The following is a 144,179-nucleotide window of genomic DNA, read 5'->3' as shown; positions in this document are numbered from 1 at the left end:
GGAAAAGAACCTTTTTCCCTTTGTGCCTTGACAACTAAGTATTGTGTTGTCTAAAGACTCACAGACAATGTTTCTGACTTTGTCTGGTTCCTAGAAAGCCAATCCCCCTTTAAGAGAGTGGCTGTGTTTGAATATATCTTGCCACAGTCTATTTTCTTATAGTTCAGAAAGACAAGTTTCTGGTGTCCATCAGAATTTGGGTTGCTTCTACAGGATGCACAAGGAGCTTTGTAAGCTGGATCCATCAGACTTTTGCTTTCAATAGGACAGAGATAAACTTCTGTCCAACAATGGAGAGAGCTAAACTTCTGAAGCTGCATCCTATACAGGCAGTCCTCATTTAGCAACTGCTTCATACAGCAACTGTTCACCGTTACAACAGTGATGAAAAAGCAACTTTTCAACCAATCCCCACATTTATGCCCTTTACAGATCTGTAAAAGCAAAGGAAAGCTGAAGTAAGATCATAAGCACAGTCATGGTTTCACTTAGCGACTGCTTCATTTAATGACCAAGTTGCTGGTCCCAATTGTGGTCACTAAACAAGAACTACCTGTACATATCTGGGATTAAGCCCCGTTAAAACCAAGGACAGGACTGTACTGTAAATCAATTAACTTTGAATGGTTTATTTGAGATTAAATAGCAGTGCAAGAAAAGTCATATTTGCCTAGCCATGCTATCACAGTAATCAGATTATATGCTTTCAGAAGTCACTGTAGAAACATGAGACCATGAGGTAAAAAAAAAAAAAAGACTGCATAATTGGCCATATTCTCAGAGGCACATATCAAGCACATGTTTGTGCAGCTAATCATACATTGTCTGGGCAGGCAGCAATGCACAGCAAACCTTTCCTGGGCTCAGAACTAAACTGATTAGTATTTGGATGGGAGACCACAAGGAAATGCCAGCACTGTAGGCTAGACTGGGAATTAAAAAAAAAAGTCTGAAAGGCAGCAATGTCAAACCATTTATGCATTTTAGCCAAGAAAATGACACAACATACAATCACCAGGAGCCAAACTCTAAGAAGACACATGTCAGTCATGGCAGCTGCAACTACAATCAACATTTTCTTCCACTATTATTTAGATCTCGGTACAGCAATCTCCTTAGTGCACTTGGCAACAAATGGCTGCCATTTTTCTCAGCACTGACTACTCAGACTCTCTCCAAAAGTTCTGGAAAGGAAGAAAAGCAAAACTAAAATCAGAGCATGGCAGCACTGCTAATTCCATAAAGTTCCACAGTGGAGTACCCCCAAAAGCTTCCTGGGCACCGGAGAGGACCCTGAGAGACACACGGGGCTGAGTGCCTACAGGAAACCCTCCCTGCCAATTGCTCCAGTGGCTATTCCTCCCCCGCCCATTCCCATCACCCAATATAGTTATAGAGGTGGGGGGTCCAGTCACACTTTGTCTGGGCACTCCTCCAAGATCAGAAGAAAGGAAAGGTTTGAAATGGGATTTTCCTGGTTCACAAATGCTTTAGCCCAGTGTTTTTCAAACTTGGCAACTTTAAGATGTGTGGACTTCAACTCCCAGAATTCCCTAGCCAGCATGCTCGGGAATTCTGGGAGTTGAAGTCCACACATCTTAAAGTTGCCAAGTTTGAAAAATACGGGTTTAGTCTACCGATTGATCAGTTGCAAATGCTTCTATGCCACTTCTCTGCACTCCTTTCTGCTAAAATGTTAGCAGCCTTTGGACTCTACTTGGTTAGCCATTGGCTGTGAAAACACAGCACGCAAACCAAATGGCCTCTCTCGGTTACAGGCCCTTGGCTTTGCAGCATCCATAATTCTTCTGTCATGTCGCAGTGTTTTAACTCCAATGCACTCCCTTTTCCAAGGTTAGTTTTCCTGTTTACTCCCACACAGGGAGCAAGTAGATAATTCTGTCTCTCTTGCTATTTTATTTCTCCCTAGCCTGTCTGATATCTGTAACATGCACTGGTGTGATGTGAACTTTTCCTCCCTCGCCAAGGTCCCCACTTTAGATTTCTTGGCTGAAGGCTAAAATTCATTTCAAGCAAAGGTCAAAATAAGAAAATGGCATCATTCATTGCACTCATCTCCGAGTGAAAAAGGATTGTTGTTGTTTAAGGCAGGTTTCCAAGGTGGCTATCTTTCTAATTTACTGATTTTTCCAAAAAAACTAAGTGGAGCAATTGAATCTATATAATTCAATAATGCAAACTACGCATATTTAAATTGCTAGTTAGGGGGGGGGGGTTGTTTTAATTGATTGGAAAAAAGCATTTCTGGTTACTGGTTTTACCTGACCTTATTGGCATGTGTGAGTTGGATCCAGATTAATGGAGCTATCACTCCACTTTGAAGTGGAGTCCAGTGGGGATTTATCCTAGATAAATGGGTAAACATTTGTTGAAATGGCTCCTCTTGAAATCAACGGCTAACTAGTCTCAATAATGCCAATGGACCATACATTTAGCTTGGTTTGGATTTAACCCAATCTATTTAAGAAACCAGCTGGACCAGACCAAGAATCCATCATCTCCAGCACAGGACTCTGATAGTAGCCAGCATTTTTCATGGCATGAAGGCATTAACTATGTTGAGTGGAGATGATGAGTTATATTCCAGAAGACACTAAGCTGAGGAAGGCCACTATACATGCTTCATCCAACTAAGTACCACTGAGATCTTTGAGGCTTGCATTTCAGCAGATGAGGAAGTGACAGCAAAGGGTTGGATCAGGTGCATTTGGAAGACACCCAACTTCAGTGTTGAAGAAAGGCTCAACTGCCAGTCTGGTTAAGCTTTATATATGGAACGGGTGGGATAACAACATGTTCTGCCCTTCAGGTAGCAAATGTATTTGGTAAACTCTGGACTAAACAGGCATCGGCTTGGAGCCTGAAAATTGTCCTTTTGCTCTTAGAGGATCCTTCACCCCAAGCTCCTCCATAATCTTCACATCAGTTAAGCAGATTTTATGTTACAATATTGCCCAAGTTAAAACAAGAAGAATGAAAATGAATGATAGGAATGATCTCTGAATTGCTGTCTTCCTACTGGCCTGTTCTAATATTTTATTCAGCGACCTAGGTGGGGTTTTAATATGGGGAGAGGGAGTTCAAGATGAGACATGATGAAAACTGCCTATTTTTAAAGTTCATTTCTACTTTTGTTTTACTGAGTGCCAAGAAATTTAAGCTATCGCATCCAGTATTGTTAAAATTACAGGGAAGGGCAACTCTTCTATGGCTGGGGACTTCCATTAATATTGTTTGGGAATGTGGGGGCATGTGTGTGTCAAGAGATGCAATGAGAGAGATTGAAGATCCAAAGTGGACAAAAGCATATATCATTCATATGTGCAGTATTTTTGTATACTCTTTTGTACACATACTCTTTTGTTGGGGGAGATGGATGGAAATGTTCTTTATTAATTTATATTAAGGCTACTCTAAGTTGACAGCTACAGCTTTCATGTATTTCTTGCCTCAAATTACGGAAAACTGAAATGTAGTAGTGCAGCCTGAGGAGGATCTGGGTCTCCAAAGTAGAAGTTTAAAGGATATTGATTGCTTACATTCAATCTTAGGAGAACTCTAGACCCACTTGACCTTCTCTGTCTTGAGGTCTCATGCCATCAACTGTAATTTCCCCAAATGAAAATTGTGTTTGCCTTGGTCCCTAAATTGAAATGGCTTGAAAATTCCTCGAACCACAATAGCATTCCCAACTCTAGGTTCTCATATGATATTGAATTCCAATTACTATCCTCTAGGATATTTGAGTATACTGGCTGGGGAGGACGGGCGTTGTGGGTCACTGAGGAATCAAGCCTAAAGAAAAACTGGACCATACTGAAGAAGCAGAGACTATTTTTCCAGATGGCAGTAGCTTTAAAATATTATTCACGTAGCCCGATGGAGGAGGAGGAGGAGGAGGAGGAGGAGGAGGAGGAGGAGGAGGAGGAGGAAAACATTTTCTCACTGAAGAAGATAAGGATTGGAATAGTGTAAGTATGAGTATGTATGTTCACATGCTGGGTGATTTTAAACCTTGGATGTAATGGTTTTATAGAGGGAAGGCAGAGAATTCCTTTAATCACAAACTTCAGTTAACATTTTTGTTCCTTACTTCCATCGCTATCAGGACAATTAATATTCCATGTGCTTGCATTCCTAATTTTTTGGAGCAAAAATGTTTGCCAGCCCTGATTAAGAAGAAACATATACCTTGAGCATCTGCAGTTTCCCATTTTAAACTAACTTAAATTATAGCAAGCTCAGGACTATAGGAACGAATTAATGAACAAAAAGATAGCATATTTTTCAATTAGAAAAAAATACAAAAGTAGCACTGTAATCATAGGAACGCCCCCCAGCTTAATCCTGCCATATACTGTACAATTTTTATTTCAAAAGATTAAGAAGACTACACAACCAGCATTAATCCTAAGGGGTCTTGTCAGGAAGAAACTAATTCACTGCTTATTTATTGCTACACCCCCCCCCCTGTTCTTGCCCTTCTCTGTGTAGCCCTCGACATTGGCCTTGAGACTTAATCCTGCCCGCATCCTATGTGCTGAAGTCAGTGATGGATGCCTGTCCCATTTATCTGTCTAAATTTGAGGACAGATTTCTAGCCTGGAGTTTTTTTCTCCAGATTTCTGACTTAAAATTCTAGAGAAAAATTGGCCAGACAATGTAGAGGTAGGGAAGTACTGAACTAACTTTTTCAGATCTACAAAATGCACTCAAAATGGCATGGGGCTTTTCATCCAGAGACTGTGTCTCCCGTATTACTTTGTGGGATGATTATATGACATTATCTTTCCAAGAACAGTGTTTCAGAAAAAGCTCAGCACTGCTGTGAGCATGCAGGAAATTTTTATAGATAGATAGATAGATAGATAGATAGATAGATAGATAGATAGATAGATAGATAGATAGATAGATAGATAATCTCAAAAATAAAGGTGGATTTTTAAAAACAGACAAACATACACCCCTGCAGCTAGCTACTTGGATGTTCTGAGAGCAAAACATCAACTTCATTCCCAAATGAATCTACGACAGAATTGTTTTATATCCCTAGCTTGGAAGTGGGACAGAAAATAGAAGGATCCTTCACGTATGATTCAGTCTAGCACTGAGACCATTTAAAGAGAAACTACACACAACAGAAGTTCTTAGTAATAGAAGGGTTTCATTCAAGCTAAGGTAGCACTTTAAGAAGTAAGGTTAATTTTTCCAGTCTAACTGGAACATCACAGCACCAGATCCAAAAGACCTGGCTTTGTGGAATGTGTTTAAAATGGAGGAATCCACATAAGGTGCCTCATGCATGGGGTCTTATTTCATCTGTGTCTTTTTTTGAATATATATATTTATTGGTGACTGTAACAACCAAAAATACAGCAGTGCTAATAAAATCAGAAAAAAATATAGAATGAATAAATGAGTGACATTTGTAGAAACTAAACATATATCTATAAAATGTTATTAAATAACCATTTAAGTCCTTTAACATGTTATTCAGCCTAGCCATATAAACCATCTACTGCTCCATCTTCTCAGTTTTAGTACAATATGTTATTTCTGTACAATGATATTTATATAATATGCTTAGATTCTTAATATTCTATTATAAAGATGCCTTAGAGTATTAAACGTAGATAAGAGAGAATAAAAGAAAAAAAGTGGATATTTTTTCAGTATTAATTACAGTTTTGAATGTTAATGTTACAAGCACTATCATTATTTGACTTTTATTCAAAATTGAATATAATGAATATATAGTAAAATGAAAAAAATGAGGGAAGAGCATACATCAAGGTTTCATGTGTCTTTCACAGTGATTGTCAGCCCTGCACAAAAAACTGATTATATCTTTCAAAATGCCTTATTTTAGGCAATGACTAAAAAGGGCAAAGCAAAATTTGCATTCTTGAGGCATCAGAAAATGATGTTTTGCTCTTTTTTCCATCATTCAGAACATCCTAGCTAAAGTACCTGCTTAAGAATAGTTCTGATACATTCTGCAGCTAATGGAAACTTGTTATTGTCGCAGTAACAAGCTTCCCAGCATTTAAAAACACAACACAATTTCCCCATTTTCTATTGTCTGTTTTTTTCTGCTCCCCCTGCACAGACTGTGAATTTCTCAGGGCCAACTTGAGAAACACAAATGGGAAGGGAAGGGAAGGCCCAGATTTTATCTTGCATTCTTCCAGCAGTTACACATTGGTTTAGATTCACAATATCCCGCCTGTGTTTTTTGTTGTTTTCCTGCCTAGCATTTCTGGCCCATCTACATTCATGCTGTCTGCCAACAAATTCTGGCCTTTCCCTCCACACAGCTGATTCCATTCTATGCCTCCAGTGGCTCCAAGGATGAACTTGCAAATCAGAGTGAGAGCGCTCTGTGTTTTGTTACCTGCTTATCAGAGCAGCTTTGAAAGGGGGAAACTCCTCATGGTTCACACATATATACAAAGATAAGATATTTGTGCTTGTTTTTTAGGTTCAGCACCCATTCCCAGGGCAGATCTAAGACATTATGCTGCCTTAGGCAAAGGACAAGATGGTGCATCTCTATCCTGTTTTTTTATATATAATAACTTTATTAAATTTTTAAAAAACAGAAAGATAAAAACTAACAAAAACTAATAATCGAGAAAGAGAATAGAAGAAAAGAAGGAATAAAGAGAGAAAGAGAGAGAGAGAGAGAGAGAGAGAGAGAGAGAAAGAAAGAAAGAAAGAAAGAAAGAAAGAAAGAAAGAAAGAAAGAAAGAAAGAAAGAAAAAGCAAAAGTGCAGAAAAGTAAGGAAAGAGAAAGAAAAAAACAGAAATACAAAAAAAGAATGACTTCCGACTTCTTTTACAGCAGATATAAGTAAAATATACATTAAACTCTTACTCTAAGATTTCAGCCATCTCTATCCTGTTCTGATGTGGCATACCTCAAAGCTGACTGGGCAGCTGGATTTGATGCCACGCTGGCCAGGTGAGAGCGTCCTCCAGCAGCTAAGAGCAGAAGGTGAGTTTAAGAAGTACAGGTTGTGTGGCATAAACAGTGTTACCATTTGTGCATCCCTTTACCTGGTCATGTGTGCATATGCACAGTGTTTGCCAAAATCTTCCAGCCAGGCCCTTCCCACCACGTCTCTTGGGGTCATGTTGGGGGAGGACAACGAGGCAAGTTGGCTGGAGAGAAGTGAGCAAGACCGAGTCCCTCTGAAACACCACTTCCAAAGTCTAGGAACCCATGCAGAAGGAGAAGGCACACTGTCCAGCGATAGGGCTAGGCTGGTTGAAGGAAAACAACAAGAGAAATTGAAAATCTTCAACCAGATTTTAACTCCATGGTATTTCTGGGTCCATTTATATAGGTGGATTTGCAGAACAAACACGAAAACCAAACAAAATCACTTCGTGGCTTATAACATATTGGGGCATCTCAGTTATTTAGTACTGCAGCTTAGTGCAACAAATGGAGCAGGGGTGTCTGCAGGGAGGGGCCTCAAAAAAGTCAAGATGATGACCACAACTTAACCCTTCCCACTTTTTTTTACATGTGTTGCAACACATGTAAAAAAAAGGGAGGCTTTAATTGCATGGTCATGGCCATCTTGACTTTTTTGACCCCCATCCAGAGACCCTTGGAATGAAGCTAGTCATCCTCTGTTGCACAGCTGCAATGGGTTTTCCCCCATGTTTTCCAATGCTTAGAGCAGAGTTGCTCACCTTCAGCAATTTTAAGATATGTGGACTTCAACTCCCAGAATTCCCCAGGCAGCTGTCTGGGGAATTCTGGGAGTTGAAGTCCACACATCTTAAAGTTGCTGAGGTTGAGAAACACTGGCTTAGAGAATACCAGTTTAAAGTGTGCTCACTCACTGAAGTAACTGTGTGGAATAAAACTTCTTATTCTATTTTTCTCCTCTCTCTTTCTACTTTTCTCCAGGCCAATCTCTTTCACATCTTTAAATCTCTAAATCTTTACCATCTCTACAAAAGCATGAACTTCTCTAGAGGATTAGACATATGACTTCTGATTATAAAATATGTTCAAATAGAGCTGTGATGAGCACATGCTTCCAGCTATTACTTCAATAACAGTATAAATATCCAGATCCGGGGCCTTTCCGCTTTACTTCTGGATGGTGTAGCACTCCCCCAGGTAGAAGTTGCATGCCACTTAAGAGTCCTCTTGGACTCTCAGCTCCTAGCTAAAGAGCAGGTGGCAGTTGTGGCCCAAGAGGGCCTTTGTACCACTTCACCCAGTGCACTAGTAGCGCCCATTCCTGGATGAGAAGGCACTGCTCACGGTCACTCAAGCTCTGGTCACCTCTTTCTTGGACTACTACACATTCTACATGAGACTGTCCTTAAAGTTGGCCCAGAATGCAGTAACACAGTTAGTGATGGTTACACCCCAGGAAACCCAAGTAAGAGCCCTACTTCATGAGCTGCACTGTCTTTCTTGGTCTTCCAGGTGCAATTCAAGGTGCAAGTCATCACCTATCAAGTCCTTCATGGCACAGGGTCAGGCTATTTGAGAGACCACCTGTCTCTGATTGTATCTGCCCATCCCCAATGCCCACAGTGGGCATTCTTGAGGCTACCCAGGAGGCATGTCCCTCGGAATAGCATGCTCCCAGAAATTTGGATGGCCCCAACCCTGTTGGCCTTGTGTATGGCTTTGAAAGCATGGGTTTATTCCCCCTAGGCACTGGGCCAGGATGCTGGGTGAGCCTGTCTGATAAATGGTTTGGGTTGCTGAACAGGCAGGATTTGGCCTCCATTTGTGCTGTTTTTTATTGTGCTTTTGTGGATTTTTTTTATCTTTATCACCTTCCTTCTTTTATGCTTTTTTGCTTTTTTTATGATAGCTGCTCAACTTGTAGATTGCAGCTTGGAGTAGCTATGTAAATTACATAAATCCATCCATCCATACACACATAGCAGACCTGTTTGCCTCTATTCCCATTCTATTCAATGACCCACCATGTCTGGATGGTCGTTTGCCCCTTCCCCAACCCTTCCAAATGGAGTGTGCGTAACAGGGTGTTGGATGAAGATGGAGAAACCCAGATTCAAATCAAGCCTTGGCCATGAAAATTTACTGGGTGACTATGGGCCAATCACTTTCTCTCAGCCCAAATTACCACCTCACAGGGCTGTTGTTTTGGGGAAAAAACAGAGGAGGTGTTATGGATGCTACCCTGAAAGGTGGGATATACTGTAACTCTAACGAGTAAAACTTAAACAAGCAAAACTCCTGTCTTGCTTTAGTCCTGTACACAAAAGCATAAAGTAGATTAGCTATTTCCTAGCCTGCAAATAGGGTTTTCCTTACTATCATCTGCACACCAAGCTTTGATTCAGGGGTGTCAAAAAAAGTCAATCCATGATCACACAATCAAAGCTTCATCCCGTTTACACATGGCCACACTGAAAAAGAGATGGGGCTTCAATCAGGCTCCATCTTGACTTTTTTGACCCTCCTCCCCACAGACATCCCTGCTGCTGTGATAGGTACCCCTAGAATGGCCCTCTTCCCCCCCCCCAAATCCCACAGCAACAATATTTTTTTCAGAGTACCAAGTCTATGCCAGGGGTCTCCAAACTTTGCGGCTGGGGACTACGTTTACAAAGTCCTGATTGAGAGCCCCCCCCCCAATAATCCTTACCACTTTTGTAATTTGGGGGAGGCTGGTGAGCCCATTTAGAAAGAATATGCTGGGCTGAAGAAAGTCAGACTTTTTTTTAGCTTTCAAGAAAGTTTACAGGGTTCGAAATCCCTCTTGGAAATGTTGGAATCTGTTGCTTTGCATACTGCATGCCAGCTCCCCAATTTCTTCATTAAAATCATTTTTAGGTAATGTTAAAAAAAAATCAGGGGAGGCAGAAATCCTGGTCAGTACTAAGAAAAGGATCAATTGGCAAATTAGTACATCTCTCACCACAATGCTGGAGACTTTCAGTTTATCCATGCCTGTAAACAAAAATCTATATCTAAAAAAATCTTTGCATCATTTTTCTGTTTTCACACTTCAAAATGCAATCCAGACTTAAGTTCTTAAGCAAGCCAATAAACCCCAAATATGTGAGACTGTGCAGCTGCATTAATAATTGTACAGACCTTATAATATTGGTCTTTTTAGAAAGTACCACCTCTTGTTCTTGTTCCAGAAAAAAAAAGTATATTTTTCATCAGATACCATCTTGGTAAATTATTGTACAAGATGAGGACTTGATTCCTTGGTGCGTTTTCACAGGAGTCAACCCAGACAAAACACAATGAGATGCACTTTTAAGTAGACACACATAGGATTATTTTATAATGGAGGTTCTTTAACTAATTTTCTAGTAATAAATCTTGAGGGGTTAAAGTAGCAGAATATGTTCACGCAGGATGACCCAAAGGGGTATGAGAAAGACAGGTAGACATGCAAACAGAAACTATATTCTTCTGCTTTTCAAGGACGAAGAAAATTCAGCCGTGCAGGGCAAAGGGAAGACCTTGGGGAAAGTAAGGACTGGGTTCACATATTGTCCTAAGTCTCTATTTATTTGTTTATTTATTTATTTATAATTTTTATTAAGACTTTTTACATTGATAAAAAACAAATATAAAAATGTATAAAGAAAAAAAGAGAAAAAAGAGAAAAAGTGCAGAAAGCAATACAGTAAAAGGAAAAAAGATATAATTAAAGAAACAAGAATTTTAAAAAAGCAACTTGTGTCCTTTTCAGCAGTTACTGTACAAACTCATTATCCTTCTTCCCTCTTTAATATTACAAAACTCCCTTCAGCCCCTTATTCAACCCGTTTACAATCATCAAATGTAGAAATCATCATTTCACTCTTTTCCATTCTCAGCAAAAGTCCATAAAAGTTTCCAGTCTTTTATGAAAGTACTTATTGTTTTGTTCCTGACCAAACACGTCAGTTTTGCCCTTTCTGCCAATTCTGCCATCTTCACAATCCATTCCTCCATTGTGGGTGTTTCAGTATTTCTCCATCGTTGTGCATATAATAATCTGGCTGCAGTTACCATATTGTCCTAAGTCTCAAATAAAGAAACAAGCCACATCTTATTGTTTAATGTAATGTGTGGAATCAGCCAAGATATCCCCCAAAATCACCAGTCTGGCATTGTAAGGTCCTAGTTTCTTGCCAGCACCAGAGAAGTTCACAACTCTGAACTCAGAATAAAAGAGAGGCCTGAAGTTTCTTAATTGCCGCTGTAAAATCAATCTGTGTTTTGATCTCCCTCCTCCACACTCTATACCACTGACAGATAATGAAAAACTAGCAACCTTAACCTACATTACGGCAACGACGTTGTAACAATAAAACAGCGGGGAGGAATGTTCAAATTTGAGGGAGAAAGGTGGGATGTAAATTTGCTATTTTCAGAATAATTTACAAAGCGTACATTATTTTTATAATGTATGCATCCTAATTTAATGGGTGCATTTATTGCTAAATTTGGCTGCATCTGAATGAAAATATATATTTATATAGTCTGTTGCCAGGTGCCCAACTTTTTCTTGGATCAATATTTGGGGGACTGCACTGGATGGAACGGCCCCTTTCTTGCTCTCTCCTATTGCTCAGCATTTACAGACTGCACAACGCCCAAACATTCTACTGTAGTTTGACTTGTGTGCATTGTACAACCGAGATGGGTGAACGCAGCCAACTGTGGTTTATTTAGCATATGATAGTTAAATCATGGCTTATTGCAATACGTGAACCCAGCGAGAATCCTTGTTGTGTCTACCACAGAGTGCAGTGATTGCATTTGGCCATGAAGCCTATCACTTAAGATCCTCCAAAAATATCCTCAAAGCCCCTCTAAGAGTTAAAGCCAGCGGCCAAAGTGTTGGGACTAGGACAGTGTTTCTCAACCTTGGCAACTTTTAAGATGTGTGGACTTCAACTCCCAGAATTCCCCAGCCAGCATGGGGAATTCATACATCTTAAAAGTTGCCCAGATTGAGAAACACTGGACTAGAAGCTGGAAGATTCAGGTCCAGATCAACCCTCAGTCACAGAAATTCACTGGGTGACACTGGGCCAGACCCTGTCTACCTTGTAGGGTTGTTGTTGAAGGGAAAAAGAGGAAAAGGGAGTGCTAAATATACTACCTTGAGTACATGATAGTTAAATCATGAAATACCGGGGGAAATACTCATATTAACTATATTTAATTTTAAACATGTTCCATTTTAATTATTTTGGCTAGGCCTCACCTGCTTTTTCGTCCTAGTATGTGGTTTGAAAGGCAAGCCAGGAAAAGTTGAACCTTTTCGACGTCAACAACGGCCGCTATTTGGTGCAATTATGGAGAATTCACAGTCCTTAGGGGCCTGATTCGTAAATGTAGTGAAGATTTCAGCTTTAGTGAACGTGAATCAGGAACCCGGGTAACCCAAATCAAAGGAAATGATGGCCAGCAAGACAAAAGCTGTAAGAGGAGTTTTTCTTTGTAAGCAATAGCAAAGCAGTGGAAAATAATTCGCTTGCTCCTTTTTTCTTGGCGAGTTGGACCTAAAAGGCTCTCGGCCAATGGCAGACAAGCTGAGGGATAGCTGGGCAAACGGCCTTGAGAGTTATCTTGATAGATGGCTTTGCAAAAATAAAAAAGGCCTTTTGGGGGGGGGGGAGGGAAGAAAATGAAGAGTAACTCTTCCCGGGGTGGAAGTTTCTCCTCAGACTAACATTTTTGCAAATCTCTGACGTCAGTGAAAGCAAAACAGGCGATAACCGGCCTTCTCGGGCGATGCCTTAGGCTGGCTCCTATCATCGGCCCCCTGCCCGGGACCGCGCTCCCTCCCTGCCGGCCTGACCCCCGTCCAGCGCGCCAAAGGGATACTTTTCAGCACTTTTGCTAAGCGAGGCTTTGGTATCTGCAGGTGCGGCGCGAGGCCTTGGCAAGGGGCAGGCTGATTAGCACTTGAGAAAACAGCTACACTGTCTTGCTAATGTTGCTTCAAGGTCTTGAACCAAGCATAAATGCTGGGGGAAAGGAACGGGGAGTAGGATCGCAGACAGCTCATCAGGTAAGACTTCCCTCGCAATGGAGGCTCTAGGCCCAGCTGGGCTTTCTTCTCCAACCCGCGTTTTGCTTGCGCTTAGTAATAACGCTACGAATTGAGTAAAGGTCTCTTTAGCTGGAGGGCTTAGCAACTGCAAGACTTCATGGCGCGCTGAAACATGGGACTCTTTGCAGCAATTAAAATACTCGTGAGGAGTATTCCTGTAGTTCTCGGGTGTTGGGGATGCCGTTGCAAGATGCCGCCAAGGAAACGGCCGAGAAAGCTTTTGTATCCGTCGGCGATGTCTCGCAGTGAATGCCTTTTCTCTCTCTCTCATCATCTTTTAGGTGGCCCGCCGTCCCTCGTCCCGAAGAGCCGGGTTGCGTGTTTTCTGCTCGTCGTTCCTTTTTCCTATGCATATACTTCTTTGAGAATTGAATCTAAAGAGGCATACGGCATGGGAAAATGGGGCGATTGAGGGGTATCGTCACCCTACAGGAGGCCGCTTTCAGAGGCGTTCCCAAAGTGCGGCTAAAAACCTTTCAAGTAAGTAGGCCGTAAGATTGATTCGCGGTTGCTGTTTCCCAGCGTTGCCTGTCAGTTCTCCAGTTGGGTGCTTGGTGGGTTGATCCAGGAGAAAGAGGACTTACAAAGAGATTCTCGAAGCCTGGATAAATAGCTCAGGCTTGGTTTGGAAAAGGCTGCCGATTCAAGCTGACTTGAGTTTGCTTTTAAACCGCAGCGAGCAGAATGCGAGAGCTCCTCTCGGGAGGGCATGCCCGGGTGGAAAAATGACATTTTGGGGTTTTCTTGCCTCTCTTACAGTTGCTAAAGGCAAGAGGTGTTAGTTAAGAACTTGGAGGTGCCAGGAAGTGACATGTTACTGCATCCCAGCCTGTAAAACCATTTTCCTTGTTTTCATCCACAGGTGGCCATGGAATTTATAATGTGACTGTACTATATTGTAACTGCGTTTTTTTAAAAATTTTTAATTTAGGTGAGAGAACGATGAAAAACGTTACACAGTTCTGGAGAAAAGGACCCTAGAAGAAGATAGGTAGGGAACAGTAGGGGGTTTGCTAAAGTGCCAGCCACAACATAAATTAAGGAGGACAAAGTACAGTATCTGTGGCTGCAATTTGGGGGATATGCCCCATTAAACACAATGTGATATAACTTCTGAATAAAGATCTGTAGATTTGCACTGTTTCTCTATTGACGGTTGCTTTCAGTTACATGTTGTGTTGTGAATAACAACCCAGTCATACCCATACTTACTTTGAACTTAACTTCCAACTAAATGTGCATAAGATTGTGGTGTAATAAAATTGATATTTTCTAATGCTGTAGAGGTATGCATGTTCCTGTATTGAATTTGAACAAGTAATACAATTGTGCCCATATGTCAGTTTGTGCAAAAGTTTTCAGTTGGCTTGCAAAGCTTCATTTGATTTGTAACTGTTGCTTTGATTTAGGAATAATAAAAGTATTTATTTGATCTGGAGTGTATGCATCTTACTTATTAAGGTTGGTGAACTGAGCCAGGGAAACACTACAAATGGTAATACTTTGGTAGCAGTGGTTTTACTTGATTAAGGAATAACTCTGGGGGGGCGCCAATAATACGTTTAGGTTTTCTGGGGCTTTGACATCATTTTAATTAGAACCCAGGTCTCTGAGTACAAAAATGTACACATAATGAACATTTGTGAAACCATGCAATTCCAAAACAATCAAATAGAAGCAATCAGTCTATACACTGTGTACCCTTGGAGAGTTTATAGAGTTGTTCTGTATCAACACACAATGATTCTTGTGCCATGGCTAAACTTAAGCCAAAAAATCACTTGCAACATATTCAAATGGCTGTGCACAGATCGATGTTCCTAAAGCTCATTGCAACCAAAACGTTTTAAGAGCATAGTTAAATGGGATTTGCTGCTGAAAACAATGACGTTCTGTTTTCTAATTCATTTTGGCTTGTATGCCAAATGATGAGACTGCTTAAAATCTCAAGAATGTTAAATGGCGTTCACTTGAGAGATGCAATAATCCCTTGAAACTCAGTAATACAATTTTGGGGCGTAGGTTTTAAAAAATCAGCTGGTATTTGTCATATTAATAACCCATGTATAACAGTGTAATCCTGTGCATAAAGAAAGTGCCATGCAAGCTTGCACGGAAGCACAGCCCAAATGAAGAAAAGTTTCTTACTTAATATATGGGTTCATGAGCCCTAAATGTTCAGGTATCTATGTGTCCCTTAATGACAAAAAGAAAGAAATCACACCCCATTTCCAAGAGCATCAAAATTTACAGCTGTAGGCTCATTGTCCATAATTCAAAATCTTAGTATTAAACATTTAAATTGGGGTGGGCTTTAGAGAATAAATAACCTACAGTATCTGTAGATGATTTCAATGGGCTCATACAAAATAGCCTAATCAGTTTATTTTAGGGAAAATAAAACTTCAATCCTATGCATCTTTACTTGGGACTTAGCTAGTGGGATATATTGCTGATTAAATAGGCTTTTGGAACCAGAATGCATTGCTTAAAAATATTCTTGATTCCTTTTCTTCTCTTTTATATGTCAGAGGTTTTACAGCAATGGATTCAAACAGAGTACCACCTTTTAGACTTTAGTAGCAAGAATGTTCTTCCTATTAATAGGCACAATGGCTTAGTCTATATGTACCTAAATAGCTTAAAAGCGTCATTTGCACTCTGATCCCTTCTCTAGTTCTGTTTCCACATAATAAGGATCAGCATATAGATACCAAAAGCCAAACATAAAATGAAGGGAACTAGACTCAGCATAGCTGAGCTAGCTAGGAAATATGGGGATTGGACCCAATACACCTGGAAGCCACCAGGTCAGGGAAGAAGTGCAGGCTGGGTTTGTACCATGTTTGGAGCCACGTACTCGCCAGTCACATTTTAGCCTAGGCATATTGTACAAACCCAGCAATAACTTGGAAGTAAGGCTTTTCTGTGCTGAATTTTGTGTTGTTTTTGCCCAGTTAAATACTGGTTTGTAGAGGAGGAGGAGGAGGATGGAGAGATTTGGGCACAATACACAATAAATAATAGAGGATTATTGCCATCCAGTAAAATTTTAGGAAGAGAAATTAATTTGGGAGGAGAATAAATTTTAAATACACTCCTTTCTTCCCTTATTAAAATGTATAAAGAGCAAAAGCATGATTCTAAAGTGCACTGAACAGGTACAAAGGGAGAAATAATAGAATTGGAATAATACGTTTCATCCCCTACCCAGGGCAGGATACATCTTATTGATTGATTACATTTCTATCCTTTCCCTCTGGAACTGAGGGCAATGTGTGTTCTTTCTGTATCTCTCCCCCTTCCCATCTTAGCTTCACAAAAAATGGAGGGTGGGTTAGCAGAACAGAGATCGGAATCTGACTCTCTACAGAGTCCTCTACTCTAACCATTAACTACAACAAATTGGCATGGGATTCCCTGAAATCTGTCTTGCAAGAGGGAACCTGTAAAAGTGTTTGTCTCGCTGTTGTAAATTTCTTACCCTTAAGCATTCTGTGTTGAGTTGAAATCTGCTTCCCTACTATTTCTTCCCGTTGGTTCTAACCTTGTACTGTGGAGCAACAGAAATCAAATCTGCTCCACCATTTCTAAGGCAGTACAGTATTAGTATCTGAAAACCACTATCATACCTCTAATCTTCCTCTTTTCCACTAAAATATGCCCAATTCCTTCACTTGCAGAAAGATCTGTAGTAAGGCTTCCGCAACCTGGTGTCTTCCAGATATTTTAGAAGACTACCATCACCCCCAGGTTAATACCATAGTGGTTGGGGAATAAAATGAGTTGTATGGCTAGTGTGGGTCTTCCGGGCTGTGTGGCCGTGTTCTGGAAGGAGCACAGACAGGAGGGGCACAGAGAGAACTGCTCCTGTCTGCGCTTCTGCCCTCTGAAGATGCCGGTCACAGATGCTGGCGAAACGTTAGGAAACAAAACTTCCAGAACACGGCCACACAGCCCGGAAGACCCACACCAGCCATCATATTCCGGCCGTGAAAGCCTTCGACAATACATCAAAATGAGTTGTAGTTCACCTCATCTGGAGAGCATCAAGCTGGAGAAGATTGCTACAACAGCTGAATTGAAAAGGTAATTTCAGAAGGGACAGCCTCATTACTTCTGAAACCCATAATAGGGTGTGTGTCTCTGGCTATTTATGCAAGCTGCATAACTATCAAAATATAAGATCTTTCTCTTTTGTTGCACCTGCTCACTCTATTAAATAGAGCCTCTGGGCATATGCAAAAGGCCTTGATCTTCTTAGACAGCTTTGAAATTCAAAGACACAAAGGCCTTCAAGTAGACCTTAGCTTTTGCTACTCTTGTTTCTGTTGTTATTCAAGGCACTGTTTCTAAATGGTTGGCTAATTCAAAAGTTGTATTATTCAAACCCTAAACATAAATACACTTTCCCTAATAGGTGCCAGCTTCAATCCAGTCTTTCTTCTTTATCTTAAGAGAAGAGGAATTGCAGGGCGCTCAGTTTTCCCCACTGCATTTGCAAAAATTCCCACTACCTATATTGGATAATTAAAAACATAAAAGAATCCATGTTCTCCTTTGATCTAATTGCCCTAATTCAGCACACAACCTTGTGAAAACCCAAATGGTAGTGAGAGATCCAAGCAACTGCAGTCCTGTCCAACGTAAGTAATGAATCCATTATCTCTAAATAACGTTACTGAGATGCTAACCTCTTTGGCTGGAAATCAGTCCCATAGAAAATCAGTAGGACAACCAGTTCTAAATCTTTAAAATCTTTAAAAAATGGTATGATGTAGGCAGTACCACACTGGGGGGGGGGGGGGGGGTTCCCTGTAAAAGTGATTTACCCCTTCAAACACAGGCTAGTCTGCATTTGTCCAGTCAAGCACAATCATTTAGCCATTTTTCTGAGTGTGGAGTAGAGAGATTGAGACGCACTTACAGAGTTCTCCATTTATGCAAGGGACATGAATGGCTATGTGCAAGTGCAAAGAAATAAAATATTCACTGTGGTTGTAGTCACATGTCATAACAAAGGACAAATTAACCAGCCCTAGTTTGGCACAGTGGTTAAGGCACTGGGCTAGAAACTGGAAGGTTGTGAGTTCTAGTCCTGCATTGGGCACAAAGCCAGCTGGGTGTCCTTGGGCCAGTCCCTCTCTCTCAGGCAAGGGCAAACCACTTCTGAAATGTTGCCAAGAAAACTGCAAGGATTAATCCAGGAGTCAGCAATTTTTATTTTTTATTTATTTCAATGTGTTATTGACTTGAAGGTACAGAAAAAAGGAAGTGGCTAGCTTATGGTTCCTGTGTGTTGTGCAGACCAGTAAATTGTGTTAACTGAGGAAAACCATGATTACAGTAACTAAAAGTGGGTTTTTCCTTTGAAGTACATCAAGCTCTTTATAGTCAATCAGTACCTTTTTTCCAAGTTTTCTAAGAGGCAGCTCATTTTGCAAAATATCCACCCTAAAAAGGCCGCCCACCAATCTCTTTTGACCCATCAGAACAAGAGGCTTGTGTTAAGCACTTCGAACTGGAAGCGCTGGCTTTAATAGAGGAATGTAAAAAGATGTTGGAAGTTCACGGCTCATGCAGTCTCAGAGGAACAGTCCTATTGCTAGCACGGGGAGATTCCTTTTACGCCCAGGCGTTTCATTTTTTGTGATTGTAGAAGAACGGGAAATATTATTGTTGGATATGTTTATCAACTGATTCCTATTATATTAAATCTTGAGGTGGCTTACAGTGGAAAAATTAAAATACAATAAGGCAAAAAGGGGTTTTGACAAAATCTAAAAGTAAAGGAAAAAGATGAAGAAGGAAAAGGGACCCCTTGTATAACATACAGACAGGGAAGGCCTAAGTGAGGGGATAGGATTTAAGAGGTGCCTAAAATATGCTGAAATATGCATCTAAATGGAGAGGTAGTTTGACCTAGTGGTTAAGGTGTTGGGCCAGGAGCAGGGAAACCAGAATTCTTGTCCAGCCTTAGATACAGAGGACAGCTGGGTGACTTTGGGCCAGTTACTCTCTCTCAGTCCTAGGAAGAACATACCTGCAAGGTACTTTGGTGCTGCCAAGGAAACTTCATAGACATCTCTATGTAGTTGCCAGAAATCAAGTCTACCCCGCCAAAAGGGTTTATTTTACAAATGTCATGGGGGAGAATGTTCCAGGGTTTGGAAAAGGCCATGTCACAAGTGGCCACCTTCCACAGTTCTTGACACACCCAGGAGGACCCTCCCCGACAGTCTCAATGATCGACCTGCTCTGTAACAACAAAGGGAGCAAAATATTTATTATTGTTGTTATTTCTTGCAGTGTTTCTCAACCTCAGCAACTTTAAGATGTGTGGACTTCAACTCCCAGAATTCCCCAGCCAGCATGGCTGGCTAGGGAATTCTGGGAGTTGAAGTCCACACATCTTAAAGTTGCTGAGGTTGAGAAACACTGGTTTCTTGTGTAGTTTTTCATGCCTTCATTTAGGATATATCTCTTCAAGATTCCCCCCTCCAGTTTTTCTTTTTCCTTCAGATTTCCCCCTACTTCTGCAAAGTATAGCCTTCCTCAAGCACCATCAATCTTCTCTCTTGTTTTTCGGCGGCTTAATTTTGCCTCTACAGCTACCATAACTCAGCTTCTGCTTAATATATAAATGTGGCTGTGGTGAAATGTACAGGGCCAGTACTAAAGAAATCAATACAATCACAGGACTGAAATGGAGAATAATACCTGAACTGTGGGAATTGTCCACTGCCATCGTCTTAAATAGCATCTAATACCCAGATTAAAGAAGAGGAAGAGAATACATGTGGCAAAAGTTGATTACATATACTTTATGAACGGCAGTCATACTTTTTTTAATTAACCTGGTGTTGTCTTTTAACATGAAGAATATAGAAAGTGCCTTCTACTGAGTCCAGATCATCATCCACCTATCCCAGTATTGTTAACCCTGACCTGGCAGGGTCTCTCCAGGGTTTAGACCAAAGGATTTTCTCTAGGAATAGCCTTTACCTCTGAGCGGTATCTCCTCCCAACCTAAACCAACTATGGGTTTTATTTTGAAAAGAAAAAAAAAAGCATTTCAAAATGTCATGGATTTGGTGAGAATAGGAAGAAAACATGGCTTTTACATGTCATGTTGGGGTTACGCCTTTGCACTGAAACGATATGAATGGAGGGAGGGCTGCAGAAAGTACACAGGGCAGGAAAATCATATCGTGGATAGATTCACCAAAGGGGAACACAAGCACAGATCCAACAGATAAAACTCATCCCCTGCCTTTGGCTTATAGGTAACCACTGAGAACTGTTGATATGCCCAAGGAAAGAACCGGCTTCTCTAATCTGTCACCCTTTAGGAACAATTAGCTTAGTGTCTAGAAATGATGAGAGCAGCAATTTTAACATACCTGGAGTGTGCCAGCCTGGGGAAAAGTGGTTTTCTATATCCAGTAGTTGGATTCACACATTGTTTTAAACATGGTCTGTTGAATAAGCCTTAGTGGGCTGGTGTGCCTTTAATACCACTCATAAACCACGGCTTTCAAGCCACAATTTGACACACGGCGTTAAGACAAAACTAAGCAAACAACTTAATGGCTTAGCATGATATGTCAACCAACCATTATTTCCTGCTGTAAATGAGTAGCTGAAAGTTCCATAGTAGGGGAAAGTCTTCAGGTTTGCAGTCCAACCAGGCCTACACAAACTGGGACAAAGGTGCTGTGTTCTTGAGGCTGGATCATTGCTCATGGGTGGAGCCCATCGCTTTCATGCAGAAGAGCTCAGATGCCCTCCTTGTCTTCTCCAGTTTCAAGCATCAGAGTAGAAGGTGATGGGAGAAATCCCTGCTTGAGACTGGAGATCCACTAATCTTTAGCATACCATAGGTCTACCATGTTCAGATTCTTGCAGCCGTAGCATAAACAGTGCTGAGCCTGGCAAAGTCTGTCCTGGTACTGTGAGGTAGGCTTTCTATGCACTCACAATAACATCCTAATGCATTTGCGGCGGGGGGTGGTGGTGTCTAACCTAAATGTGAAGATTTTCCTTGAAAACATTACCTAACTCTGCTAGTTTCCAAGCTCTCCCTCTAAGCAAGGCCTCCCAGCAATTTGTTCAAGGTTCTTTGATAATTACCATGCCAACCCTTTCAAGCACAAGAGACACTGGAAGAACATGATTCCTCCCTTTTTTTGAAGCAAAGACAGGCCAGTCATAACAAGGTTTGGTCCTGCTCTGTTCCTGGAAAAATTCCCTCTGGATTCATAACATTCTCAGCTCTCCGAAGGCCTGTGCTGCTGAAGACAAAGCAGTTTATCCACTCACAGGCAAAAAATTAAGAGGGGAGGGCAAAAAACTATCAAAATAATCTAGTTAAGGAAACCATCACTTAGCCCAGGCGCCCCTTTTGGGCCAGGGGCCCATTTTAGGACATTTTCAGAGGCGATGTGGGCATACAGAGAAAATGGCTGCCATGGGTGGTTGCCAATTCAGAAGACAATACACCACAGACAAACTACCAAATTCTCATTCCTTCTACACACACATGCACTGTCACTTCTCGGTTTATTGTAATTTTTTTCCTGGGCTGGTGAGCACACTTACAAACAAAGCCTTTAAAAAAAAAAAAATCTAAGAATGTCCACTGGGCCCATATGTAGTCCATGGACTTTCATGGAAATCGAAATGACCCTGAATACTAGGGCTTATTTTATTGAAAATAAACTTTAAAAAATAAATTAGGGCAGGAAGTCAGGTGGGCATAAATGAAGACGTTGCAGGGCATGAATACTATGTTGGGGATCTCAGGTTAACTCAGCATTTAAACTCAAAGCATTGGAAAGGGATGAGAAGTGGAAAATCAAAAGAGGAAAAAGGTAGAACAGATTAAACTTGGAAAAGATAGGGCTCCATTCTGTCATGAACAAGAGATTCCACCTTGCAACATTTTACTGCCCTCAGTAGTGATCCTCTGAGATGAGTGATCCTTGCTTTACACCACCATCATACCATCCCTGTAAAAGTTTCACCAGGAGCATTGAAATCCCAACAATTCCCTAAGTACTAAAAAGTTCTAAAAGTAGGCTGGGGGCAGAGGGGAGTTTAGGAACCAGAACTATGCAAGCTGAAGCCGCTCAGGTCTTGTGTTTCATGCGGTTTACAATGGGGAGAATGGAATACATGTCAAAGGAGAAGTAGAGTGGACTATCAGGGAGGAAAGTACAGTTACCTAGAAAAAATGGAGTTTTCATTACTGCTTCTCCCAAGGATTTTCCAACCAGGTACAACTGTAAATGCATTCAGCCAAATATATTCACAGCCCCTTTTCAGACTTTCATCCACATATGTCAAGATTTTTTCCACCGAGTTGTACATGCTTACCCAAATCTCCAAGCTAAACTAGCCCTACTTGTGTCCAGATAAAAACTTATCTGCAGTTTTAATCATGTTTTCATCCAAATTAAATCAGTGAAACAATGTAGTGATGATTTTCATTTAATTTCTATTTATTCAACTGGATTCTAGCATGACATTCTGGATCTAACTCACCAATGTCACTGGGGTTAAGTGTATTCCCAGCTAATGTGTAGTAAGTAAATATTAAAAAGGCAATCTCCAGGCTTGCAATTGAAGTGATTTTAAGAAAGAAAGAAACCCTTTCCACTGAAATCACTGGGACTTGAAATGCATATGTTTGGCTTGATCCTGCCCTACGTATCTATTTCATGCACACACTGGAAGACATTTATGGTTTTCTGAATGGCTTCCTGGGAGTGGCACAGTTGTGTGGGAGTGGCTCAGTGGCAGAATATAAGTTTTCCATATTGAAATGCAATTGCTAACATCTCCAGGAAGAACCAGGAAAGACCTTTGTCTAAAACTTTGAATATCTGCTATTAGTCAATACAGACAGCCAATATGAGCCTGACTTAATATAAGGCAACTTCCTAATTTTCTCAGTAGGCCACATGTGCAGACCCCTCTTTGAAGGATTTCCTAGTGAAAGGTGATTATAACTGGCCACCACCAGCCAGGCTGAATTGTCCAGCTAGTGAGTTCTTAGCCCTTCTTTATTTCTTCTTTCAGCCCATTGTAGGATAAGAGAAACTAACTCTAACTCTTCTTGCCCAAAGTCTATAAATATAGAACCTTGTGCCAATCCTGAAACACCAGGATTGTCTATGGAACTCTGCAGTCTTGCAGGTACCAAAGATTTTAATGGAAAAATTACATTTCTAAAATCAATGAAGCCAAACTTTCTAGATATAAAAAAGGGTTCACTGGGGGGAAAGAAATATAGGGAAATCCAGGGAAGGCAACAAATTGCTCATATATAGAATTCCAATTAAAACTGAGGCACTCAGCCTAGCTAAACTACTTACACATTATCTCCTTGTATAAGGTCTTGGATTTCAGCACGCATTCATTGTGGAGATAATGATTAGAGAGATATCTTTTGGACTTTGTGCTTGGATGTTCAAAGGCAAGGCAAATGTTTTCTCCTTCTCCCCTTGTTATTTTTTCACCTGAACATTTATTCTCACTTTGACAGAAAGTGGGAGTTAAGTAAAAGGCAATCTTTGAGGAGACTGATTGGGCAAAGCAAAATCAATAACAGTGTCCATCCAACCACATTTTCTGGATCTAGAATTATAAGAGCTCAGTGTGGTTTTTACCAATTCTCCTTTGTATGAATAGGATTATATGAACTGAAACAAAAGCCGAATTGCATCTATTGAGGCCTTTCATCACAGGGCCAATTTATCAGATACTGTAGTTACTGTTATTGTTCTGCCATATCTAAACTAGGGATCTGTCACCAGGTGAAAGAGATGGGGGAGACAGTGAGAGTGAGTGATGGAATCACAAACATTTTAGAAATTCCAACTCATGAAATAAAAATGCCTGGGTGTAAGTCAACAAGCCAGCCCACAGAAGTATTCAGATGATCCTGCAGAAAGCACTCCAAACTATATTTTTCATTTGAACCCTGCACAGTAACAGTACATAAGAACCAAGTATTTTTTCTTAGAGCATGTGACATTAAAGAGACAGGCAAAGTATAGCCAAGTACTTTTACAGGGGAAAAAAAAAACCAGATAAAACAGGAGAAATTACAACACCATCTGTTACAGGCAATTTAAAAGCAGAACTTCTCATTCTATTAAGATAATGAGCAGGTATCTCAAAGGGCTTCTGCTGATTATATACAGCACTCCTCAAAGGTAGCCATCCAGCCTCTCCATGAATTCTGTAACAATGGAGAACCCCTCCTTTTCAAGACAGCCTGGTCCACTTTCTAATTATCTGACCAACAAATACTCTACAATCCATCTCCTCCTGAAATGTGAACCATTGGTTTGAATCCTTTCTTCGGCACAGAGAAAACAGATTTGTTTCATCCTCTATGAGACACGGCTACCAATATTTGACTGAGGCACAACATGTATGAGTTGGGAGGATCTAATACAGTGTTGTCCAAACTTGGCCACTTTAAGATGAGTGGACTTCAACTCCCAGAATTCCCCAGCCAGCATGGCTGTCTGGGGAATTCTGGGAGTTGAAGTCCACTCATCTTAAAGTGGCCAAGTTTGGACAACACTGATCTAATAGAACATCTAGTCCCTCCCTGCTCAGTGAAGGAATCCACTTCACCTCCCCACATATTAAAAGCCTCAGGGACCGGGAGCCCATCACTGATCTATGCACTCCATTGCCTGCAGTCAGATGTTCACCCTTAATTTCTTTCCTTTTAATTTCAACCCATTGATTCTTGTTCTGCCCTTGATTTCAAACAGATAACAGGTTGCCTTGTCTCCCACTTGAGAGACTTCTAGATATCTGTAGATTGCTATCATATCTCCTCTCACTCTTCTCTTTTGCAAACTATAGTTTCTTTAACTTATTTCTCATAGGATTTCTTTCCAGACCCCCTATTATCCTGAATTGCCAAATGTGGCACAGTCATAGTACATTCTAATACATATGTGTATATTCAGATGTCAATCTCATAAGAGAAACATGTTTATGGGAAAGCAGTTCAGTTTTCACATGCATGAGCCTTTTAATGTACCACTCCCAAGTTTTGTAAGAACTGATCACCAGCGCTGGAGTAAAAAAATTGCAGCCACTAGAAATCCAAGAACTAGGCACAAGTATTGAAATAATCATGAATATACATTCAAATTCATCTGACTGGATTCATCCAGAATGCAGCTTTCATGAATAGAGCGTTTTCTTTCATCTCTGAAGAGCTTTTGATCCAGTAGAAAAATCCCTCCAGCAGAAAGGGAAAGGATGGAAATATATTTTGCTAATCCTCCCTTCTACTCCCTAGTGACTTCCTGCACACAACCACAACAGTTGTAAAGATAAAGTCTCCTTTGAGTTGAGTTCAGTGCCTAGGCACTTTTCACGGTCACATCCAGGTAACTGTCTTGGCAGCAACATAGAAGCATGTTGTCATTGCCTTCTTCCAGTGTGTGTGTATGTTTTCCTAGTCTACCCTACAGTTTTAGTAGTTCCTGGAGCTTTCTTTCAATCCCTAACCATGCTGTGGCTCCCTTAGCTGCCCAGCCCAGCCAATGTCATCTGCTGCCATCTACTGGCGTTATTAGATGGTTCCTGAAACCCCTGGCTCATATTTTTCCAGAGTGCAAGGAAGGGGAGGGGAAATCAGCAAAAAATAAAATAAAATAAAATTCCTTCCTACTGCCAACAGAGTTTGCCCTCAATACTGTAGGGAGCACTCTTCCAAGTTTGACTGCAGATACCACAATGTGATTTGGGCTGAGAGATACAGTATTTACAAGTGGATGAAAGGAGATTCCCATTGCTTTAATGTGATAAAGGATTTAACTGATCACAGAACCATTTAATTGATTTACTAACTTCCACTGTCTTCTGTCATTATCTCTGTTTTTGTAGGTGATGGATAACCCAAACAAATGCAAAGCCATTCATTCGGTGTTTCAAATGTAAAAATATCATTGACTGTCACTGACGCCAATGGCTATCAGAATGATAAGTGCATCAGGGTGTGTGACTATGTTAATATGGTAGTTACTTCTCTCAAAGGAATACTTTTCAATACAGAAAAAAAAAATGCCAATTAAGAAGCAAACCTGTAGTGAGAGAAAATTGGCTGCATTCCAGTGAACTTTATCTTGCCCTTAGTCTCTCACAGAACCCCATCAAGTTCTTAAGGAACCCTATGAAGGTTATCAGGTCTTCAAGATCCAAAAAGAAGATTCTGTTAATGTAGCCTTACAATAAAGAAGAATTAGCTCATCTGGTCATGTTTCCTGTCTGGTCTATCTGGGAAGGCTGACACCACCATCTAAATCTTTGGTTGGGATCTACTGTTTCTTGCTTTCAGTCATGTGTTAAAAATCGTAATCTTTTTGTCAAATAATACAAGCAAATAATACAAGCACAGTTGATCCAGCTGTAATGGGCAGGGTTTGGTAATATATCCTAGGAATTTGAACAAGTTCCTTGATTTGTGTACTTGATTTTTTAACTTTCTTAGGAGGCTGGAATGACATGTTAAGAAGTGTTGCACCTCCACCAGAATCTCAGGTCTTGTGTTTCATAAAATATGCCGTTATTTATTTAAGGTCCTCAACAATCTCCTTTTTCTCATCACATTTATTTGACTAATATTCAACTGTTTGAGGGAGTCAGATTTTAGGAGATTAGCAGATAATCGCATGTGTGCTAATGCTGCACCTCTTTTACAAAGCTGCACTTTGTAATATCAATATATTTCCAGACATAATTCACAGGGTGGTGATGATCATCACCTTTCCAGCTCTGAAGGGTTGCAATCCACCCTGCCAGCATCAGTCGGAGATAAGCTCTGCCCTATGTCCCAGCTATCACTAAACGCTCCAGTCACATTTTTGGGGATAGTTTACAAAAAAGAATTAAGCAATCAACATTTAAATCCAAAGAGGGAGAAATATAAGAAGGGGAAAGATACACAGTTATCAAGGCAGCACAAAAGTATCCTCAGGATTAAAACTGAAACCATATTTTTGCACAGTAACCCTGAGAACCTGATTACCTGAGGTCTCCTACTATTGTTTCTACCATTCCCACTGTCTGGTCTATCTCAAGTACTCAAGCAGGGATGCATGGCACTCAGAACCCCTCCTGAAAAATCTGGACTGTCCTGCCCAGTATGGAACAGCTGGTTACCGAACTCGCTGCATATATCAGCAGGTGATCCTGGGTTTATTTCCATGCTCTGAAAAGCCAATCTTATATATCTAAAGTTTCCCACATCAGTTGGTTACCTTACTTTAGAGCAGTGTTTCTCATCCTTGGCAACTTTAAGATGGGTGGACTTCAACTCCCAGAGTTCCCCTGGGCAGTAAAAAAACTCCCTGACCAAATCTAAAAGTATTATTGTTATTCCAGTCTCTCTAACTACTTCTGGGAACACTCCTTTTCACTTGAAATTGAACATGCCGCCCTGCATTGTTTGTAGCTTCCAGGATAATCAACTCTTGTACAACCCCAAACTCAGCTTGCTTTTCTGTCTTCAAAAAGAGTTTTATAGGGAGAAATTAACAGATAATAGTGTTTGATAATAGTGTTTAGGGGCACCTATTGGTTTATTGAATTCACCTCACTATCAACTATCAATTACAGCACAGTACCAATTACTTTTTAACTGTGACTTTCAAATTGTAAATTTAACATTAATATTGGCAAGAATTGACTCATCTGTTATCTAATATAAGTTGTTCTGGTTTTTAAACATGCTCTTTTTTGTCAAAATCTCAAGTTATATTTAAAAACCTGATGATGAGAATTTCCACATTCATCATTCTGTGTCCCAATTTTTCACCATTCATTTGACTGAATGGCTTGGACTGTATTTCATTACTCTCATTTTTTTTCTGGCATATAATAGAGGCTAAAAATGGAACTTTCTCTAGCATGACTCACCATTTCATGCAACGTTAAGAAACCGTTTTTTACTCTGTTAAATCAAACGGGCAATTTTTATTTTGAAAAGCTACAGAATTAAACTTTATCCAATCTTATACCTTTTTCTTTCTTCCTTAAAGATTGATCCATGAAATCGTGATGTACATTTCAACGCACTGACCCTTTTAGATGATAGATTTGTGTACACCTAGGAACAGCAGTCCATGGGTGACTGGGGGCCAGGCTGAATGATTTTTGGAGCACAAGAAGTGAAAGAAATGTGCCGAGCACTGGTGCAAAAGGTATGGGAATGTCTCATGCATATGGACAGGGCCAGGATAGACTCTATTTTCTGGAGTTTATGTATTTAGTTAGTTAATAAATTTATAGGCCACCCATCTCATATACATGACTCTGGGTGGCTAACAATTAAAACAGAGTAAAAAAATAATAAAAACAACCAGAATTAAAACAACAAAAATAACATTAAAATGTTCATGTTTAGATGGGCAGATTTTTGTCTTAGTTTATTTGGATTGGCCCTATTTGAAGCTAAACTATAGTATCTGGTGTATTTGATGATTAGAGAGAATATCCTTTACCAGAATTCATGTCCTAGGCCAACAGATAAAATTAATGTAAGTTCCTCCTTATAGGTCAAACACGTGAATCAAACGACTGTAATCAGAACCTGCAAGACTAACCAATTACCAATGTATTGATAACTACAAAGGGCAAAATCTGTCTCCCTGACCTTTCCGATGCAAGATGTAGATAAGGAAAAACACGATTAGGGTGTATAAAGGGAGCGGCAGGCTTATCAAATGGCTGGGAGAAAACCAGATAAGACTCCTTTTGGACTTTCATATTATAAAGGTAACAAACACCTCCCAAGTTTTGCCTTACACTCCAGTACAACTGCTCTAAATTTGCCAGGCTCATCTTGGACTTTTACGAAGTCTTGATGAACTCAGATGCCTGCTTATTGTTAACTGGTCTTTTTAAAAAAAATGTGACCAATCCTTTGCCCATAGGATAGTTCTAAAGCAGACGTGCTCAAGCCCCAAATAGTATTTGTTAGTGTGACAAAAAGGCCTGCAAAGTATTAAAATGCATGGGAATAATCATACCCGTATTTCATTAATTTCAATTAAGTGTAAAAGTAGTTTTCTGGCCTGGAGAAAATCTCTGAATCCCTGGAGTGAGGCAGGTATGGAATGAAGCTTGGTGTTACGTCCTTCAAGGATTTCGGGCTGGAAGGGGAGGGTCGGAGGGGTCGCGAGGAGCGCTACGGGACGAGGGAGCCCAGGAGATGCGAGCGGTGCTTCACTCCTTGCCCGCTAGGTGGCGGGCAGAGGAGCCCGTCGCGGGAGCCGCGGCCGGAGCCTGAAGGCTCAGCTGAGTCGAATTCCAGCCTGCAGCGTTAATTGCGCAACGGGGATCCCCTTTGAAGTGTGTGACTTAACGACGATTGCCTCGCTCCCGATATCCCCGGGACGAAACAGGCAGGCTCATTAGCCCCGCCCTGGCCAAACCCTTAAAGCGGCAGCGATTTACTGGCAAGCCACGTGGAGCTGCCGCCGAGACTGCGATCGACCGCTGCCGCCCCCCTTCAGGCTCCCCGCGAGGTGGCATTTTTCCTCCCTTATCCGAGTCGGCCCGTGAGTGCCTGCGAGTCATTTATTCTTTCTGGCGTGGCCTTTGATCTGCTTTGTAAAAACATTAGCGGCTGCTCGCTTTGAAATGCGCCGGCGCTGGCAGCGGGAGGGCGAGGAGCCAGACTCGACCCAATCAGCGGGGGTCGCCCTTCCACTCTCAAGGATCGGGGTCACCGCCAAATCCGATCAACTCATTTGACGCCCGCCGCTGCCGATCGCTGCCCAAAAGGCGAGTCACTAAAGCGCTCCATCAGGGCCGCGTGTGAATGGCTGAAACGCGCGAAGGGGGGAGACGCAGACCTTCTGATGGCACCAGGAATGTCCTCAGGGCATGGCCAGAAAGTTAAGAGGTTTCCACCGTGGCCGCCATCCTGACTTTTTTGACCACACCGTGCGGACACCCTTGAGCGGCACGGAGGAAAAGAGACGACCGAAGTCGGCCGCTCGGGGGCTAATCTGAGGCAGTGCTCAATTTTGCTGCTCAGCTGTCCGTTTCCCCAACCTGATGCCCCCGTCAGAGCTGCGAAGGTTTTCTGGACCGCCTGGCTGCCATCCCGTGAACGGCCGCCGTTGCCGCGGCCCTTCCTTGGATTAAACTGGCTGGCAATGAATGGGAATTGAATCTCAACGCTACTCGCAATTCCAGGGGGAGAAAACATGCTTTGAGCTGAGATCAAAGCAATCTTTGGCTCAGATATTTCATTAAAAAGTTGGACTGGGCCCAGTTGGTGAGGGTCTCAGTGTCTGTGAGGGTGTGTGTGTTTTGGACGGGGCTTACACACTGCCGAGAAAAGGCCACCCACCCCTCAAAGAAGGGCGAGGGGGCCTCATTGGCTCTTTCGATTGAATTGAATCCTCCGGGTGAGCGAGTTGAACATCGATGCAATCCCAGTTGCGAATCCGAACAAAGGTCAGGGCTGGCCCAACACTGAAAGGCACTGCTGGGTGGGTGGAGGGCTGGTGATCCCTGCTAGCCTTGTCTTTCATCGAAGCCAGCAACTGTCCAGAATGAGCCCCGCCCAGAGAATCAGAGGGCAAAGGGGTGAGTGGGTTGGGATGCATTGCATCCTTGCGTTTGGAAAGCCGACAGGCTGCTGGTGAGAAATCAACAGATTTTCTCCAGAAACTGCCAATCTCATTTTACCCAGGGGCGAGCTGGTAAGTGGCAAAGCAAAATGGCAAACCAGCACGTCCTGGCTATCGTGCGGAGGGTGAGGTGGAGAGTGGTCTTTGGCGTATTAAAATATATGGTCACAGATCAAACACGGGGGGGGGGGGGATGTTCTCAGTGTACATTCACGCACAACAAAAGTATTAGGTCAATCTGATTGGCTCAAAATAGCGGGCGACCTTTTGAATATTCCAGAGCTCTTCATCAGATGGGGGGGGGGCAAAGTGCTGGGGTAGAAAGCCACAGGGAATCTGCAGTTGTGGAAACTGCAAGGACATGCAGGGTTAGTAATAAAGCTAAACTGGTAACTAAATAAAAACGATTAGCAGACGGAACTGAAGGACGGTGGAAGATGTTTCAAATAAGGTTCTAAGGATGTTATGTGAACTTCCAAAAAGCAGAGAAAGAATGAACTTTAGGTTAACACCCTTACTTTTAAAACTTGATTTCGGAGCTGCCTTAATCATTCCTCCTGTGGATTAATCTCTAAGAAATATGAATAGTCCAGTTGACTGAACTCGATATGAAAATACAGTGAGGCTGTAATGAAGAATGATTTGAAGTACTGAAGGAAAAAAAATAAAACGTGAGAAAACTTCATAATCATAGGATCCCTGCAAAGCCCTCTGAAGGTGATCCTTACTTTTTAGAAAGGTTTCACTTGGGGAAAAGAAAACCCCACTTCCGTTATGACATGGCTTGAAAGGACCATCTTACTATAAACTGGTATTGGTGGGGCTGGAGGTGGAGAATGGTGGTGGCTTGGCTGTTCTACATGTCTCCTCAAAAACAAACCAACACACCAAGCCCCCTTGGATTCAAGAGGGTAACTCAAGTAACTGCCTATATAAGATGTAGAGTAGCAATAGACCTGGAGAGCTGTAGCTCCCGTGAGACAATGGAGCTGAATGCAACTATTGAACGGTCAGACTTGGAAATCTGCTTCTGGGCCAGAAACGCCCAAAAGCAACAGTGGCTTGAGAGTCCTCCCTTCAAAAAAATCCGAATTGATGAATGCTGTGAAATGGCTCTCTACACACGAAAGGGTTTATTTGCTTTTCCCTTCTAGCCCTTTTTCCAGAGACCCGTCAAATAGTCTTCAGGCCGAAGCAGGTTGGTATCTTCTAGCCTATAGAAGCAAGAAGCCTGAAAGGCAGCAAGAAAGGCAATGGCGCTTCGCCAGAGTCCAGCATCACCTGCTCAGGGTGAAACCTCTCTGAACTTTTAGCTATTCTGCTCGTAGCACCCCCTCCCCTTGCCCCTGAGAGGGAGCAGCTGTCCATGGTCCTGAAGCAGCAGGTGAGCCAAAGATATTGAGTTATCAAGGTAGCAGAAATAAGGCAAGGAGTTAAATGGTCAACTCGATGGGCTGCAAATTTGTCTGGGAGTCCGGATCCTTGAAATCAATATTGATAGCTATAATTACATTGCTATATTGCCTAGCTGCCAATGGGACTTACTTTTAAGTAAGAATCATCCTTTTTAAAAAATGAAACTTACTACATAAGCCTAACCTCGCACAGAAATAAAATTACCAAAAATGGGATAAATAAATACAAATGTGATAGATAAATAAATAAATCACAAACCAACAAACCTTTGCCCATGTGCATCCTACTGGAAGGATATTTTCACCTGGCCATTAAACAATGGCAGCCATTTTATGATTACCCCTAAGATGCTTTCAACATTCCAACTGTCCTCATCAGCCAAAATTAGATTATAACTCTATAAGCTTATAAATATTTGATGGTACACACAGCTATTCTTATCGTGCTGCATCCTCTAGCAAAACTACAGACATTCAATCTTGCATCAGGCAGCAGAGGAAGCACAATATAATACAATGGGCATGGTTTTAACATCAATGCCACTGCACCTCTGTCAGAAGAAGCAGGGAACGTTTGAGGTTTAGCCTCTACACCTATATAAAAGTCCAGCATTTGTGTTACATAGTATGACTGTTCCAGTCTTCCTTCTAGATTAATGTTTTTCAAACCTGGCAACTTTAAAATGTGTGGACTTCAACTCCCAGAATTCCCCAGCCAGCATGCTGGCTGGGCAATTCTGGGAGTTGAAGTCCAGACATCTTAAAGTTGCCAAGTTTGAAAAACACTGATCTAGATTCTCCAGTTTTGTTCAATGAGTTTTAACATGGAAACACCCAGATTGCAGGAGGATTTTGGCCAGCAGGTGGCAACACTTAACTAACCTTGTTTTGGACTCAGTAACCAAGCAGAGATAGCTCTGGTTGATATGTGGATGGGAGGCTCTTACAGGGTTATAGGCTACTGCAAAGTCGAAAAACATCCTTGAAGAAGGCTGACATCTGACGTTACCAGGAGTCAAGCTTGACTCAGGCAAGACTTTACCTCCACATATATGATCTCCCAGATGTACAGGCAAAGTAGGAAGGATCATGACCCTACTTTCTATCTAGGCATGGAAAACAATGTGTGTTCTTTTCACAAAGCTACTTTGCACATGCTCAGGAGTATTCAGCCAAAAGGTTTGGGGGAGGGGGGAACTCACATAGATAACAAGACCTTGATACTAACATTGATTCCTTGCATCATTTAGGCATGATTTAGGGAGGACTTGTCCCCTCCCCAACAGTTTGTAGGAATTATTAAAGCTTGCTAATTTGGAAAGTTAAAAAAATGGGTAGCATAGAAACATAACCTGCCTTTTAAGATATGCCAAAGTAATGTTATTGCCTGTCTTTCTTGCAGGGCTTTAAGTAATAAAGCAATTAATCAAAATTGTAGCCATTGGGGAAATACATTGCCAAAAACATTTATATGAAATAAACCTTTCCATGCTAATTGGTACAGAGGGAGTGTATATCTATATCCTTGTATTCATCATTATGTATTCTTAAATCAAGTCTTCAGGAACATAATGGTCTGTCTTTTTATCTCCAAATTTAGGAAGCTCATAAGATTGCTGCTGGTCCACATCATAATGTAAAATTGAAGGCATTGAGAATTAAGGCAAAAAATGAAAAGAGTGACTAGATATTGGGAGCAGATAGGAGGAATTTTGAAGGGACTGATAACAACAGGAAGAATTAGATTGCAATGTTAAATTTGGCATAAGAGGCAATGTATTCTGTTCAGTTGGCAGATGAGAACACATGATAAATGCATTAGACGGGGAGATGGGATCTTGTGCATATACAGCAAAAACAAAGACTGGAAGTTTCACTGAGATCTTTTATTCTTGTTTCAGTTTCATCCGGAGATTCTAGCGCCAGGTTTTGAATAGAAAAGGAAACATAATAGAAAATCCACCTTTGTAGGATCTATTAAGCGGCACACTTCCAGTGCCCAGTTTTTGACTTTAATGGACTGAAGGGCATAAAGCTCTGCTAAAGATGTAATTTAGTTTGCCTTTAAAATAGCAGGTTTGCAGTTAGTCATGGTGTGAAAAGGCCCATAAAGCAAGAATGCTTGCTACAACATCTTCTCTTGTACAATCACTTCCCTTCCACGCAGCAGGATTGACCCTCCCATTGGAGAGAGAGAGAAAAGAGTAAGGGTGGTCACGAGATGTTGAAGCATTAGGCTGGTCCCCATGGCCTAAGATGTGTCCCTTAACAGAAGTGGCTGACCTTCTACAGGAGTATTCAGGCACAGGGGTGAATGATACTCTATTGCCAGAGCGGAAGGTAGATGCAACAGCTGGTCCAGTTACCTTGTGCATGTGAAACAGAAAAGAGGAGAGATGATGAAGCATCCTGTTGCTCTACTGTATAATCCTGCCAGTAAGGCCTGAAGTAGCCACTCCTTTATATGAAAAGCTACTGTAAAGCTAAGGGAGCAGAGGGTGGAAGAAAGAGGCAATTGGCAGTTAGGACCAAGAAAAAAGAGTAAGTATTATATTAAAACAAAAGGAAAAAAGAGAATAGGATAATCCCTTGTGACAAGCCAAATAATTTGTCTGTAAGTAGGCAAGGAGAAGTGGTTTTGTTTGGTGTTATTCCTTTAAAGAGAAAGAGCTTATCCTATGCTGATACAATTCTGGGAGTTGAGGTCCGCACATCTTAGTTGCCAAATTTGAGAAACACTGATCTGGATGAAGGCATGATAACCAAAAGTGGAGGTGGTATAACATGTTTATTTAAAAACACAAACATCTACAGGCAGGCTTGTTATGTAATGTTTAATTCAGTTGCTTACATTTTGCTCTGTTGGTAAGTACGATCCCACATTACAAAGCAGTGGGATCACCACTATCGGATTGCACACCTTCCAAATATTTTAAGACAGTTTTTAGCTCAGCATCTACGCTTAGCAAAGCTTCCCTTTTTATAATAACCAAGCAAGCTAGAATAGACAGTTTGAGGGCAGACAGGAGGGCAATTTCTCCAGAGATCTCAAATGGATCAGTGACTTGCAGGAACAGCCCTTTAAAGAGACACATAAAAATTAGGTGAAGCTTCAACCACACTGTCATAGTTGCCATCTTGACTTTTTTTACCATACCCTGCAAACACCTCGGATCTGAAGTGCTGGGCAACCCTAATAAAAAAGCATAAACAGGTGCACTGACCACACACACCCAAAAAAAGATTTTTATGAGGCCATTTAAATGATTACACACCCTTTTATAAACTTTCTGGGCCACCTCCTTACTTGCCACAAGACATTCAGATCTGGAGTATTCCCTACAAGATCATTTCCTCCTAAAATTCTAAAAAAGACCAAAAACCCTCCACAACTTTTTAAAATGGAAAAGAAAGAAATATGGCAAACATCTTCTTTATATCAAACTAGGACCCAATGTGTTTTGAGGGAAAAACCTCTTTTCTGCTAAAATGAGAGAAGTAACATTTTTACAATTCATCCATGAAAGTTATGAGTACACTCACACAAACAGCTCATTTGAAACACTGAGCTATACATATGTGTATAAACCAAATACCTAAGGGCTAAGGCGGGAGAACAGAAATTTTGGAAATGATGCATCACTTAGAAAGGAAAAAGCTATTATCTGGTTAAAACAAACCAGGGGGGAGTGTTTTTATAATCTTGCCAAAAGTTTAGTTGTAACATGGATTACTGCTTATTATTTCATAAACTCTATGTTTAGATTTGGGCTCTATGTATGGATTTGGGCTTTGCTTACTGATATATTATTAATATTTTTATTTTGGTTTTAATTAGTTAATAGTTTGTTTTCCATTGTAAGCTGTGTACATTCCCAAAATTCATCCACATTCTCTGTTTTATTCCTTGGGTCTTTGATTTATGTATGTTGAGCCTTCTCTGATTCAAATTAGTTAATGTGGGCTGATGTTTTGTATTCATAACTTTTATGGATGTATTGTATAAATGTTATATCTGTCATTATAGTCCCATGATAAAAGTGTTTTTCCTCGAAACACTCTGGGACCTGCCTTGGAATAAAATATTCATACGTTGGAGTCCTTTCATTTCCATCTGTTCAGTTTGATACAGATCTTTCTACTTGCTTGAAAAACTTTTCTAAGCCATTTCTGTTGAATTGGTATGTCAATAGCCAATACAGGTAGTCCTCATTTAGCAATCACAATTGGGACTGGCAACTCAGTCATTAAGCGAAATGGTTGCTAAGTGAAACCGTGTCTGTGTTTACGATCTTACTTCAGCTTTCCTTTGCTTTACAGGCCTGCAATGGTTGTAAATGTGAGGATTGGTTGCAAAGTTACTTTTTCATCACCATCATGACTGCGAATGGTCACTAAACAAGGCAGTTTCTAAATGAGGACTACCTGTAGGACTATTCCAGCGGAGATGTCCACAGGAGAAGTTTTTAAAGATCAAAATAGAGATTGTACAGTCAAAGTCCTGCTCCTTTTTTTATGATGCATGTAAAAAAGAGGTGGGCCTTCAATGTCACAGTCACCATCTTGATTTTTTGACACCCCCTTCCACATATGCCCCATACTGAAGTAGCTCAAAGATTATGGCCTATAATGCTATCGACAATTTACAGAAAGATGGAAACTCTTTCCCTCTTCACCTACGCATCAGTAAGGTGTAGAGAGGCAGATAAACATCTCCTTTCTAAATATTCCTGATAGTTTTGTCACTTGAAGGCTCTCTCCAGGTCTCCAACTCTTCCATGCTGAAGGCAGCACATACGCTTCAGTGTTGCAATGGCTGATCCTCATTTCCTCCAACTGCACAGTAAAAATTAACAGCCTGAGGTGGCACTCTTGATAACTTGCCTGCATTTGCCCAGACTCCTCCGATATCTACACAAGCAACAAAAGGAAACATAATGCAAGATGAGGAGATGTTATAATTTTTTAAAATTCAACTAAGTGATCTTCATTGGCCAATAGGTCCAGAGAGCAAAAGCCACTGGTGGCATGTCACCAAATCAAAAACGTACCTCGTTTGGCTTTGATGTTTCCAAAAATTGGGAGAACCTGCTCTGGGCTACAAAAATCTAAATGATCACTAGAGGGCAGCAAGTCATCTGGATAGTTTCATAGATTTATTTGCTGCTGTCTAGTGCTGTACCTGTCCAGTTTTTTGCAGATCTTGTAGCTGTAGACCAACGAGAATTTTCTTTTTTCTTCTTTCCAGCAAACCTACCACCACCTCTGTATCAATTGCTTATTTGCAAGACTAGAAACTGCTCAACACTTTAATTAAAGTCGCAAGCTGATATAGACATGGCTTGAATGCCAGTTCTATTTTTCCTCCTTCTTTCTTCAAATTTTTAGCCACTTCACCTGGCCAATCAAGAATTCTTAGAAACGCAAATACTTGTGGTTAGTCTTGAGTTAACTTTAGATAGTCTTTAATTAATTTAAGGTCCTGTATCCAAATTGTATCCTATTGATCTATCTATCTATCTATCTATCTGTATCCCATCTTTTTGGTCTATCACTAACATGGACATCACACAACTGCCTGATAATCCCCCACTGTGGGGCAGGATGATTTTGCGATGACTCACCCAAGGCTTGTGGGTGATCATGCCCATCGCTTCTGCTGATGCTTCTCAGGATCCAATCCAGGAATAGTTGCATAATCCATCTTGCACACACTCAGTCTGGGCCAGGGTCTGTGTGCTTGTGGTAGCAAGTCCATATGAATGAAAGTTGCTAAACAGTGAAGGTGGCCATGAGAAGAAGGGAAGGTTGCATGTATTTCATAACCTGCTCTTCCTTTTTGGATCTCAGTTTATTGTTTGTGGAATAGATTACGTTTATCCTCAGGACCAGCTGGTGAAAGTTACCCCTGGAGCTTGCCAATCAAAAGTATTTCTATGAGTGATGTTGCTTTCAAGAGTTGCAGGCGTGTGCTACGCTGGTGCCCTTCATGCTCTGAAACACCTTTCTGGAGTTCAGTCTGAAGCATTACATGGGCCTTAATGTTAAACCTAAACTGGGAATCTCTTCAGCCCAAATCAGCAGCACTTGACTGAACTTATTGCATGAAAGTTTATTATACCTAGCTATATTGGAGCAAAGTAGTTACAGCAAAGCAATTAGATCAGTGTTTCTCAACCTCCCAGAATTCTAGGAGTTGAAGTCCACACACCTTCAAGCTGCCAAGAGTAAGAAACACTGAATTAGAGCACCGGGAAACCAAGTTCGGATCCCCATTCAACCATTAATCTCACCATCTTTCACTCTAGCCAACTTCACAGGGCTGTTGGGAAGACACATCATCATTTTGTGCTCTTGGAGAAAAAAGCAGGCTATCAATGTAATGAATGAATCTGAGTAACAATAATATTGATCAGGACATCTCCCATCCTCTCTGTCCAATGGGAATCCCTGCATCAGACACAAGCAGTCTTTCTTCATAAATACTCACTTCTAAGGATGAGGGCTAAGGTTAGTAGAGGAAAAACAATTTCAAATCCCTACCCCAAGTGAATCTGATCTAGCCACCTCCTATTAGTTCAACTTAATTCATGTCATTGTGGTGAGTATCATCATCATCTATTAAATTTGTATGCCCCCTGACTCTCAATGAATATGTCTGGGAGCAAAGGAACTTTTATGCCATTCTGAAATATATGCCATTCTGAGTTTTTTTCGGGAGTTTAAAAAATCCAACTTTTCCTTTAAAGAAAGGATTATGTAAAGTTCTTGGAGACTGTAATTTTTTATCTGGTGATCAACAGTTGCAAAGCAATGTTCTAGAAGTATACATTAAAATATCAGATACCAATGGGATCCATGATTGTTTCTCTTTAAAAAGTAATCATACATCCACACTGATTTATATAGTCACCACCCTGAAGTCACTTTTATGGAAGGTGCCTCTTCCTCTGAATGGGATTACCCTAAAGTAATTAATTCTAAGATTGCAGGGCTGAAGTGTCATCCTTTGATCTTGATGCATTTATGTCAAATGTGAATAGATACACTCAATTTCTTTGGCTTTAGTTAGATAGCACCATTTAACAGGAATCTATTGAAGGCATGCAGTAAACTATTACTCATGTGCAGTCAAAATCTTGAGGCTCATTCTAAAGGTTTTCATAAATCTTTCTGTCTTGACTGATTTCCTTTCTTCCAATAGCAAGGATTATTTTCCTCTTTCAGCTTAAATTTGGAATTACCTATTCAAGAAAATGTATCAATCAGGGCTTCTTTCTTTCTTTCTTTCTTTCTTTCTTTCTTTCTTTCTTTCTTTCTTTCTTTCTTTCTTTCTTTCTTTCAGAGGAAAAACTCCTAAATAGGTTAGTTATTAGAGCAAAGCAAACTTCTCAAACTCAGCACATTACATTTAAACATTTTGCCATCCATAGTTCATTGACAGAAAATAGCCTGTCCTTTGTAACATCAATTTTTGGTGATTGCATAAATGACCAGAAATATTAGAGTTTTAAGCACAGCATTAATGGCAGCCATCAGTTTTCATAATTGGTATGATATCAAGGTTTGGCTCTGGAGACGGATGAACTTAAGAACTTTTTTCAGACACCCATCCCCACATCATACAGAGGATTCCTCAGGCTTCTAAACAGAATTATCCAAGTGATTGGAGGGGGAAAGAAGAGACAAGATTTTTTTTCTTTCATGAACTTCCATGTTGGCTTACATTAGGTTGCAAGACAAGGTAATTAAACTATGCAGAGTCCCTTTCAGAAGCCATCAAAGACCAGGAGAATATTTGATAGGTTGTTCCAGAAATAGGTTCAGGTTCCACCACACAACTGCTACTAATATTTGTGTATTGCCAATTAAATTCTTTGTAGAGTAGGAAAAAAAGGAATGGAATGAGGAAAGCAGCTTGGTTATGACTGGTTCATGCAACATGCAAAGTCATAATCTAGTTTCTCTGATTTTTGGCTTAGCTCTGTGAACCCAAACACTGGGTCTGTATGCTCTCATTTACAACTCTAACTTTTTGCTGCCATCTTATGATGATCTGGCATGATAATTCATTACTGTGTTGTGAGTATTAAGGAATGTTAAAGTAAAAACTGTGAATTGGTATAGAAATTAAAGACACCCACCTGGTCTTAAATCTACCAGAAAGTAGTATTGTTTGCTCATTCAGTGCAGAGTTTGGGGCAAAGGTTACACTTACCTAGTTGTGCAAAATATGTTGTGTGTGTTTGTCTTACTACTACTACCACCCACTGTCAAAGACAGAATTTGTGGCTGTTCAAACATAAGTTCTGATGCTGAATCAATGCTTGGCTTCAGTAAAATTCTTATGTCAACAATTCAGAAAGGGATGACAGTTTTTGCTTTAAATTAGAATGTGATTGATTAATATAAAGCAGCAAACAGTAAAGGTTGCATCCTAAAAGCATTTTTTTCCTAATAGAAACACTGTATCCAAACTCTTACCAGTTCAAACAGTTATGATAAAAATGTGGGTGCTGAAAAGAGTATTAATAATAAACAGTGTTTAAATGTTTGCTTTCAAAATATATGGTTATGCTTTTGGGGGGGGGTCATGATCCCATTGTATTGTTTGAAACTGGATGTCATTTTTAGAGCAAAAAAGAGATCTATAAATATTTTTTAGTTAACACAATTGAACAGGAGAGGCTACCTCAGAGCAGATGAAAACATTTTGGCTGATCTTGAAAAAGCTAAGCAGAGTTCAATCTTGTTAGCAGTTGGATGGGAGATCACAAGGACGTTCACAAACTGTTATAAACTGGGAAGTTGAAAGGGGCAAAGGCAAACTGTGTCTGCATTGTGTGTGTGTGCACCTTTGAGTCAGTCTTGACTCCTGGTGCCTGCCTGGACTAGTCCCTACAGTTTTCTTGGGAGCATTTTCAGAAGGGGTTTGCCCTTGCCTGCTTCCTAGGGCTGAGAGAAAGTGACTGGCCCAAGGTCACCCAGCTGGCTTTGTGCCTAAGGCAGGACTAGAACTCGTGGTCTCCTGGTTTCTAGCCTTAACCAATACACCAAACTGGCTCTATCTGCATTATTACCAGGAATGTAATCCATTTAATCTCCTGGAGCCAGGCTTGACTTGAGGGAGACTTTATGTTCACTCTACCTTTACTTGGCAGTGGTACATGGAATAAGACTTGAGGGGAAACTAAGTATTGGAAGTTATAATCAGGGAAGATTCTTCCTTCAGCTAGTCTTTCCCAACCTCAGCAACTTTAAGATGTGGGGACTTCAACTCGCTGGGGAATTCTGGGAGTTGAAGTCCCTACATCTTGAAGTTGTTGATGTTGGGAAACACTGAGCTAGTTAGCTCCTGTGTGTCAACACAGAGCTGACTCATGAACAAAGATATTGAAAGAAGTAACCCTTTTCTTAGCTAAAAAGAGGCTGGTATATATGGCTGTTTCCTCTGCAGATATAATTAACTAGATTCCAAAACTGCAAACAGACTTGATATCGAAACAGGTCTTTGTCAAACAGAAAGAGGTTTGAAGGGTCAGGTTTTCCCATTCTCACTATGCTTAGGTGTTTTCAAAAGTTCCAGCATGACCTGGAAATAATTTGTAAGAAACAAAATCCTGGATAAGATGGCCCTTATCTAGCTACTGATGTGAGCCAATGGAAAAATTGGCCCCTGTCAATTCATTTTACTAACCATTAGATCTCCTAGCCCTTCTAACTTTCAGATCTGGTTGTAGATATTCCATCTGGGTCTTCTTCCCCTCACACTAGTCCTGTTTCAGTCCTTTCATAAAGGTATGCCCAGCAAATGCTCAACAGGTAAATCTTCCATGAAGCTATATTTTCGTGCCAGGAAAGTGTCATTTTTGGCCCCCATCCCCACCCTCACCCCTTCCCTCCCCGCCACTACTTCCTGCAAGGCCATAAGGGGCATGGGGAGAAGCGGGATTGTTCCTTCTTAGAGAATAACCTTCCAATCGATTGCCTGCAGAGGTTGTAAAAAAAGAAGGGCCCAGGGCCAGGCGCCAGATGTCTGCTCCGGTTCCCAGCTACTTCATGGCTGAGCTTTGCTGATCAAAGGAATCTGGAGTAAGGCAACTCCCACCTCACTCCCTCCAGCCTCTCATTGTCCTCTGACTTTGCATGGAGATAATAAAGTTGCCCTCTCCTTCCAAAGCTTCATTTAAGATCACACATCATTATCTGCTCAGAGGGTCAGTTTCCCTTTTAAGTATCAACCATGGGTAAATTGATGGCTGTTTGTAACACTCACCGCCTCTTTGGAAATGCTAACAAGTTTATTTAGCTGGCCCTTTGATGTCATGATCCCTGCTATTAGGTGGTCAATTAGGCATCAACCAGATTAACTGGGTTAAAAAAAAATTGTTTGAAGCACCCATGACCACTAACTTGTCCCTTGTCTTGCCTTTTCTCTTGCTTTCTTTGAATGGAAAAAAGAAGCAACAGAAGATAGGGGCATTCTGGACCACTAAAGAATGGGACAATCCAGAGACCAATATTGTTATGGAATAATTTGACATCCTATCCCACCCCTCTTTACAATACAATACAGTTATCCCCATTTCTTTGCCAATTAGGATTCCTGGCCCACCCATTCCCCTCCTGATCTGGAAAATTAAAGCACAGGGAGAGGGCTTTGCTTTGAAGGCATAATAAAGCTGGGGTGCCTAAAATGCAGTTGATCATTAGCTTCTGGCCCAAGATTTGAGTGTCAAAAAGCCAGCATGATGAAACATCATGGGAAGAGTGAAAATGAAGGAGCCCAGGGATTTGTAAATGTTTTTTTTCCCTGTACACACAAGGGCTTAGGGCAGTATTTCTCAACCTTGGCAACTTTAAGATGGGTGGACTTCAACTCCCAGAATTCCCTAGCCAGCCAAGCTGGCTGGGGAATTCTGGGAGTTGAAGTCTACGCATCTTAAAGTTGCCAAGGTTGAGAAACACTGACTTAGGGTCTGCTTTTCTGATCTCTGTGGCACCAGAACCAAAGGAGAATTCTACTTAGAAAGGATACGTTTAGGGAATGGCTTCACTGATGATTGCTTTGATGGGATTTGCAGGGTTTCTGTTTTTTTAACTGCTCAAGCCACTCCTCCAGTTTCCTGCAAGTGTGTGTCCCCTCCAGGAGGCTTCAGGTTTTCTATCTTATTCTCAGGGTGCTTTGCAACTTATTTTGGCTGTACTTTTGAGCTTATGTGGTTGTTGCAAGAATGTTTCATTGTCATTGTGGTGAAGACTTCTGTTGTTGCTTTTTCTCTTGCCCATCCTGCAGTCTGCCCCATTCCTGACCTGCTAAGGCATCAGCAGCTAAACTAGATAATGTTTTACTTTGGGACATTTTAGGTACAGGGTACTCCTGATTTTGAATATTGAGCTACATCAGGATGGGGAACTTATGGCTCTCAGGATGTCCTTTGGTAACAGAAAGTTGGGTAAACAGAATCTTAGGTGCCTATGTCCTCAGGTAAGGACATCTTGAGGGCTACAAGTTTCCCATCCCGATGTAGCTCAATATTCAAAAGCAGGAGTGCCCTGTACCTAAAATGTCCCAAAGTAAAGCATTGTCTAGTTTAGCGGTTGATCTGTCTATTCTCAATCTATGAAAGATACCATAGACAAGCTAGAAAAGAAGCTGTCGGTCATAGAGTGAAAGTGGCTCTTACAAATTTTTATCCACACTGCATAAGTGTTTTGATGGTCCACCTGATGTTTATACACACATCTACCAATTTAAAATGCCATCTATGCGCATGATGACTGGAGCCCAGGAATGCTTTGGCCATTAGGAATGCAATGGGCATGAAGGTGTCCCACTCTTTGGCTTTTGTGGTTCAGCCAGGGCTCCTTCTATTTTACATATTTTACCATTCAACAAGCTCTCTTCATTGTAACACAATCCTGGGGCTGTTCTTTTCCTGTCAGTTCCTTTCACCCTCCTTTTGCTACCCCTTTTCACAACCAGCTGTCCCTTGACAGCTTCCCTTCCTTTTCACATTTTGTTGCCTCTATGCTGAAGCCAACTGGATGAGATCCAGACCCTTTCTTCACCTTTCCACAGCTTTCAATTACACACTGGCTGCCTGTGAACCCTTTAAAGTCTCCCCCCCCCCCCAGCTCCCTGGAAAAGGAGAAGGGATTTTCCTGGTTAATGGACAGTTAATTGTGCATCAAAGGGAGCGATAATACGTGGCAATTAGGCCTAATGACCCAGAGGGTGAGAACTCCCCAGTTACCACTGGACCTGAAATGGTTTCACAGCGCTGTGGCAGAGCTTCACCACTGGCTCCAGCATGTCTGAGGACAGCAAGGTTTGGCCTAAACAGCTCAACTCCCTGCTGGCTTCTGTGGCCAAATGGTAGAAGAGCTACTAATCCCAAGAAGACCCAAGTCAAGGATTGTACTATTTTATTCCATTCAAACATCTACATATTTCATCTTCTTTTCTTGGTTCTTGGTTTTGATAGTTTCTGTTATGAAGTCATATTAATCACTGGCCAATGACAGTAGTAAATTTATTTGATTGATTGACTGAAAGCTCAAGTTGCTTGGCTGATTTCACTGTATTTCCAAGAGATTTTTGGTCAACCAGCAAAAAGGGATGGAGAGAAGGGGTAACTGTCCGGGGAGCATATCTGAATGTAAATGACATGTCATGCTTTCATTCTGAGTGTTAGGTGCCATTTCAGTCGGGAAGCTTTTATCTCATTCTCCCAAATCAAATCAATCTTTATTGCTGCCATTAACCAGCACAAAGCAACTATAACAATAGGCCTAAGGTGAAACTAAAAGGATTAAAAGAAATGATAGAGGGGAGGTATAAACAGTCATTTTAACTCTAAAAAAAAAAATTAAAGAGCTTAAAATCCAAGAAGGTTGGAGTAATAAAGAGGCAAGTCAGTCCTAAACTTAAGGCTAAGAGTAAGCCATATCCAGCAGGCCATAAGCCAAGTTTGGCTATTTTTAGTTATTATATGCCTTGTTTAAATGCAGCTGTGCAGAGCCTAGCCACATTATGCATTGTGTCTGGGATGGTGTGAGATATCCAAAACTGTACATATTGTTGGGTAGTAAAATCTTGCAATATTATTGAGAAGTGGGGTAAATAGGGCACTACAGGGTTGCTATAAAATTGACAATAGAGTGGGATGTGCTCCGTAGAGTCTGCCTGTCTTCACTCACAGGGACATATTCATAGAAGTTCATTAATTAATGTCAGCAAGGGAGAAAAGTATGAGGCTTATACCCCCATAGTTCTAGTGAAAGAACTTTGGTAAGATAAGAAAAGATCCTCATGGGTAATAATTAATATGGATGCTTGATTTTGGTTTGACCCCATGTGACATGAGCTTTGTGCTACTACCAACAGATAAGAGTTGTACTACAGCTACTCCTCTTGTTTCACTCCCACTTCCAAATAGACTCTTGGTTTGTTCTATTGATCCTAATATCATTAGATATCATTAGTATTGCTTTTATGTATTTTTACTCAGGGTCACTTATGCTGTAGCAGGAAGGGAGCACAGGATTGTTGGAGACATCAGCTGAAATATTCCTAAGGCAGCCTTCCTTTACCCATCAGCCTCCAGAGGTGTTGTCTTTCAACTCCTGGGAAGGAGCTGAAGTCTCATATAGCCAGAGGCCACTAGGCTGGAAAAGTCTTTACTGAATTAAAGATTCTCTTTGGGCTCTTTGAAGTTTGGAAGCATTTGAGGAGTTGCCTTTGGGGAAATGTGTCTCTTAATCTGGTTAACAAGAAATCTGGTACTGGAATAGATCCACATTGTTCCCCTGGATTGACAGATTGGTAGGGAGCCCTAACATAAAGCTGGAGGCTGTGATCTCTCTTTCTGTCTCTTATCTCTATATCTATCTATCTATCTATCTATCTATCTATCTATCTATCTATCTATCTATCTATCTATCATCACCAGTTAATCAATCATCATCACCTCTAACAAGATTTTCTCCTATTCTTCATGATAAAAGATTTAAAGATTACAAAGATCAGTGACAAAGCTAAGGCACTTAGTCCCTGCTTAACAATGAATTGGGGGAGGGGACTGTCTTTGAAAATTATTAAAGTTTCCTAGAAAACACAACAGGGAGATAAATACAGGTTGTAACTGACATATTTTCCTTCTACTTTAACCCTTTCCTTCTCCCTGCCCCCCTCAAAAAGAGGGGGACACCAAAGGGAGGGAGGGAGGGGGGGGACACCAAAGGGAGGGAGGGAGGGAGGGAGTTGTGTATCTATTTCAGTTGGAACAATTGCCAGTTCTCACAGTGCTCGCTTGAAAATCAGAGGTTGTGAAAATACGAGTAACCCGAAATCCATCTATAGGAAAGTTCATGGACCCTTTTAAAAAGACATTTAAGTCTTTAAAAAAATAGCTTAATTCATAATAGTCAAATTGTGCTTTTTTAAATATCATAGAGAGATGTGTTAAGTTTCCAAAAAGCAATCTAGATGCTTTCTAAAAGGAAAATTACCATAATAATCTTAATATGAGCTGTTAGTTTAACTGGTTCTTCTCCATCAGATGCTTATAGGTGATCATTGTATCTTGGCCTTAGAGATGAAGAAATTCAGCATAGTAACTTATTCACACAAGGCAGAAAGCTGGCCTAATTTTTGAAGTTCATATGAGCACCATGAACTATAAATCAACACAGGCTGGGTTTGCATAGGAACCTGAAATAAAATAAGAGTTCACCTGTTTGTGGTTCAGTGTATTATTTTATTTTACAAACTTAAGTTAGCATAGCTCAGAAGTGGACCATTTTGGGCCTCCAGAGCCATAGCTTTAGATTGCAAACTGCATATTTACACTCATGCCCACCCATTCACACATTTATATTTATTCATGAACATATACATACATTCAGCAGAGCATCACAATGATTCTATTGCTTGTTGCTGATTTCTTCAGTAGGATTTTCTTGTGGCACTTAGCAGCACAAAACCAACACTCTGTTCTACACTACAGTTGGGTGGCAAGAAAAAGTAGATGAGATGCTGTTGGGTCTATAGGCTACAAAAATAGGTCAAAGGTTTCAAATAGCTCCAGAGTTGTCTATATTTGGCTTTGGACCGTGTACTTCATTAATGTAGAAATAAATTAAGCTACCATTCCATTCTGCCTGATGAAGGGCTCTGTGTGATTGTAAACCTTGTGTACTCCCACTGTGGCAGCAAATTGTTCTCTACAATATTGGCTCTGTTCAGCTTATTTGGTGGTTCATTTTGTAGATGACTAGTTGTTTTGGACAGAGATATCAATTCAGTAGCTGTCCAAAGAATGGGAGTCCAGGTGAACATTGCAATATGCATATATTTCTATAATAGCTCTGAATCTGTATCAACTTTGTTGGATCAGAGCAAGCATATTTCATTCATGCACCTAAAATGGATAGTCTACACTAGTATCCCACCAAATATTGGCATCTATAGAAAGCACCTCTTATTGGCAAAGACAGGAGTTAATTCAATTCATCATATTCCAGCCATTTTTTCTCTCCACTTATCTTTCATCTTCCCTGAGGTTTCTCACCTCTTACTTTCTTTTCTGTTTTCAGCTCAAGCCATGGCATCTTAGTTTGTTTAAGGCCATCTGTCATCTGCCCTTCAGAGGTAACACAATTGAGTGAAGCATCATTGGACAGTTTTGAGGTGTCACATTTGAACTGTTATCTGGTGAAGCAAAAGTATTAAGAAAAGCAACTACTGTGTAATTATTAATGCAATTTACAAATATCATTTGTATTTGATTTATTTCTTCTCCTACCCCTCCAGTTGGGTTAAAAGTTTCAGAGATTCTTTTCTAAAGAGACTCTAGCAGAGAACTTAATCACCACTATTGGCAGGTAAGTTCCCTTAATACTCTTCCATCATTTGTCTAAATTGATTTGGGAGACCTTTGTGCTTTGATTGGATTAAGAATAGGGAAGAAAGCATTTTGAAAGTCAATCCCCTTGCCCCAATTGCCTTCACTGAATGAAAAAGATACCCACCCTGCCAGGAAATTTTCTGTGGTCATTCCTAAATCCACTTCTGAACATGTTTTCAATGCTTCAGATAATCCATAAAATAATTCAATCAACTATTTGTCTAGCTTGGACACATTGCCCCATAGGAACTTAGAAGTACATGTTATCTTCAGCCCTGCATGCAGATACGATATGAGATGGCCTGTTGGTATTTACTTTACAATCAACAAAGATTTCTATCTTGAAATTTCTTCTTTATGTCAGTATAGATAAAAGAAGATAGCCTGAACTCAGCCTGAAAAAAGAAAAAACTTAATCAGATTGATAAGACCTTCTATGGCTTGGTGTTATTTCTGCATTTGTCTGCTCCTGGGGTCCAAATTTCAACTTCTTCATTCTTTGAATCCAAAGAATGACCATCAGCTTCATCTGGTAATTCTTTCATATCAAGAGTGGAGTATCCATTCTTTTAAGAGCCGAAAGCTTGCTTTCCTTGCTGTTGTCTACAACATGCCATTGCTATAGATAGGTGTCAATCTAATGCTCTCTAGGTTTTTACTTCAGCCCCCATCAGAGCTAATGGCAGCAAATTGTTGAGGTTGTTGTCCAACATGTCTGGAATGCACCAGTTACTGAAGTGTACTATTGGTATGTAGAAAGAGAACTTCAAAAATATAGTCTCTGTTTCTCTCAGTGATTGTCCCTTCTAGTATGATCATGCATATCAGATTTTTGCTGCTAAATCTTGAAATGCTGGAACGATGCAGATTTCATTTTTTTTTTTTTAGTTTTGTTGGTTAAAAATCAAGTGGTGATATCCAACTATTATTACCTATTCCATTATTTTAAGAAGACCCAATCCCATATGGTTTATTCAGTTTGTAAAAGTTGGCCAAGATTATATGGAAGTATTGTGGCTATCCATTTTTGCAGAACCCTTTGGCAGTGATGGATCATTCCATGTGACTTGGAAACCCACTGAATATATTTGGACACATTAGTTAGGATTTCACAAATCGTTACCTTCCAGTTTTTTTCCCTTTTCTTAGACATAATCTTTTTCTTTTTGATTTTCACATTTCCTCCCACCCTCTTAACTAATTAGTTGTTTCTAGAATTTCATTGACCATTTTCTCTATTTGTTTTTAATTTCTTTTTATCCCGCCTTTATTATTTTTATAAATAACTCAAGGCAGCAGACATACCTAATATTCCTTCCTCCTATTTTCCCACAACAACCCTGAGATGAGTTGGGCTGAGAAAGCCTGACTGGCCCGAAGTCACCCAGCTGGGGCAGGACTAGAACTCACCATCTCCTGCTTTCTAGTCCAGTGCCTTAACCACTAGACCAAACTGGCTCTCAACAATCCATACCAAAGTATTTTTATTCTCTATTACCAATTAGTATTAGCCTAATCATATACTTTAAGCTTATCTTTGCTGCTGGCTACATATTCTCATTCTTCAGTAAAACTGATCCAATGTCCAGGATATTAAAACAATTGCACAACCATTGCCTTTACTGCAGTTGGATTTATTTTTTAGGAATGTCTAATAGGAATGCATGGTGCTTGAGATGGCCAAAAGAGATGGCATATAGGCTATTATATATTCCAGGTATGTTTCCAGATTTTACCACTGATTTGAGCCAGGCATAAGAGCAGATTCTAAGAGAAAAATTGGAGGAAATACCTTGATATGGAAAGTAATAAAGATTATTAACAATGGAATATATAATAGCCTACATACATCTCTTCTGGCCATCTTGTGTGCTGCATAGCTCAGTGCCCTCTGCCTTGTATACTTGGAGTCATGTATATATGCTATATACTATGTAGGCATATGGAATTATAATTAATTTAATAGATACAGAATACAGTTACAATAAATAATAATTATTTATTTATTGTTTTAATGTGTTGTGAGCCACCCAGAGTCCCCCATTGGGGGGAGATGGGCGGGGGACAAAATAAATAAATAAATAAATAAATAAATAAATAAATAAATACAGACTGGATTCATTGCATGGGTTAGAGTAGCTAACATATGATTAAGCTTACACTAAAGTAGATTATACCAGCTGAACATGGGGTTTCAGCTTGGTGGCAATTGAATCACAGTATTGGATTTGAGAAATTTGTTCAAATTTCTTCCTATAAACCTGTAAAATTCTCAAGTAAATTTTAGGGCTTCCTTCCAGATATTCCTAAAGTTGCATAAGTTGTTTTAGGTTATCTGGGAATGACATGTATTTTTGTATGTGTCAAAGTATGTTCTGTAAGTGTGTATGATGTGTACATAACTATCCTTTACCCAGTCCCATATACCTAGATATGCTTTAACATTGTACATTTTCAAATGTGTACTATAAAAATATGTTCAGTATGTTTAAAAGGAAACAGAATGATTATCAACCCAACTTTATCACCTCTGATTATATGGGCCACAGTTTAGCCCAGATCTGGATGGAATAATTTTCTTGGAAACCATTGTTTTTCAATCCCAATTCCCAGGAGGAAGAACAAAACCCAAATGTAACTAGAACGTTTTATCAAAAGGTGAAAATCAATGAGTGACTAAAGCAGTTCAAATAAAAATAGCAGAGTTTTTATTAGGTGGAAATCAAAATGAAAAAGTGAAGGAATGAAATTCCAAAATATTGCCTGACTCCCAGTTCAACTGTATCTTTTATTTAACATTTATTTGTTTAAAAGTATTAATTATTCATTTCTAAGTCTCTGTGCTTAGCCCATGATATGAAATCAAAACAGAGCAATCACAATGCAATCAGTCTTGCTCCTGGAAAATATTTCCAAGATACAAATTGAGAAGACCATTTTAAAACCACTTTATTTAAAGTGCTAATATTTTATCATTAGCTGGCTGACTTCAATGTAAAACAAAAAAAAGTTAAAAGCAGAGTCACAGCTGGATAGTATTTGGATGGGAGACCACCAGAAAGCCAGAAAATTTAATTGGAAAGTTAAAAAAAAACATCCTGAAGAAGATAATGCAAACCACTTCTGCATTGGTACTAAGCAAACTTAATGGACAGAGCTATGCCCTTAAGTCAAGAGTTGAGTTTGACTTAAATGCATCTTTACTTATCCTATTAGCCTTTAGTAAACATAAGAGTGCAGGCCTAGTGACCTCCAAAGGTTGTTGTCAAATTTTGAATATCATGGAAGGGGAAAAACTGTTAATGGAATTAATTAATTATCATTGTAATTAAAATGAAATCCCATTAAGGCTTTTGTCCTGATCCTACCTACTGTTTTGGCTGGGAGCGGGGAGGGGGGTATTGGAGTGTATCACTTACAAGTGAAGAATAACCTTTTCCCTAGGAAAAAAATAGTAAACCCCTAAGGTATTTGGCAGAGAGTTGAATTAGAAGTCAGAAGAAGAATGAGTTCTAGTCCAACCTTAGCATGAAGCTAGTCACTCTCAGCCCTAGTAAGAAGGTAACAGCAAACCACTTCCAAAATGTTGCCAAGAAAACAGCAAGGACTTGTCCAAGGCTGACTGCATCATGCAAACCTTTGACTTTTGCCTCCGTAACTCCCCTTCTTTCTATTATTTTGGATGAAAAATGTTAAGGGGCCCCAAATACTTGTTTTCAGTAACTTTTTGGGGACTTCCTATTGCCTAATAAAAATATTGAATCAATATGGGGGTGGGGGCAGGTTAGACTAGCAGCTATTTGGAGGTTTTAAAATAGTAATGCTACATACTATGAGACTATGTATGTATATCATTTATATCCTGACTTTGTGCCCAGAAAGCATTCAAGAGAGTACAATGAAAATCTATCAGAAAACCAAATTAGATAAAAACAATTAAAAACCACCATGAACCAGTTTAATCTGGAAAACCTGGGTAAAAAGGAAAGACTTGATTCCTTTTCTAAAAGGAGAAAGAGGAGTTGGATACAGTTCTTGTGGGAACTGATTCAATAGCTTGGAGTGACTCTGGAAAGAAGAAAGTGAGGGCATCTTTAAGAGGATTTGTCTTGCTATCCAGATAGATTTCTCTCAAGCTTACCAGCCACTTGGATATTGTGAGTTATCTGGTGCCCAAATGTCACTTTGGGGAGCATGTGAAAACTGATTATCTCAGGTTCAGCTAACTCTACTTTACCACAGCTCTGACCTAGCACATACAGCTGTAGCAAGGATTATGCTAATAATGCATCCATATGGCTGAACACTTAGAGCACAAAACAACTATTATGATGATTATAACACTCTCTGCATGCCACCTGATGCATGCATATCTACAATCACAAGTGGTTCCCCTTCAGGTCCTCCATTGACTGAGCATATGTAGAAGGGCCCACATTCAAACTGCAGCCTTTCCAGAGAGGGCTGGAAAAGTTAATGCCTTAAAACTTGAAGAGATGCTGCTAGCCAGGGGCAGAATGATTGTGTAGAGACTCCAATGGTCTGACTCAATAAATGTCAGTTTCATATATTCTTCTAGTTATTTTCAGCATCTCAACAATGAACCCCAAATTAATAATACTCAACAATAAATCAAGCTTTATATCATGCCACTAGCTCTAATGAAGAATTAAAAGGTTGGAGATAGCCTATGAATAACATAGTATAATGAATATATTACTTGCCAACACAACAGATTTGTTATTGGGTGTGAATAAAGGCCAAACTTTTTTTTTTTTTTTTGCAGAATATCACTTGCTTCTGAATTGCCTTTGCAGTGTTAAAAACACATGGCTTGTAACTTATCTCTGATGTGCTTATTGCACAACTCTCATAACAAGAGATTCGTGAACTTCTTATCAAGCATAAGCTAATTAGAGAAACCCAGTTTAAGGCCTGTTTCCCCCAACTGCAGGTAAATTTGATATGTCCAAATTTAAGTTAGGCAAGGAGAGACATCTTAAGAGTTGTCTGTATTCTTCCAGATCAAGTCCTTATTTGTATTAGACAATCTAAGATCCAAAAAGATCTTGTTGAATCTATTAGCAATACTGCATGCATTGTATTTCCATTAGTATCACTTTCCCACTCACCCAATATGTAAATGTCTCTGTGCAAAAGCTCTTCACAGCATACATGTCCAGGACCAAAGATTTTTTACAGCTCTTGATAATCACTTGATGAACAAATTTTAGTGCAAATTGATCATGTTATGGGTCATCAAAGTCCTTCAGAGAGTCATGAACACTGTTCTCGGGTCTTGGTACCCCACAAAGTAGGGAATAGGCATTGGCCAGATAGCACCTGGTTGTCCTCCAGAGGTGTTTCTGGGATCCAGGCTAGGAGGTGGCATTGGAGGGAAAGGAATCCCAGAAGGAATAGCAGAAGATTCCCTCCTGCTGAAAGTCTGTTGGTGTGGTGAATAAACATAGGACAAGGGACCACTTTGAGATCCAAAAGGGATGTGACTATAAAATGGTACACCATGGAAGGAGGGCTCTGGCCTCATCTCCTGAAGCTGACGTTTCAGCTTCATCCGACGGTTTTGGAACCATGTCTTGATCTGTAGAAAGAGCGAGAGAGAAACAGAAGTGGATGAATCAGTATCCTTTAATAGCACACATGGAGAATTGCATTCTGCTCCATATTTCAACAGAGTGAAGAAACAGTGGTATCCAGTCTGGAATATATAATAGCATCACCTGATCAAGATTTGGAATGAATACTTTTTTGTGAGATATTGTAAAACTTGGTGCCCTCCAGATGCACAAAGACAACAAAGCCTGCTTGGAATTCTTAGCCTTCTAGCTGAAGACAAACTAGGCATTGCTTAAGTAATACATTGGGAAGTCACCAGATTGGGAATGATTGTGGTAAAGAATGAATATCCCTTTCTGTAAATTAAATTAGTGGATTAGCTCAATAAAATAAACCTACCTGCCAAAAGGAGCAATTGCAACACACACGTCAAAATTCAATTCATGTGCCTCTGGGAGAAGGTCCCACTGAACTGACTTAAGGCTATCTTAAACCCAAATATCTGTCCTTAAAGCTTGCTGAGAATCCCCATTTCCCCTTCCCCTGAAATGGTGCCAGGGCAAGGAATTCTGGCAAAATAAGAGATAGAGTCCCGAATGCAGAGGAGTGGGGCACAGGTTATGGAAAGGCAGTGTTTCTCAACCTTGGCAGCTTGAAGATGTGTGGACTTCAACTCCCAGAATTCCCCAGCCAGGAATTCTGGGAGCTGAAGTCCACACATCTTCAAGCTGCCAAGGTTGAGAAATGCTGATGGAAAGGTCTCCTTTCTTACATCTTGGAAATGGAAGGCCTTCTCTGCAGACTTTCCACCGGCTTCTCGCATTACCTGTACTTCAGAGAGTTGCATTTTGCTGGCCAGTTTGCGTCTTTCCGCGGCTCCCAAGTACTTGTGCCGTTTGAAGGAGCTCTCCAGGGTGCTGATCTGTTCCAAGCTGAAAGCGGTGCGCAAACGGCGGCTATTCGCGTTTCGGCCTCCGCCGTCCTCTGGGGTCTGGCACTCGGAGAAGCTTCCTTCGCCGTCGGACCCACACTCCGTAGTGCTCCACGCCCTTTTGGAAGCAGCTAATGGTTCGCAAGAAAAACAGGTAAGGCTCCGGGTCAGAGAGGCAAACGCTTGCCGTTTTTCCTTCCCCAGGAAAGAGTGGCTGAGTTCCCCAATCTATCGCCCAGAGGGGTTAGGTTGCAACGCTGCATCCCCACCCAGCACGGCCAATGACGGACGATGCTTAACCAAGAAAAATTGAAATGATAGTCCCACAAATCTGGGGCGCACCTGGCTGAGGAAGTTTGGAATAGCTCGTTTCAGAAACGTTTACATATTGAGAAAAATGGATACGTAGAGTTCTGGGACCCAAGTAAGGCCAACTCCCTCTTACAATTTAGAACTTACTCAGATTTGTTAACAATTATCTTGGGGTGGGGAGTAAGCGAACTACTTCCTTTGAGGTGAATTATAGGAATAAAAACAAAAGGAATCTTCACCTTGCCCAGTCCTATCTCCGAAAGCCCAGAGACTCCCAGCCTCCTGCTTCACTCCTCTCCCATTCAGGCTGCACTGTAGCAAGCCTACATGGGAGGAAATTTCCATGAGCTCGGCGGGGCTTAATTTTGTTCAGATCAGCACAAGATAAGGCAACACAATTTACTCAGTTTTCTTTCTACGCGTCGGGAAGCAGCTAGCAGAATTTCCGAAGTAGAGGCCACTGATTTAATCTGCCACAGGCCCTCAGCCGTTACGCAAAGAAGCAACGAGAGAGCGGGTTCGCTCGCCCTCCCTGGAAGAAGGCGAGGCTCGCATCACTCGCCTCCCTTGGTTGCTTAAAACACGACTGTTCCGCCTCGCCAACCGGGCGGCTCCAACTTGGGGCTCCCACCGTACTCTGGACTGGCATCCCATGGCCCTGGGAGCAATGGAAGCGCCCCCCCCCCCCGCTACTTCCGGAGGGCACCACGCTGAGGGAGCCGCTTTTGAGCGGGAGCACCCAACCGCCGCTCGCTGCATCGCATTCTGGGCCTACCGCCTGATTCAAAACACAACAACCGGGGCCCAGGTCTGAGCCAGCCCTGCGCGCCGTCCGTCTCGGGCTCCCAGTGCCGCCCACGGTCCATTCCCGGGGCTCCTTCCCCGTTATAGTCCGATCCTTGCCCGCGAAGGATCCAGCGGGAAACCCCACGCGCGACCTGCATTTGGGCAAGAACCCCGACTAGCCCAATGGGGAAGTACCTGTGGACGACGAAGGCAAGGGAGGCCTGTTCTTCTGGAGCGGAGGGAGAGGCTCCGGAGGCGGCTCCTGCGCCCGGGGGACCAGCTTGCCCTCGCTCGGGCTCTTCTCCCTGGCCGGAGAATTGCCCTGCTGGGCCTGGCCGGCCTCGGACGGGGCGGCCTCTTTGGCTTCTGGCGTGCTCTGGGCGTGCGTGCTGGCCTGGCTGCTCTGGGAAAGCCATTCTACTGAGAAGGGAGCCTTGGTCATGGCGCGGTGGCTTCGGGCTGCCTCCTCACGCTGGGCGCGCCCGCCCCCGTCCCTTCCCTTATGAGCCGCGGCCCCAAGCCCAGCGCCGCTGGTGTAAACAGACATCAAAGGGCAGATAAGCGCCGTCTAATTATCATCGGGCCCCCCCGACAAAAGAGGCTGTTCACACATTTTCCAAAGGCCGGCCGGGGCTGGCTCCAATGTGTCTGCCGAGGGCTCAGGTCGCTCTGTGGTAAGCGATTTACAGGCCCCGTCATATCCTTTGCCGCTCGGTCTCAGCGGCGCAGATTGCCCGGCTTTATGGAGGGCGGCTTCAAAAGGCCATCGGGACTGTAAACAGCCGCCCGGCCTGGCTCAGAGGAGATTTGGCTGGGGCCAATTTTCTTCACATCCACACTTCGTGGATCTGCCCCCTCGCCTCTTGCTTGCTTATGAGTTTATCAAACAGAGCCATGATTAGCTTCCACCTTCCTGGCTGCCTTGCCTTAAAGAGCTGTCAAGCTCATTTAGTGGCCTTCGAGACAGCAGGAACCTCTGGGAGTGTGTGTGTATGTATGTGCACATGGAGAGTGACAGAGTGACTTCCTTTGGCCCGTGGCCCTGAGGTCATTGGAAATGGTTTTGTACAGAGCTTTTCTCCACACCTCCTCATCCTGAAGTTTAGCTCATCTTCCTTGCGAACTGCACCAGCCCCCTTCCCACCGCATATAAACTACTTGGAGTTAGGAGGAGCCATTGCTGTAGGAGTGTAGAAGCCTGGAATTTTCTAGAAATGGTAATTTATTACTTAATAAATGAGGGAGGAGATGTAGGAATTCTATATTACTTCTTTCTCGAAGGACTCCAGGTGCATCTGTAGCTGCTTCTCTTCTGGATTTGATCATCACAAATGGCTTTGGAGAGAGGGGACCAATCCTGGCCAAGAGGATTGCCTCAAGATCACCCCATATATTTTTGGCTGAATTATTGGACAGCCTAGTCCAATAATAGAGACATTGGGGGAAGTAGAGAGGTTGAAAATTAGCCTGGTTCACACATCTGTCTATTTTATGGAACGAGATGGAACTGGGTGAATTGATTTGTTCTCAGTGTTGTTTCCACCATAGGAAAAATCCAGTTTTTTCCCCTTAGATCCCTTTATCTTTTCCTTCTGATCAGTGTAAATATTTGTACTATAAATAAAAGGATAACTCTGCACAAACCTTGGGGTTCAGAAAAATCAGCATTTCAATGGAAGGATAAAAGAATTACATTCATTGAGGCTTCCTTGAGTACAATTTAAAATGACAGAGTTCCATTCATTAAGGAATTATTTCCTATGGCCTCAAAACCTGTATTGATTTAAGCTGACTCAATGTTGATAAAATATGGTACAAGTTTTTGAACTACAAGATGATGGTATTAACAAATGGATGAAAAGGCATTGGAGATGAATGCAACCAATGTTCAAGCTACATCTGCACACTCAGTTATTACCTTAAAACTGAATGTGGGAACAATGCAAAATAGTTTCTGTCAAGTGCAGAGGCACCATTCAGTTGCCTCAAGGACTTCCCAACTCCTTTCCCTTCCAATTTTGGAAATATAAATTCCAACTCAAGGCATTTTTGAGCCAGATGTGTGTGTGTGTTTTTTTTTTTGACATGCATAAAATCCATTCATTATACCTGAACTGGTAGCTTTCAATTATCTTAACTCATGCCTAATTCTGACTTAATTTACATAAGATACAATTTGTTTTAGCTACTTGTTCCTTGATTAAATATAATGTGTTTGGACAATATACCAAACCATAAAACATAGTCTGCCAATTATAATGGTGATTTGTACTTGTAACACTGATTTGTATTACTGTTATAAAGACCCAGGGCAGTATAGTATAGTGCTTATGGTGTTTGATTCGGATCAGAGAAATCCAGAATGAAGTTTGCACTCAACCGTAAAACCTATTGGATAATCGGGCCAGTCACACGCATTGCCACCCTAATATATCTCACAAGGTGGTAGTTGTGGAGATATAGTTAGGGACACTTCCTTCCTTGAATTCTCAGAGAAAAGGCAGGATATAAACAAACTGGTTCATAAAACACAATTCCAGAGCAAACTTGAAGTGAAACAAATCAGAGGTCAGATATTGTGTGTGAATCAGAGTTGCCAAATCCAGAGATGTGGGCCAGTTTCTGCAATGCTTGGCATTGGAAAGAGAATTGTTGATGTGCCACTTTCCTTGTTCTCCCCCAACCCTGCATGCCCAGTCACCATCCACCATGATGATTACACCCTTCACTGTAATAATGAGGGTAACAATAATATCATTTTGTGGATTTTATAAAATGTGTCATAACCAACACTTGAGCAGAAGAAAGTGCTGCAGAAAGCATTTTCCTTCACTTTCAAGGATGTTCCCACAAGCTATTCTCATCACAAAGTTGTTCCCTTGGAGAAGGGACATAGTTCAATGTTAGAGGTCCTGTTTGCACAAGGAAGTTCCCCATTCAGACCCCTAGCATTGTTTTCCCCAATCTTTTTCCCTAGTCTTCCCATTGTGTTAGGATTATAACTAGCATAACTGTTAGTCCAGTACAATTGGAAAGCATAGATTAGGGAAAACTGCATAGCATCTTCAGGTTAGGGGGATTAGGAGGGAATTACTAGGTGACTTTAGCTAATCTTGAAATTCTAAACAGGGTCAGAGTTGTTCAAGAAAACCTGTGATTGGAAAGTAGAGTGGGAGGGTTTTAAAAAAATCATGAAATGAATAAATTCCAAATTACTTTTGTTTTGTTGCTAAAGGAAGAACACAGAGAGTCCATGAGCTCATCAGGAGTTGAGCCTGATCTTACGTGGTGATGTGGTAAAAAAGCTGTTTCTTAAGCTGTTTCTGCTGTCTGTTCAGAATATAACAAATAGCCTAATTTTAAGGAAGTTTCACATGCTTGAAACTAATTATTCACAAATTAATGCAAATAGGAACTGCTTTAGCAATATTGATACATTTCTGGTTCTCCAGGTGGAGAGACTGGATCCTTCCAATGAAATCTTTTAATCATTTCTCACCAATGAGAGCATCTATGAATGGTTCCTGTAGCTAGATGTGTTGGGCCTCCAGGAATGCTCATCTTCTTAGTCAAGGCAAATTTGAGGCCAAGATCAATAATAATGCAAGACCTAGCAAAGTTTAATGGCTACATTAACCTTGAGACCAAAGGGTGCTTTGTCCCAATGTGGATTTTGCATTGCCATCTCACGTCTTTGCTCTTTGTTGCAATACAGATAAAGGAAGACTAGACAGATGGAACTTTGTCAAGATCATCTGATCACCATTCATCTGATTAGAAAGGAATTTCCCTTCAGGTTATGCACTGAAGATCAGATAAATGAATTTTGCTTAGGGTTTTTCCAGGATAGATAAGTTTCACTTAAGTCTGGAAACTCTAGTGTTTTTGTTTAGGGGGTTTTTCCTCCCGGGCAAGACTAACTACTGACATTTAAAAACTCTCTTTCCTCATTTCCCCTCCCAACAGAACATAACTCACTTGAGTTGAATGTAGCAATATCATTTATGGCCAACTTTCTCTGTAGTAATCCATCTTTCTGCTTAAGGTATCCAGTGATCTCTACAGAGAAATCTATATGCATGATGGTGATCTTGGTGCTCTAAGCTGCTGTCATCTAGATTTCCTGACAATTATATTTTATAGGAGCACATACAGTAAAATAATACAAATTGTGTAAGAGCCCACAAATAGGAGCACTTGAGCAATGAGTGACAGACAAACCACGAAGACATGCTAATGCACAAACAAAACATTAGAAACAAAATGTCACCTTCTGATGTTCAAAGTGTGATAAGGCAACAGAGCTTTAAAATTATGATCAATTCAACAAAAATATTGTTTCTTCTTCAACAAAAACATTGTGAGATACTTTTGGGGTTTTAAAGGAAGAAAATCAGTAGGTTCAGCTCATTGTTGGACGTGGACATTTTTGTGGAATTTTTCCTTTTTTGGGGGGCAGATGATGATGAAGATGATAGCAATTTTTCAGAAAAACAAAGCACCAGGTAATGGCTAAAATGCAATAGTGCCAGTGGATGTGCAGTTTGTCTTAGTACGTAAGCCAAGTAATTCCAGTCATCTTTGTGTCTGCCATTGTGGCCTCTTTCATCCCTCTGGTCCAACAAACTTGGGCAGTGTTTCCAGGATTTGATTGGCATGACAGTATTCTAAACCCAGAAAGAGATCAAAGATATATTCTATACAATATAATGGAAGGAGTGAATATTAAAAAAGGTTTCTAACCAATTATCAGAGTGGGACTGATACTTTCTCAAATAGTACTATTTCCAAAGAATCTTGAAATGTGTGAAGCATGATGCCACAATTTATTAATACACAGCATAGACACTCTACTTATTTCAGTGAGACTTTAGGGTGCATAATTCTGTAGTAATTATGGTATTATTTTGAAACATAGCCAGATCTCATTCTGGAAGGTGGGACCTGATGACTAAGTTATAAACAAACCTGCTTTAACACTGGAATATTATGTATTATATCCAATCCTGTACCAACCCACATTTGCAAAAACCAATAGAGTTCACCCAACAATTATTTATTGGTTTGTAGCCAATGATTTTAATGAATGCGTTAAAATATGCACTTCTTAGATAAGCAAAGGCAATTGAGTTGTAACCTAACCTTGCTTTTTCATTTTGTTTTGTTTTAATGCTAGAGGGCAACTCTTCTAGCATACTTAATTGGGGGCGGGGGGGGGGGAGGAGATGCTGAGGACATGTATGTCATTCTACAAATTGGGGGTGACAAACCTGTGGCACTCCCAATATTGTTAGACTGCAATTATCATCAGCCACAGACAGCATGGCCAGTAATTTGGTGTGACCAGGTCTGGAGGCCAACACTAAGAATCTTCAGGCTCTCTACTCCTGCTATAAACTCATCTCCTTAAGAAGCCTTCAACTTTTGCTTCATTGGATTGGAGCAGACCTTATGTTAACAAATATAAGGTGTCTGGAACTGATGGGAATATAATGCCTTTCTTTCATTTGGTAGATTTATTTTAACAATTGAATACCAGGATATATTTTATTGCATGGTATGATGTATCTTTATGATTTCTTCAAAATGACAAAAAAAATAATGAAGGTGGCACTTTTAAAGACTAATAGAGATGTATTAAGTTTCCACCAAAAAAAGCTTAAACCCCAATAAATTTGTTAATCTTTACACATACCACAATACTCATGTTCTCCCTCTCTCTGTCTCTGTCTCTGTGGTTTTGTGTTTGATGAAACGGACCCTCAGGTTATCCCTGAGGAATTTGCTATTATCCAAAACTAAGAGGTTTCCAGTGCCATCTTCTGGAAAAATAAGCAATTAACGACGAAAAGAATACTGTATCTGATACAGCTATCATCGTTTCTCTAAAAGGATTTTTAAAATAACTTTCAAAATAAAAAGCGTATTTATTTTAAAAAATAACATACCCTTCTAACTAGCATTTATACTACTTTAGCATTTCTATTCCTTTATGGTCCTAATTGCATTTTTTTTTCCCTCATCCATCTTGCCTTAAATCACCAGTTTACTTGAAACTTTTTTTCTGACTTGATTAATTATTCTAGAGATTTATTCAGTTCTTTAAAGAAATTAATAGATTATACAGCATATTTCCCATCCTCCATTTTTCCACTTTATTCTGAAGTCAGCATAAACTAAATATAACGGGCAAATGAAATTTAATAAATACAAATGCAAATACATGTGGAAATGCACATATAAACTTGGTATCTTTGCTCAGCCTTACCTTTACAATGACCCCACAAGCAATACAATCATCTATCTAGACATTAATCAACAGAAATAGAATGGAGTAGTAATTCTTAGTCAATGTAGTTTGCAAACATGCTCTAATCCAGAAAGGCTTCTGTGATGCATCTCCTAAGAACCTCAGTTACTTGTAGACAGGAAAGCTACAATAATGAGATGGGGTGGAAGGAGGAGAGTGAGAATAATATATACCTTATGACACCAATTAGATGAGAATAATCTCATTTGCCCCCGACATTAAAAAAAACCCTTTCTCCCACCTTTTGATTTTTTCATGACAAGATGAATGGAATATTACAGGTAAAGTACCATAGTTAATATTTGATCTTATTCGCTCAAGTACTTGCTTTACATTTAAATTTACTTAGGCTGCATCTTATCTCCCCCCTGCAAAAAAAGTTCCATAAATTTCAGTCCTATTAATTTGATAAGCCATATCCCCTTATGCCCTCAAGCAGGGCAGGATGTTATAGCATGGCGTCCGGACTAAAGATATCTCCCTCTCGCTATAGTTTATGTACCTTTCAATGCTTTAGTGGCATAGACACTAACAATAGCTTCACGTGGCTTCTCAAACTTTATTGAAAATAATTTGGAACGGGAGGAAAGGCTGCTGCAGATGTATTAGTACAAGGTTTCAGTTTAAAGGCACATCACATAAAAATGCTTCTTTCTCCCTATTTTCAAGTCTACATCAGAATGAATCAGAAAATTTAAAAGGAATAGCAATTAGGCAAGAAGGATCCTACATAGATCAGTTATTTATTTTCATATCATATCCTAAGTTACTTTAAAAATCAACACTTGGCTTGAAAATACTGACTGCTTCATGTAAAAATGTAAGCAACATTTAAAAAGTAATTTATATGTTGACTTGGGAGAACAGATTTAATTTCAGGAAATCTCAAAGACAATTCAAGTATTGGAAAGTAATTTATGCCATCAACAAAACAGCATAGAATGATAATGAATTCAATAATAAGAAAAGAGGATCTTTTAAAATAATTTTGATACTGTAATTTACAGAGAAATATTTCTTAAATTTGCATATGAATAAACAATCATTTTTAATTTTTACAGACAGAAGCTTAAAGGCTTTCGAAAAATAATTCCATATAAAATTCAAAAGCATAAATTTGACTGAACCAAAACATTTTCAACCAAAAGAAAACATATCACTATTATTATTTTTATTAAAATTAATAGGAAAATTACTACTAGGTAATATAATATAATAAATATTTGTTTAAATAAATGATTTAAATCCTTTGAAATAAATTTGTGTGCAATGGTAAAATTGTCCCAAACTATTTGTTTAACAAGTGCTATGTTATTATAGGAAATTACAGAAAAAGTAATGAAAGTAAAGTACATGCATACAAAAAGTTACTCCAATCAAAAAGATAGCATACAAGAGAAATGCATCATATTTGCAAGTTTATATGAAAATTATTCTTGAAAAGGAATCATATGCTGACTTAGAACCATAATCCAGAAACAGATTTGCCAGCAGAGCTGATGCAAGAAGAATAGCATATACTGAATATGAATTACTGGAACAGATTTTTTTTTAAATCAATGCTTGTGATTTGGAATTAGGCTCTGCTCTCAGCTCAGCTAATCTGACAGAAGAAACTAAATTCAGTCTAATAATTTCTGTATGTTGGGAACTCAATCGTAGAAGGACATGCCAACCCCCAAAACTTAGAGATTTGGGGAAATGTTAGGAACAAATGGGCAGCTAAGTATTTTCTTTTCTTATTACCCACTGAAGCTGACACTATATGAGTACTCAGGTAGCATTAGATAATTGAAAAGTGGAAAAAATTTTGTCGCTAGGGGGATGCAAGCATCTTTTTTTTCCTTCTGATACCTTCTACTGTCTCCCCCAAGCAGCAAGCAGAACTTCCAGTGGATCTCCTGCGAGTTGTCAGATCAAGGACTTTAGTTGCCCACCTTTTCAACTGCAAGATCAATCTACTTCTTTTTGATTAAGGACCCTAGTTATATGGCCATTGTGGGGTTGCATTTTGAATTTGATATGTCCACACCTAAATTAGAGTAAGGAACCCCCATAATCAAGGTAAGCCCTGTCAGGTCATTATTGGTCTAAACCAGTGGCCGGCAACTGGTTGCCTATGGGCTACATCCAGTACTTGTCTTTTCTAAATGTTGTCAACCTTTGTCTCTAGTTTCTCTCTTGGTCACATAGTAAGAGTTGGCTATGGAGATGTCCAATGCTCTTATTCCATGGGCAGTGTTCTCTACACTAGATTTTTCATGAAGAAACCACAGAGAACAGGCAGCAGAATTTCTTTTACTTCCCTAGTCCTGCCCTCTGTGGTCTCTTTCTCATGACAAGATTCTTAGGAAAGAAGTTGCTAAATGCAGCAGCTAGAGTGGGAAAAGATGAACTATTAGGACTAAATCCAGACAACTTCTAATAGTCATTGGATTTTTGCTATCCCGATCCGGTAGCCTAGTTAAACAGCTACATGGGCAATTTCTCTCTCTTTCTCTCTCTGCAGTTCAGGAATAAGAACAAAACGGTGGGTTCCAAAATAGTTAAAACACTTTCTTTGGCTGGAGCAGGGCTGCCTTTCTGTACTTGAACAATGGAAATAAAGCTCTCTGAAAGGAAGCACCAAACTGGATCAGTGTTTTCAAAACTTCTTTCTTTTTATGGAGGAACAGCACTTCTTCCCATCCAAGCATCAGTGGGGTGAGTTATGTGAGGCCTTTATGAAAATTGAGGAATCAAGCTTCACTGGAAAAAATACTGGCAGGACTAGTTCCAATTCTGAATCTGTTTAATTTGGTGATCAATTAGCAGTGAAATGAATTTCTGGGCAGGGATCTCCCAAGGGGAGTCAAGAAACTCAAGCTGGCAGTCTCAATCACACAATCCAAGCCTGCCCCTTTTGTGCGTCACATATGCAACACACATTAAAAAGGAGCAGGGCTTTGACTTTGCGGTTTCAACCACCATCTTGACTTTTAAGATCCCCCCCCATGGATGCCCCTGTTTCTGCAGATTTAATTGTACTGAAATGTTCTGTTAAGACAGACAGATTTGTGAAATATTTGTGAAAAACTGGGTCTTCTGACAAGATATACTCAGATTTAATCTTTTTGTGTAATCTTTACCTTCAAGACAAAATAAAGGTGGGAAAGGATTTAGTATTAATTTTTTTACACACCTTTAATAAGTTCATCTGAAGCTAACTTATTATTAAATGAAGAAACTAATAGCAGGAACCTTGTGTATGCTACCAAGAGTTTGGCAGTTCCAAGCAGAAATTGAGCCAGATGCAAATCTCAATCAATACTGTTTTCAAAATAGGGATTATTCTTTAACACTTAATTTTATGTACCCATATCAAGGAATAAGATCAAATGGTAATAGTTATATCTGCATAGGGTTGCATTGCACAGTAAACACAATTTCACACATGCAGCTATCTAGTAACTGGTCCAGGAATGTGTTTCTTTAAATAAAAATTGCCCGAGAGATATATAAACAGTTACTGAAACATTGCTTTCATCCTGTGTAATGCATCTTGAATTTTTCGGGATTGCTTTTCAGTTTTCTGATGAAAGTTGGCGTAATTATCAGCTGCTAATGCAAAGATGTCTGCATCGTTAAGAAAAGCTATTCTTTGTCTTAAGAAATCTTGTAACTGGCAATCTGGTAGGAACATGTAGGGGTTTTCTTGAAATGCTTGAACTTGGCTTACAACTTTTGCAATATTTCTTAAAAGAGAAAAGATGAAAGGAACCAGTCAGGCTTTTTCCTTCTAACTGATAAGTAGGGGAATTAAACACTATGTTAGGTGTTTAATGTTCAAATATTTTTTTCAACAAAGGTACATAAAACATTCTATAATAAATAATCAAAACACTCCATTTCTGTTGCCTTTAAACATTTCATAAATTAATACACTAAATAAAGTTATTGTTGTTCTATATTAACCTGCAAGACTGTATTCCACTTTAATGAATTCCATGCCATAAAAACATTACCTAAGTTTAGTCCACTTATATGTGCCGTTTCGCATCGTAAATCCTCCAGTTTCAAGCTGCTGTATGTGCATGGCCAGTATGTGAGCGGATGGAATTGTTGGAGATGTTTTAAACCTCTCTCCTTCCATTAAACATAAGCTGTCACTTTTTAAAAATACCTGATATAATTAACACAGACATACAGACAGACATATTAGAACAGGACAAAACTGTTGATGGGAAAGTCTTTGCTCTGTCGTAATAAACATTTTTGGTATAAAAAATATTTAAGGAGAAAGGTATTTAGGAAAAAATAATGTATATTATAAAATAATGTTTATTATACATCGTATACTGTAAATAATGTCTTATCCCTGGACATGGATTTTTATGCCTGGAGAATATAAAAAGAAATTGCAAAATGTTATCTGTCTTGGAAAGCCCTTTGGGGAACCCTTCAAGGAGACATGAGTGTTCCAGATCTTTGGAGGAGCAAATGCTGCCTATCACTTATACTGTATATATCTACATACATGCATACAAATAGCTTTCTTATTGCTAAAAGCATAAGACATTGATAGATTTACTTTTCATAAAAATAAGACCTTATATTTCTCAAAAGTAAGTGTTTAAAAATCTTCTCATCCCACAATGCAGGAGGCTACAGAAAAATAATTCAACATTCTTCGGCTTCTACAATTAAATCTGAAATGTTACAACTCCAAATAAAAAAAACCCAAGGCAGAATGTGAGGGAAATAGAAACAAGCTAAAGGATCATTCAATTTGTGTTTATCCTTGTGTTTATAGGAGAACAGTTTTTTTAAAAAAATCCTCAACAGCCTTCTAATTCTTCATTCACCCACTGTCAGAGAGGCTATGATTATGACATTTACAAGAAACAGTTTGGAGCTTAATTGGCCTAAGGGAGTGATAAACCATTAAGCGGAGCAGATGGGGACAAGATTTCCAGCAAAGGCAAGCCAGCATGTAGAATAGACAGAATGTCAGCCCTTGATCAGAAAAATCTTGTTCAATTTTCTACTCAGCCTCAAACTTGTCTCTGGTTTGAGAACCGTTTCTCTATGGGCTGCCCTCAAATCCTTGGATGAAGGCTTGAATACAAATGTAGAAAAAGTAAGTAAGCTGTACTGCTTCACTGCTTCCAAATTTTCAATGCCCCCCCCCCCCCCCGGTTTCTTGAGAATTAGACACACTGATGTATTTATTCCAGTTAGATTTGCTTGGAATGGGAATACTGTCATGGGGAAGGGAAACCTATGTATAAAGGAAGGCACAGAGCATGTGCTCCTTTTTATCATCTCCAGTCCAGTCTAAGACTTGAAATAGTCTTTAGTAATATTGTCTCACACTTGATGAAGGAACATGTTGGCCTAGAGCAGTGTTGTCCAAACTTGGCCACTTTAAGATGAGTGGACTTCAACTCCCAGAATTCCCCAGCCACCCATGCTGGCTGGGGAATTCTGGGAGTTGAGGTCCACTCATCTTAAAGTGGCCAAGTTTGGACAACACTGGGCTAGAGCTTCCATGCCTGCTCAGATGCACCAGTATACTATCTGCTTAACCCATTAATTAGTTCCTACTCCTGTAGCTCTGGGAGGGGTGGGGTGTGGGTGGGGTCTTAGGCAAGCCATCCCCAGTCAACTGTATAGCCATCCCCACAAATGGAGAATATGCTTGTAGTGCCACAGCTTGTAGGGGGCTCAGTGTTAAGCAAAGGTTATAGCATGTTGGGCCTTTGACCATCTCATACAGAAAAACACAATGTTGCCTGGACCCTGAAGCCAGGCTTGCCAGCAACTAAACAGCTTGCCTGTGCTACAAAAATTTCTGAGGAACAGCCCCTATCTCCATTCACAATGCAGAAAGAAGAGCTTATTTTCACTGTACCTCTACAGCCTTCAGTTCTTCCAGTATGTCCGAAACTTTAGAAGGCAAGCTTTTCCAAATCTTAACAGAAATAAAAATAAATGTTAGTCTTCTGACTATTACAAGTGGAACGCATTGTTTGCATGCTCCAAATATTATAAAAAGGTACACTGCCTGTATAAACTGCTAATAAATATGCACCGTACTCACAGGCAATTGTCTGACAATGAGGTTTTCCAGGCCTCTTAGGATTTGCATCGCAGTGGCAAAATTTCTTTGTTTGTAGCAACACTTTGCAATGAAGAGAAATTTTGACACTAAATTCATCTGCACCTGGACAACAAATAGAGTACATCTTTTACAATATTTATCACCATTCTGTGCCAATGTTGATAACCCACGCTTGGAAAGCCTGACACACCTTAATGACAAACCACATTTCCAGGAAACACTCTAATTTGGGAGAACATGATTATTATATGAAGACAACTGGAAACAGCTAATGCTTTCAATTCCAGCTAGCTAAATGTGATGAAATTCATTATCCATCAGCAGCCAAAAGAAAATGCTGGCTAAAAAAGGGGATTTGGTGTTAGATTAAATATATTATCCTAACTGTTTTGTTTGCTGAAACCACAAAGCACATATTCTCTGTTTTTTTCCTGTGAAACCCTTCTTCATCAGACTTATTACTTAACTACAAAAACTCTGCTTTCCAGTAGTTTTCTGGTTACTAAGTAATAATCATGTACATTTCTGAGAAAGGGAGAGAGCGAGACTTTATTTTGGTTAATGACCAGAATATAGCAAGATAAAATATAAAAAAATACAATAAAGCATCCATGCAAATTATGAAATTAAATCTATAAAGTCTATAAAACTAAATAATGAAGCTATAAAATCGATTAACTTATGAAAATGAAAACAAAAAAGTAAAGAATGAGTTATCCTGATGCATTAAAACTAACATATCAGGGTGCAATAAAATATATAGCATGCAAATTATAGTATCTAATAATATCATATTTAATAGGTATAAAATATCAGGATTCAGAGTCTATATTCTTGTAAACAATTAAGCAATTATCCCCTTTCAGTATCTGCAACCAATGAAACTGTATTCAGAGACATAAAAAAAAACATAGCAAAGATAAAATGTATCTGACTGTCCTGGACAATTTGCTGATCATACCATTAAACAGAGTGCAAGTTCGGTGTAGTGGTTAAGGCACCAGGCTAGAAACCCGTCTGCCTTAGGCCCGAAGCCTGCTGGGTGACCCTGGGCCAGTCCCTCTCTCTCAGCCCTAAGAAGAAGGCAAGGCCAAGCCACTTTTGAAAAAGCTGCCAAGAAAACTGCAGGGACTAGTCCAGACAGTCTCCAGGAGTCAACACTAACTTGAAGACACACATACACACAAGAGTGTTAAACAGCATGCAGAAATTTCCCCATGCTGGCTGGGGAATTCTGGGAGTTGAAGTCCACTCATCTTAGTTGCCAAGGTTGAGAAGCCCTGGTTTAGCCTCACCCCTACGGGTTGGAAGGGGTTTCGGGATGACATCACCAGAGGGATGAAGCTAAACACTTTTTTAACGTAGTTCACAGAAAGCAAAAGGTTTTATGATCCTACTCTATTCTGAGAAGAAATATGCATGAACTGTACAAATAAAATCACAATAAAGAATCACACACACATACACACATGCCTTCATGAAACACGAATTCATACCTTAGAACTGTAGCTGGTTACAATTTCCGCAGCAACCCAGGTACTGATGTTATCTGCATATTTTAAAAGCTGCAGGAGGTAATCATCCTGGACACAATTTTTCACAAAAAGGTTATAGGCTGGAGTAGATAATAGTTCAGAGGAAGAAGCCCTGTAAAAGAGAACAATTTACAAAACTTACAGACTGAGTCTAACTGTGTCAAAACTAATACAACTCACCGCAAGGAAAGCAATGAATGGGGCTGTGTTTACCTCCAACCTCAAGGGATATAGGATCAAGGCTCAAAGACATGAGTAACCCAGATTTGCAGCAAAATCATTATTTTCAGAACGTATCATAACCGGCAAGCGTAAGCACCAAGCAAATGCCTTGGAGAGCTTGGTTAACGTCCTCAAGTCCTGCAACTTTTGATTTGCCTGCCTTAATAGCCCAGATGATGCCAGGAATAAAACTAGACTTCTAAAAATTGTTCTTATCTCACTCCATCTCATGTAGATCTGTATCAGTTTTTATCGTTTAAACTGCCCTTCCTCTTCCATCCATCCCCACAACAGGAACACCACTAAATTTCTCATTAGTTCCTCTTCTTTTTTAGGCTGATATCTCCAATTTGCCTTATCTAGGTAGCTACAGTATGTCTGGAAATTTACCGGAACATTTTCCAAAATCTGAACCAAACCTCATACTTTCTCAGAAAGAGTCCCCCTATCAGGAAAACCATCTGGGAAAGCCTGAAGGGGAATATTGTTTTCAAACTGTGCACCGCAGCCCCTGAGGTGCTGCAGTGAATTCACAGGGGCCCTACTGGATATTTTAGTACTTAATAAATAGAACAGTTAGAGAGTTTGTTACGGTGCCCCATGGTGCCATAGCCCACGGTTTGGGAACCACTAGGGGCTTCCTTAACTGAGAACGTTTGGGAACCTCTGCCTTAGAGGTAACCTTGTTCAGATGGTTCTGATTAAATGAACTGTCTTCTATTCTGCATATTTTTAATCCACCTAAGAAGGAAAAAGTATCATAAGGTTTCTGCAGGGTCATCACATATCAACAGAAGGCACTCCCAAATAACAGCTTTACCCCATAATTAAAGCTAAGCAGAAGCTAAATACTGTGGCGTATCAGCAGTTTTCTACTTTCATCAGTAGAGTTGGCTAAACAGCAAACTTACTTTGGGAGAGGCACAGTTTTATCTTTGACTCCAAGCAGTCTTGAATTTAGAAAATGCACTGGATGACATTTATGGAAGATGTCCTAAACAGATAAAATAAAATTGCTGTGTATTATATATTCTATTCTGCACGCCTTCAATACTGCATTGTCTAATCCAAACTCACATAGCCTCTTAAGAAATGACCCAGAGAGACACCAATTATACCAATAAACCAAGAAGTATCAGTGGTATTTCTTCACATTCCATCCATTTCTTACCCAGTAAAAGTCATCCTACAAAACCATCACAGCAATTTTAGTGCAAAAAAACTAGTCCTGAGCCCAGCTGAAATAGATGCTTAGCAGTTTCATTCACCAATGCCTAAAGCTAGTCAGAAGCAGTCTACTCCTATAAATAATGTGTGTCACTGATAGGAGTCAGCATCTGGCCAAACTTGTTTCAGCTTTGAAGCTATGCAGGGTCAGATCTTACTAGTATTTAGATAGGAGCTTCTAGTTAGATTGGATAGTAAAAAACAAACAGCCCCTTTTTCGTTGCCAAGAAAACAATGTGAATCTGTCCATGTAGTCTACAGGAGCCAAATGCAACTTGAGGAGATTCTACTTTTAATAGGTCCATATCTTTCAAGTCCAAAGGTTTCTTGAAAAGCAGATATACCGTTTCTCTTTTAAGGAATCTGGGATCATTGCTTCTCACAAGGTATTGTGGAGGTTCAGGTAGGACTGAAAAGTTGCTTGCTCTATTGTGAGCGACTGGCCACTGAATGCATTTATGCATCTAAATTAGTTGGTGGAGTTGCGTGTCACAATGGGAGTGGCCAGAGATCTGAAAGTGCATTAGGTTATTATTTGAAATTTAGGAATCTTATTCTGGCAATAATACTTATTTACATATTTATCACAGAATATGCTACACCAAATAATTATTTTTTCTTCCAAGTGAATATGAATAGGACTTTTCTTAAAGTCCAACAAACTGATTTGGGGAAGAAATTTGTGCTTCTCTGACCTGAAAATGGCTGAGGCTACAATTTCAACTTCAATTTTATTAGGTAGCTGTTTCAAAATAAGCAGAAACCATTCTTTTGACCACCACCCAGCTCTGCAATGCCATCCACAAGATTGTTCCCATCTGACATTCAGACTGAAAAACGTCCCCCTCCCTGCAGGTTAAGGTTAAAATAGCACACAGGTTAGGGTGGTCCTAAAATGTGCCCTGGATCTAACTGTTCCCCCTGTTTGAACAGGGGAGGTCTCTGAATTTGATCTATTCTGATTCCTGACTGGTCATTATGATCTCATACTCCACAATGGTTGTTAAAAAAAGAAAAAGAAACTTTTGATACTGACTATGATGGGTGGGAGGATTCATCCTAGTAATCAGGCCTGTGTTCCTATATGGGTTTTCTTTGCAATAAGTAAAAAAGGCCCTATTTTTTTACTATCATAATCTACACTCTCCTCTGCTGTATTCTTATTCCAATTCTGTAGTGTAAAGAGCCAGAAAAGGAAGGATAGAAAGCTGTGATAGACCTTAACTTTGTTGATATTGTCTGATGGGACAAGTCCTCACAGCATCTCGCATGACAAATTTTATCCAGAACAGGTCAGTTGTTAGTTGTTAAAGCCATAAGAAAGTTTTCAAGTACAAAAGACTGCACTTGTATTTATTTCATATATTCCACAAACGTTCACGCCTCCAATCGTAATTGACTCAGTACATTATCACCAGATCAAAGTAAACAATAAATAAAATGCCAAACTAATATATTATTAAATTAAAAAAGGAAATCCATTTCTAGATGATGCTCAATCAATCCCCAAATTGCCTTAGATTACTCTGAGAACAATACTGCTATTATTCCAAATATGAAAAAAAAATCTGCCTAGGATCTTCTAGATCCTTGTATTTCACACTGCTTGTTGTGATGGAGAAATTTTTACATTTATTTTCTGACACAAGACCCCTCATCAGGAGACAAAGCACTACAGCATGCATAGGCAAAATGCTGTCCGCTGGCATCAACATGATCTGAGATGTCTGCCTTGGTGTCTACCAGGCTCCCTGTTGTGACTTTAAAAAGTATTATTTCAAGAAAATAAATTAAATAGGAAGTTGACATTCTGCAGAGAAAGTACCAGCATTTAGCATCCTCTTAGAGCAATTTCTCTGGGCCTAGCAAAGAGCTAGATTGGCATCCAGTAAATGCCTCTCAACACCATAATTTGATTATTTTGGGGTCATTGTTGTTTTAAATTCTACCCAAGACACTTAATCTCTTCATTGACTGAAAGCTAGCATTTCAAAGTACATACTTCTAAATAACCTATTTCGATCTGAATGAAAACTGGCATGATTTGTCCCTTGGTAATGCACTAGCTTGCTTACAAATCCCATCCTCTTCTGGAGGAAAGTAACAGAACTTACAGTGGTTTATATGAGATGAAGAGGTTTCTCCCTTGGGGTCGGTGCATCAGCTCAGACAACCTCTGAAGCAAACCACCACAGATTAGGCTGTTGACAGAGCTCTAGTTTGGTCTTTCAGAACGGTTTCAAGGGTTTCTCCACATTTTGAATATATTGTTATATGGAGCGTTCAGCACAGCAATATTTAAATAGTATAACGCTAAAACCATGGTGACAGAAAATCCATTTTACCTGTTCCAATAGTGTTAGCTGACAACAAAGTTGTTGTGCGGTATATTCTGTTAAGAAATATGGAGCCTCAGCTATTTTGATGCAGAAGCCAGAGAATTCTTCTGTTGCAGGTCTATGATACAGCTGGGGTACAACAGCTTCAGTGCCTTTTGACAGTCTCCAGCTAAGACGCTGTTTGAGAAAAACAAGTCATTAGCTACATCTCTCCACAAGCAAAATTGACACCATTCTTACATAAGGTACATTTTAAATTTACAGGGGAGCTTCTTGGACTTAGATTTTCCTCACATAATTTTCATGACTTCAACGTTTATTTGACAGCAGAAGAGATTCTACAAATATGATCAAACAGGACCCCTTCTTTTGCAAACGATATTCTTTCTAGATGCTCCTTTTATGAAAATAAATCACACGTCTCAATTATTTCATGCAATTAACTGCTGTTTGGTTTTGTCTAGCTAAGGAGGCAGGGAACCTGAGGAGGGGTAGTTTGACAGAAGTTCTATCCTACTCCAAATCAAGATTTGCATCTTAATTTAGATGTAAAGCTTCCATGATAACTCAGCAAAGGCACTCTTTCAAGCAAAGTCCTAAATAAGACTACAAAGTATAGTAAGAAAGAATAAAATTGAATAGCATCATCTGTGAATATAAATACAATTAGGGAAACTACATACCTTTTGTAAAACATTTGTTGAGTCCCTTTTCTGCGGAAAATGTAATGACTGAGGTTCATGGATCTCCACCCTTTGTTCCCATTCTTCCATCTTGCAGAACTGAGAAATATTTCTCCCTTTTTTGCTGGCAATGTTATTAAGTAATGTCAGCAACTGTCTGCCACAACCATTGAGTGGAACTACCTACAAAGAATCAGTGATTTTATTCTTCTACTTCAAACTGTATCTTAATTTACCTGAAATAAATTCTGTTTTGCTCAGCAAAAGTAAGCAAACAGAATGCATGGCTCCCACCCCCCACATTCTCATCCAATTATATTTAGAATAACGTACTGCAATATTACATGCCATAACTTAAAGTTTATTTAGATGACATTTACATTAAGCTTCCTGTCAAAGCAGTTAATTACCTTGGAAATGATAAAGTCTTTTAGTATACGCATGAAATCAGGATTTACGGTAAAGTCTACAGTGTAACAGTCTTCAATCCAAGCTTGAAGAATGGAAAAACTGCGGTGGTATATTTTGCTAAGCAAAGAACAAGATTCCAGGCTGGAACTAAGAAAATCAAAAAATGGATGAATAGGTGTTTTCACCCAGCATAAATATTCAAAAGGATTATCTGCCTTAGCTTATTACTTCACACATAATGAAAATGTAACTTTCTTTTTTTAATCAAGAACAAAAACTGTTGAAATCTGATTATAGATTTTGGCCTAAAGGAGAATGTGCAATCAGTGAGAGGACTGACCAAACTTAAACTGATGCTCTTAAAGATTTCCTCAAGTCCCCTAACTCTGGTGTGAAAATGCACCAGTAACTGTTTCAGCCACTTTAGGCTGCAGCAGGTATCTCTCCCCCCCCCCCGAACCCTAGGGGTTGCCTCCTAGAGCCATCTTGGTTTGCACTGGAGGAGAGATTACTTTCTGAAGCGCTTGCTAAGTCTTATGCAGCTCCTTTGAAACACAGTTTTAGTGTTGTTTTGAAAGAGCTCTAAGCCTGTGCTTAAAAGGTTTTACTAGTGCTGGTCCCATACTATATAGATTTCAACCATTGCAGAGAGCCAGGTTCTATTAGCTTAGTATTGCTGGCTCTGACATCCCTGGAGGAGTTGCTTTTGTCAGCGAGAGGTTTCATGGGACATATTCACTGTTATTGTTACCTGAAATAGGGGAAGTGGCACTATTTTGCTTGCTCCATTCTGCCTCCGTGGCCAGGGAGGGGCTGTTTCTAGGTGATGCTGGACATCAAGTGGACTCGCAGCCAATACTGCCATCCAATGGCAGCATTAGTCAAGGACAGGGCTCATTCCTTACTGACCACTCCCTACCTCTCTCGGCAACCCTCTTTCTGTGATCTCCCAACTGGGTTTATGCTTATTTGGAAGAGCACTAAACCCGTGTTTAAAAATAGGTATAGCACTCTTTCAGAAGACTGTTAGACCTACATCATAACCCAACTGATAGGTCGCAGGAAATCTGCCACTCATGTTCCTTAACTTCTTCTACGTTGCAACTCTGAGGACAGCACCAATTGCTAACCTTGTTACAGTGGCAAGAAAAAGGCTTGGTGATCCAGGTAGGAAGTTTAAAACTGGCAAAAACTTATGCTGACACAAGAACTGGTTTATTTGACTGTGTCCTTTTACTACAAATTAAGCAATGCTTTATCATTGGGACAAGGCACGTGATGAAGGCCACTGAAATACTAGTGAACTCAAAGGTACCTGATTTCAACGGGATTTCATTACATACCTGGGTAAGGTAATTCTGATTCTATCAAGAAGAAATTGTAACAGTTCCTCTTGTGAGCAGAAATAGCGAAAAGTGAATAGAAACTGTTGAACGTAGCCTTTTAAAAATGCATTTCTGAAGAATACAAAGGAAAACAATAATGCAAGCTAAAGAATGCTTTATTGGAGTCAAGGATAACAAAAAATAAGAAGCAAAAGGAAATTATTCCATTAGATATCACTTAATATCCCAATGTTTTGTTGCTGTTGAAATAGTTCTTTTAAAATGTATGATATCAAGTAACATATTTCTTGAAATTGTTGTAAGCCACCCTGGAAAAAAACATTTTTTAAGGGAAATCTACAAATTTTAGTAATCAATTTTGTGTTTAAAAACTATAGAATTAAGCATTAACCTAAGAAATGCACACATTTTTGTTGGTCTGGATGCTTAAAAATGTAGTCAGAAAAGGATGTTTCCAGAAAGTAACAGCTCCTCTTGCTTTCCCTAGCTGCTACATGACAGGTGCCATTTCACTGGACTGCAGACCAAGGAACATGTGAAAAACAAATCAGCAGGTTCCTCCCCCCCCGCCCCCCATGCCGAGACTTTTTAAAGGATTGCAGAAAATAGTAAGAATTCTAGCCTAGCAATCATTCTTTTCTTCTCTTGTTTTTGCAAACTAACCAGTGGGATTGTCACTGAAATATGTTCGACAGTCATTCCTCTTTTCAAGTCTAAGATCTTGCACAAATTAACTATTTATATACAGGAGTACAGTGGTGCTTTTATTTACTTAATGTGCTATTAATTTGGGATAAGAAGACCTAAAAATCTGGAAGACTTCTGATCCCAACTCCAGACAGAGTGGAAATCACTGCCCTCCATTATTGAAAAATGAAGGGAAAAAACGTCTTGTAAACATAGGATCTAACATCTCCCTTAACTGCAGAATGTTCTTCATTTGCCCTCCCAACAAACATTATATTGCCACAGACAGGAACACTGGAAAAGGTCTATAAAGCTGCTGTACCCAATCAGGCAACACCAAGCTAGACGGACTGATATAACATTTTTTTATTTTTCTAGGGAAAGCATGAAGTGGCCTTAAGATTAGACTTGGGACTCAGTTCTACTGCACCATAATCTCTTGCGGAATTGTACATGAGGCTGTACCTAGAATACAGATATGCCATTAATCCAAGTGGTGTTCCAGCTTGAAGATTTCTTGGGCAATTTTGATTGTCATTATACTGAGCTTCGCTCTGGGTTTTATTTATATGATAAAAAAGTAGCATGCCATCTAAGGCACTGACGTCCAGTGTTTCATTTCTTCCCATGTTGACCACTGTCAGAAAATTGCATGGTTCAACTCCCCATTTTTCTGCATACATAATCTGCAGCAAAAGACAAGAAACAAACAGAAAAGATACAAAGGAAAAAAAAATGCTTCCAAAAAGATGTACAAAAAGAAGTCTTTTTTTTTTTTGGCCTTCAAGTTGGTTTTTGACTCCTGACGACTGCCTGGACTAGCCCCTGCAGTTTTCTTGGCAAGGTTTCAGAAGTGGGTTACCCTTGCCTCCTTCCTAGGGCTGAGAGAGAGGGACTGACCCAAGGACACCCAGCTGGCTTCGTGCTTAAGGCAGGACTAGAACTCACGGTCTCCGGTTTCTAGCCTGGTGCCTTAACCATTGCACCAAACTGGCTCTCATACAAGTCTTTAGTGCCCAGAGCTATGCTACACTTGCAGAGTTTCAGCAGTGATCTGGAACAGCTCCTTATCAAGCTGGGAAATCAGGGCAGAAACATGTGGTCTCTTAATGTTGCTGAAGTTGTACTCTCACCACCCTGAACCATGGACTGTGCTGGTCAGGCAGATAAGAATCCCCAACTCCTAATGAGCCAGAGATTCCCCACTGCTGTGACAGATAACCCAAGAAGGCTGTCAAAACTTCAAAACTGCTTTGTGAAGCAACACACCTCCCGTTCTAAATAGTGAGGTTCCTGGATTGCTTTGTTTTGCATTGTTTCTTAGAGCTCTTCCTACATATCCAACAGCAGCTTTGTGAAGCAACAGAGGTCCCAGCAGTCATAGAAATTACCTTGGCAAGGCTGATTTTGTGGCCTCCATAGTACAAAGCATGAGCACTTCACCCTAGACTATATCTTAGCACTCTGGTCCTGACAAAGCCATCCAAAGTCATTTTTCTGTGTCCAAAAACCAGAAATCAAAGTGGGGTCCCAAAGATATCAGTAAGCGTTTCTAAAATGTATGGGGTATGCAGCCGAAAACAAGCCTAGTCATTACCTCAATAGTGTTGTTGAATGTATTTATTTATTTTGTTCTGTACTCCAAATACGAATATTTTTTACTGAATGTTGCCCTAGGGCAAAGAAGGCAAAACTGCTTCTCACAGATGTCACAACATCATCACTTGTACATCATAATGACTTTCATTAGCATTTGGCCTGACTGAATGGCTCTCTTGCCAAGAGAGAGAAATAGTTTGGATGATAAAGGATCCAACTTTGCAGCTTCAGCTAATTAGGGCAATGTTATTTTGGACAATTGCAGTCATCACCTTAACAGTGCGTCAATGCATGGAAGCTTAGAGTTTCACTGACATGGATGTCCATTTCCAAATGTTTGAGAAATCATATAGTTACCTGTAGATACTTCTTCACAAGCTCAAGAAACTGTATCTTTGATTTCATTTCTTCTATCTGTCTCTCCAGTTTTGGCAACAAAGCTTTCATTTCTCCACCTCAAGATTTGAAAAGTGCAATCAGGACCACGTTGCATCAGCACAGATGAACAATTGCTATAAGATAGTTGTTAAAATTTCATTTCACAAATATACCTTTGCTGCTTCTCTCTTTATACAACAGCCTCTGGTAGAAGATTATGCTCTTTCTGTAATTTTTTGTCTCAATCATTATCAGCTGGTCAAGTTCCTGGTGGAAGAGGTAGAACAACATGAAAGTGATGCTATGATAGCACAGCCAATTCTCTGCAGACTTCTGATAAGGAAAAGCTTTTACTTCTTGTTTTCCTGAGTGCCTTTTTGTCTGAAGTACAAAATTGGTTGTTATCTTTTTTTCTCCACTTGGAAAAACAATGATAATTTAATGCAAATTCTGAGAGTTCCTTAAGAATGAATTTTATCCTATATAAATATTAACTAGCCCTACTGAAGTTCCTAAAATCATTCTAGCCTAGGGCTTTGTAAATATTTGATTGTGAGAGTCAATTTAATCAGTTCAAGTAAACCTCTAAATCAAATCAGTTTTCCAAATTGAAAATACATTCAGAATGCCTCTCAGTGGATTAGGAAAGTTTAGATACTCCTGTGAATGGGCAGAAAATGTTTTTTTTTCCCCCTGCAGAAATATGAATAAAATTTACCTGATTTGACAGTTTGATTGGAATTTCTGAACCAAATCAGTTTAACGTTCCAAATCAATTCAAGGTGACAAATCAAACTGATGATTTGAATCTGATTTACACAGCCCTATTTCAGAATATATGTACCCCACTGCAACCAATATTTGCAAGTGGAAACAATATGAATGTACTATATATAAGGAAATACATCTCATCCCTTTCAAAGATGTATCTGAGATGGCAAAAAATGTATTTTGGGGTCACCAAGTAATTGCAACAAACAGTAGGACCATTGTGATCAAAGTTTCCCTCTGAGCAAGTACCAGCTTTTGAAATTATTGTTGGGGAATACTTAGCCAAAAAAATAAAACAAAAACAAAACCCACAGACATTCAGGCATCAGCCCAAGTTTCAAAAAATAGTGTGTCAAGAATCCTCTGAAGAAAAAGAAGATGCACTATGACTTGGGTCCAGGTGATTCTAAGAGTTATTAGATACTATTTCATATTTTCATTATTTTCAGAAGCAACATAGCATAGGCTTGACTTCCAGAAATAATGACTTCTTAAACCAAGCAATATTCATTATTGATTACACCTATATGCGCTTATTTGCATATTGAAAAACATCGAGTAAAAGTAATAAGAGGAATTCAATCATCCAAAGCCAAAGAGTTTCTCTTCGGGTTGGGAAAAAAATCTTTAAGTACAGTTCAACATACGTTTTTGATCTGTTAAAAGAAATCTACCTCTTGCCTGCCTTACTAAACCTCTTCCTGAAGGTAGAGAGGTTTCTCTGATGAGAACACCAGATGGCAAATGAACTGGTTTTATTCTTTTTAAGAACAGTCTCGGCATTTAAGTATGTGCTTAAACTCAAAATTCTCAATTCAAGGCATTTTCCTAAATGGTACGTCTTTTAAGTACTCTCAACAGACAGAGCTTTCTGAATCCAGTGTGTGTGATTCGATTGAACTCAGCTACTGGGGAAGTCTCGCTCTAAAGCTATGTAAGCCTCATTCTTGATTTTTGTGAACAATTCACCTGGACCCTGCCTTTCTCCAACTTAAATCCATTATACTGTAGCCCGCACTTTTGAGATACTAAAAGAAAAAAAAAACATTTGGTCCTTCTGTGTGACAAAAGAAAGTTGAAGAATGCCATCATACCCCCTTTCGTGGCATTTTTTTGCTTTTGAGTTCCAGTGCCATCTATCCACCATCCAGTCTGCCAAAAACAATGCTGGCATAAAATGGGCTCTCCCCACTGCCAATCTTTAGCTGACATCTGTTGCATCTATTCTGAGTAACTGCTTGATGTTATGCCCTGATCTGTGTGTTACCATTCATTATGAAAGCACAGTAATTAGCTTTCTGCCTTGCTTTGCTGTCATCCTCTTTCAGCTCTCAATTACAGCAAGGAAACTAGCCATAAGTCAAGACACAGTAGCTGGATTGGAAAATACTCCAAGAGTATTTTTCAGATTGTCTTGAGTTCTGTTCCAAAAGTCCTTCGCAATCCTTTAGACAGAATATGTATTTATTTACTTTTGATTATTTGTTCACTTACAATTGAGCTTATTTATCTCAATTTATATGCCTGCCCATCTCAGATTCAGTAATTAAACAGAAATAAATAAATAAATAAATAAATAAATAAATAAATAAATGTAACAGCACACATGTAATCCATAGCCAAGGTAAAAATCAAAATCACCAGCAATATATTAACACAACTATTGCATGGGTCTGCTACAGATCTGGATCCCCAGACTCAGTGACATATTTAAGGAAGATAATTCAAGAACATAATTCAAAGAATAACCAATTCTTCAGGCTTCTCCTTCATCTTTAAAACTAATCATGAAGTGTAAACAAACTCCCAACATCAATATTATTCACAATATTCTGGAGATTCTATAACTTGAAGTATAGGAGAAACAGTGGAACGAAAGCTACAAGGGCCAGTCTCGTAAAGACAATAGGAAATAGAATAGTACACGTGTACCCTAGTTTAAAAGATGAAAGATGTCTAATTTTATTGCTTTATATTACATTCTACCCGAAGTGCACACATAGTTTTTCAATCTTGAAAAAACAGGATACTTACCATTTTTTTAGCATCTATATTTTGAGTTCCATGAGCTTTTTGTTTTCCAAGTTTTCTGAAATAATTGTGTACATCCAGGCTGAACCATTCTGAACCATAGAAGGCACTGCTCCAACCAGGACAAAATCCAGGCAATTCAGAAGGACAGGAAGAGCTGGAGTACATATTTTCTTCCATCTTGACTTGAATTTCTTCTTGCTTCTGTTCTTTTTCTGTAACACTTGATCCACTGCAACATTTATTGGTCTGCAAACATTCTCCCTCCATTTGTATTCCAACTAGAAGTGTTTGGGATTCAACTTCCTTCTCATCTGCATGTGTATCAGCAATATGAACTGCATTTGCATGGAAAATTAAAGAGCAGAGAAAGGAAACTATAATACATTATATTGGATGTGTTCCTCTAGTGGTTGTTTGTTTTAAGGCCAATTGTCACAAGAATATTTATAAATATTCTTATAAATAGTATTTGCTATGTTTAGCAGCATTAGCAAATTAACATTTTGCATAGGTCAACTCCATATTTAAAGAAGAGCTTTCTTCATATGACACCAAATATAACGGATGTTCTGCAAGATAGCCTTTCTTCTATCTGCTTGTGTTGTGTAAAGACAGAGACTCTACTTGACCATAACTTGGTCTTCCCCCTTCCTGTCAACTCATTTACTCTTCCTTCATGAATCTCATTTGTAATTTGATCTTCAACACACTTTTTTGTACCATCTCTCACTTTTCTATTTAATTCACATTCATTCTTGACCCCATCTCCTCTTGTTCTACTACTCATATTGCTAAAATGCCCCATTCCCACTGCATTCAACTTATTTTTAAGTTTCTCTTGATATACTCAACTCTTATTTCTATGTAACAAGTGGGAAGAAGACTTTTATGCATAGTGATTTTCACTTCTTTTGAGAAACTGTTATTCCTTGCAACAGACTTCATATTAACCCATATTACCAACATATCTTAAAATATATCCACACATTTCCTCATCTTTAGTAAACATTCTAACAAGTTACACAAAATCTTCTGCTTCCTCTGGTTTTTCACCACCTATGTGTAACTTAACAGTCATTCACTCCATTTTCCTTATCAATCACAAATACCTTGGTCATTAATTTTCACACCCATTCTTAACCCATTCTAGATAATGTTAACTGCAAATCACTGAAGTGTTCAGCTATTAGCACAGCATTTCCAGCATTCAGAGGTATATATTCACATCCCTAACCAACATATCTCTAACATCACCATAAATGTTGCTTATATACTGTATTTATCCATAAATACATTAAGCAACCAAGGAAAGATCACACAGCTTAGATGACTACCATTCTGTCACCAACTTTTCCTTTCTGCAGAAGGTTGTTGCAAAGGTGGTGGGACTGCAGTTGTGAGAATCCTGGAGGAAGTGGGTTATCTAGACCCATTTCAGTCAGGTTTTAGGCCAGAATTCAGTATGGAGGCAGCCTCGGTCACACTTGTTGATGATCTGTGGCAGAGCCAGGATGGAGGTAGTGCATCCTGGTAGTGCATCCTTGTGCTCTTTGATCTCTCAGTGGCTTTCAGTACCAACAGCAGATATCCTTCTGGGCTGGATCTAGGGGTTGAGAATGGGTGTACTGTTTTATGGTGGTGCTCCTCCTTACTTTGAGGCCAGTTCTAGTTGGTGTTGGCAGGAAAGGAGAGATAAACCCCTAGGGTCCTCCTTTGTGGGGTGTCATAGGAATCAATGCTTTCTCCCTCCCTGTTTAAGTTCTACATGAAACTGCTGAGTGAGGTCATCAGCCAGTGTTTGGTTCAGCATCATCGGTATGAGAGCCACTTTGGTGTAGTGGTTAATGCACCAGGCTAGAAACTGGGAGGCAGGGAGTTCTAGTCCCGCCTTAGGCACGAAGCCAACTAGGTGACCTTGGGCCAGTCTCTCAGCCCTAGGAAGCAGAAAAGGGCAAACCACTTCCAAAATCTTCCCAAGAAACCTGCAGAGATTTGTCCAGGCAGTCGCCAGGAGTCAAGATTGACTTGAAGGTACCAAAAAAAAAAAAAAAAATCATCAGTATGCTGATGATGCCCACTTATTTCTCTTGACTTCAGGCCAGCCAAGTGAGGCTATTGAGGTCTGTCCCAGGCCCTGGAGGCTATGCAAGCCTAGATGGGGAAGAACTAACCCCAACTCAATCCTACCCATCCAGAGTGGCTATGGATGGCATTCTTGAAGGCCATAAAGGTCTGGCTATTCTCCCAGGCCTTGGGTTAGGGTAGATGGAGATCCTTGTTGGAACATATTTTGTATGTTTTCTTGTGGCATTGGCTTTCTCTGTTTTGTACTGTATTTTTTAATTTATTCTGTTATACTATGAGCCGCCCAAAGTCAGTATGGACTCAGGCAATGTGTACATTGAATAAATTGAATCAAATAAATTGAAATCTTTGTCTTAAGCCCTGTTCAATATTGAACCATTTGCTATCCATTCTATTTATGTTTGTATGTTTTACACCCATCATATATTTTCTTAATTACATTTGACAACCGATGTTCATATTCACCTAAAAATTCTATAAGTTATTCACTATCATACACTTTCTCTAAATCAATAAACTTCCTTTTTCACATTACTACATTTCTCAATGATCATAAATGTGTGTGCATGTGTGTGTGTGTGTGTGTGTGTGTGAGAGAGAGAGAGAGAGAGAGAGAATGAATCAGGCATAATGCAAAGCAAAACACCAACGTCTAGCGATATCCTTATTTTAAACAATGGCTGTTGGCTCCAGATAGTTCTCAGGGATTTTGTTGTTGTTCAGTCGTTAAGTCGTGTCTGACTCTTTGTGACCCCATGAACCATATTGCGCCAGGCCTTCCTGTCCTTTACTGCCTCCCAGAGTTTGCTCAATTTCATGTTCATTGCTTCAGTAATGCTATCTAACCATCTCATCCTCTGCCATCCCCTTCTCCTTTTGCCTTCAATCTTTCCCATCATCAGGGTCTTTTCCAAAGAGTCTTCTCTTCACATTAGGCGGCCAAGTACCTGAGCTCGAGCTTCAGTATCAATCCTTCCAATGAGCAGTCTGGATTGATTTCCTTTAGGATTGATTGGTTTGACCTTCTAGCAGTCCAGGGGACTCCTAAGAGTCTTCTCCAGCACCACAATTCAAAGGCATCAATTCTTCGGTGCTCAGCCTTCCTTATGGTCCAGCTCTCACAGCCATACATCGCTACTGGAAAAACCATAGCTTTGACTATGCGGATCTTTGTTGGCAAGGCGATGTCTCTGCTTTTTAATATGCTGTCTAGGTTTGCCATAGCTTTCCTCCCAAGGAGCAAGCGTCCTTTAATTTCAGGCTGTAGTCTGTCTGTGGTGATCTTGGAGCCCAAATAAATAAAGTCTGTTACTGCTTCCATTAGTTCCCAGGGATATTAGAAACTAAACATGCTGACACATGCTCCCAGGGGTTTACTGGAAATATGTCTAGTTGCCCAGAAAAATACACAAAACAAAATATTAGGAATGTTAAAGAACATCCTGATAGGCTTGTGAGAACAATCTTATTAGTTTGTCCTAAATGTCCCCTATGGAATTGGGAGAGTTGGAGGAGATGGATCTCCATATGGAGTGCATTCCTCACCCAGCAAGTCACACAGGATATGGCTTTTCTTGCATTCCAGATAGTCAAACTTTTGGCAACAGGGGTATCTTCAGAAGAACCTCTCCTGTTAATCTAAATAGCTGAGCAGGTTCATAGTGGAACCTGTTCTGATCTATATACTTAATACTCTACTGCTTCAGGTCAAATCACATCCATTTTAGGATTACTATATATTAGACTCCTCCATCATCCTTAGAAGCATCACATGAGTTTAAACAATCTGAGATACATGGCACTTCAACAAAAGGAAAGCTGAATTGTCAAATCTGATTGATGTATACAAATAAATCTTGAAACATTAGTTCAACCTTCTCCAGTAGGCTCACTTGAGAGCCAGTTTTCCAAGGATATAAATCTTTGCTTCAAAATCCCCATTGCTCTTCTTCTCCTTACTTCTAGTAGGACATGAGGGCTATTGCTTCATACCTTGATTTGACTGCTGCAGGTTTATAGCTGTTAGTTATCAATGAATGTAAGACATGCCCATTAACTTTTTTGTACCTTTTGCTTCTTCACTGTCACTCAGAAACTTGTTTGGCTTGGTTTGAAAAGTCTTGCTCAAATATTGTGCTTCATTAATTCTGAAAATGAGGGAGAGTGTGAGAGATGAACATCCGAATGCTTATTCATAAACGAAATACTTTTGGAGGTGGAAACGTTCAGAGATAAGCTAAAGTGCTTGCATCTTCCACCATGTGTATGGGTGCATTTCAGTCAAAAATGGGAAAGCTTCAAAGCTTTTAGACATTCAAAATAGGTGGGCAAGGCCCACATACAGTGGTTAGCCAAGGCCCAGATGAAACATTAAACAGGTAGAATCTCATCAAGCTGTGAATGATAAAATTTGAAATGCATGTGGCCAATTCTGCCACCTGTTCTCTCCAGGCACCTTTACGACAAGGCTATTTAGGGGAAGAAAAAAAACACAACCCAGCCTATCTTTATGTTCATCCAGGTTTTCAATATTTGTCTCTTCCCTGATCTAGCTGCCCTTTTCACTATATTTGTGAAGGAACAATGAATTTATTTGGCTTTTGTGCTGCACTTGCCTACTCCCAAATGATTGCTCCAAAGCAATTTACAGTGATTCAGCTTTCATCTGCTTTCTGAACTCTCCCCTTTTTTTCCTGCCATAGCAAAATTGCAGCACAAACTACTAGCACAAACACAGAAGTCATCAGATCTCATAGAGTTATGCATTATGGTGGAAACAGGTATGAGGAAGTGTGTAAGATGTATGATGTGTACATCAAACACTGCACTATTTGTAGCAGACATGTAACCAAAGTGTATTGTCGAAGGCTTTCACGGCTGGAATACGATGGCTGGTGTGGGTCTTCCGGGTTGTGTGGCCGTGTTCTGGATTGGCTGCTTGTTTTGGTGTCAGATTATGTGTGTATCTTCCTGGGGGTTAGGCAGGGTTTTTTCCATTGAGTTGTTAACAGTGGCTGCTGATTAGCATGATATCTGAACATCATAATCTGACACCAAAACAAGCAGCCAATCGTTAACCCAACCCCCTCCCCCCCCACACCCTTCAGGCACCCTCGCTGATCTCTGTAAATACCCACAGCAGGGTCACATCATCCTGGGCACAGAGAGAACTGCTCCTCTCTGTGCTCCTGCCCTCTGAAGATGCCGGTCACAGGTGCTGGCGAAACGTTAGGAAACAAGACTTCAAGACCACGGCCACACAGCCCGGAAGACCCACACCAGCCATGTAACCAAAGTCTTGTTCTACAATGTGTATATGTCTCAGACATATGCCAGCAATTATCTTTCATGACTCTGCATTTATTACATGGTCTACTGTCTTAAGCTTCCTGCTCTGTACTTCCTTCATTGCTTTAGTGAGAGTTAAAGATCACTGACCATGTTCTAAAATTTTGAAAACTGTGCTTTAAAAAGAAATCATTATTTTGCTTTCAGATTTTAGCAGCTTTATCTTGAGGTTTAAATAATTTTGTGAAAAACGCTGGTATTACGTAGGTGTGCAAATGGGGAGTCTCAATGACAATAAAATAAAATATAAAACAGGGAAAATGTTCCCTTGCCTAACTGCCCTTACAGTGCAGACAAGAATGGGGAAAGGGGGAAGATTAGTGGTATACCAAGGTTTGTTCTGTCTTCATGGAGGGAAAAATGAGACCATCTGATCTAAGAACAATCAGGACATCACACATGTTGATGTAGAACATGCACCAAAGAATCTTCAACACCAACAATTCTTTGGCACAGAAATCAATGTGAAAAGGTTCCCAGCTGATCAATTGAAAGCTGCACCTTTAAAATTCAAAAGAAAAGTATTCTACACAGACCTTTTGATAAGCAATGGTGTGCAATATAAATGTTTACCTCTTCCCACCTTTTTTGTCTATAAAGTTGCCCTGTATGCAGACAGTGTTTGGCAAATATGTTAATGAACAGTTTGGAGACTTAATCAGAGAACAGACATGCAAGGATTTTTTTTGTCACTATCTACCAAATTGGTCATGAGAAATGCTGCCAAAAAACAGGCATTCATGATATAAGCTGTTATGAAACACCAACCATATGGTTTGAGTCTGTCTTGCACTTAATGCTGAAACTAAGAAGCCAGACAACTTTATTATGTGCTTAATGAAGTTTTGAAGTTAATATATTTGTATCTAACTAGCCTCTAGAGAACATACTGCATAGCTGGAATAAAAGAGACTCCAGTTTGATTGCAAAGCAGCTTGTGCTCAGAATGACTGAGTGTTTTATAGTCTCTCCTGAGTCTATTCAAGTTTATGTCCGTGTATTCATGTTTATGCCTATACAGATGTGCCTGTCAATTTAAGCTCCTACACAATTCTTAAATGTCCCAACACATGCCTACTCAATGACTTTCCCAAGTGGTTGTTCTTTTTTTAAAAAAACAACAACAAAGATTAAACATTAGCATAGTGTCCAGGAATGGTCGTTCAGGCACGGTTGTGAAAAGTGAAGGAATTCAGAATAATGGAACATGCCAGATTGCAACCAGATTTTCAATGTCCATTCAGAACTGCCAGTGAGAACAGAAGCCAATACATATTCAAAAATCAGGTTGGATAGATGAGTGCTAGGAATGATGGAAGAGTTGAAATTGCAAACAGAACAGTAATATAAGCAAAGGCAAAATTGGCATTAAAAGGTAACATAAGAATCACTTGCCTTTCAGATACAGGAGTTCTACCATTTGCTGCATCATAAAGATTTGCTAGTAATTTTTCTTCCCAGTAAAGATCACAAAATTTCTCAGAAACTGCATTGCAGAATGTGTTGTATCTGAGATCCTTTAAACTGAAAATATATTTACCTGATTTAAAAAAAAAAAGAAGATAGTGGGATATGTAAAAAAAAAAAATCATTGGCTTATTGAGGCTTATCTCCCCCCCCCCAAATTTCTTTCCAGTGTTGATTGAAAATAAATAACCCATATTCCTTGGAAGGTAGGCATGATTCAAACAAAAGCAAGTTAAAAACCAAAAATGCATAGGTGAAGATTTTATCCTATATGGGATTTGCAAACTTAAAAGATATAGAAAAGCTTTTTGAGAGATGGATCTGATAACTGTAATAAAAATAAAAAAAACTCTAAATTACAGTAACTTTTAGTGACAGGTCTGATTTGCTTTTTTTTTTTTTTTTTAAGTATTTGTAATCTGGTATGAAAATATTAATGCCTACCTATAGCCAGGGCTTCAGTAGTATTGTCCTGAGATCTACCAAATGCAAACTCTTCTTGGATAAGTTGCACAACATTCTCCAAGGGAACATTATGCACTCCTTTATTCTGAAGAGAAGTTTCTAGGATGAGTGAACAAGCAGAATTTTGGTCTACCGAGATATCCAGTGCATGATCTGATAAAAGGAAACTATTCTCTGCATCTGTATCAGATTTCTTACAGGATACAAGGCACGGATTACTTTCAGAACATTTTGTTTGAGTCTCTTTATTAATTGTTGTTGGCGTTAAACCATCCATCTTAGTTTTTATGTCCCAAAATTTATTTTGTACATCACCAAATTTGTCATTTCTCACATTACTTAAGGATGAATTTGTTTTTAGGGCTCTGTTAGCATCATAGTTCACTGCAGGTTCTGAAAGGAGCACATGTAAACTTGGACAACAGCTGTAAGTTGTTCTTGAATGGAGGGGTTTATTTGGTATTTGCTCTGATATAGCTATCTGCACGGGTACTAGAGTCAACACTCTTGTCTCTGGATCCTGCTTTAAAAGAAAATTATTTATAAAAGTCATACTAGATGGCACAGTAGAGTCAGGATTAGCTGAGGGAGATGTTTGCAAAACACATCTCTCTTGAGACACACATGAAGATTCAGAAAGAAATGGTAAGTTAGGGATACATGAGCTAGTACTGCTTGGAGATTGCTCTTCATGATCCTCCTGTTGTTGTACTTTTGGTCCTTCTTTATTGTGCTCCAGAGCACCAGGCATTACACAGGTAGCAGACAAATTAGAATCTTCATCTGTCTTATTTTCAGTGTCATTACTGGAATGTATTGGACTTTTGCTATTCACAGAAGCTATTCTTGGCATAGTTTCACATTCTACCATGGTGGATGCCATGGCATCTCTGGAAAGTAATAAGACGATTGATTAAGAAAGACTCGCTTTGCCAACATGGATGCTTTATTTTACAAAGTCATGGAACAATTATATGTGGTTTTCACACCAACTATCCATCCATTAATGGTGGCTGCACCACTTCTAATGTAAGCATTATTTCCTGACTTCCTTCCAACTCCAGTAGCTTCTTTAATGGCTCTTTTGGGGTTTCAGCTATAACCACTCATATCCTTATGCTGAAATAGTTTCTTTGTTTTTTCTGCCTTTTGTCCAATATACAGTTATCTCGTTATTTCACTTTCCTTTTCTGCTCTAAGCTATTGTGACCCTAACCTTGACATTTTGAGACTCTGTGGAGACAATTCTCTTACTTTATTTTTTTTTTGGGGGGGGGAAATAATTTCTTTCAGGTAACCTTGAATATATATATTTTTTTCTCCCTTCTAGATACAGAGAAAATACATTATGGAAGAAGGAAGGAAGGAAGGAAGGAAGGAAGGAAGGAAGGAAGGAAGGAAGGAAGGAAGGAAGGAAGGGAGGGAGGGAGGGAGGGAGGGAGGGAGGGAGGGAGGGGGAGGGGAGGGGAGGGGAGGGGAGGGGAGGGGAGGGGAGGGGAGGGGAGGGGAGAGGAGAGGAGAGGAGAGGAGAGGAGAGGAGAGGAGAGGAGAGGAGAGGAGAGGAGAGGAGAGGAGAGGGGGAGAGAGTTGAGTTGAGTTGAGTTGACTTTGGTATAATTTTTTCTAAAGCAACTTCAAGAGCTGAATGTCTATCAGTCTGGAAACAAAACAGTAGGAGTTTATGTGTAACATAGGGATATTCTAGATATCCAGAAGCATATAATTTTAAATTAAAAGAACACATGATAAGAAGGCATTCAAATAAATGATCTCATACATTGTACTAGGACCTTGGATGTCCAACTTCTCTTGCACCTTCAAAACTAAATAGTAATAAATCTAGGCTCAAAATTGGCAGCCAGCTGCAATCAGAGCCCTTTAGCTTCAGGACAGCAGAGGAAAGTTATAGGAAGAACTGGACAGAAAAGAAATCCCCAATGATAAAGGCTGAGCAGAGTTCAGGGCTGGAATGTTCTTGACGTTCTGCTGCAGTTCCCCAAGTGTTAGGAGCTATAAGAAAATATAGTTAAGATAAATGGAGGGGAATAAAAATATCACTTGGTAAGCTCATACTATGTCTTCAGATTCAGAATATGATGTATATGGTTCCGATAATCAAACTGGAGATAAACCAGGCCTAAACTCACAGAAATAAATAGAGAAAACAGCAACCAAAATGATAAAAAGAGCTGGCCTTCTTCTAAGCCTCTGGACTGGGCAACCTTTTAGGACAAAGAGCTACAATTCAGATTGGGAAGAGGAGTTGCAGGCTACATTACATGTATGTGGGACTTGAGAATCAGTACCACAGGTTTTCAGCAATCGTAACTAAAAATTATTCTGAGGGACACAAAAATAGAACTTGGGACTACATGTTAACCTGAGAATGGAAGCAACCTCAAATAGCTAAAGCAGTAGAAGCATTTTGCTTTTTCTGTTTTAAGGAAAATATGATTAAAGAAGAACATAATACGTAGCATTCTAAATGACCTGAAATTAAAAAAAAATATTACATATAATGTATTACAAAACGTATCGAATGCATTTTATTTTATTTTACAAACTTATCTTCTTTTACTGTGATTTGAAATGGACTTGTTTGAAAGGAACTATCATTAAGATTAATGATAGTTAATTGTGGCAAATTAAAGACAGCACTGAAAATGTCCAAACTTCTCCATTGATAAAAATAGGAATAAACGAGCAGACTCAGGAGAGTTTAAATGTGTTTCTCTCCGCAAAAATCAGAAGATCTTTATGATGTGATCAGCTTCATCCTAGCCAAAAAGAAGGCATCATAGTATAATAAATGTAATTTGCCTCCCATTAAATAGAATGAATCATTGCCTGGACGACACAACCTCACTTACATGTTATGATTTACATTCTGATGCAGAATAATAGGCTTAAAGTGAGTTGCTGAAGAAGTGAAGGCATTTGGCAACACGATCCTTTCTGTGTTTAAAGGTGGCTGGCAAGGGACTGGTCCTTCTACTGCTATCAGTTTGCTTTCGTTGCTCATAGGCAAAAATCCTGAAAGTGGGAACACAATTGACAATAAAAGTAGGCATGCTGCTTAAAGAAAAGCAAACAATAGTTGACCCAAAAAAAAAAAAATCTCTAACAGGTTTGGGCAGATGACTTAGATTGTTCTTATAAAAAAAAAATAAAATCAGGAATAGCAAGGTATTTAGAGAGAAATACTCACCTAAGTTAGCATTTACTGAGTAACTTCCACTTTGAAAATTAGAAGGCCAGCTAACATTAAAAGATTCCTCTTCTCTGAAGCCCTATCGGCAAAATAATGAAGGACGACAAAAGAAAGGTGTTAGAAATACTGTCTTCAGCTTATGCACACACAAACACAGAGAGAAACAGAATGGTTTCCTCTATTCTGCCTAGGGGCTTAAATTCTTTATACCTCCAATTTCAAGAAAGTCAAACGAATAAAAGCATAGAATGAAGTCCTTGAGCTAAATGCCAGTTCTTTATCTGGGCTATTTAGAATGGTTTTCCTATTGCGAACAATAGTTGAAGCTCCTCTGAACTAATAATTATATAGGTTTTGCATAGGCTGCTTTTAACCTCTTTTACCCCAAAGATCTCAATGCATAAAAAATAAAGGAAGTGTGGAACTTAGTTTTTCCCAATGCAAGAAAGGATAGGTTACTGGAATGTTTATTTTCTGTCACTTGAACCAACTGGCCATTGAAATGGCCTTTGGAAAGGTCGTTGAAGGAAAGGAACATATATATAAAAGGCTATACTGTATTTTCATATTCTATCCTGCTCCAATTCTGCTGCCATAGCAACAGCAAAAAGAAAGGGGGGGGGAGGGAAGGAGGGTCTTGTTCATCAAACTCCTCTCTCACACCACAATCTTGCCATTTTTATGAAGGATGCAATTTTATCAGGAAAGCTACAAGCCATTAGAGCTGTGTTTCTCAACCCTGGCCACTTGAAGATGTGTGGACTTCAACTCCCAGAATTCCCCAGCCAGCCATGCTGGCTGGGGAATTCTGGGAGTTGAAGACCACACATCTTCAAGTGGCCACGGTTGAGAAACACTGCATTAGAGTCTTTTTCTTAAAGATTATTTGAACAAGACAGAGCCTTATGGGCCTTTCTGATTGTAATGAATTATATTGTTTCCAACTGGAGTCACCTGAAGTTATTAGATTCCAAATATATCCTCTCAGTATATCTGCTAATGATTAAGATATTGGAGTGTGTAGACTAGAGAACTCAGTTTTTCCACCTAATCTCCCCCACAAAGATTTTATTGTGGAGATAAAATTAAGGGACAACCCCCATGTACTGCTTTGAGCTCTCTGAGAAATGCCAGATTATAAAATGTTTAGAATATATATCCCCCCCCCCAAGAAATATATTCATTTGTTCGTCGGCCTAGTATAACGCATGGGTAGGAAAGATAAGGAAAGGCAGTATTTATTATGAGTGTGCGAATCAGCCAAGATCTAGCCTGCAACTTGATTTCAAGAGTCAATGTGATTTGAATGTGCAGTCTGATAATGTACAGTTCAAAAAGTCGAACCAAATCTATTCAAAGTTACAACTGAACAAAATGTACAGAAGTCCACTGATTTTTCAAGTCAATTCAAATACCCTTGATTTAATTCAATGGTCAAATCACCCTCAAATCAAATATCTGACCTGAAGCTTTGCATAATACTAATATCCATGCCAAACAAATATGTGAACAGCTATAGCAGTTTAAAAAGAATGCAAAATATGGAATACATAGGTTACCCTACTTAATTTACATACATATAATTTATAATTAAAATGTTTATTGTGCTGAAATAATAAACAAAACAGAATATATTTTAACTTGTCTACAGTTCCTGACTGTGATATATAGACCTCATGGCAAAAATAACTGTCCCAATTTTTTGGGATATCTTACTTTTTCCACATCTTATGTTTCTTATAACAGCTTGTTTGAATTATGGAAAACTAAAAAAAAAGTCCATTTCTTTAGGCCATTCTGGTTGGTTCAAATAAAAGAATAGGTTTGGGATATTTGTATTTTATGCATCTCATTATCTTGTTTCATGTTTCATGGAAAGTTGCCAACAGAACGTTTGACTTTATTTCTTTTTTGGTATAAAAAAAGAGAAATTAAGGAGTGGACTTAGGACTAGAAATCTTAATAGCTGGGGGCTCCAACTATTATACCAGAATATACAAAACTGACAAAAGATAAATACATTCATTGATTTAATAATGTATTCTAAAAATAGTATTATTTTAGAGAACTGTAGTCAGCAATGTGGTTGTATCTTCACATCGAAGTGAGGGAAGATCTAGGGATGGGATCCAGGGTAAGGCGTGATCACAGTACTTTGGGAATATAAGGCTACTTGCTTGCTGTGCTAACAATATGGAGTGAATGAAAGAAAAAGAGAGAGAGTTTGAAGATAGATATTAAGGAGGGTGGGTAAGTTATTTTTGGGAAAAGATTCCGGTTCTTGAACAACATATTACTTTGAGTACCATACATTTTGTCCCCAGAAATGTGAATGGGTAGTCTGTATAGCAGCTATGATGCTATTTATGGCACTTCATTGTAATTACAAATGTGCCCAGTGGGGTGTTGATCATGACTGAAATGTACTCTGAAGTCCAGATATCTTTGGAGTTTTTCAGAACACAAACATGTGGTGCTAATGTTCCTATAGCATTTGGATTCTATAATTTGGTATTATTGTTAAGATATAGTGTAGGGGAAGAAACCAGGTTTAGAAACCAGGATGGTTTCTAAAATTACGATCCATAAAAATTCTTTTTAAAATAAGTCCTGAAAACAGTTTAATTAATCTGTGGTTTATTTAAACAAATCTTGCACAAAAATGATTACAACTGTGGCGTTGAACTGAAACGAAAGTAAAAGAATGTATGGAGCAAAGATAATTTTACTGTCAATAAAACTTTACTGGAATAAAATATAGACATATAGATACACACATACCCCACCAAAAATATTCATACCTGAGATGCCATTTTTGCTAAAGCTTCTAGAACCGTCTTGCTGCTGATATTTTGTTCAAGCAGGTAACTACGACAAATCTAGAAACGTGAATTCTCATGCTGAATTACAGACACTAAGAAAGAGAGCTGTGCATTAAAAACTAGGCATTTTAAAAATAATTTAAATTTAGGAAGAACCTTTATTACAATTAAGTCAAAGTTGCTCAAAATTAATATTCTTTCAAAATCCCATGAATGTGTTTTGAAAGCAGCCATTAGGGCAACCGCACAAATTGGATGAATTACAAAAACCAGTAGAAATTCCTATTTGCTACTAAGCTGGCTTGTGGAAATAAAACTGAAAATTAAATTGCTGAATTTAATTCACCTTAATTGCATCTGCTAGAGAAGGGCGGTCTTCTGGCTTGCTTCTTGCCATATTCAGAAGAAAATTTTTCAGTTTCCCTGGCAACACCAATTTGTGATCAGGTGGAAAATTACATCTTGCTGCTCTCCACAAAATTGCAGCCATACAGTAAATACAGGCCTGTTGGAAATGGCACAGTGAAAAGGCAACTGAATCACCTGGCAAGTCCCACTTAATTTGCTCCCTGTCCTTGAATGCACATGGTTAAAAGTCCAATTCAGGTCACTGACATAAAACTGAGGTGTTTGTTAAAAGCATAACTGACCAACAGATGAATTGCAAGCTTCAGAACAAGCAGATAAGCCTATCCTAGAGATGTCTGAGGTGAAGACACAAGTAAGTGTAATAATGGGCTTTCCCTCATCACCAAACCAAGCCACAAACGCCTATTAGTGACTTGATCTCCGAATGGATCATTCAGTGACTGTAATGTGGAATAAACTTTGAAAAGGCACATTGCTACTTTTCAGCACTTGACCCTAAAGAAGCTCCTCCTTACATGAAATTCAGCCTTATCAATACTTGATAAGCTACTTATCACTACTTGATAGGTATGGAGGAACATATGCATCTTTGATATCCAGTGACTGATCTGGAGTCTAATAAACAATCCTATGTATATCAGCTCAAAATGTGGCAAAAATGGGTATGACCAAATCACATAAATGTCTGCCCCACCTAGTAGACTAGACCATGAATCAACTCCACAGGAAAGATAAGGCTACTTTATTGAGAGTGGCTATAACCACAGACTCTTGCAAGTCTGATTGGCTATACCCCTCCCTTTCTCACACCCATGAGAATTAGGAAGGTGTTTGTCTGAGCTGCATATGCATACTTTCTGCTTGTTTTGGACTTAAGCCATGTTTTTCTCTTTGTCACTTTGGTAGCAGATGTGGCCTATCTCTGCCAAAGTCATCTTTACTGTTTACATCAAGTTAATGTTCCAATTCCTGAGTTGCATCTTGAACAGTAAGATGATTTAGCTCACTCTTAACATTCTTTAAGATGTCTATGTAGCTTTCTTTTTCAATAAATAGAATTTATGACTGACTTCTTACTTTTTTGCCAACATTAATTTTATTCCATTCATTCAATTCTACTCCTCAACATATCACTACTAGTTTTCTACATATCACAATATATATCCACTCTTTCACATATCACCATTTTTCAATCTTAACTATTTCTTGTTCTTGTTAACTATATTATTTGCAACTATCTTTTTCCTCTCTGTAGATATGAGGGTAGAATGAAAAATAATGCCACCAAACTTATAAGTCACCAACAGATAGCAGTAATGATGCACTAAAAGTTCTGATGTGTTCTTTAGCATCTGTTCTTTTACTTCAATTGGTGGGAATTTGCTGTGAGAAAAAGTTGTGTTGCTGTTGTTTGTGAAATGTAGTGAGTACTCATCAGTGCACTTTAAGCAACGCATTGTGATTTTGTTTTTGACTGCTGAAGGAGTCTCTACAATTGAAATGAATTTAAAACCCAGGCTTCAGCAGGAAAACTGAGTTTTTCGGGATGCAGATGGTGTTATTCACATGGATTTTCTTGCACCTGTCACCACTATCAATTCAGCACACTATACAGCAACACTCAAAACTGTGAAATGATTAAACAGAGTGTGGAAGCACAAGAAGGAATTTTTACTGCAATATGATGCTAGGCCTCACACTTCAAGAGCCACCCAAGAGGCAACTGGAAAGTTGGATCTTACCACTTTACCTTATCCAGAATACAGTCCAGACTTAGCACCTTCCAACTTTCCCCAAAATTGAAGGAATACCTTTGTGGGCATCTATTTGACTCAAATGAAGAGGTGGAGAGGACTACCAGGACTTGGTTGAAGAGAGGAAGCATGGATTTATTTATTTTTTTAAATGTGATGGCTTTAAGAAACTTGTCCATCATTGGCAGAAGTGTGTAGCAAATGGTAGTGATTATGTGGAAAACTAAATACAGGTAACAAACAAGTAGATTATTTTCTTGTTTCGTTTATTACAATATAGCTATTTAAAATATACTTATTTATGGAGATGGGAGCATTACTTTTCATTCAACCCTCATATTATACCAGGTATTTCTCTCACTCTCCCTTTTGTAGAAATTTTCTTATATCTATTTTTTAAATCCACAGCCTCTTTCACGTCATCATTCCATCAATGATTCCATTTCATCATTCCATCAATTCCACTTTTCATACTTCCCATATATTTATGGCACTTTTCACCTCTTTCCTTTAGTTCCATGTCCATTTTTCCCCAAGATCCACTGTTCACTGCCAAAAAACAGCCTGTCCCACATTCAGAACTTTTCATCACCTTTCATCCTTCATCACCTTTCATTGATTATCTTAGCCTTTCTCTGTAAAAATCAAACCTGACCCAATTTTTGCTTTATTCCAGATCCATATGTACATACAAATCAACTTAAACTTAAACCATATGTTTGAAACAAATTAATGTTATCGCATTAATTTTATTCAGTTTAAACCTGTTCTAAATCTGTGTAGTCTTTCCTTCCGTTCAATCTCCAGGACAGGCGTTGATATTGTGCAAAAGAAATGTGGTCCTTTTGCTCACCACTAGCCATGTTCTCTGGGGCTTCTGCCAACAGTAAATCAGCAACATCTAGAATACCAAATGTTTACCATCCTATCACAGAAACCTGAGCTTGCAGCTAATGCCATTAGTTTTCATTTAGGAATAACTATCTTCTACAAACAGGATAGCCCTTTCATTCAGGAACATTATTTGGGTTGCCATAAAAGAGCGGTAAACTATTCGTTATTTGTTACTAATATCAATTATCAGTGATTTTTTGGTGCTGAGGATCAAAGCTGATGTTTCTGCTGCAAGTAACAGATGAATGAGCTAATTTTGGATAACACCTCTTCTGTGTGTGTGCAGATGTGTGTGTAAGTATGTTTATATGTATGTATACATGAGTGTGTGTGTATATATATATATATATATATAAGAGACAATGAAATTAAAGTTCGTTCTCTCATTAATTATTAAAATCAAGAAGTTCCTATGATGCTTATACAATGACATTGAACACTGCAGCACTGATGTCTCGTTCTGTATGAAACTGCCTTTTTCAAGGGGGAATTCCTTTTGACTATGTAGACAAGTCAACATCCTTCGTTCCCAAAGGATAACCGTGAGACAGTATCCTTATTTACCATAGCAAAAGAAAGCCACAGGAAGAATGGGGAGCTTCCGTCCAGCATTTAGAAAGACAAGGCTACCGATAGAGTACATATTAGCCAAATGAAACAGAACAAATCCACAGCTGCAATTCATGTTTTTGTTTTTTCAAAACATCAACGAATTTGGCCCATTATAACATAAAAAGTGTCCAACCATTTCTTTTTCTCAATGCATTTTTTCTCGGGTAGAAAGGAACAAGTACTATGTTGGTGCGTGACGCTCCTATTGTGTCTGCTCCTCCTATGAGAAGATATAGCCAGCAAACTATGGAAACCACTATCCATGGCTAGTTACACGTGCTTGCAAGAGGAGCCAGCAGGCACAATCAGAGACACATGTACCATCATCCTACTTGTCCTCTACGTGTTGTATAAGCAAGGTCTATAGGTATAACCTCCACTTTTCAAAAAGGGTATTAAAAAACATGCAATATTGCAGCATCTTGGAATATGAAGAAACTATATACACACAGTATAGATTTACATAGAGTTTATCTTGTGAGTATGACCTTTTTAAAAGATGGATCTTCATGAAAATATGATGCAAAGTTCATATATTTTAATACCTTTTCTGTAACAAAATCCTCTTCCGCGGCCTCAGGAGCCAAGTAAAACCTATCCGATGATCCTAAAAGTAAAATAAAATGCAATAAATAATTTTAATTTTTACAACCACATTAAATGAAGCTTAATAATATTAACAGCAGTATGCATTTACCTTCATTTCCACATGGAACAAAAGTAATACTTCCATCATGATGGATTGCTACAGAATCTAAACACAAGTATGCTGGAAAACACAATAACATTAAAACTATTTACAATATTAATAGGACGTATAACGCCACTGGCATCTATTTTGATTATCTGGTTATAAATCAGAATATTTCAATTATGAAACGTTCAGTTCTGAAAGACCAAAGTACAGTGTTGCCTGACTTTGGGTCCATCCCTTTCATTAGAGGCTATGTAGCTGCTCAGAGATGGAGTGCCTTTGACAAATTTTGCTGGCTGGGGGATTCTGGGAGTTGAAATCCACACATTTTAAAGTTGCTAAGGTTGAGAAACACTGCTCTATATATTACCTAGAGGCTTTTCTCGTAATCCTGAGTTTCTGTGGAAGTCAGTTGGCCCAAGCCTCCTATCAGCCCTTGAGATAAACCAAAGGAGTTGCGTCGTTGGACCTTCTGCTTGAATATACTGTAATTGATTGTGCAGTGGCCAGCACATTGCTCAGGTCATCCAAAATCCCAAGGAATTTGAATATATAAAATATGGTGCCTTTGGCAATTTGATTCATTGTCGAGCTTGTATTAGTTTGGTTTTTAAAAACAAACAAGCAAACATAAAGCTAGAGTTCCCAAAGTGCAAAATAAGAACAATTTCTGCGGCAAAGTTTATGAGGTGCTAAACAAGCATTAAGGACATTCATGCAAGCCCAGAATTCTGAAATAAGTAGAGAAGGACCTATGAACAATCTGCACTGATGGTGGAATTTTTATCTACCAGATGAGCGCACAGATGATCACCTGAGATATTATTACAGAGATAAGCATCCGGGCACCATCTTAAATGAGAGTTTATATGACATACTTAGTCACAAAGTATTAAATAGCTGTGGTAAGAACTCCCAAATCATGCCTTTACTCTATAATTTCTTTGTGGGATTTGATGGCATATAGGCAATGACTTTATAGTATAATAAAAAAGAAATGTGATGAATTATGGACTATATGTATTCATGTGCCATTACACACTTCACAGTTTAAGATTCTTGCTCAAGAATGCCTTAAAGATACATCAACATACCAAAAGGGAGTGTGAAATATTCTAGCAACTGAAACTCCTGCAAGTTTCCCATCATATAGGTGGTAAGTAATATTTCAATTCAAGTTAACATTCAACATGCTATAACAAATTCATGGCACAATCCATTTTTCTACTGTGTGTTTAGTAAAAGGGATCACCACAGACCAATGTTTCTCAACCTTGGCAACTTGAAGATGTGTTGGCGTTCACACATCCTCAAGTTGCCAAGGTTGAGAAACGCTGGGATAGACCCTTTATCCTTTCATAGCCTCTTTTTATTAGCTGGCTGGCCAAAGTGTACAATTGGAAGCCAAAATATGTATCTCAAAAGTACCAATTCACTCCATCCCGAGAGCTCTTAAAAGGATGAAGCATGCTCTTAATGTTAAAATAATGAAATACGTTAGTTTAAGAGAAAGTTGCAAAGGTCATACCTGGATAATCTGTATACGTTTCCAGAGTGAGCAAACATTCATGGCATAAAGCCCAGAGTTCATAATCTTTCAATGGTTTACCGTACTGTATTAAGAGATGTTTCAGAAAAACACACTGAAAGCAAAATGTTAAGGAGAGTTGAGAAACATAAGGTGTTTTTGAAGCCACACTCATTGACAATGTGTGTATTAATTTAAATTATGTGCATGCTAATCTATGAACATAAGTTAATGCATTTGTGATATAGGATCCTTCTTCTCAGAATGCTAGCATTTTTCTCAATTCCTCCAAAAATACATAATGCCTCATTGCCCTCAATATAGACCAATATTGAAACAATCATTACATTTATTTCTTCTAAGATAAAAATCATAGGTGCCATAAATATAAATACCCAAAGATAATCTATTATCAACAGAAAAGAATATATGTAGCTCAGGGTTGAACTGTGGAACATCTTAAGTAAACGAAAAGATCCGGTAGCCCAAGAAGGAAAAACAGGAGTCATCTACAACATACAGTGTAAGGACTGCAACAGCCACTATGTAGGACAGGCAGGCAGAAGGCCAGCAGAGTGCATCCATGAACACCAACTAGCAGTCAGAAGATTTGATGAAAACTCCTTAATCTCACAACACATGGACAGACTTAACCATAGTTTCAACTGGGAAACTGCCAGCACCATAGGCCAAGCTAAATCTAAAAATGCAAGGGAATTCCTGGAAGCCTGGTATTCAGACAAGGCAGCCATCAACAGACACATAGAGATAAACAACATCTACACACTATTCAAAAGAGGCAATAAAAAGGAAACAAAAGACCAGAATAACTCTTCACCAGCAATCATCACCCAGATAAGCAGAAATTAACACCAAGATTATCACCAGACATACAATGAAGCAGTAAACAATAGTTTAATCAAGGAACTACCAGGAGAAAAAAGCAAAACACACCAAAAAAACCACAACCCTGCCCCACCCCACCAACACAGGCAGGGCAAGCCACTGTATATAAACAGAGAGCAAACCCCACTCCATTCTAGCACTGAAGATGTTACCTAGCCAGGTAATGAAACATCTGCAAGGACACGACAAGCTCAAGGAACCCCAAGGACTCCATAATCCATTATATAATTGTGAAATTTCATATTCTTCTCCAACTAAAAAAATGTGATAAAGCCACCTAAAATGCACAGAGAAGTTACTTTGGAGGTTACTTTCTTTCATGTTGATTGACCAGTGAAATAGGACAGAATCCTATCAAAAACAATAATAAGAATATATCGGGATATACTAATGACTGAGAGACCATCTGGTCTAGAAATAGGGAGTTCTAGTTTTAGTTTTGCCTTAGGCATCTGGGTGACTTTCACTCCACCCTAGGGAGATGTAATGGCATGCCACTTCTAAAATAGGCAAATACCTCATTTTCACCAATTTGTACTCTGATGTGGCTTTCAGTCATTAAAAATATAAGCAATCGTATGGAACATGAACTCTTCAAACACAGAAGCATTTTAGGTGTCCTCAACCTAAATTGCAAAGTTTGCATTTGCAAAGAATCATAAAAACAAAGAATAAACTGTTCTTGTGGTTAACAAAACTCCATCTAATCTTCACAACATGCCAGGTTTTCTTCAGCTATACTTGTCATTCTGGGCTGGCAGGTCCAAAATCTGATTTTCCCTGTCTCTTGTATGTCTTACTTTAAAGCCTTCACCAGCATTTAGAGCTTTCCTGTGGAGCAAGTACAGAGAATTTGGAAAGATGAATATTGGGAGTGGATTTTTATTACCAAAATGTAAGAAAAAAGCAACATAATGTATGTTCTATATTTTATACAAAAGATTTTTAAAAATCAGGTCAGGTGCTGCAACAAGCCAGCGGAAAAATAAAACACCTTGTTGGACCATGCGTTGATAGCTTTGCTGTAAGAACTGCAGCAAGCACAGTGCAAAACGAGAAGGCCCCGCAACCAAGGATAAATGCTAGGAGCAGCAACACCACAAGAAGAAAAGGATGAAATGAACTGAGCAGGACTGTAGTTGATTGAAACGAGAAGACTGAGGCTGCTCTTTCATAGGGCTCCTGACTGTGATTTTAAGTCATGAGCAGCATTTTCTGCTGTGTGATAGTCCCCAAGTGTCCTTGCCTTTCCTGCTTGAGACAGCTAGCCTGAAATCTGGTTAGGCAGAGGAAGCCCTCTGTGCTCACCTACCCAGGTCTTGGTGATACATGTCAGGGATGCCTTGTCACCATTATTAAGTTGTGGAGGAGCATATTACAGACAGGCCTGGGATCAACAGAACTAATCAGAGTCCAAGGTTTCTAGCAATCTAGAATGGAGGATCCTGGGTGGAGGTTGGTGGGGAGGGGAAGAAGAAAGGATTGGAATTTCCTAAATTTCTTATCCTTCTCTCCCTATGACCCTCTCCCAGCCTCCCATTGTATCTCCCTTTTACTTGTCACTATTACAATTCTCACCCCCACTCTTCAGTCCTCTAACGCCCACACAGGACCTCTCCCAGCCTCCATTCTTCACACTCTCCTTTTTGCTGACTCCAAGTAGTTTCTCTGTCTATCATTCCTTTTAAATGGGGTTCAGGAGGCTAACTTACTCCCCCGCCCCCAAGGCCCCGTCTCATTAGACTCCTCTCCACCTGCCCCTTCTCCAAGTCTCTCGCTCCTGGGGATGGGGTTACTCCCCCCACTTTTTAAAAAGCTTATTTCCTTTGCTCCTTGAATAAAAATGAATCTTCAGAATGTTACTCTTGAAGAGCATTCCAGGGAGTAGATTTATATTTTCAAGGCACTCTGTCTATAAGTACATCTAAAATGCAAGACACTTAGAGCCCAGTCCGATTTTAAGCACCAACTAATTGAACACAGAAGACTAATGATAAAGAAAGGACTTGAAGGAACATATTTGGCATTAAAGAAATTTCCAGGTTGTTTTTGATATTCGGGATTAAAGGATGTCAGTGAATTTAAAATCTTGTTTATGGGGGCACATTAGAAAATTATACTTAGAAAAATTCCTGCCTATAATTCTGGAATCCCTAGTACCAAAACCAAATCAATATTGTACCAAATGCAGTAATAATCTAATGCAACCCGTCCAAACATTTTATTTTATATGGACCACTACCTCATCATCAAAAATTCTGAGGACCATTTGATAAGCCAAGGATTAGGAACATGGCACTCATGGACACCATGGTATATGTTTTCCTTCTAGATGACACAAGAACCCCCAAATTAATTAAAATATTTTTAAAATAAAAATAGGCAGCATCTAAGAAGACTTACAAGAACTTGTCAGATTTGGCAAGCTTTTACAATTTTGGCTTTTTTAATAAAGTTATTTTTATTTTGGCATCTGCATTAGATACTACCTGCATTGCCCTGGAACCATTGGGAGCCAATGTTCTACTGAGTTTATTTTATTTATAAATATTAAGAGAAATCCTCTTTCAATGCTTAATCCTCATATACAGTATAATAGGAAAGAAAGTACAATTCTTAGTTTTTCTACTCAGGAAAATATGAGGATAGCCATACAACAGATTTTTTTATCTTTCTACCAAGCTTTTCCACTCCAAAAATATAATTGTACCTCAAGGATTAAAATACAAATCATATCATTCATACTAATGAAAAATGTGTTGTCTCCAGAACTGTTCTACCTCATGTTCCAAAGATGCAATATTTCAGGAAAGATTCATTTCTTTTTAAGCAGGTTTTGAGGGGCAGGAAAGTTGGATTTTTAAAAAAAATTTCTTAGGAAAAAGAAATACTCTCCTATTTCTGAGAGATAAAAGGCATTCTTTCCTGAAAACTGTATCCATCTCTTATTTACCTAGGGACCAGGATAATAGCTGCTATCTGAAAATGATATATTATCCACCACCACCCCTCCCCATAAACACACTATTTAACTTGATTTTCACTTCTATGATGGTCTGAGGTTGAAATCATCAGAACAAAGCAAGAGATGAATGCACACAAATGTTCTAGTTTTATAGTTCAAAAGCCATAGCAACTGCATGAAAAAAGACAAGACATCAAGATTAAAATTAGGGTTAGAGAAAAAGGCATCTCAGTCACACCTGATTATTTTTATTTATGAATTGCAAAGAAAAAGCCACTTTAAAAAGTCTGGCGATACAGTTACGAAGCCAGCAGGCAGGCAGGCAGCTTTGGCAATAAAAATCTGAAGTAAAGCAAAGAGCATAACAAGCATGATGATGACGTTAAAGAGGACTGATCAAGCACCAAGGAGATTTATGTTATTTCCGAGACAATATCGTAACTATGAAGGCTGGAATCCAAGGAGCACGTCAAGATTTGCACAATAGCACTATCTCTAAAATGAACGCTACCTAATACAAGCAGACAGCATTCAAACCATTCCTGAACACTGAAAAGAACAGTATGCGTACATGAATGTGCGTGCATGTATGTGTGTGTATTCCTGTGCAGAATGGCACTTCTTTCGTCATTGAGTTGTGTCACCCACAAGTTACTGAGGTAGCTTATATTTTGTGGTATCTCTTGCAACTTAAGCAAAAGTAACATTACTTGAAGCAAACCTGTTGCCATCATTTTCATCTTTGTTGATACTGTTTCCTAATAAAGGTATATAACAATCCTCTATACCAGTGTTTCTCAACCTTAGCAACTTTAAGATGAGTGGACTTCAACTCCCAGAATTCCCCAGCCAGCCATGCTGGCTGGGGAATTCTGGGAGTTGAAGTCCACTCAACTTAAAGTTGCCAAGGTTGAGAAACACTGAGTCTATACCACTGAACAAATATTCTCTTTCAGAACAAAACAATGACCTAGTGAATCTCAATATCCTTGGATAAACATCTTTCAGAGAACTTTAATCATTCAGAATCCAGGGATTAGTACTGTAAGATTCTCCTGTGCCTACAGGTCTTTGCCCAGCCCTGATATGGTCCACTGGTTTCTCCATGGATATGTATTGCTCTCCTTAAGACCTCAGCCCTTCCTTAAGAACTTGATAGAAAATATTTACGAATGCTTTCAAAGCCATGCCACCATAAAGCTTGGTTCTGCAAATTTTACTCCTCTGTTCCTAGCTATGCACTCTTACTCATATAATGCACTTTAACTTCCTTATCTTATTTTACCGCATGAATGGAACTTCTTATGTATATCCCTGGCATCTTATTGTAAAACCTCAGTGTGATTTGTAAACAGGGGAATATTGGTTTAGACCATAGCAGCCACAGACATAAAATTGCTTCTAATTCTCCATCCGCCAGCTGCTCTCAGAAAGCAATTCACCCACTGCTACTGGCACACTTTTTTGATACCCTTTTTTCGGCATATATTACATCAAGAAGCGATAAAAATATCCAATGGTTCAGAAAAGCGTTCTACCTGAGGAGTCTGCCATGCCACATGCATCAACCTAAAGATAAAAGTGAATCAAAACATTGATCCTTACAAAACTGGCTGCAAAGTGGTTCAGAGGTTTTGCATGCAGACAGTGATTTTTAGTGTGATAAAGTAGAAATCTATTATGGTTTCAATTGTATTAAATTTAGCTACGTAAATGTTAAAACCTGAAAGTTTATTAACAATTTCCAGTTCAAACTTTCCTTTTTAAAGTATTGGTAATGAAAAGCTCCTCAACCAACTCGCCACAGCATATATGTGCTCTCAGAGTTTAAATGTAGGGCCACATTCCCTCATCTACACAAAGAAATAAAGTTCTTTCTGTGCCACACTAATTATGACATTTTTTAAATGAAGGGTTTGTTTCTACTACCTGCTCATTATTTCTTATTTCTGAGTCCCTGTCTTCATACTGTCTGTCTTCAGTCCAACAGTCTTTTCTCTCACTGTATTTCTCTTCGGGTGAACTTAGCATGCTTGAGTTACATCCATTTTCCTTAAATTCCATGAATGTGGAAGACTTCTTGTTAATGTGAAGCAAACAGTTCTGACCTGACTTTTGAGAAGCTTCATTACAGTATTCTTGTATATGATAGTTTTCTAATACATTACATCCAAGAATTGCCTCATCTGCTGTATCTGATACATTAGTTTTGCCTGAAGTTTCAGAAATGGCGTAATGATATGGAAAAAAATCCACTGTTTCTTTGTCACCACTGGATGTCATGTGGTTTAGATACACTGAAGATGCATTTGGGCTCAAAGAAAGTTCTCCTAAATTATTATTTGGACCTGAAAGAGATGCTGCTTTTGATCCATGCTGATCACACTGACTTAATTTTCCTTCTAACATAGTATCCTCATTATTACTGGGTTGTAACTGACACTGCTTCCTTGTCAGCGAGGTATTATCCTCTATAAAAGATAAAAATGTTCTTGAGTCTGTCTCAGAGTTCAATGGTACTTTTGGAAAAGTTCTAACTTTCTTTAAACCGTGTTTCTCAAATGTATCTCTCTCTACTCTAGTTGCATATGGCTTAGCATCTAACTCCTTGTTGCATTTTATAACACTGTTCCTCTCTTGACTTTTTGTAACCCAGGTTGAAATACTTTGGCAGCAAAATCGTTCCTCCTTCTGGTTGATTTTCATTGTTTTTATATCACTGTTTCTGTCATTCAGAGCATATATGCCAGAAGAACTTTTACTTCTAGCAGACTTCAAGTCCTCTGGTGATGGTATTTGATTCTTAGTCAAGTTATCATCTGTGCACTCTTCATACGGTGAAATCCCCTCATAGAATTTTCCTTCCCACAAGTTATCAGAACTGTCTAGATACAAAGAGAGAGGTTTTTATTAAAAACATTTTTTCTCCTGCCTCATCCCATCCTAAATTTGTTAGTGCCATGTGAAGTAGAAATTAATAAAAGGTGTTATTATCAAGAATTAAATATGGAAGGGTTATTTTAAAGGATACCAAACTATGGATCATTTCCCATGTATATTCGACATGCCAATAATCTTCCTATCATCTTACAGAGTGAAAGACACATCTGGGTGCTGGATAAAATTAGGTTACTTAACTAATTGCCAACCTACCTATCTACTTACATGCTTGCTTGAAAACCTCAGCATGTCAACAATGCCAACCTGGAGGCTAGAAATCATATCCCTTATAAGTATGGAAGAATAACTTCAAAATAACTTTTTATTTTATGCTGTACAGAAAGACCTAGATGTCACTTCAACTCATACTTCTTTGGATTTCAATTCATGAGCTACAAAAATTATTTTGATTTTATTATGCTAAGGTGCATGAAGCGTCAAAAATATAAAAACTATACCTTGAAAGGTGCCATATGATTCGATTGAAAGCATTTTTCTTCCAGTAGCTGAAAGGCCCTGGCAAATATCACTTGAGGAGGAAAGCTTGAGTTTCTCTTTGCATAATGATATGACAGTCTATAATGACAATTGTACAGTGAGACATTATCAATTATCTAGCTATGTTTTCAGTATGACCCAACATATTAATATTACTTTGGAAATTTCAGAATTTTGCATTTGCAAAGCTCTTACAGCTATATCTCCTCAACTATTGATATATATATATATATATATATATATATATATATATATATATAAATAGTTGAGTTGAGTTGAGCTGAGTTGAGTTAATGTATAGAGATTAATATGAAGCATAACATTTGAAAATATTTATGCTATTCAAAATATAGATATTACAATATTAAAATATAATATAGTATCTGATGAGAAAATACCCTATCTACTTTTTTTTGAAACTAAATTTTAGTTAAAATTCTGTCCTTCATTCATTTTTTGATAGTGGACTTTAAATGAACAGAATGCTTTAAATTGGGTTTGTAATACATTATAGCAGTAAATCAAGTTCAGTGGTAAACATGCAGCATCTCCTAGAAACTAAAAGAGCAATTTCCAGGAAACAGAAAAGTAATTAGAAATGCAGTTCAAGTCAAGGCATTGCACTTTGTTCTCCAGAGATTATACTTTGGATGTGAAAATGAAAAGTGAGTATAAGTTGAACCCAATTGTGCACACACATCCACAAGTTTATGATGGTGCTGAAAACAGTGAAGCCAGATTACTTCTGTGTTCTTCTTGCATCTGCACGTTTTCATCCAGCAGCTTTGTTCAAGGTTACTCAAGATTTGTTCTGGGGAAGGGCTGGATTGATGACTTTCTGGAAGGCTTTTGTGATGTACAGTATTTGTGAGATTGAAAAGATTTTGGGGCTTTATCTCCAAAGGATCCAAAATGAAGTGGATTATCCAAATCCTTTCCAGTCTGGATTCAGACCTGGGCATGGGATCAAGACTGCACTGACTGGCCTAATAGATTACTTGTGCGGAGACCTGGAAGAAGGGTCTACATTCCTTTAATCCTATTAGTAGTATTCAATATGATCCATCATTCTATTCTTCTGGATTGCCTACAAGAGCTAGAGACACCATTTTATGGAGGACCCTTCTAGAGTGTGTGGTTCTAGCTGGCGACCGTGAGGGCAGATGTCCAGCCTGTGGTTGCTCTATTCTGGGGTACCCCAAGGCCCAATCCCTCTCACCCATGATATTTAAAATCTACATGAAGCATCTTAGGCAGGTCATCCATTGATTTGGGATGAGGTATCATCAGTATGCTGCGATACTCAGTTGCATACCCACACCCCAGGCCAGACCAGACATGCAGTAGCAGTCCTCATTTAGCATCTGGAAGAGCTTGTCCCTTGGGGTGCATTTGCTCCCCATCTTATTCTCCTTCCACAAAGCCCTGAACTTTACTTTGTCTTGGCATGTTTGAGGGCATCAATGGCTGGGGAGGGGGGGGGGAATTTATCCTTATGTTAAAAAAGAATAGTGACTCCTATGTGGGAACCACAAACTATACTAATGCCAAGCATCATGTACTGTATGCACTTCTCTATATAACTATAATCCCTAGTATTATTTTATTTCTTTATTTCTAGTAAAGTTGCTTTCCTCATACTTAGCATCAGCCAATGATCTTCTAAAGAAACAATAAAAGGAAGACTGGATAAATGTTGCTATTCAAGATGGCAAATCACATCCAGTTGATAAAATAGCCTTTACCTCGATATCTGGCCTTTCTTTCGGATTTTCCTTCTGCATTTGTCCAAGCAAAGCATACAGCTCTTGGCTGAATTGTGGACCTGTTCCAGGGTCCACGGTATACTCCAGTGCTTCTTTCAAAGTAACTCCTAAGGAATACAGATGGGCCTGCAAAAGTTAAAAAAACAAAAGCAAGGCACTTTAGCAACTACCACATTCACACTTAAATCCAGCTTAGCTCCACTAAAACCAATGAGTTCTAATTAACACGTATCACTTCTGTGCCCAACATAAAAGGATCTCAACCTACATGCCATTGTATAACGTTTGAAATACCTTTAAACGTATCCCTTCCTCTTTAATAATGCTAAGGCTTCACTTTTGTTCCTTGAGTAAATACTTCTAGGGCAAAACTATATTAAGCTAATGTGGAAGCTGGACTAAGAGCACTTGGGGAAAATATTTACCCATTTCTCTGATTCCTCATTCTCTGCTACAAAATCCTTTATTGTCCAGGGTATATTTTTCTCTAGACATGCACTAAAACAAGAAGTAAAAGAAAAACAGTCCTAGGATACAAATTGGTTACTGTAGGACTACTTAAACAAACCCCTTTCAAATACAAAATAAGCAATGAACAACCTTTAACTAGTTCTACAACATCTCAAATGAAGCATCATTATATCAGGATTACACAGTTCTGGGAAGGAATAAACATGGCAGAGTTAATTATACTGAGTAATGTATTTATGGATTTATGCATCACCCTAAGTCCCAATATGATTTGTTTGCTCTTGGTTTATCATGATGGGTACGCACGGTCTTCAGCGGGGCCAAGGATGGAAAGTAGCATCTGAAACAATTCTGACCTCCTGTCACGATGAATTCTTCTTCTAAATTCAGGTAAAACCAGTGCCAGCAGTTTAGCAACGTTCCACTAGATGGAGCCTTCTTCAAGTCAGTTTAAACTATTTATTGCAAGTTTAGCAGAACAGGTAAACTACGGCCTGCCAAATATTCCTCAGAACAATGTAGAGGGTTACCTACATTTAAAAAAATACTTTAAAGCAATACTTTTTAACTTCACTAAAACCAATGAGTTAATATTCCTTAAAGAATCTTTTAATGAAATACAAGTAAGAAACAAAAGAAAGAAAGGATCGAAGCAGAAATTTCCACATGGGAAAAATATGACTTTTACTTGTATATAAGCTTAATGAAGACCATAGACCCATATTGGCAGGTTTCAGAAAAGCACTGGAGAAGGGGAGAGACACAGCTTTGGGTTTGCTATGAAGCAAACCTGAAGTTTGGTATCTTCCGCGAAAAGAAATTCAGGTATTAAATGGCCAAATAGCTCCTCTGAATTTTGTTGGACAATTCGAAGGTACAAACTTCTAAGTCATAAATCATGGGCAGACAACCTTTAGGGCTCCCAGAGGTGTAGAGCTAGTCCACTGAACGGATAGTTCAGGAGTTGGACCTCTGTGCAAATGCACCCATATATAACCATGCACCCCTCTCTCTGCTCCTCTGACACATCCCTTCTTGGACGTCCTAGATCACTGAAAATAAAGCAAACATGGTTTGTTCCCTGCAGATAAAGTAGCAGTGACAGCAACCAAGATCAATTATCAGAACTTATTTTTAAATAATTTTGGAGGGAAAGAGGGATGATAGGCTCACCTTCATTGGGTATGCTTTAGCAAAGGCTGAATAATCATCTGCTACAGATGCTTTAATTTATATTAAATAAATTTAGATCCCTGCACTGAATGGAGTGGGTGTGGGTGTGTATAGCCTTAAATGAACCCTTCCAGTTCTATATAAGTTATAGACATAATGCAGGTTCGTGCAAGGAATATGAATTATCATACGGCTTCATTTTTTAGAAATCACTGACTGATGTGAAAACTGAGCTGAACAGACTTCTGTCTTAATACATGCAAAACTAACACAGTGAATTTTCTAGCAAGAGTCTAGTTATCCGCAGTACTTTATGCACTAACACACTGATAAAATCAGACTTATTTTGCAATAGGGAGAAAATTGGACGTGGGGGAAATTAGGAGGGGTCATGGGACATAGTTATGGGTAAAAAAATAAGTTATGGTGATACATTAAAACTTGGGACCAGAAACAATATATTGTGCAATATATTGAGTCAAAGCACCTATACTTAGAAATACAGGATACACTTTTGCTATTGCTTTTAAAAGCAAACTTTTCTGGGAGCAAATCTTGGCTGAAAAGTAAGTTATAAATATGTTAAATGCAATCAAGCAATAATTATGCTAATATATTTGGCTATTTAGCAGATAAAGTAAGCAAGTTGAGCACAACAGAGAGTTTTATATGTTCTTTGAACTGATGAGTTTCTGAGAATGATTACTATTGAGGCCTATAATTTTTTGGCTCCAAGGGGCTCCAAGTCGTGAACTGTTTAAAAAGCAATCAGATATATAGTCAACAAAAACACTCTGAATCTTTCAAATATCAATCAGTGCTCCAGGGGAAGGAGAGCCAGTTTGGTGTAGTGGTTAAGGCATCAGGCTAGAAACCGGAGACTGTGAGTTCTAGTCCTGCCTTAGGCTCAAAGCCAGCTGGGTGACCTTGGGCCAGTCACTCTCCCTCAGTCCTAGGAAGCAGACAATGGCAAACCACTTCTGAAAAACCTTGCCAAGAAAACTGCAGAGACTTGTCCAGGCAGTTGCCAGGAGCTAGCACTTAATCAAAAATGTGTACACACAAACTCTTCAAAAGGAAAGAAGTTTCATGAAATAACACAGGAAAGTAGATTTCTAAGTGATATTTTGATCCTTCTTCTTAACAGGATCACGGTATACACCTTGTTTGATGCATGCATACTGTTCTTCCATCCCATAAATTTTATCCTTATAACAACCCTGATGAGAACATGAAATAATTTTAAAAAATCTGGTATATTTGCAATAATATGTTATTGTTTCAACCTAGCTTTTGAACACAGGAAAGATTCAAAATGCAGAACAAGATCATTCCAGATAGATGTGGCTCCTTGATAGACATTTGCCAGCAACCATGGAAAACCAGAGTGGGATCCGATATAGTATCTATCAAGAAAACATGAAACAAGCAGGTAACTTTTACCTGAAACAACAGTGTTGAACATACATGAGACAAAACCAAGAAAGAAATAGACAGGACATTTTAGAATCACAAAGAGGAAATCAGGGAAGACTTTTATCTTATTGCCATTGCTTCTCTTTAATTCAACTCCTCTTCATTTTACCTTCCAATTGGAATTTAAAATCTACAGACTCCCTCAACTCAAGAATGGAATGAGGTCCCTTGCCAGTCTCTAGGCCAGTGTTTCTCAACCTCAGCAACTTTAAGATGTGTGGACTTCAACTCCCAGAATTCCTCAGCCAGCATGCTGGCTGGGGAATTCTGGGAGCTGAAGTCCACACATCTTAAAGTTGCTGAGGTTGAGAAACATTGCTCTAGACAATAAACAGCTGTTCCAAATCCATATGGCAGAAATGCCATCAAACACAGGGTGAGCATTATCTCTGTAAGATTCAATACATATTGCTTTACTAATATATAAAGAATTGTTTTTCCTATTCAGCTTTAATAAAACAAGCCATTTCTCACATTATATTCCACAAAACATACCTTAGCAAAGACCAAAGGCAATGGTGTCTTTTAAAAGAGACTGACAAATGACTTATTCTGATTAAATTTCCATTTCAAACTTACTCAGTGAAACAAAACAGCGTATTTTATTTCACGTAGCTATAGCCATGAAAATTTTAAGCAGGACCAGGAAAAATACGCAATCCATAGCAGAGGACTAAAGGAAGGAGACCTTGAAAGCTTGCACACTACTTTTGTGAGAGTGTATTAGTTTCAAGGCACTGCCTTTATTGGATCAAGCAAAGAATTTAAACACATAGTCATAGTTTATAATCTCCCTTCCTTAAGTCAAAAGAAAATATATTGAAGCTAAGGTTAGATGGATCTGGCAATATCATTTACAGAAATCTGGCCATAAGCAGTGAAACTAAAAGTTGCAGCTGTATACACAGATATAGAGTTAGGCAGAGATAAACTTAAGGAAAAAATACAGAAAACCAAGTAGTTTCTTAATAAGGTTTTGCAAACACTAGAGTGCTGCCGCAATGCTGTTTAGAATAGCGTAACCATATATGTCTTAAGGTTGCCGAAGAAGGAAAAAAGAAACGCTTGCTGTTCCTATAGTCAATTAAACGAGTCACATTCAAAAAGCCTGTTGGTTACAATGGCTCCGATGCAGGATTTTTAACACTGAGCACTCACGTACTGCGAACAAGGGAATCCATATTTGCAATCTGCAGCACTGGTCTGAATGGCAGCTTTGTAATATGGACAAATGCCCATTTGAGGCTGAGCTGACACTAGCCATGCTGGTTAGCCTCAGCAGAAGCCTACTGTTGTGCCCGTGAATAAAAAGAATCTATTAAAGAATTCTCAAGTGGGAATTTATGCAGCAAACCTTATTTGAAATTCGCTATCATCTCTTTCCAGCGTTACTGTGATTTAGGGAGAAAAAAGAAAAATGGAGTTCCCACTGGGAAAATGAAAGCCCGTAAAGATAGAAGTTTTAAAAACTAAGCATCTCAGAAAAACGCTCAATATTAGCTTTATACTAGGTCCATATATCGTTTTTTCCCCACAGGGCAATGCAAAATTTATGTTTTAGTTGCAAATTTGAGGCAGAAACCAAATCAGAAAACATTTTAACATGCAATCTAAGTCATCCAGACCTTTTTGTAAGATGTACTTATGGCTTGCTCTACAATACTCTCCTCTTATCTGTGATCCCATTATTAACTGAATACTTAGAGCAGAATATTTCTTGGGCATGCTCTCTCATTTTTTTGAAATATGCAGAGCTTAGTCTCCAAGACTAAAGCGGCAGTTCTGGAAGAAATGTAGCGAGCAATAACATATCAGCTAGGAAGATATGCATGTTGCTTTCCCCTCATCACTAAGTAATTGTAAACTCCAGCCAATCTGAGGAAAAATTTCAACGGAATTATGAAAACAGACATTCTGGACAGCACAATGTGATGGAATGTGGGTAGAATGGAATAGTTAGATAAAAGTTGGGAGTGTCATTTAAAAAGTACAGGCAGAAGAGACAAAGAATTAGGAGGATCAGACAGAAGGCAGAGACAAAAGACAGGTAGCTAGGATATTTGCTGAACCAGTAAGTTATGTTGGATTGTGTGATTAAGCAGAACTAAATTCTTTTTCAGAGAATTCTTACTCCATAAAAATGACCACTTGTTCTGGATCTTATGTTCTATAAATAAATATACGTTTACAAATTGTGCTATCTACATTTCTATCTGTGTGGAATTTAAGAACAACTCACATCATCCCATTCGATGACTGAGTTATATTGCCAAATCTATAAAAAATAAAATTCTAATGCTTTCTGTAACTTAGGAAGTAGCAACAGGAGACCGCTGGGAGGAGTCTCAGAATCTGGATCAGTGGAATGGTTTGGTCAGTCAGTCCTGGGAGCCAAAGCCTCGTAGAGGACTCCTGGATTCATCTTTAGCCCAAGGACCGCTCTGTGAAAGAGCCTGAAAGGCTTTCAGTAGAATGAATGGGCAAGGGAACACAGCATGGAGATTTATTTATTTGGTCATCACTGTACTCAGATCTGTTTCTAAATAACCAATCTACCTGTAGGTGATAAAAGTAAGCCTGTATCAAGAACATATGATGAAAGTTATACATTTTGTACTAAGTGGCATTTATTATTTTTTTTACCCCAACTCATCATTCATTTTACTTATGGTGGAGTCAAAATTCATTTATCGAGTTAGGGGCGATGGTATTGTAAAATTTGAGAACCTCTAATCTATGAGACTATGCAGAAATGGCCAACCACAGATTAGGAATATGGTGCCATGCTCTATTACACTGTTATATCTGACTCAGCTGTGCTGGTCCTAGGTCAATGTTTGGATGCAATGGCAAGCAGGATGGAAACCAATAAGCTGATACTGAATCTACATAAGATCCTATGGATGGGTTGCTCCCAGATGCAGAAAATAGGCACTTTGCAGGAATGCATTCCCACAGTAATTGGTGCATCACTTAGATATAGTTAGATCTATCAGAGTCACTAAAAGCCTAATTGACAAGGTCCTTCAGTTGATAAAACAATTATGTCTCCCTCTGGACAGGGGATGGCTTAGCCAATGGATACCTGCACTGATAACCTCAATGTTTAATTACTGTAATGTACTCTGTGTGGGACTGTCAATATGATGGGAAGCTAAGCTAATGCAACATTGAGCAAGTTGCCATCACTGCAATTTAATATTATTTTAAGGCTACTAATCTGTCGCCAGGTCAGGTATAAGATTGTAGCATTAACCTATTTGAGGTTAAATATGCTGAGTCTGACCAATGCAATCATCCCCAGAAGTTGTCCTGATTATGCCTGTGGCTATTTCATCGGACACCATGCAGAAAAATACATTATCATACGTAGCTCTATTTTTTGGAATCTTGGTTGGTCAGAAATAAAGCAAATTATTCAGGGCAAGCTAATTTAAAAAAAAAATCACCTTGACATTTGTAATCTCATAATAGTATTCTTGTGCTACCTGTGACCATTTTTACAATTCAAAATATATTTCACAGTATACTGAATTCATTTTAAAATGCTATATACTGGGTAGAATTTTTAAGAAATAAGTACTGATGATCTTTAGCTCACCCTTCTACTTAGCTGAGTTCTCAAGTAAGCTAACAATAATTAAAAAAAAAGAATACAATAAGTTTAAAAGTAAACTAAAATTAATGCTGAACTAAATTAACAATTAAAAGTGCTTTGAGACATTACTGAAGAGAGATGAGGAAGCCACCTTGCTTTGATTTTGCTCTACCTTTTATTAAAATAAAGTACCACATAGAAGACCTGTGCAGTCCTGCCAGCCAAGATTTCGGAAACAATTACTAATAATTGGAAATAAATCAACCCATATAGTATACTATCTAACAGTCTCCTCCAAGTTTACCTTAATTCCTGATAATGTTAAGTGTTTGCTCGTGTATTTTTGTCGGCAACAGTGTGGAAGTGGTTTTTAATTATGTTCTTCCAGGATGATTTTTAGAGTTCCTAGTCTAAGCTACAGCCCTGGAACTCCCTAGCGATCTCTCTTCTACATACTAACCGGGTCTGCCTCTGCTTAGCTTCCAAGGTAGGCCAAATGCCACACCTGCTGAGATTTTACATTATAGTAACCTAAGAGAGAATTCAACCCAACATTCCCACACATATGGAATCCTTGGTGCTCTCAGAGCTTGGTTGTCTGCTTGACAATGTTTCATTACCCAACTAGGTAATATAATCAATCATCAGACTCGTACTACTGATGATGTTACCCAGTTCATTACCAACTGGGTAATGAAATGCCAGCAAGCAAACACCCAAGCTCAGAGAGCGCCAACAACTCTACAGTTCAACCCTGAGCTACAAATATTCTCTTCTCTTGATTCCCACACATACTCAACCAAGGAAGAGAAAAATACATCTGCAGTATTGTGTAGTCACTTTAATGGTGATTTTCTAGACAGCACAATGCATTAACCCTATGGCCACAATAAATTAGCAGGCCTTTAAGAAACAACACCACTTTGACTGGAAAAGTGGAAAAACTGGGGACAGGGGGTGGGGAAGGAATAGCACTTCTATGACAAGACAGGGAATGTTTCTCAGAGCCGCCTAATCTTATTTTTCTTTTCAAGGGATATAGAGCATAAAAGTTGGAAGAGGCCCAGAAATTGATGATGCTTTTGTTGCTGCTACCTTATATATACTTTCATACAGAATACTTTTTGACATTCATACATAATTGCACGTCGAAAAATATATTCCTACAAAACATTCTTGAAAATGCACATGAGAAATAGCCTTGAAGAATAGGAAAATAAAGGTGAAGAGTAATATAATTTTGGAGGAATAGTTCTGTCAAAGAAAAGCAAGAAATTAGGGTATGAAATCTGTCAAATGAGAAGAGGGAGCTATGGGCTTCCACTAGAGAGGGCAAATGCTAAAATGTGTACCACAACATCACAATGTAAACTCTGCCCCTTCATACCTACATACAGCACTGGAAGTAAGTTCAAAAAGGTGGAGTTTGTGTCACAGTTTCATGATAATGAGCATCCCGTCATGGGTCCCAAAAGTCCACCTGGGGTTGCTGGGACCAATTTTTTATTGTATGTTATTTTGTGGATGGTTGAGGAACTTTAAAAAACAAAACAGAAGGTTGGAAGTCAAACAGAGGCTTAAGGTACTTACTGTGCCCCTTAACGCACCCCCAAACCTGCAGAAAAAACTGAAAAAGTCCACTCCACCCATTCCAGCAGCATCACATTCAGTCTCCAAGCAGGTTACCAAAGCAACAAATAATTTCCAGGGCAAAAATTATGGGTCACCTCTGATCTACAGAGACAATACGTGAAGCAATCAGGGCTATGCTGGAATATATAACCGATTTCTGATCATGGTGTGCTGTGTTAATATATACTATACATTATGCATGTACTTTTTTAATCAAACACTAGGGCTGTGGGGAGATGGCCCGAACACAAATAAAGCCTATTACAGTCAAGCAAAGGATATTTGTCCAACCACAGGATACCGTCTACACTGATTACCATAGCAGTTCAGAACTGAAGAACCCAGATTGTTTTTTATTCTGATTATCGGTTCAGTTCATTGACTATGGACCTGCTGGGGATAAAACTAAAAAGAGCACTCTAATTACACATGACATTTTACACTTGCAAGTATATAAATTAATCAGCAATGAACGGTTTGCAGCTGGATGAGCAAACAGATTCTTTGTATTGTGCATTTTAAGTTACATGGGATATCAAAGGCCTATCTGTGGTAATAAATCTGCAATCACACATCCCATTCACGAAGTAGTAGACGCAGGTCTCTGTGTGCATATAGCTCTTTTACACCATGACCTAAAATAGTTTATGGTTTCTACTGAAAAAAGTAGCAATTCATATCAGTACATATTATATACAAAAAACCTAAAACTGTTACAGGCAGCATGTCCCCCACTGAAAAATAATAGCACACAAAAGAATTAATTCATGCCAGGATAATTTTTTTGTATAAAGTACCTATGAATGACCGGCATTCCAACCTTATCAAGCTGGGACTGCAGCCTTCAGACTTCTGCTTCTCAATTTTATCCATGCAACTTCTTCCCTAGCAATTGATCACTGTGGGGATCAACGAACCATCCTTAACCAATCTATATCATGCTCTCTGACAAGACAGCATTTTATATTACTCTACTGGGGAGTTCTTGGTGCTCTCTGAGCTTGGTGGTTTCCTCACAGACGTTTCATTACCCATCTAGGGAACATCACCAGCGCTTGTAGTTCTGAGTGATGCTTGAGCAAAGGGAGTTTTTGATAGTATCAGAAGCAGTGCCAGATTTAAAGAATGCCATAAATGCTGCCCTCCTTGTTGTTGTTTTTGTTTAGTCGTTAAGTCGTGTCCGACTCTTCGTGACCCCATGAACCATATTGCGCCAGGCCTTCCTGTCCTTCACTGCCTCCCTGAGTTTGCTCAGTTTCATGCTCATTGCTTCAGTGATGCTATCTAACCACAAGGCCCTCCTTGTGCCTTCCTCCAAAACAAAGTTGGGGTAGCAGTTCAACAAACCAGGCAGCTGCCCTCAATTACATTAGATTAAATGCCAGTTAAGAACAAGTCACCCTACCAAGTAAACATCATATTAGAAATGATTAAAATAATACACTTCGACTATTATTTGCACATCCAGGAAACTGAGCAGAATTAGATACTAGTGCAAAGCAAACTCCAGTCCAGATGGAAACTTTCTTTGATTCTTCGGAGTGGCAGTTGGAATGAGGTACCTTGTATTCATACTCAGAAAGCACAATTAAGTTTCTCAGCACTACTGTTAACAATAACTGGGATTTTTTATCAATGATTTTAAAGGATTCCTAACAAGTGTGGGTTGATGTAGGTTATGCTCACAGAAATGATCATACCACTACCTTCTCCATGGGTTCTTTCTGCATTCATCTGTGAAAGAGTTTGAAGATCCCAATCACTCTGTTATAAGTATCTGTTCCATTATTACCATTTGTCCTACAACCACAGAAATGGTTATCCCGCTTGTTGGTTTAAGCATGATTATATTCCTCAGTCCTTTTATTTCATTTCACATTTTATTTCACTTTCAGACTGACACAAGAGTGCATATTAATGGAACCAGATCAATGCATTAACAGCAGAAGTTGTAGAATGGGAATTCACAATGAAAGTGTTGACCGTGCAATAAAGCTATTATTCTGCTAAAACAGCTCTCACTACTCAGCTCTCAACAGTTCCTGAATAGCCTTCAAAGGGAGTTCATATACAGCTCACTGAAATAAATTATTTGGATTATCTGTGAGATGACAGCACAAATGACTTATCACCAGAGCAACCTATTCCACAGACAGCCACAGCTGAAGTATGAGCCAAAGCTGAGCAAAGGTTCTCCTGGCCACGGTTTCTACTTCATGGTTAATCAGGAGTCATGAGTCCAGAAAAACACCCTGAATCATGCATCTTCTCCTTCTGAGGGAGTGCTACCCCATCAAGAGCCAAAGTGTATACTACAATGGAGGCAAACTTTGTGCTAAAATGGAGCCAGTGGAACCAAGCCACTAGACAAGATCCAGTTGGAGCCTGTTCCATTCCATTCACTCCCTCATAGTCTCTGTACCCTGAATAAGGACTGCATGTATCCACTGCATCGCGTCCCCCTATCTCCACTACCTATTTCCAGAATGGAAGACTGGAGACTGGGTGGAAGTTATTCAACATCTCTGAATTGAGAGATAGCTTCTTAATGCACAAGGGACTCATCTGCCCAATGAGGAGGTGGGAACGCTCAGCACTCTTCTCTAAAACATTTAAAGTTTATTAGGGAATAACAGGTTTTTCTACCTCTCCTTTCCTATTTTGTACAGATCCTATATAGTGGATGTTTAAATCTGAGGACATGTCATACAACATGTCAGCTCTCAACAGTTCCTGAATAGCCTTCAAAGGGAGTTCATATACAGCTCACTGAAATAAATTATTTGGATAACCCTATACAGTCCTATAACTAGGATTAAGATTCCATTAATACTTGATGTTTCATGCTTTGAACAAAATAGTATGAATAGAAAATCCTCATTCAAACCTGAAAAAAAATTACTTTCATCACCAATAAAAGTCTCTTAAAGTTTGTGATGCAGATTTGAGAAAACTATACTTTTCAAACCCAGCTAAAATAAAGAATAATAATATGAGGAACTAGTTAATCTTCTGATTTGCATTTCAAGTATTTTACATAACAGAAGTAAGAAAATATGAAATAATAGGATTTTCAGTAGAAAACCAACACTGAAGAAGCTTTGGATATCTGATCTTGGAGGCTAATGAATCAGTGTGCACAATTAAGCCTCTAATTCAATTCAACACTAAATAACATTTAAGAATCATTAGACTAGGAAGATCCATTTGTTCATTATGCCAGGCAATAAAATATCCCAACATTAATTATTTTTATAGGCAATACTAAGTAATTTTACAGCTTGCTATAATGTTTACAGTTAACCCATGAACAAATGGATCCAATGAAAAACACAAAACATTAAAGTATTCACTATAAATGAATACACTTATCAAACATTTTCTTCCATTATGTTATTAAGGAGTAATTACTTAAAAGTCATTGTCCACACAATAAGGATGGCAATAGAAGAATACATTCTGGCTAAATTCTAGAAGAGAAAACAAACAGATATTCATGTTTGAGAACCAGAGTACATACCAAGCATTCAACATTTTAACAAAATTTCTTTAAAATAAAAAAAGATCTGAGTAGTTACAAGAACACTTTACTACTTACCTCAAATGTGTTACCAGTTTCATCAATCTCTGGTGGGACAAAAGCACCTTCTGGATCATCTTTAAAAAGAATTTCATATTGAGACATTAAAATCAGTTAAACTCCGAGGCAGATCAAAAATCATTTCAATCAACAAATAGTAGATTCATTTAGACTGGAGTGAAGATAACACCCAAAAAATTCTCCAAATAAGAGAAACAACACTGAGGAAACTGTTTTCCCCTTAAAGTGTGTGTGAAGTTATATTTTACTCTGTTTTGCTCTGCTGTAAGCAGCAAAAATAAAAATTGTGCTACTATCCTCATGTGTAAGAAAATAAAATTCTCACCTATAGAATTTCTCAGTAATAGAAAAAATTACAGAATTCTGCACTATAAATTCCACATAAGCAAGCTATTATTTTTCTCTATTTTCTCAAAAAACTATTGCAATAGGAAGTTCTGTGGAAGTCACTAACATTTAAGAAGTTGGTATAATAAAAGTAAAAAAAAAATACCACAGCTATCACTGAACACTACAAAACATAAAATATAAATCACAAAATTAGGGTCACTCATAGATATCTTGAAAGTTGAAAGCTATCAATCCATTTCGGTAGGACAAAGAAGACAGATTGGTATCTTCTTGCATGCTCCTATCGCCAAAATATTGGATGTTAACTCTAGACTATTCAAAGGAGATATCCAACAGGTAATTCTCACAGGGCTAGAAAAAATCTTACATAGAAACAGTCCCAGAAGGTCCCAATTATTTTCTCAATTCATTTCCTTGATTTCTCTCTAACAATAAAGGAGGGACATTGAAGAAACATTTAAATAACATTCAAGATAAGTGTAAATTCTGAGACCTCCTACTGTGTTTACACTGCCTATTTGCTGTCATAAAACATAAGCACTAATGCCAGATATTTTTTTGAAAGGTAGTCGAACTACTGAAAATTAACTTCAGTGCATCATTTTTACTGTTTCAACATACTAAGGAAGATCAATCTAAAAGCCTTTAGCCATTACTTATGACACAACCTTTTGTGATCTTTCCAAATTACTGAGATGCTATAATAAATACCTTGAATGTGGTATGTCAGACTTGGACCTCTCAACTTTTATAAGCCATACAAAAGGGATCTGATAAACGTTTATACTACTTTATCAAAATAAAATAATTTTATTAACCCACAGTAATTTGTATAGGCTTACATGGCTGTACTGCAGAAATGGATGGGAAGAATGGGTGTGCAGCATCTTGGATGAGAAACAGGGAGTAGAAGACAGCCTCCCTCACAGGAAGAGGTGGGCTCACTCAACCAAGGGCTCCACTGAGAACAGGTTTTTTAGAGGAAAATGCCCTGGCATGAAAGTTGGGTTATGTAGTTAGGTTAATGCTGGTGAACATGATAGTGAGGACACATAACTGCTGTCTGACTGGGTACTTGTGTTTTGGGAAGCTCAAATTAGAACAGCACAGGAGGGTATTCTTGAAATCTCAGGGGGCTGGTGATGTCAGGAAGCAAATAACCACAATGGCAAGCAAAGCAAGGTATGACCGGAGGCACTGGACTAGCAATTTAGTGCAGGTCCCTGCTTCTAACCCATTTGCTTCTTCCTGGGGTCTGGCTGTCTCGTGGCTCAGCTGGTGTTGGAGTCCTCCAGGCTATTGTTGTTGGAGGATTTCAATCATCACGCCCTGTGTGTGAGGTCTGGATGGATTAGTATTTCATGGCAACCATAGGTTAATCTCAAGTGATCTCAGGGTTGATGCATACAGACAATCACATGCAAGGCCTGCTCTTTTTTTAAATTTTATTTTAAAAACGTTAGAGCTGATGATGTATAATCTGAAGGACCCTGGGATCAGTCCTTTGCAATGGTCAGATCACTTCCTGGTCAATAGGCAAAGCCTGTCAGCATGCTTGACCTCTGTAGGTGTCAGGACCAATTAAAATAATCTGCCCACCCATTTTAGACAATTTCCATCTAATCTAGGGGGTGGGGTTTCAGCTACAGTGTATCCTAGTTGAAACAGATTGCCTGGATCCCTTCCAAACAGGGTTCACACAGTACTGTCATTCTCATGAATGACCCGTAACAAAACCTGGACTGTGCTGCCCCTTCTGGTTCCACTAGACCTCGGCCCATAACAGAACCTGGACTGTGCCCCTTCTGGTTCCACTAGACCTCTTAATAGCATTTGATATCATTGACCAAGGTCAAGGTCCATGCTTCTGGACCACCTGTGTGGCTTGGGAATTGATAGCACCATTTTATGGTGGCTCTACTCCTTATTGAGTGGACTGTTTGAATTAACAGTCAAGAGAGAGATGCAATAGTTACTATATAGTGTGTGGAAACCATAGTGTGGGAAACCATAAGTCTTAGTTTCTCCGCCAAGTTATTTAACACTGAAATGAAATGGCTGTGAGAAATCATCCATTGGTTTGAAGTGAAGTATAATTACTACATCAACGATACTCATTTACACATTGCTATCCCAGACTGAGCCAGAGATGCAGTGGAAATCCTTACTCAGTATCTGGAGCTATGAAGGACTGTATGGAACAAAACAAGCTTAAACTGAATCCCAACAAGATAGAAGTCCTGTTCACAGGTAAACCATCTGCTCTATTCTGATCCCTAGGTTGGCTACGGATTGGGCCAATCCCCCTGTGAAAAAACAGGACTGCACTTGGGAATTCACTGGACTCATAACACGTGCCTTAGCAGCAGGTGGAGGCCCTGCTAGGAGAGACTTTGCCCAGCTTTGCTAGTGCACCAGTTGGACCGGGAAGCCATTGTGACAGAGACATGTGCCCTTATCACCACATCATCATATTGCTGTAATTTGCCTTACATGGGTTTGAATCTGAAGACTACCTGGAAGTTGCAACTGATTCAAAATGCACTGGCAGGGGTGAGCCATTTGAGCAGCATAATACCTACAACTGCTGCGTATGCATGCACTGTAGTGCTCTCCTTTCCCCTTCGTTTGTTAGCACACCCCAGTGCCCTCCTTCCTGCGCTTGAGGACTCTCCAGGGGCGCTTCCAGTGCACACTCTGCAGCTCACTTTGGAAGCTACGGGCTGTTTCTGAGGCTTTCTCCTTCTTCCCGCAAAGACCCAGACCCACAGTGCAGCACGGAGGGGGTGCAGTGTGTGTGAGTGAGTGAAGGAGGGAGTGGTGTATGCAAGCGAAGGGGGAAGGAGAGCACTGATGCATGTGAGCGAGCAAAGGAGGGAAGGTGCAGTGCATGCGTGCAAGCAAAGGGGGAAGGAGGGCGCGGTGCATGCATGTGAGCAAGCAGAGAGAAGGAGGCAGTACATGCAAGTGAGTGAAAGAGGGAAGGAGGACGTGGTGCATGTGTGTGAGCGAGCAAAGGATGGCGCTCGTGTGTGTGAGCGAGCAAAGGGGGGAAAGAGAGTGTGGTGCATGCGAGCAAAGACCAGGGTGGGTGGGATAGACTTACCAGAGCGACTTGTGATCTCCCCAGCTGGTTCCCCATTGACTTCACTTGTGGGAGGCTGGCAGGGAAAGTTGCAAATGGTGATCACATGATCATGGGGGGCTTGGCAACCAGTAATAAGTGTGAATGGGTTGCCAAGCTGTGGGGGCGTTGCAACATCCGTAACTCTGGGGACCAGTTGTAAGTCCATTTTTTCAGCACCGTCATAATTCTGAATGGTCACTGACTGAATGGTCTTAACTCGATCTAATATATTATACAACTTGGGTGGGGTGAGAAGAAATATTCTTGGCAACAAATTTAAAATGGAGCACTGGAAAAGCAACTATCAATATGTTAACTAAAGAATGCATTTACAAATCAAATGTCTCAATTATTTTAAACATTCAAGTACAATGAAGAAACTATTCATACTCTTTCAAATCTGCTCAGTTCATGCTTTTACACATCACAACTGCCTCATTAGTAAGAGAGACAATTCTATCAGAACGTTTTCCACAAAATGTGTTCCCTTGTTATTTCAACAATTACATCAGGGTGAAATGAAACATAAAAAGGCACTGTCAATGTACTTATGAAGAGCTCTAGCAGCCTCAGTAATGCTGGCATTGTTATTAAATAAGTGTGTGTGTGTGTGTGTACGAGTGTATTTGAAAGCAAGGAACAACCTTGCTGATGATCTCTGAGGCTGCAATAACAGAATCATCTGTTCCATTTGTTCAATCTTTAACAAACATTATTGTCAGTCACGTATCAATATATTTCGGAAGAAAACCGAGGAATTTGTTTATATCTAAGTTTCTTCAATTTTAACATCTATACTGCATCAATTTCTAGAAGACAACAAGCCCCATGAAGCTGAGAGAGGAGAAAAAAATAACCCTCCAGAACTCTAATTCCACTCTGCAAAAATTAATGTCCTGAGATTTAAGAAAGAAACAGTACAACATACTAGCATCCTCAATCTTCCTCAAATATCCCTAAGATCAACTACATAAATCTTGAAATACAAAGCTCAAGAGAGGATAAATGGAAAAATTAGGGAAAGTATCATAGTTCTGGTTACCTGCCCTGTGCCACACCAAGATCCTGCCCAAAAGCAGAACCAACCAGCAATCAGCTCCCAAAAATAGGCAAATCAGAAACTTACCTGGATAAGGACCCAATCAGGATTCAGCTGCTCAAATTGACCAACCAGAACCCAGAAAAAACAAAGAACCAATCGAGAATCAGTACTCCAAAAGTGATGAGTCAGAAGCCAGCATGAACAAAGGACCAATTGGGTACCAACACCACCAAAACAACCAATCAGGATCAGGCACAAACAAAGAAGCAATCAGGGACCAGCCCTCACCAACCTGTACCAATAGGAAAGACCAATCAGTAGTCAGGTCACCTGGCTATAAAGACAGGAGCCCAGTCAGCCCCTGTTCAGTTGTTTGTGGTTTGTATAGTAGAACACTTTGCCTCTGAAAATGTGAGCCACAGTTGCTGGCAAAATGTCAGGAAATCTGCTGTCTAGACCATTGTCACTAATCCCTGAAGCTCAACACTGCCCAACCAATACAGGCTGTGACAGCCTATACCAGTATACAGGTAGTCCTCGCTTATTTGTTCAATGACCATTTGAAGTTACAATGGCACTGAACAAGGAGACTTATGACTGGTCCTCAAAGTTGTGGCTGTTGCAATGTCCATGTGATTGAGCTTGGCAACTGATTGTGTAGTGTTCCATGGACATGTGATTGCCACAGCTGGCTTCTGACAAGCAAAGTCAATGTGGAAGCCAGCAGAAAGTTGCAATTTGCAGTCATGTGACATTGTGCTTGACAACCTGCAGTGATTTAATGACTGCAGCCAGAACTGATGCTGTAAGTTGGGCACAGTCATGTGACTTTTCACTTTATGAGTACTTAGTGACTGAGTTGCTGGTCCCAACTGAGGTCAGTAACTGAGGACTACCTGTATTATCATAGTTCAAAGCTTTACAGACATCTAAACTTTCTCCAAGTTCATCTTTCTTAATTCTAGAACTCTTGAGAAAAATAGAATATCTGTGTGATAAAGGACATTATAAATGTGTATAAGAGAGGAAAAACATGGAAATAGACCAATTCTAATCTTATTCCTCACACCTGTCAAGTAAGATAATCAAAAATAGAAGCTGCAGATAAGTTGTTGCTATCACAAATTTCCTAAATTAAGAGAGCAATTAAAATTGCTGGAATAGTATATCCTCCTGAAAGCCAGATACCTTCAGAAGGGTAGCAAAACTGGCACATCCATAAGAAGCTTACACTTCTGTATACCACAGGTTTTCTGAGATGTCAGCCCTATCAACCCAATAAACATTAAATATATATATGGATGCATATGGATGCAACCCAATAAACATTAAATATATACATGGACTGCATCCTGAAATCTGATATATTTAAAAAATAATTATGGTTTTAATTATAATTAATTAATAAACCTCATTAATCTACTAAGCTTTTAGCCCTAATGATCAGCCTGCTGTAGACAATAACATTATGCATCACCAACAGATGGAAAATCCTTTGCAGCAGGTTGAAGAACTGAAAAATATGCCCTTTCTAGAAACAAATCAGACCTTTTATTTTCAGAATCTGCCCACTAAAAAAAGCAGATTCATATTTTCTTATGCAAATCATCGTTTCTAAAGAAATTCTGATATATTTAATGTATACACGCTGAGCTGCAATGCCTGGCCCTGGCAAGGCCAGGGTGGAAATAAAAGAAACATTCCAAAGAAGTTACTTTCATCTGCTTGCCCACAAAGTGATATGGGTGAATCCATGAATCTGTCAAGAGTCAACGTGGCTTGAAGGAGATTTTTAATTACATACAAGAAGTGGTGGTGAAAATAAAATAATACAATGGAGGCTTTTGCTTGATAACAGAATTTGCTCATTGCCATCAACTTCCCCTTAAATCTGTCAGTTAATCAGGTCCCCTGGATTTCCTGACTTAAAACTTTCCAGCATATGTAACAACCCTTGTTCTTTTCTTTGTTATAATGCTGGGACCCCACAATTGTCAAATAAATTTCTCCGCAGCATTGGGCTCCTTATTTTGACAATTTCCATGACGGTATACATATATAAATCAAGCAGAAAGCTGAATATTTACTCTTAAAAATGTATATTAATTTTTTGGTTCAACTAACAACCAATAAGTATATTATATTGGGACTGTAGAAATTTGAGTCTGTTTTCCTCATGGTGACCTATGTCTTGGAACTAGAAAAGGAGCCTTTAAAAAAAAAATTAATGCATTAGGACAGGAATCTTAATGATTTCTTCAAATATGGAAGGACAAGTATGCCTTCTAGGTAATAGAGATGATGAGGCATTAATGTATCCTGTTTACTAAGTCTCAAAATTATGTAATAGCAAAGAAAAGATGGACCTTGCTTAAAGTAGAGACATTTTGCTCTTACTAGGTATGAATGTTTGGACTAAATTTGCTCTTGCATGGTGCACTGAATGATAACTCTGCCACCCCGTTATATTTATTTATTTAGATTTATTCCCTACCCTATTACTTTATGGATAGTTTTGTCAATAATGTATAAAATATAGGAGTTTCAGCCTCAGTCTGAACCTTTTTTTTCAAGTAATTTTATTAAAGATTATATTACAATAGTAAAAACTAATACGAACTAAAAGAAAGATAGAAAAATAGAAAGAGTAAAAGGTGCAAAGGGGAAAAATAGGAAAGATATAAAGAACAGAAAGAAAATAAGGAAAAAATATGGTAATACATACAGACACACACACACACACACACACACACACAAAGAAGTGACTCCCAAACTTCATCACAAGTATGAACAATTTTAGCAAGTTTTTACCTCTTCTTAAATTACAACAAAGAATTCTTCCCATATCCCATCTCTTATCTATAAACAAATCCATAAAGCATCGTCATTTCATACCTGGCATCAGCAATAGTCCATTAAGGGTTACCAGAAATTACAATGTATCTATTTTTAACCTTGATCAAATAAACCAACTTTATATTCCTTTCTTTTACTTCTAACAATCTTAATCTTTAGTCCATTCAAATAATGTCATAGAACTTGATTTCTTTTTATTTCTTCTTTGCCCCTTCTCACGAGATTCTTCAAAGCTTTAACACATCTCTTTTGTAAGTCCAATATAGAAAAAAAGTATCCAGGTCACTCTCTTGGTTTATTGTTTCTATGTCCCTTTTAATTACTAAAACATCAGCCAGTATCTTCTGTATGTCCAGTGTAACAACTTTTTCCATGTCATTCTTGTAGCCTGTCATTTATAAGTCTACTCTCAACCCAGTCCCTGTCTTGTCAAGTAAAACTTGTTCCTTTTCCATAACATCTTTTAGACACAGTCTATTCACGGAGACAAATGTCTCTGTTGACACTATTAATATTAATATTAACTTAATATTTTTAATATTTTTCAAAAATATCCTTCAATATGTCCAATGTTAGAATATTTTGCTTCACTCTGTAATTGTAAGTCGAGTTTATGTGTTCTCCTTTAATTGTAATATTTAGTTCCCTCTAATGTCCAATTTTTAAAATCTTATGTTTTTTTTTTAAATTCAAAACAAAAGCATTTTCCCATGGGAAGGGTTCTTTAAAATTAATCCCAAAATCTTATTTCAAATTAGTCCATTTGTAACTTTCTAAAATCAAAGTTTTAATCACCCTTTTGCTGTTTATTCCAAAAAAATATTTTTTTAAAGTTATTGAACTTGTAGTTAAAACTTTTTTGCTAAGGATTGAAGGAAACTCACCTGGTGCTGTAAAACCTGTCAATCCAAAGGTTCCTAATAGCTGAAAAGCAGTTAACAAGCAATTTCTGAAGGTGATTAGAAAAGGAAGTATGCAAACTTAGTGTCCTTTCAAAGGCACCAACCGCGATTTGAGCAAGATGACTATTCCCTCATCTTCCAGTGCTCAAAACCTGCCAGAGACAGCTGTCTTACAGTGTCCTCATGAGTAACAACTGTCTGGAGCCCTCGTGGGTGATCTCTGGTCCTCTCCTTTGTCTGGAGAGGTTCAAAGAGCCATTCTACTTGCTGACTCTTTGTTTTTCGCCACAGTCATCATCTTTCTCCGGAAGTCCCAGTCTGAAACTTCTTCAAAGGATTGGAGATGAAGTAATTCTATTTTATGATGATTTAGGCAATATTTTAAATGAGGATGGTGATGATTTGGTTTATATTTTCTCACATTTCCTTCCTCATACACTAAGTGAAATGAATGAGTGCTAAATAAAAGCTCTGAATGCACTGAAGTATTTCCTGTATTGAGATGATCCTAGTAAGCTGCTAACAGCACTTTAATTGTTGAAACCTAAGAGATTCATAGTAGAAAATGTGTGTTTTGCTCTCAGCCCGCTACTTGAGCATCTTCTCTACCTCTGCATTACCAAGTGGAGCAGGCCGAAGTTCAGCCAGAACTAGACAGGACAAAGGCTCCTGACATCCCCTTCACTTTCTGACAAGGGACCTATGTACTAATGTGCCAAAAGTGAGTTGTTTCAAAGCCACAGATTAAGCCAGCTACTGATAAATATGTAATTAGTGATGGAGATGCCATCAACTCTAGTTCTGAGTTATGCAATCTGAGCACATTACCAAAATATTTAATAAGCAGGACCACACAGATATTCCTGCTATATTATGAAATGTATCTATTTATTCATCATACTTACGTAGCCACCTATCTCATGAATGTGTGCTCCTGGAAGACCTAAAGGATCAGGTGAGGACAGATCCTCCCTCCTGCAAAAATCTATCTATGTGGTTGCTAAGAGCTGACACAGACTTAATGGCACATAATATACTGTACACAGATATGTTGTAATGCCACATTACAGGGAACTCTTAATTATAACTGGAGCCAAGTGGTAGAAATGAGAGTAAAATAAATTATAGAAGCTGAACCTATACCAAATAGACTATAAACTAGAAGTATATAGATTCCTCTCAAGGTGATTAGCCAGTCATTTGATTAGGAAATATCACAAACGAAATGACAGAAGGGAGCAAGTACATGAGCTTCATCAGCACAAAGTGATCTTTAATTAGTTTCTCATACAACTTTGAAGGATACCTCAATAAACTATTACATCAAGTACATGTTGAAAAATATGGTCTTCAAAAAGTACTTACACAATCTGTTGACATCAGTGTCTATAACAATACAGCAAATATTTCCAATTGTTGACAAATCATGCTTGTATGAAAAAAAAGTTTCCATTAAGTGGCTGCTCATGAGATGTTAGCTTGGATATTAAAATCACATACCCTTCTAATGATCCCTCAACTTACAGGAGGCAATACAATATCATTTATTAAGCATGGGGAAAAAATCCTAGTTCACACAGAATGCTCTGCCTGATCTTACTAATGAAATGTTAATATCAGCATGGGCCCCATGTCGCATCCTAGAAAAAAACTATGCATATCCTTCAGAAGTTAATCAGCATGCTCCTGACTGAACAAACACGAGCATTAATGAGGACAAGTAAACAAGAAGCTATCTGCAGACGGGAACTGGGAAGGAACTCCAACATAGCATATTCATGAAGGATTATTCATATCGTCACGCATTCATTTTTTTCAATGATCAAGTGAGGCTTTAAAAACACTAAATCCTCCAAGCTACATCATGAGGACACTTCTTAATAAATTGGAAACCTAAAGGCAGAGCTTCAAAATTATGAATGTTCTCAAAATGGTTGTTCAGTTATGTATTTGTATACCAGTCTATTAATTTAAATGATTTTAAAATGAATTAGAGCACTGTAGTAACTGTAAGAAGAGCATGGTTTTAAAACTGGTGCTCTGCTGATGACACTACTCTGACAGCTGAAATGCAAATGATCTGCAAACTCTAGTAATAAAAGTCAAGGGACATAGTGAAAAAAATAAGACTAAGATTAAATATCTTATGATAGCAGGTACAGCAACCAGCCTTAGAATAGACAGATAGCCTTTGGCTTTTAGAATCAACTATTAACAGTAAAGAAATCAGCAGTCAAGAAATATGCCACAGACTAGTGCTTAGTAGGGCAGCAATGAAGGCCTTGGAAAAGATATTCAGATGGTGGGATGTGTCTACTAGAATCATGAGGGAAATGGTTTTCCCCGTGACACTCTATGGAAGTGAAAGTTGGACTATGAAGCAGGATAAAAAGAGTACTGACACTTTTTAATGTTGGTTTTGGGGGAGACTCCTGAGAATACCATGGATAGCCAAGAAAACAAATGGATCATCAAACAAATCAACCCAGAGTTCTCACTTAAGGCACAAATGACCAGGTTCAATTATCCTACTTCAGATACATTATGCGAAGACCTAGCTCTCTGGAGAAGTCTATAATGCTGGGAAAGGTGAAAGGAAGGAGAAGAAGAGGATGACAGCAACAAGGTGAATGGACTTGATTACAGCGGTGATGGGTGGGCTCCTGGAAGACAAAAAGGATCAGGTGGATACAGATCCTCCTGGAGAAAATCTATCTATGTGGTTGCCAAGAGTTGACACAAACTTAATGACACATAATCAATCAATCCATATGAAAGTATACCTGACTTTGAGATGAATTTTTATTTTATTTTTAATTATTTGTTGCTTAAAATATATGATAAAATTGCTGTTCAAAAGATATCAAAGTATGTGGAAATTGCCAACAGCCAGCTACAAATCTTCAAAATACTGAGCACTGTTCTCATAAATGCAGAGAATCACCAGGAAACTGACAAATATAAATTATGTTGAATTCAAATATAACATTAAGTCAGGATCTCTTACAGCTTATTGAGCAAGCCAGTCTGGTTTGTACATCATACTAAGGCAAAAAACTAACTGCAGTGATGATTAGTGTTATATAAGAAGATTGCCTCTAAATCAGCAGGAGTATGACAATGGACTAGCCTGTCCTCCTATACTGACTGTATACTCCTATCACTGCTGCAAGAAGAGTTTGAAAGTTTTTTTTTAAATCTATGTTTGATTATTAATCACAATTTACTATGTTGTTTGAAGTACAAATTATGGCTGATGTTAACTATAGTTAATAGAAACAGACTAACCGGACAGCATAGTTTATAAGGTCAATACACTATTAAATTTAATGACATTTAAGAGTTCACACAACGCTTTACAATGTAGCTAACCTACAAGGGAAGCCAAAGCCTACTTTGCAAATATGCAAAGCAGTGGGGCTGAAGGAAGAGCAATGAGGAGGTGATGAAGCTCATTATGGTTTCAATTAAGGCCCAAAAACAGACGGCATATCTTGAGCCAATAAAGTAAAGCCACAGAATGGACAAAGTTACTCTAGCCAGATCAGTGCTAAACGGCTTTCCAATAAAGTGGGGGGGGGGAACAGAGGAATACCATTATATACTGCGCTGTAATCTACTGGAAGTAATTCAATTATGTTGCTAAAATTGGAGTTTGAAAGATAAGAAGCAAACATGGTACAATTTGTCAGACTAATATGACAAAAATGAGTACATAGTCAAAATTATCTGCTCCATTTATTTTGGGTCACGTAGGGAGCTCAAGCAATTTAATATCTTCCAAAGTATCTGATGGAAATATTTACGGGGAAAATAATATATCATACCTGCAGTGGGCCCTTTGAGACACTTTTCCACTTTGTCCTAATTTCAAAAGTTTTCTCTGGATCTATCAGATCCTTAAAGACAAATCTCCATATTTCATTCATTTCTTATTGTTCTCTCTTCAATATTTTCTGGTAGCAAATGGGCTTGCAAATTGCCTATATTTTTTGCTCCTTAATATTTCTATTTCTACTCAACTACAGATGAAACATGGCTATTCACCCTCAACCTTCATGGTGGGGCTACTTCTTCCCAGTTTTACCCCTTGATCTATTTCCTTCAAGATCTCATCAGAGCATGGTTCTTGCTCCTATTTTCTGGAACTAAGGTAATATCCCTTCAATATTCCACTATGGCATATTGTTCTTTCTGAAATATTACTCCAAATAATAAACATCTCAATATTACAAAGCCTCTCAACAAATTCAGTATTAGCAAACTCCCAAATCTATATCTTGGGTTTTTTATTTTTTTTAACTGTATCCCCATCTCATAAATAAAGAGATCTCTTGGGGATATTTCTTTATGGTTCAGAACAAAAAAGGAAATAGAGTACTCCCTAGATTTGTATCAGATCGCTCCTTGTACTTTTCAGAGATTTGATCTGACAGAATTCTATTTTCCCAATACAAAGTGAGCATATCCTTTTATTCTAAGTCATCTTCTTATATTGTTATGCACAGATAGGCGGATATAAAAATTCCTTGCTTACAAGCCACATCAGCCTAGCAATCTTCCTGTCCATTTTGTGGCTCTTTTAACATGGTGATATACTCACACTTTCACTGAAAACAACCAAGAATAAGATGGAGTGAAGTTGGTTGTGCAGAAGGCTGATGCTTCAGAGACCTCCCAAGTATCCTGACACTTAAGACTTTGTTGCAATCTGATTCTTCTCACCATAAAAAAATGAGGCCCTAGCAAAGCAGATTCAGATGAGGGCTCCCCCTTTGCGCTCAAAGTAACATCTGTGGTGGGACAAAGGGGGGCAGAACGATAAAAGTAGCATGACAGCATTGTGATACAAGTCTCACCCCTTCTTCAAATGTGTTGTGATGTCACTGCTGACAGAAGCAGCAAGCTCCTGAGGATACCCATGGCTCCTGGTGAGCTGGTTTTGTTCTCTTCGTAATCTTCCTTTAGTAAGTAAGGTGAGATTGGAAGAAAGGTGGATTCCTCCAGAGCCACAGGACATGGTGCTTACAGAACCCAGTAGCGTGGCTTCTAGAGACCCACATGTCAATAGGCAAAGCTGTAAGAAAGGTAGTCCCTACCCATGGATATCATCTACTCTGCCCATCCATTATTATGTACTGAACTACAACTTCACTTATAAATTTCCCAAAGCAGGAGAAATGTCAAACATATCCTCCCATCCATTCCCTGGCTTATCATCTTGCAACACAACCTGCCGGAGTTAATCAAGGTTTCCAATATGTCACAAATCACACATAATACATGGGTGGATAACAGTGTCAGGAAAAAAAGAAGCAAAAGAAATTATGTCTCCTTTATCTCTGGCCATAAGTTGAAATGTTATATAGCTTCAAATATGGCAAGTCCTCCATCAGTGCACTAACTTTACTCTTGCTTATTTCTAAGCTCCCACAATGCATTTTGTCATATTACCATGCTATCTTAGCCAACTAGTAATAAATGCACAAATATTACACCTCTATTGCATGAGCTGCACTGGCTCCCAGTTTTCTTCCAGGTGCAATTCAAGATGCTGGTTATTACCTTTATATCCCTACATGGCATGGGACCAGGTTATCTGCAGGACCACCTCTCCTTGAGCACATCTGTCCATCCCACCAGAGCAAACAAGGTGGGCATGCTCCAGGTCCCTTTCCTTAAATATTGCCATCTTGTGGGACCTTGGAAGTGTGCCTTTTTTGTGCAGCCCCTGCCCTAGGGACACCCTCCCTCTGAGATCCGACAGGCCCCTTCTCTTCTACCCTTCCGGAGATCACTTCAAACCTGGCTCTTCCCCCAGGTGCTGGGATAGGGCAAGGGCAGGGTGGGATGAGAATGTGGTGCATTTGAATGAATGTGCAGTGGTGCCAAGGTTCTTCTGTTTTTATTGCTGTTGGTTTTTTATACTTTTATATTGTTTTATACTGTTTTTATTCTGTTTTATTGGTTGTAAGCTACCCAGATTTGTTTTGAGAGAGGAGGCTATATAAATGTTTTAAATGAATAAAATAAAATAAATTCATGGAACACACATAAAATTTGTTCACTAAGGGAAGGGGAAAAGTTATTTTTGCTAGCTTTAGCTTCTTATATATTAAATAATGCATGTTACTGCTAGAGCCAGTTAATGTTTTCCACTCAGCTTTTCTCCAGTTGGAATATATAATGAACACTAAATATATAATCTATCTATATATCCTCTCTTGGCTCTCAGATTCTGTTTACATTTAAGAATGTTCATACAAGAGAATGGTAGCATTTATTGCATAAAATCCTCTGGAAAATATTGACTGGATCAAACAACTAAATTCAAAAGTGTTTTAAATTTAATCTAGTAATCTTTGTTCAATATTATAACACCTAAATGAACATATAGCTAGTAGATATAACCTCATTTAGCTTGATGTGGGCTGACATTCATTGTTGCATTAAGAAATCATGGTTCACACTCTAATTAAAATCCATGTAGAAATCTGACAGAGAGAATATAATGTTTCACTACATTCTCTCAGTAGGAATTTTTGTACTTTTCAACAAACTACCTACCAGTCTAAATACTTACCACTGATCTGTTCCATGAAGCATACATTGCCATTGGTGTTAAAAGCCAAAGTGTCAGGAGTAATACAAAGTGTCTGGAAGATTGTCGACTGGACAATGCTCTTCAAAGACTGACTACACTCCAGGCAAATAGCCCAAATATCTTGCTCAGTAAGACAGCTATCTTGCAGTGACAGAACATCAGCAAGGGACACATTCTCCTGCCAAGACAAGAATTCAGAATTACTCCACACTTTAGGACAGAAAACGTGATGAAGCTAGCTCCAAGTAATACATAACCCACCAACCCAACACATTTCCAACAAGTTCAAAGCTTTCTAAGACAAAAAACCTAAAAGGTACTTGTATTTTCACAGGTTGCACCTTCATGGTCACCTCCAATAAACCTGCTGACTTAATTTTGCTTTGCTGTTCTAGATTTCCTCCTTCCCTAATTTGCAGCTGCAGCCATCTCTAAACTCCCAAATGCATCTCATCCGGAAGAGTGGATTTGATAAATTAAACCAAGCATCACAGAATCAGACACTATAAGCAGAAGGCTCATAGAACAAAGATCTTATGATCAACACTAGAAACTGACTTCACACCCTGTCCTTCTTTCTTCCCTTCACAAGATCTTCTTACCAATGTAAATATTTTTAGACAGGCAAGGGCTGGTGAGAAACACATAATCTGCCACGGAATTCTAAAGGAATTCCTAGATAAAATTATTTTTAAGTGTCTATGATATTTCATTTATTTATTTTATATTTCTTCATTTATCTGCCCTGTACAGAATCCAACAGGTTCTTTGGTTATTGAGAAGATGCAGGAAATGAAGCAAATGAAGAGATGCTTAGCGCAATGATGAAGGAAAACAACGTGAATGTGCCTGAATATGGTTGCATGTCATGCTTGGCAGTATATCGTGGTAAGAGCAGTGAAACATGTGCACTTCTCTATGCTTACTGCATCTTCAGACTTGCATTTAGAGGCTCTATCCAAGGTCACACTCTGCCTTTTGGGAAGAATGAAGACAAAGATCCTCCTGCAGAACACTGTGACATGTCTGAAAAATTCTTCCCAGATAAAATTGCTCAAGTCCAGTAAGAGTTGGATACCAGTTGGGCAAAGTCTAGTAAGATTAGCTCAGATGATGTCTTGTGAGGCCATATGGGATTCTTTTGAGTTTTTTGGGAAGACTCAGGATGTAGACAGAGCTCTCTATGGTATGAACATTTCCTTTTATTAACATGTATGTGTGTGTATATGTGTGTATGTATATGTATATGTGTGTGTGTGTCTGTGTGTGTGTGTGTGTGTGTATATATATATATATATATATATATATATATATATAGTAATAATATAATGGAGATTTTAATACTTAATCATTAGCTTAAGATTGAAATCTTTATCATACAACAAACACTTTGATGCAATTTGCAGCGTTTTTGTTTTCAATGTTATACTAACTTTGGATGAAAAAGTCAAATAATGTTATGCTTGTAATATTGTCATCCTAAATTGTAATTAATATTGATAGAATGGGGTTTTTACCCCTTCTTTATTTTCAATACTCTAAGCTATCTAAATAATATGTTAATAGTCCAATTAATATTGTATAAACTTTACTGTATTGAAACAACACAATCTATCAAGATTTATAACAACAGAATAAGAAAGAAGAAAAAAGAAAACTACTAGGTTCTGCTCCATTGTGTCCATAGTCAGAAATCAACAACTCACACCAGCCTGGACCAGCCCTCATTTCTGAACTAAAATGGTAGTTTCCTAAATTCAGTTACTACGTTATTGCTTATCAGGACTTCATTATTTTATTCTGTAGATTTATGTACATACTTTCCTCACTTCCATGTATTCTTAATTTATTCTATTTGTTCTGTATGTGTTTTTTAAAAATTACCTCTAACTGTAAGTAAACCAAAAGCTTACAAATAGTAAGGCTACTGTGATGGAAGGCATGAGCGGGGAGGATTCTGGAACGGAGTTTCAAGGTTACAGGAGGAGGGGGAGAGACATCCCAAGGAAACCATCTCCTCAGCCCCCAGGTGGACTGTGTGAAAGTACAGAGGAGGAGACTGCCCCCCCCCAAGGGCATGAAGGTTATAGTTGTTATCATTGGGGGATCAGAGTCTGGCGAGATTCTGTCTATTAGGTGCAAGCTAATAAAGAAGCTGAGCTGAATTCCGGATTGTCTCATTGTGATTCTTGGGCTGAACCTGACAGCTACTGTCCCAATGGAATTTTCAAATAAATAGTCCACACTGTGTCCCTAAATGCCTGCAAGCCTACTTTTATTAGAAATCCAATGAATGGAACAATTAGCCTAATCCACAGTGCACTTGTAAAATGTTCTGGCGTTAATACTACAGCTTCCTGGCAAGCCTGTTTAAGCATGAAAGACATACTGCTTTTGCTACAAGAATACTGTAGTGCTAAAAAGCTAAGTCCCATGGCAAGTGCTTTGTCTCAGTACAATTCTACTCCTGTAAATATAAATGGTCTTAACTGTATGGCAAGGGTACTAACATGTAAAAGTTCCCCACAGAGACCATGAAAAAGTAATATTCTCACCAGATGAGGGTGGCCACACTTGTGGGAAAACTTTTTAAGCATTAACGGAAGGATAAAATTACCCCAAAGTTCTGCTGTTTTTCTTTTCCCAGAAAAAGATATATTCCAGCTCAAAAGGAAAGATTAAACTCTAATTTATTTTTAATTGTATAGTTTGCCATCAAAGAACTATGCATATTATATAACTATTCCAGCAGTTTATTAGCTGAAAAGTTTTACTCTTGGATTGTTAAACCCTGAACTGAGTTACAAGGGAAAAAGGATGCACCGAGCTTCCAAATTGAGTAGAATTTCAGTGGGATAGGAATAAGTTCAATAAATAAAATAAAACAGTTAAGTAATTAATTCTATTTTAAAGTTCTTTTCTGAAACATGGTATAATTTCAAAGATTAGGTAAAGCTACATCCAAATCCATTAAGTTAAATCTGCTTCCCTCTACTTCAGGGTTCCCCAAAGTGGTCAATATTGACCCCAAGGGTTGATGGGACTATCCAAGGGGTCAATAAATGGCTTGGGGGTCAGTAAATGTCAGTAAATATCTATGTGGTGGCTATGACTTAATGGCATATAATCAATGATCAATCAGTCAAATGTCTGGGGGTTAATAGATTGTCAGTAAATGATGGAAGGTCAGTTGGGGTCAATTAATCTTTTGGGATCTCTGTAACGCTCCATGCCAGTCCCTAGTCTTAAAGGTGAGGTGGCTAGCAACAAGACAATGTTACCCAAGGTTGGATGGTCAGCTGCCAGCAAGAGTGGCCTTGAGTTGTCCTCATTATTATTATTATTATTATTATTTGTAGTACTATTAGGTAAAGTAGCATTTATTAAATTATTTTCATACAATAAATGTTGGGGGGTCAATATACTATCTGAAACTTCATGAAGGGGTTGATGAGTTGGAGAGTTTGGGGGCCCCTGCTCTATTTCTCCCATTAAAGCAAGCCTCAGCAATTGTACTGCAAAGCAAAAACAGATACAGTGGTACCTCGGGTTACGAATGCCTCTGTTAACGAACTTTTCGGGTTACGACCAGCTCCGGCCGCAAAAATTTACCTCTGTTTGCGAACTCCGCCTCGGGGTACGAACAGGATACGCGGCCATTTTTCCGCCCCTGACACATGGTCCGCGGCCATTTTCCACCCGACACGTGGACCGTGGCCATTTTCCACCCGACACGTGGTCCGTGGCCATTTTCTGCCCCTGACACATGGTCCGCGGCCATTTTTCCGCCCCTGACATGTGGTCGTAGGGAGGGGGACTCTCCCTCCAAGCAATAGCCGCCTCCCTGTCCTCCATGCCAGAACGGATTAACGGTAATTACATTGAACCTTATGGGGAAATTTCCTTCGGGTTGCGACCAATTCGGGGTGCGACCAGAGTCACGGAACGAATTAAGTTCGTAAACCGAGGTTCCACTGTATATGGAACAATGAAGTAGGAAGGGGACACCCACTGACTCACCCAGATCAGCCAAATCCATCCTAGAGATCAATGGGGTGACAGATGTTGCAACAAAATTCTTGCTGATAAGTTTGCTTCTCACAGGAAAAAAAGGCATTTGTTCTAATTTACTGTAAATTTGATTTTAGTTAAAGGCATTGAATTAGAAGTTGGGAGACCAGGACTTCTAGTCCTGCCTTGGGCACAAAAGTCAGATGAGTAACTTTGGGTCAATTACCTCTCTCAGCCCTAAGAAGAAAGTACTGGCAAGCCACTTCCTAAAAGTTGCCAAGAAAACTGCAGGGACATATCCATAGAGTTACCAGGAGTCAGGAATGACTCAATGGACCATTACAACAACACTGTTACAGTAGCCTTTCAGACCAAGATATAAGAAAGTTACTTCAAAGATTTAAACAGTGAGTTTCCAATGCAATTTACAGAAGGATGGAAATGTATAACCCTGCTAGTATAAAGGTGATCTATATGAAAGACCTTTTATTCTAGCCAAGTATCTAATTTCTCATCTGTTTCACATAGGAGAATGTTTTTGTTGGCTAACTCTTGCCATATGTAACTCTGGAAGAGATGTATAACAATACAACTTTATAAGACCATCTTTTCCCCTGCTCAGACAGGGTGACTGAGTCAATTTTCCACATTCAGTTGTACTGTCCTATGCACCAACCTTGGTGCTGTGTGGTAATAAAGCCATTACTAGCCCCTAGTCTGGGCCAGCCAGATGAAGAAAATGCTTTTTTCCCCCCTTCTCCCTACTAACTTTTTTTTTTTTTTTGGCAGAAATTATTGGGAAGATTGCTAAATTCTGTTCAGTAGCAATTGCTGTAAGGAAGATATGGATTTAATTTTCTACACTGGTTAACTTAGCAGTTCTATTTGATATCTGCTTGGCTACTGTTTTGATTTTTAAATGTTGATATTTTTATTTTCTTTTTGTTTTGGTTTCATTATTTGAGACTTTGGTGGCATTCCTCCTGTGGAACAGCTTGAGTACAAATATAAGAAACCCCTCTTTCTGATCGAGCTTCTAAAAAGTGGTGAAAACAGCATTTGAGGGATGTCAGATTTTCTTTTATAATCTACTTCTGCTGGTTAGCACTATTCTGATCGATACTACTTGTGACTTCTTTGATGTCTTTAACCTTTATTTCTATTCTGTTCTCTGTTTTGAAGCAGAGCAGCATAGAAAAAATAGCAATAAATAAATAGTGTATATTATTATGGTATCTGGCCATAAATAAATGAATAAATAAAACAGACATAGCTCTTTCTAGGTTAGCTGGAAAATGAAATGTATTTCTCCAGGTTCTTTTTAAAGTACAATTTAAAGTTAAAATGCAACACTAGGGAAGAGTCCTGCTTCCAAAGTGTTACATTTTGGACCAAAGGCCAATCTAGTTCAAAGTGACCAACCAGATTTCTACAGGGTGTGTACAAGCAGGGCATGAAGGTCCTACAGCATCCACGTGTTCCCATTCTTACAAGCACACTGTCCGCAAAGCTGGAGGTACTATACTTATTTCAACCATGTTGCACTCCGTTAAGAATTTAATGGAACTTTTAGAGAGACTTTCATTAAGAGAAATATTGCCATGTTACTGAAGTCACCGTAAACTCAGTTTCTCAGGCACATTCTTTCATATTAAATACATTCTTTAGCAGAACATCCCTTAATATTAGGATGAATCGGAAACATACCCAGAATCCCACTTGAGTCCTCCTATTTTAGAAGTGACTTTTGATAAATACTCCTTTCAGCCAGATACTAAGAGTGTGCAGAGTTCAGACCAGGTGACTTTGGTGAAAGTTAAGACTGGCAATTGATGGGATAGGACACTGAGCGGTTAAGGAAACACTGACCTTTGGATGAATTCAGCCCCAGGACCATAAAAATCAGCCTTGTTCCTTTCCTCACTCAGATCCTGCGATGGATTCTAACGAGAGGCATTCGGAAACAAGGCTGCGCCATAAAGAGCCTTGCCCGAAAGCAATCCCCCTGCCTTAAAACATTTTATGTCAAAGACAGCAGAGTTGCTTCATGCATTTTCCGCAGGTTTACAGCCTCGTTTTACCAGCCCGTCTTACAGGAGTCGGATTCACGCAAGCACTGCCTCTTTGATGACTTGGGCTACAAAGGGCTCCCTTTCAGGCGCTTCTTTCCAAGTTACAAAGGATCTGGGACGGAGGTTACCCAACGGGGACCCCTGGACCAGCGTGACGCTTCACACGCGCTCCCTCTCGCCAGACGCGTTCCTAGGCTGCGTTTCAAACATACGGGGCACGAGTCGGCGCGACTGGCAACGCTGCGCCACTGCCCGCGGAAGGCAATCGGCGCCACCTGCAGGGTCCCCCCCACCCACAACCCCACCGGGAGAGGCGGCACCACCTGCCCAGAAAGCCGCAGGACTTCGCCGAATTGGGCGAGGTCAGCGGAAAGGGCTGTTTTCCTGCCGCCGCCGCCGCCGCCGCCGGCCATGCTCACCTCGTCCTCGGAGAGCGCAGGCAGGGGGTCAAAGTCGCAGGGCTCTTCCTCCGCAAAGTCACCCATCGCGGCTGCTTCCACGGGGTCCCTCGGCCCCGCCCAGACGGGAGGCGACCCGGGGAGACTCTGCCTCCCTCCGGACCCGCGTCTCCCTTTGGCTGCTTAAGGCCCGTCTCGCCCCTGCCCGCCGCGCCTCCCTCCCGGCGCTGCCCGACGGCTGTGTTTGCCGAGCGAGGCAGCGCCCATAGCAACAGACGCGCCTCGCCCTCGGACGGGCGCAAGACAAGGCGGGAGGCGCCGCCTCGTTCCGGGCCGGTGGCCGAAAGAGTGGGCGGCATCGCCTGCGGCCTTATTCTCTTTTAAGATAACTTCTCTGCAAGGAGAGGCGAGGTTTCCGCGGAAATACCGCGCTGCGGCTGCTGATTGGCCGATTTACCTGTTTTTGCCCTAGCCGGCGGCTCCTTAAACCAGGGTTTCTCAACCTCAGCAACTTTAAGACGGGTGGACTTCAACTCCCAGAATTCCCCAGCCAGCAGGTGCCCATAGCAAGGGCGAGGGCGAGGCGCGTCTGTTGCTATGGGCGCTGCTGGCTGCAGGTGCTGGGTGGGGAATTCTGGGAGTTGAAATCCACGCGTCTTAAAGTTGCTAAGGTTGAGAAACCCTGCCTTAAACGCTAAGACCCTTCTTTATGGTAAAATAAATTTGGCAGGTTAGGGACCCTTGCATTGGTGGCTCACGTTTGGGCTCACCAGATCCAAGCCCTACAAGTCCTGACAACCGCTAGGTGACCATCAAGCCCAGGCTACAGACCTAACATGTAGAAACAGATGGGAGACCCTTCAAGGGCTGGGCTTGCACCCCCAGCTGTAATTATTTGCAGTTAGCTTGATAGGTAAATTGGGGTTCCCATAACATGGTAGGCCATAAGTCCCTATTTGAGTTGGGTTTCTGTAACCCGCTCGGCTGAAATGTTGGCTTGTTAGTGATTCGCTGTGTCCTCCAAATGCAGCCTCCAGATTAATTTGCCTAACCCTCTTTAAACCCCATTCCAGAGTCCTTATGGTAATTGCTTTCACCAGAAAGTGGGTGGGGTGAGAATGGACGAAAGGTTGTCCTGATCTGCAGGTAAGTATATAAAGTCAACTTAGGGTGTACTCCTAGACAT

The 144,179-nt window shown here is 39.3% G+C and overlaps 1 protein-coding gene across 1 annotated transcript; it reads right to left on the bottom strand.

Annotated features, from left to right (window-relative positions):
• Nucleotides 1-61,856: 61,856 nt before the first annotated feature.
• Nucleotides 61,857-143,176, bottom strand: KNDC1 (kinase non-catalytic C-lobe domain containing 1). The gene is made up of 30 exons (XM_088128978.1): nucleotides 143,015-143,176; nucleotides 136,492-136,690; nucleotides 121,628-121,686; nucleotides 109,659-109,805; nucleotides 107,874-107,991; nucleotides 106,405-107,360; nucleotides 100,605-100,719; nucleotides 99,080-99,151; nucleotides 98,928-98,989; nucleotides 95,100-95,258; nucleotides 94,733-94,810; nucleotides 91,929-92,010; nucleotides 91,591-91,753; nucleotides 88,700-89,610; nucleotides 88,184-88,328; nucleotides 85,508-85,587; nucleotides 81,356-81,690; nucleotides 78,724-78,817; nucleotides 78,530-78,627; nucleotides 77,039-77,259; nucleotides 75,884-75,997; nucleotides 74,540-74,687; nucleotides 74,130-74,312; nucleotides 73,453-73,623; nucleotides 70,792-70,874; nucleotides 69,620-69,770; nucleotides 68,103-68,225; nucleotides 67,914-67,973; nucleotides 66,025-66,182; nucleotides 61,857-65,754 (listed from the first exon to the last, which is right to left on the bottom strand). Exons 1-30 carry the CDS (start codon nucleotides 143,078-143,080, stop codon nucleotides 65,526-65,528), a joined length of 5,580 nt encoding a protein of 1,859 aa, XP_087985104.1. The 5' UTR covers nucleotides 143,081-143,176; the 3' UTR covers nucleotides 61,857-65,525.
• Between the last annotated feature and the right edge of the window lie 1,003 nt (nucleotides 143,177-144,179).

The sequence above is a fragment of the Python bivittatus genome, unplaced genomic scaffold (assembly GCF_059951505.1).
Source record: "Python bivittatus isolate LINGU-HERP-01145 unplaced genomic scaffold, Pbiv_v1 ctg000780_np1212, whole genome shotgun sequence".
NCBI classification, from domain to species: Eukaryota; Metazoa; Chordata; class Lepidosauria; order Squamata; family Pythonidae; genus Python; species Python bivittatus.
Note: the sequence above shows the minus strand (reverse complement) of the source record. Positions and strands in the feature narration are given on the sequence as shown.

Bases quoted from the DNA above. Each gene is read 5' to 3' on its own strand.
- KNDC1 (XM_088128978.1), bottom strand. From the start codon at position 143,080: ATGGGTGACTTTGCGGAGGAAGAGCCCTGCGACTTTGACCCCCTGCCT. The intron at 69,771-70,791 runs GTAAGTTTGCTG...TCTCTTTTACAG, and splicing joins AAAACTGTGCCTCTCCCAAA to GGCTTCTTCCTCTGAACTAT. The intron at 67,974-68,102 runs GTGAGTACGGTG...ATTTCTGTTAAG, and splicing joins TCATTGTCAGACAATTGCCT to ATTTGGAAAAGCTTGCCTTC.